This window comes from Pteronotus mesoamericanus, unplaced genomic scaffold (assembly GCF_021234165.1).
Source record: "Pteronotus mesoamericanus isolate MK-2021 breed Mesoamerican mustached bat unplaced genomic scaffold, CSHL_Meso_final contig_25, whole genome shotgun sequence".
Classification (NCBI taxonomy): Eukaryota; Metazoa; Chordata; class Mammalia; order Chiroptera; family Mormoopidae; genus Pteronotus; species Pteronotus mesoamericanus.
In genome coordinates, this window is record NW_026555105.1 from 9,349,651 (window position 1) to 9,492,770 (window position 143,120).

At 46.9% G+C, this 143,120-nt stretch overlaps 4 protein-coding genes across 4 annotated transcripts; 3 read left to right on the forward strand and 1 right to left on the reverse strand.

Annotated features, from left to right (window-relative positions):
- Positions 1 to 835: 835 nt before the first annotated feature.
- SLC2A10 (solute carrier family 2 member 10) lies at positions 836 to 14,501 on the reverse strand. Its single transcript, XM_054573646.1, has 5 exons — positions 14,409 to 14,501; positions 7,260 to 8,543; positions 6,574 to 6,696; positions 5,481 to 5,616; positions 836 to 3,461 (listed from the first exon to the last, which is right to left on the reverse strand). Exons 1-5 carry the CDS (start codon positions 14,410 to 14,412, stop codon positions 3,383 to 3,385), a joined length of 1,626 nt encoding a protein of 541 aa, XP_054429621.1. The 5' UTR covers positions 14,413 to 14,501; the 3' UTR covers positions 836 to 3,382.
- A 3,244-nt stretch (positions 14,502 to 17,745) lies between these two features.
- On the forward strand, positions 17,746 to 21,135 carry TP53RK (TP53 regulating kinase). Its single transcript, XM_054573379.1, has 2 exons — positions 17,746 to 18,045; positions 20,077 to 21,135. The coding sequence occupies exons 1-2, from the start codon at positions 17,763 to 17,765 to the stop codon at positions 20,553 to 20,555; spliced, it is 762 nt and encodes a 253-aa protein (XP_054429354.1). The 5' UTR covers positions 17,746 to 17,762; the 3' UTR covers positions 20,556 to 21,135.
- Positions 21,136 to 32,085: 10,950 nt separating this feature from the next.
- On the forward strand, positions 32,086 to 91,396 carry SLC13A3 (solute carrier family 13 member 3). The gene is made up of 13 exons (XM_054573647.1): positions 32,086 to 32,229; positions 51,901 to 52,166; positions 53,983 to 54,146; positions 63,448 to 63,514; positions 66,040 to 66,225; positions 68,418 to 68,543; positions 70,213 to 70,308; positions 71,298 to 71,402; positions 75,937 to 76,034; positions 79,050 to 79,162; positions 85,152 to 85,313; positions 87,713 to 87,850; positions 89,744 to 91,396. Exons 1-13 carry the CDS (start codon positions 32,119 to 32,121, stop codon positions 89,921 to 89,923), a joined length of 1,812 nt encoding a protein of 603 aa, XP_054429622.1. The 5' UTR covers positions 32,086 to 32,118; the 3' UTR covers positions 89,924 to 91,396.
- A 6,158-nt stretch (positions 91,397 to 97,554) lies between these two features.
- OCSTAMP (osteoclast stimulatory transmembrane protein) lies at positions 97,555 to 104,202 on the forward strand. The gene is made up of 3 exons (XM_054573380.1): positions 97,555 to 97,598; positions 100,086 to 101,076; positions 103,846 to 104,202. The coding sequence occupies exons 1-3, from the start codon at positions 97,555 to 97,557 to the stop codon at positions 104,200 to 104,202; spliced, it is 1,392 nt and encodes a 463-aa protein (XP_054429355.1).
- Positions 104,203 to 143,120: the final 38,918 nt, after the last annotated feature.

Consider the following 143,120-nt stretch of genomic DNA (forward strand, 5'->3'; position numbering starts at 1 on the left):
CACCTCCTCTCTATGTAGCCCACCGCACCCCGACCCCTGCCCCCTGCAGCTCACCTGAGACCAGGTCATCGGGTCTCAGGAACCCCATGATCCTCCACCACATCAGCACGAAGACGTAAGTAAAACCTATGGTGAACACCGGGGCAGTTCACCCATCTGTGCAACAGGTTGAAAGGCAAATCACTTTAAGAAGCATTCAGTAAGTAATCTGTGTCCTGCAATTTGGCAAACAGGCAGGTGCTGAGTGCTGGGCACACATATGAAAGGGCTAAGCATAGACCAGCGTTTGAAGTGATCCTGGGGTTATCTGGGAGAAGAATTTCCCAGCATCCACCCTGCAGATCAATGAACAGACCACGTCTCTTTCCTGATTGGTGCTAAAGACCTCTCAGTGTGTGGTAGGGACCTCAAATTAAAATTAATTTTTGATGCTCTGTTTTCTGAACTGCCACTTAGGCCTTGCCGTTGTTATCCTCCTCATCATTTTGAGCACCTACTAAAAGCCCAACCTTGAACTAGTGATGGACGCAGAGCATCTCTAAATAGTAAGCATAAGGGGAGAATCTACCCGAAGGTTAGAAAACCATTTCTCCTAGGCTGACGGGAAAGGAGAACTAAGAGAGGGTTGGGAGTCCTTGGGGAGAGAATTGGATTCAAAGGAGCCCCAAGGACGGATTTTAGAAGCGATGTGCTGGTGTTTAACAACTGCTCTCCAAGGGGAAAAGTATGCGTGTGTGTGTGTAAATTTTACTGGGATGAAGAATGTGTTGCACAAAATTTACAAATAACAAACACTTTACTGAAAATACTCTTTATTATAAATTCTATATCACCAATTAATTCTCACAGAATGTTTATTATTTTTTGCCAAACTATTGTATGCACAAACAACTATTACTGCCATTAATCCATGAGTGGACAAAATTAGACTGAATAGTTGCCTGATAACAAGACCACTCAGCAAGAAGTTGCTCACTGGTTCCGACATGGACCCTGGTTGAAATTTCTGTTCATGTTAATTTGTCAGACAAAAGTATAACAATGAAGATGCATGTCGGAACTCCTTCATCAATGACATGAGCAATGTGCTTGCTGCATTGGATAACAGCTCACATCCTGGAACAATATTTCCTCGATTTTTTGTGACACTCCCAATGTACTGGTTTTGGACTCAACAGGCATACTTTTGAGTTTATTTTGCACTATTAACATTTCAGCCATCACATTCTTAAGACTGTAAAATCAACAAAACAATAAAACAAGCCCTGGTTTGTAATGTTCCCCAATCTCTGTGGTACAAATACATTCCTCAGAGCCAGTTTCAAGTGACCAACATGACGTCATCAAAGACGGGATCAGGAAAAAATGCTCAATCTCTCCTCTATGTCTCTCATAAAATACAGCAGATATAAATGACCTCAAGAGCACAGATAATAGTAAAATGTGGTAAAATAAAAAGAAGTGATGAGTTTTTAGTATTTCCTTTGTTTTTTAATACAATTTATTTAAAGTTTAAGTAATTTAATTTCTTGTAATGGCTGTGTTTAACCACCAGCTTGCAGAGATCCTGCAAATTTAACAATCAGCTCCCACAAGCCAGTACGAGCTGGCTCCGGCACACAGCTGGCTCTAAGGGAAGTACAGACACCCCGGCTTAAAATGGTTCAACTTACGACTTTCTGACTTTATGATGGTGTGAAAGCAATATGCACTTGGACTCTGAGTTCTGACCTTTTCCTGGGCTAGAGATACGCAGTATGCTGCCCTCTCGTGCTACAGGACAGTGGCAGGGAGCCTCAGCTCCCGGTCGGCCACCTCACCGTGAGGGTAAACAACTGATACTCCACAGTGTATGCATTTTGTTAGACGACTGTGCCCAGTGGGAGGCTAATTAATGTAATTGTTCTGAGCATGTTTAAGATAGGCTACTCTAAGCTATGATGTTTAGTAGGTGAGTTGTTATTAAATGCATTTTTGACTTTACGATGGGTTTATTGGGATGCAGCCATGTTATAAGTCAAGGAGCATCTGTATCTAGAAAGGAGAGGAGATAGATCATGGGACCAGTGTCCTGTGGGGGCTGCATCAGCACCCAGGTGGGCGGGCATGGCGACAAAGCTTCGTCCAACGTCAGCACCCTGACCTATTCTAGCTCTTTATTCTCAGCATCCAGGAACTCCTTGCCAGTCCCCTCTAGTGACTTCTGGCCTGAGCTACCTGTTCAATCTCTATCTGACTCACCTGTTGGGGGACAACCCTCTACAATGTCCCAAAGGTGGGGGCCTAGGTACTGAGGTGAATGGATGCCTCTCCCGAACTCCCTGGCTAGCTGAATGGGACCAGTTGAAAACCTTCCTAAAGGGAGACAGGGTTAAATACACCCTGGGGGCATAATCACCCCCACACTGAAGACATGGACACTGGAGCCTGAGAGAGTTGCTACTTGCCCAAGTCAATAGCTGCCAAGAGGCACAGGCAACACTGACAACCAGGTTTGTCGGCCTCCAAAGCCACCTCCTTGCTGCACAAAAAGGCAATCAGCGCCATCCTGGTATCGGCTCCGGCAGCTCATTCCATGCTCTTAGATTTTAGTGCATATGATTCTGGACTTCTATTGACCTTTCTGCTAATAACTTATGTCCCCCAGAGAGATGATGAGCAACTTGAGAGCAAGTCCCATGTTGAGTTTTTGTTGTATTACCAGCATTTAGAATTCCAACTCACTGGTGTCAGAAGAGATCTGAGGAACTACCTGGCCCAGGTGCCCTACTGTACATATGGGGGAAACTGAGGCCCATAGTCATAGAGCAATGACACCAGCAAAATCAGGACTAGAACGCAAGCCTCCTGTCAACCAGTCTGGGTTGCTGGTGAATGGTAAGTATTCTGGCTAAGAGAATTAGAGGGGTGAACAAAACTGACATCTCAGAGCCAAATAAACAGGCTTATGCCTTGCTGAAAAGTCTCAGCCAGATGAAAAAAGAGAGCAGAGAATACGGTATCCTCAGCTGGATTTAGGGATGATACCAGGAGAGACTTCCTGCCAGGACTGGTACCCCAGAGATTCTTTGAGAATGCCCAGGGAACAATGGAAGCTCCGTAAGATGTTCTCATTATAAGCACTGCAGAGATGTGCAGAGTTAATGGGGAAACTGAGGTAAGAAGGCAGCTCCTCAGAAACCCTCAGAGCCTGAGACTGAACATGAAGATGTCTGGGTTCTCAGACTTCCGCCCGTTTTACCCTAATACAAAAGGCCCCCTCTGGAGCAGGGCTCAGTCTCAAAGGACCCCGAGAACTTGTGCTCCGGGGCCCAGGCAAGCAGGAAACTGGAGACTGTTGGCCAAAACCATGGTTCCAGCATTTTCCAAGCAGAAGGACTCCTCAGGAGGCCGCAGAGACCTTGATGCGGCTGTACTGGACACCAGACGTGCTCTGCCTGTGGCCAAAGCTCGGGGCAAACCTGTCAGGCAGAGAGGAGAACCTGTCAAGCAAGGGGCCTGGGCTCCCTGCAGGAGGCGGGAATGGAACATCCTTTGGGATTCCCCCATCCCATCCCCACCCCACTCCTACCTGTCCCTTCCTACTTCCTGCCTTAATAGGCATTTCCATCTTCTGAATTACCCAATGACTCCTCTGGGTCTCCCTGTGTCTGTGCTCACCCCCAGGCGTCCCCCTGGCCCAACGCTGCCCTTGGCTACAATCACATCCTGCCTTAGCCCAAAGCTGGCTTCTACCTGCCTCTGCCTCCTTTGCTCTCTGTCCCAGAGAAGGGACCTGGAATCTTCTCCCAAGAAAACCAGTATGGCAGAGATCCAGGTTGCTCCTAGTATCTGTAGCCCCTTTATGTCTAGTAGCAATGCCCCTGGTTTTTAGCTGGGCACACGGCTACCCAGATTACAGGCTGTTTCTCAGCTACCCCTCCACAGAGGTGTAGCCGAGTCCTGGCCAAAGGGCTGTAGGTGACCCATGTGGCTCTCAGCTGTGTCCTCCTCTCCCCCTTTCCCTCGCAGGGATGTGGTGGGTGGTTCACCGTCATGGGCCATGTGAAAAAGGTAACAAGAGCAACAAGAGAGATAGAGCCTGGGACCCTGGATGACCTCCTGGGGCACAGCTGCCCTGCACCCCAACATTTGGACTATTCCAACCAGCCAAACCTGTCCCCTAACTAAGAGAGCTGGGCCACTGAAGGGTTTGCAGAAAGTATCACCCAACTACCTGGGAGTGTTCAGCTGGCAGAGGACACTCTGGGGTGGGGTGGATCAGGTTAGAGGTGTTTGCTTTGGACTAGTTCTGTGTCCCCTCAGGGGCAGGGTTGGGGTGAGGCTTGGCAGGTCACTGCAGGGAGGCAATTTCTAATTCAATATTAGACCGATTTATGTTTCCAATCTTTTAGGGCCTCCCAGGAACAGAATGTGCAAGCAGGAACTGGCGACTCCCCTTTACTACAAGGTGCATTTGCCAAAATGCTTAGGATTATAGTGTTTTTAGGTCCCTTCCAATGCCATTCCTCTCTTTTCTAATTCGAAGAGCCCAAGGTCCCATGGTAGTAAGCTTCTCTACTCCACTCTATGACCTGAAGACCTTATATGATCTAGCTCCTACCCACCCGGCTGATCTGCTAGTCTATCCCTCCTTCCTCCCTCACTCTGTCCAGCCACAATGGCTTCCCCATTGTTCTTTGCATATGCCAGGCACACTCCCGACCTCAGGGCCTTTGCACTTGCTGTCCCCTCTCCCTGGAATGCTCCCCCCTCCCCACCATGGTTACACAGCTGCCTCCTTCTTACTAACTTACATTGCACCTCCTCAGAGAGGCCGTCCCTCTCTGACCACCTTCATTTTAATTTAGCCACCATACCCTGCTCCTCCCTGCCCCTCTCCACCAACTGGGCCCACTCCACCTGTCTTGCTCAGTTTCATTTCTTCCAATTACACATCGCTAAAGGAAATGCTGGTGTTAATGCTTATGTTGGCTTGCTTATTTTCTGTCCCTCTCCCCCACTAGAATGAGAGCTTCATGGGGACAAGGGCCTTCTCCACCTTATTCTCAGCCATATAGTCTATGGCCCACGACACTGTCTGGCACATAGTAGGGGCTTAATAAATACCCACCGAGTGAGTGTATTAGGCCCACAATTCTTTGTGTGAGAGTTTAAAAGGCCCCAGGCATAATGTTTGCTCTCTCCAAGCTTCCACGACTCTAGGATTCTCTGCTTTGAGGAGTCTACTCTTCCAACCTCCTGGGATTTCACAGTTGCACGATTTAAAGATTTAACCTGGGCTTAAAGTCAAAGGAAAGACACAAAACCAGCTCCAGGAAACCAGCCCCTGTATGAAAACAGGACAAAATGCACGGCGTCCGGGCAGTACGAGAGGCAAGAAGAAAAGAAAAACGCTCTCTGAAGTCCTGCAGCCGAGTGCTCGAGTGGGATGGGACTCCCTGCCCCTCCCGCCCCCAGGCCCGCCCTGCCCGCCTTACCCTCTCCTCTGGAATTGCTGGTCTATCTCTGCCAACGACTGGCCTTTTGTTTCAGGGACAAATAAGTAGATGAAGCCCAGGCCGAGGACAGCAGTCAGCCCGTACAGCAGGAAGGTCCAGGACAAGCCGATGGCGCCTGGGAACAGGGAGGGGGGTGGGAGAGTGGGCGGCGCAGCCAACTGGCTGGTTCCAAGTCGCGCGTGGAGACTTGGTTCGGCTACAGAGGCTCCTCCAGAAGGTCGATTTGCTGGCTATTGGCAGTGGATGTGAAGACCAACAACTGTCAGATCAGGCCCTTAAAGCAGGAGTAGGACTAACTGTCCCAGGGCCAGGCAAAGGGTCACAGCTCGGACCACAAGTGCTGACAAGGGCATCTTGTCTTTTCTGGGGAAGCCCACTCACCCACACCTAAAACTCGAAGCGGTGGGATGTGAAAACGTGAATGGAGGGAAAATAACATTCCCCTCAGCGGCGAAACAGCTGCAAGAGGCAGCCATGGCAAAGCCCAGATCCGAAACGAATCCCCTCCCTTTGACACCAGTTCTCCTTTGGGGAACAACTCTGCCCCAACTTCCGGTCGACTGCTCGGGGAGGAAGTCTCCATCCCCCGGCTCCAGGGCGAGGGTACGACCCAGGCCTCGAGCCTGGGGGTGGAGGCAGCCCTCCAGCCACAGTGATTGGTTCAAGGATGGGCATGTGATCTTCCTCAGCCAATGAGAAGCAGCCCCAGGTCTCGGGGACGAGCCACTGGGAAACACATGCCCTCTTTCCCTTGGGGTGCCAGTCGGAGGAGACCTACTGGCGGTCATCTTTGCCACCGGAGGCGTCTGCCTGAAAATGAAGCCCACGGTGTGGGTGGCAAAGTACAAGAGCGATGAAAGCTGGCCACAACTGTCCTGGGGCCTCTGGATCAGCCACGCTTGAAGACAACGGCCCTCCTCACAAAAATACTCCCTTTTGTTCATAAACAGGTTTGCATCAGGTTTTCCGTCATTTATACCCGGACCGCTAAGGAAGCCCTGGCCCTGCCGGGAGGACATTGTGCCTGCTTGTAGAAGGCACTGGACCAAGGAATTAGGTCAAGAGGACTCACCGATGAGGTCGAGGAAGGAGAGGCTGATGAAGAGGTTGGCGGCCCAGTTGAAGCTGTTGCAGAAGGCGAAGGCCCTTCCTCGGATCTCCGCGGGGTAGATCTCGCTGAGGACAAGCCAGGTCACTAGGACAGGAGTGCAGGCAGGGCTCCTAGGCTGGGGCTGGGGCCAGGGCCAGGGCCCGGCACCCACGGCCCAGCAGGCAGCCCTCCACCAGAGTGATTCCAAGGGTGCCGGGCACCTGACCCCACCGTCTCCGCCGCTGTTTCCGCGCCCGGCAGTGAGAACCCCTTTAGAGTGACCAACAGTCCCGATGGGATGCCTGGGACACGGGATTTTAAGCATCTTGACAAACCAGGATGATTGGTCACTGTATTCATTAAATCCCCTTCAAGTAAAGTTTTTTGACTGAGGCAGCTATCCAGGAGCAAATGCAGGTTTTATGAAGCCTGAAGCCTAAATGACTTGGGAGCTTTTTTTTTTAAAGTTAAGAATATACAAACATAAAATCAGGCCCCTGCCTTCAAAAGGGGTGTCTGCAAATAAGCGAGGGGCCCTGAAGTGAAAGCTTCACTGGCTTCACGGTCAAGGCCCCTCTGGTGTCCTTCTGAGACCCTGCAGAATACTGTTCCCACGCTCTGCTCTAGGAATGGGAGAAAGCTCAGAGTTACCTGCAAGTCCCACCTACCTGGTCCAAATCCAAAGGAGAAGGCGCTTACGAAGACCATCATGCAGACCAGCGCGATCCAGTGCAGCAGGGCACGCTCTGGGGCAGCAGAAGGCGGGGCCTGGGAGGCGGCGCTTAGGGCTGGCCCGGGAGGGCTTGTGGGGTCCCCAGCTCTGGGGTGACGCCTGGTTTTCTCAGAGATTGAGGAGACTGGCTCCTCTCGGTTCTTGCTGGCTATTGGCAGTGGATGTGAAGACAAGCCCATGGGCAGGTCAGAGTCTCCAGGGACGTTTGATAGCCTGGTGGCATTGGGCACGGCCAGGCAACTTGGGCCTGAGTCCATGGGCACGGCAAAGCTGACGAGGCCTATGCCACTGACCGACAGGGCCATAAGAGCACAGCCAGTTAGTAACAGGGCCCTGCGGCCCACTCGGTCCACTAGCCCCATGGCAGTCAGGGTGGCTGCCACCTTTACAGCGCCAAGCCCCACTGAGGCCAGCACAGCGGAGGATCCGCCACGGAAGCCGACCGAGTGAAAGACGGTGGAGGCATAGCACAGCACATTGGGCTGACCTGTTAGCTGCTGGAAAAGCACCAGCCCCAGCCCCACGGTGGTCCGGCCGCGCATGTTATCCCGTTCCCTGAAGAGGTCCAGAAAGGAGTATCTTGGCCTGCCCAGGCCGAGCCTGGTGGCCTCACCTCCCTGGAGGGGGATGAGGTCCCTGTGCACTACAGCCTCATCAGTACCAGCAGGGAGAATGAGGAGGCTGAGGGACTGCAGGAAAGCAGGTGCAGCTGCCCAGCCGAACATGTGCCTCCATCCCTGGGGGACGCTGGCCAGCGCATAGTTGAGTGCGTAGGAGAGCAGGATGCCTACAGTAATGCCGGCCTCGTAGAGGGACACCAGCAGTCCCCGCTGCCGTGGCCCCACCAGCTCCGACACATAGATACAGCAGGCCATGGAGGAGAGGGAGATGGCAAAGCCAGCTGCTGAGCGGCCCAGGACCAGCCAGGCCAGGGAGCCAGCCAGGCCCAGGCTCAGGCTGCCTGCCAACAGCACCAGGTTGCTCCCGAGGATGGCATGTTTCCTGCCATAGCGATCGATGAGGAAGCCCCCCACCAGGGAGGCGAGGAGAGCCCCCAGGAGCAGGCTGCCCACCAGGAACTCCTGCTCTAAGCAGCTTAGCCCAAAGTCAAGTTGCAGTGGCAGCAGCGCTCCCGATATGACTGCCAGTTCATAACCAAAGGTCAAGCCACCGAGCAAAGACACAGAAGCACACAGGGGCAGGAGGGGTGGTGGGTGGCCTGGAAAATAAAAGTAACAGGGGCTGAGGTCAGAATGGTTCCTTGCCAGAGCCTCCATCCATCCAGCCTCCCCTCCATCTATCAATTGCTCTATCTATTCATCCAGCTACTCCATCCATCCACCTATTCATTTATTCACCCTTACTCCATCAAGCCATCTACTCATAATGCACCATCCATCCACTTCTTCCTTCATCCATTCCTCCATCCATCCATCTACTTGATCCATTCACCCAGTTATCCATCTACTCATGCATGCATCCACTCCTTCCTTTATTCACCCACCTCTTTACCAATCTACTCTACCCTTTCACCTGTTAATCCATTTATTGGTCCACCTATGAACCCATCCATCCTTCACCCCTCCATTCACTCCTTCCTTCATCCATTCACACAACTATTTATTGATCAATCTACCTTTCCTTTCATCATATACTCCTCCGTTTATCCATCTACTCCATCCACTGCATATTCATCCACTCATTTGTCCATTCATATACCCCTTAATTCACCCAAACATCCACTCATGTATTGATCCATCTATCCACAAGTACATCCATTCATCCCTCCATCTTTGTATTCCATCCCTTATGTACCCATCTACGCATATACCTATCCATCCATCCTTCCATCCACCCACCCATTCAACCATTCATTTAAAAACTTATTTATCTGGCATCTACAATACACCAAGCTGTAATCTTGGAGCTGGCAATACAGTGATGTTTTCAAGGACCAGCCATTCTAGTAGAAAAAGGCAGATGATGAACAAATAAATATATGCTATAACTTACAGAACAGGGAAACGGGATTGAGAGTGATGGAGGAGTTCTATTTTAAATAGGGTGGTCAGCTAAGACCTCCGAAGAGGAAAATTTGAGCAGGTATCCAAATGAAGTAAGGGTAAAGTCATATAAAATCTGAAGAAAAACATTCTAGACAGAGGGAACAGCAAGAACCAAGGCCCTGAAGCAGGACAGGTTTTGGTATATTTGAACAGTAACTATTAATATTAATAGCTAGTGCTTATATGCCACTTATTAAGTACCAGACCCTGTTTGAGGAGCTTTATATTTATTTACTCACTTAATTCCTCACTTACAACAATCTTATTACATATTACTATTAGCGTCATCCTCCAAGGTGCAGAGAAGTTAAGAAAGTTTCTCATGGTCACACAGCAAGTAAGTGGCAGAGCAGATGTAGCTAGTCAGTGCAGGCTTTTAATCACTGTGCTGTTCAAGGCCAGAGTGGCTGGAGCCCAGTGAGAGGAGAAGATGAGGTAGGAGAAGTAGGCGGGGGCCAGATCATGAGGAGAATTGTAGATCATGAAGACAGTGATGAATTTCACTGCCAGTGGGTGGAAGGAAGCCTTTGAAGACTTGAGCTGGGGAGAGAGATGACCTAGGGTAGCCACCAGCACACATGGGTATCGAGCTCTTAAAATGTGGCTCATGTGATTAAGGGACTGAATTTTCATTTTATTTAACTCTAATTAATTTAAATGTAAAAATAGCCACATGTCACTGGAGGCTACCATAGCGACAGTTCAGCTATACGGTTTACTTTGATTTTTTAAAAAGATTTTTTATTTATTTTTTAGAGCGAGGGGAAGGGAGGGAGAAAGAGAGAGAGAAAAACATCAGTCAGTTGCCTCCTGTACAGGCCCCAACCTCGGACGGGCCACAACCCAGGCATGTGCCTTGACCTGGAATCAAACGGGCAGCGCTTTGCCTTGCAGGACAATGCCCAACCAACTGAGCCACACCGGTCAGGGCTACTTTGGACTTTTAATTCACATATTTAAACTTAAATATCTCTGAAAGTATCTAAAGTAACCTAACACTATCTATCTCACCTCAGGCCCTTCCTGAGCTGGCCCCAGCCAAACCACCCAGGCCTGACAACATTCATTACATTGTAAGCAGATGTTTTGAGTGTTTTCTCTGGACCAAATGAGTGAGTGCTTTATTTACAATCACTCATTGGCTTCTTACCTCAACTCTTTAAGCTGGGGTTTTGTATTATTTGTGAAAGAATAAACCTTCAGAGAGGTGAAGTGACTTGCCCAAGGTCAAAAGTAGTAAGTAGCTGTGCCTAGATTCAAAGCTAGGACATCTGGCTCCACGGTCCCTTCTTTTCACCACTCCATTAGAAAACCTTGGCATAATGTGATTTCAATGTGTTCTCTCTTATTTCTGACTCTCCTCATCTCTGTTAGGCAATGTTTGTGCAAGGCGGGGGAGTTTCATGGGTGGAAAAATGCCCCACTATCTGCTCGCCCTTCCCATCACCCCTGCCCCTGAGGGAAATAACCTCCTACTGTTCACTGGCGGGCCTTGTCCCACCTGTTCGTGGCCGTCAATAAATGCCCTGAGATTATGCCGCCCAGGTCCTGCCTCGCATCACCTCCCTTTGCCCCACCTCCCACGGTTCTTGGACTTTACAGCCACAAAGGAAGGTTCTTCCAGGCCATGTGAGGCAATCAAGTGAAAGCACAGAATCTGTTTGCCATACCCTGGGTTCCTCTTGTGGTGAAAGGGAACCAAGCCAAAGGGTTCAGAGGCAAAGTTGACTGTCTACAGGTTTTCCTGGAAAACGCATCAGAACAGATTCTAGCCACAGTGGTAAGAGAACAGCAAAAATAAACATGCAATGAAACAGTCATAATAAATAGCCATTTATTGAGCATCTCCTCTTGCAACTTTGGGTGCCTCCTCTCGATTCATCCTTGTAACAATGCTAGGTGGTACAGCTACAGCTATGCCCATTTTACAGATAAGGAAACTGAGGGTCAGAGTGTTCTCACAGCTAAAAAACAACAGGATCAGGACTCAAACAATGACCCATATGACTTCCAGACCCACACATCTAAGAGCTTTGCTCAACTGACTTCAAGCAAGAAGAGCCAATCAGAGATATGCGGGGTGTGAGAGAGAGAGAAGGACACAGCGGGCAGAGGTAGAGGGGGAGTGAAGCTCTCAGGGAAACTTTATGTCACCAAACAGTGAAATGATGCTGCCTCAGGAGCCGTGAGAGACAGCCTCAAAGGAGCCAGGGCCATCAGACATCATTCCCACAAGTCTTCCTCAACTTTCCAAGCCACATTTGTCACTGCTGAACACCTCTACATTCTCTTTTCCTTGGCTCACACCATATTACAAGCTCATCAATGTGTCCTCCTTATTAAATTAGGCAGGACAGAGACACTGTCTCTGTGTCTCCAGGGCTCCAGCTTCACCCTGATACCCCAGAGGAGCTCAATGAGGTTTTTGCTGAAAGAATCAATGAATGAGTGGGGGACCAGGGTAGCATCACCACGTGGCATTCCAGGGGCTGTGTCAGGGTACATTTGAACCTAATCTAATGCTACGTAGAAACCAGAGGGATCCTGTGACAGCCTAAGTCAGATGTAGTCATTCTGCTCAGAGCTCGCCAAGGCTCCCTCTTCTCTCTAGAAATAGCCACGGTCCTTACAGTGATCTTCAAGGCCCCGCAGCGTCTGCCTCCTCTCACGCCGCTCCTCTGGCCACGCCGGTCCCTTTGCTGTTCCTCCTCACTCCAAGCTCATCTCAACTCAAGGCTTCCCAGCCGCCATCTCTGATGGGGAAGCCTCCCTCTCCATGCCCGGGGCTCCTTCCCTCCTCTCTTTGATCAAACATCACCTCCTCATGAGCACTCCCCTGAACCTCTACTTAAAATTGCACCTCCCCGAAGCATCCAGCACTTTGTGTTCCCCTCCCCTATTTGTTTTCCTCTGTGGTCCTCATCACCAGCTGAAATAACTATATATTTTACGTATTTGTTGGTCTCCCCTACCAGAATGTCAGCCCCAAAGGAACAGGAATTGTTCGTTTATTCAGTTGTGTCCCTGACGCTGAGGACAGTACATTGCATATGGTAGGCACTTAATAAATACTTGTTGACTCACTGACTGAATGAATGAATGAATGAACTCTGGGGATGTAGAAGTCCAGAGAGGAAGGATCTTGACTCTTGAGCATCTGGTGGGGTCCAGGGCCTGGGAGGGGCTGTGGGTAGGAATAGAGCAAATCCTGGCCCCCAGACTAGGACTCTGGAGCCAGAGCTGGTCTTGGCCGACAGCTGTGCCATTACCCTGTGCACACGAGGCTGGGTGGTGCAGAGGTCAAGAATGCAGGCAGGGGCCATACTGCTGGGGGTTCTATCCCAGTGCCTCTTCTTCACAACTGTGACCTTGTGCAGTTCACTTACCCTCTCTGAGCCTCTCCATCTGTATACGAGGAAAGTAGTAATACCTGCCTTATAGCCAGTGTTGGCTAGTGTGATGCTCCACAGAACAACCCAGAGTTTTTAAAACACAATTTAGGTCATGTCCCACCCAAGCTTAAAACCCTCTCTAAATAAAAGCCAAGCTTCTCGCTACAGCCTACAAAGTCTTGTGTAATCTAGCCCTTGCCCACCCCTCTGACTCCCCCCTTGCCCGCTGTGCTCCAGCCACCCTGGCCTGGACCACATCCACTCACTCTTGCCTCAGGGCCCTTGCACTTGCTGTTCCTTCAATCTGGAAGCCCCCCTCTCAGATCATAGCAAGCCCACTTCTTTTGAGTCTGAGGCTCGTGCTGTCAGTCACCGCTCAGCCCAAAAGCAGAGAGAGAGATTGGATCATAATTTCACTTTTATTAATTTCAGAGGCCAGCAGTCTGAGAAGGTAGCGGGTAAAAACCTGAACTTCCACCTCTCCTTGAGCTTTCAGAGGCAACTTTATAGGAGGAAATGGGGGAATTTGGAAGGAGGAAATTCCAAGGGGGAGTGCAGATGTGCTGAGTTTCTTTTGGGAGTACGGGGAGGGGAGCTGGAAGGACAGTCAAAAAAGTAAAAAAAAGGGAAGGCGCAGCTTCTTCCCCAGCGGGCTCCCTTTGTTCCATGTAGCTCTCTGCTGTCATAGCATTCCTGTCTCCCAGACACCTGTCGTTTATGGCCGGGGAGGTTCTGTGTTCTCTGCTTAGGGAGCAGAGGTATAAACCATTTGGTTAGGGGAGATAAGGTCTTGCGATTCACCAGATGGCTGTAAATTGCTCAAACTGTTTGGCCCTGTTTAATTTTCCTTTCTCAGTTTCCCCATTCCTCTCGCCCCAGGAACCTTCCTAGCGCCTTACTACCCTTACTACCGGCCTCAGCCTCTCAGCTCCAGCGCCCCCTGGTCCGGGAGGCCCTCCCTTCCCGCTTACCTAAAGAACCTGCCGCCCTCGCCACAGTCACACCACCTCGGTGTCCCACCCAGTCCCCAGTGTCTGCCACACAGTAGCGAAATGAATGACAGAGTAACTCTTTGAGGCTCTGAATCCACAGGAAAAAAAAAAAAAATGCTTTGCTCCCCTGGAGCAATGAAGAAATTCCGGACAAGCACACACAGTGCTGCATTCTAAACTCCTCTGTCTCCCTTTTGTTGAATTATTTCCAGGGCAGAGGTTTTGTCTGTTTTGTTCACCGCAGCATCCTCAGGCATGAACAGAGGTGTTGGGTGAATTGATTAACGGATTTTGCTCCTTGTGGGTCCTCTATTTCTTCATCTGCAGAATAGAACAATTTCACTTGCCTGGGCTTGTTGTAAGGCTTGAAGCGGTTAAGAGAGGGCCTGTCCCAAGTGAGCGCTCCATATTAAGGAGCTCTTTCAAGTCACTTTTATCTGGGCAGAAAGGAGCTTGGAAGGAAGGGCGCCCAAGTCCCTTCCCAGGCCCGAGGCAAGGCCTGGAGTGCGGGGCTCCCTGCCCGCCGGAGTGGGCGGTATCTGGTCAGGGGGTGGGGTGCAGCCAGGGGCGGAGGGCGCGCGTACTGATGGGGTCTCGGGCACTCCCTGGCGGGAAGCGCCTGGTCGCGACTTACCCATGGCGAGCGGGACACCCGGGCGTGCTGCGGGCGCTGAGGGGCCAGGAGCGCATCCCCGGGCCGCAATCCCCACCGTGGCCGCCCACAAACTTTCTGACCGGCCCGCCTCCGTCCCTCCCTTTCTGCCTGCCCGCCCCCAGCGCCGCTGCCACGTAGGCCGGCCCTGGCCCCCTGTGCCTGGAGACACAGGCGAGAGAGGGGCGCCGGGACCTGGTTGGAGGCTCCCGCTTGCTGTCCTCCAGGAGAGGGATGCCTCCTACCGTCCTCGCTGCCCACTGTCATCCCTGTTGGGGGCCCACCCATGCATCAACCCTTCCAACACCGCCCCCCAGCCCCTCCCCCAAAGCAGGAAGGAGACTTCGCAATTACTGCAGTCCACCACACACACACACACACACACACACACACACACACACACACACACGTGTTCCTAGGGTAATGGGGACACACACATACCCACTTCGGCCTCTCAGACACTCCTCCGGGGATTCACCCTTGATTCATTGGACACAGGTTTGGACACGTCCCAAACGACCACAGATCTTGTGCTCCTAGGCCTTGGGGATGGGCTGGGAGAACAAAACAAACAGGTTTGTTTGTTCTTGTGCAGTTTGCTTTCTAGTGGGGAAAGAAGAAAGTTAAATAACAAGCCAGAGAAATATCAGCTAAGATAAAGGCTAGGCAGAGAACTAATCTAGGGCGACAGGGTAGGCGGGCGCACAGGTGGCTGCTTTAGCTTGGGAGTCTGGGAAGGCTGCTTTGAGGAGGGGACATCTGAGCAGAGACCTCAGGTTCTGAGAAGGAGGAAGAACAAAGGCAACAGCCCTGCGCAGTGGAAGGAGCTTGTGGGGTATAAAAAGCAACAGAAATGAAGCCAGAGTGTCTAGGGCACAGCAGGTGACAGGGAGAGTGCGGGACATGGGGCTCAAGACTCGGGTTGGCCAGGGCCAGACCATTCAAGGCCCTGGGAGACCCGGATCAGTAATGTGGGTTTTCTTCCAAGTGACACAAGAAATAATTGGGGAGTTCTAGCAGGTTACATGGTGCAAAGGTGGGAATGGCGATCATTTGCAGGTGAGAGATGGAATTCCATTTGGACTAAGGTGGCAGTGACAATGGAGGAAAGGAGGCAGATCAGAGATAGACTTGATAAGGACTTACCACTTGGAGAAGATGAAGCTTGGGGAAGGAAAGTATGTGTAGATTTCTGTTTTGGCGTGTGATATTTAAGGTGCTCATTTAGCATCCACGTGTAAATAAGAAGGGCGTTCAGTATAAGAGTTTGGAGTTCCAGAAAGAAGCCAGGCTGGGGACACCCCCACTAATTCTTACACTCAAGCAAAAACGTATATACAAGCCCAGCATGCACACAGCCACAGGCATATGTCATTGCATGCTCATACATAGACACATTGGTTGACATGTGTCACATACCCTCCCCCCAGCAGGAACTGTGTGCCGCAGACACAACCAGGCATCTCAGCAAAGAAGGCAGCATTGGCAAGACCTTCTGAGCCAGGGGACCCTTGGATAATTCAAAAATAATAATCAACAGGGCTGTTTGAAAACATGGCTCCAAAATTCTTTATTTCCTCCCTTGAAGTCTAAGTGGGCTTGTGATTGCTTCAACCAGTAGGTTGCACAGAGTAGCACTGTGTGACTTCTGAGGCTGGGTCACTAGAACACTGGTGCCTGGGGCCCCATGCCTCTTGGAAGTCCAACTACCCTGAGGCCACCATGCTGTGAGGAGGCCCAAGGCGCAGAAAGACACCACGTGGGGATGCTCTGGTGGGTGGTCCTAGCCTCTGAGTCATTCCAGCGCTGGCTCTGGAATGAGCCTTTGGATAATTCCAGCTCCCTGCCCAATATTTCCTGCTGAGGCCCTGGACCTTGTAGAGCAGAGACAAGCCATCCCTACTGTTTGCAGTCTGGATTTATGACCCACACATCCCATGAGTATAACTAAATGGTAGTTTTAAGGTGCAAAGTTTTGGAGTAAATTGTTATGCAGCAACAGTAACCGGAACAATAGCAAACTATGGAGCAATAATTATATACTTTAAGTACTTTACATATATTAGCATATTGTTAGCCCTCTAACTACCTAATGAGATAGAGACTATTACAATTCATACCCATTTTATGAATGAGGAAACTAAGGGAGGTGAAGTAACTTGCTTGCATAATTGACTAGTAAATAAGATAAACAGAGCTCAAGGAAATACGTTAGTATATAGATGAGCCAGGAGTCAAGCTCAGCCATGGGGTAATCAGGCACTTATTGAGAGACGGCAATTGTGTTTGAAGATTCAAAGGCAAAGGGCAGTTTGGTGGAAGATGAGTTTGGAAGACAGGACACAGTGGTTCCATGCAGGACCTTGTAGGTCTTTATTTTAAGCGCAGTGGGGAGCCATTTAAAGGTTCTAAACTAGGTTTCCTGCCATAGGAGCCAGAACTAGTCTGACCATAGCAAGCCTGGTACTTGTAAATATGTTTGCACAGTGGGTTTTCCAAAGGCGGGATTCAGGCAGATTTGGTAACTATGGAAATAGAAGGTTAGGTGGACACTTAACAATTATGATAATGCAACCACACACTTCAGAACCTGGGCATTACAGATCGAGTTGGTTCTGGGTGAACTTTGAGTAGTCTGGACTGATGAAAGCTGCTGAAAACCATTACATGCCACCACAAAGCGTCTGATGTTTGAAAAGGTGACCCGCCCTGTGATGAATGAAATTGCAGAGCTGAGAGCTGGAGTCACAGCAACCCTAGGACCAAAGGGCCTTTCTACAGTATTTCAAACAGAGTACCAAATGATAGATAGATAGATAGATAGATAGATAGATAGATAGATAGATAGATAGATAGATAGATAGACAGGCGAAGGAAAATGAATATATGAAGAGTGTATGTTATCCACCAGGCGCCCTCACTAGCAACATCTTAATTTTAATAAGGAATCACCAAAGTAAAACTGATTATCTTCGTACTGCAGATAATGTAATTGAAACTAAAAGAAATGTTTTAGTTTGCTGCATTACACGGTGCTCGGCACTTGGGGTTGCCTCCTCAAGAGCAACGCCCAGCTTCAGGAAAGAACTGAGATTCTGGAAAAAGTTTTTCGTGAGGGGCGCCGCAGTTATCCGGAAAGAGCCGAAGAGCTGGCAGGCGGGGCCACAGCCGTCTTCTCGAGGTGCTTCGGAAAGAGCCGAAAGGTTGGGAGGCGGAACCTCTTCTACAGGGCGGAAGTGTCGGCCTTCGATTGGCCGAAGAGAGCCGAGGTTTCCGGAGCGAGCCGAAGCGTCTCCGGCAGCCCTCGGACGGAGTCGAGGGGCTCAAGGCGCAGTAATGGCGGCGGCCGGTACTGCTGCGGCCGAGACTAGCGAGGAGCTCGGTGCGGAGGCCGTTGCATTGGCCGCGGCCCGGGAGCGAAGCAACCGCTTTTTGAGCGGACTGGAGCTGATGAAGCAGGGCGCCGAGGCGCGCGTGTTCCGCGGCCGCTTCCAGGGCCGCGCGGCCGTGGTGAAGCACCGCTTCCCCAAGGGCTACCGGCACCCGACGCTGGAGGCGCGGCTCAGCCGGCGGCGGACCGTGCAGGAGGCCCGGGCGCTGCTCCGCTGCCGCCGCGCAGGTGAGAAGGCCCGGCTCGGGGGCTAGGGGAGGTCAGAGGCTCCGGAGTCCGGGCGACGCGGGGGCTGGACTCCCTCGCGCCCTTTGCCTTCTGCGTGGCCTTGAGTATTTAAGAAATGTCATCCTTTCCTACCTCTCTTCATTCATTAATTCTTAAGGAGCCTTTTGGCTTTACCGGGACGAACACTTGTCCCGGAGCCATTGAGCCTGGTTCAGTTCCCGACTCTGCCACTCTTGGTCGACGTTGAGCACGTTATTTAACCACCCTCAGTCTCGGTTTCAGTGTTTGATCATTGTCTTATCTTTTATGAACCAGATGTAAGTACAAGTACTTGCCCTGGAGCCAGGCTCTCTGGGTTCAACTGTCCGCGCTACTGTAGCTTTTCAACACGTTATTTAACCTCTCAGCCTGTTTCCTCACCTAAAGAGGGCCCTCACGATTGCACTAATAATCTCGTAGGGATATTGGGACCATTAGATGAGGTGTGTATGTCACGTGTTACATTTGACTGTGTCACCGGCACACAGCGCTTAATAAAGTTAGATGTCGTGAAACCGCTTATTTATTTTTCCGTTAGAACACCCCGTGCACCGTCACCGTAAACCTGTTCTCGAATGAGAAACTGAGTCTCACAGAGGGGAAGTAACTTGCCCAAGGTTACACAGCTAGTTAGTGACCCAGCGAGGTCCTCAGCTCACATCCCTCTGACTCAGAAAAACTGGCTTTTCACTTTTGCACTTCCTACCTTTCTTTCTTACATTGGTATTTTTTAAACATTGTAAGAAAGGTAATAGTACCAGGACAGTGTTAGGTTCTGGGAGATCGGGAGGAAATTCAGTAGTGCACTGGCAGGCATATCCCTGCTTGTATTTAACGAAGTTATTTTTGTGTTCATACTTTCTTTTTGCACCCTCTCTGGGATGGAAGTTTCATTAAGCAGGGACTGTGATATGTCCTGTTGTATCTGCGTCCCCTCCCCCATATATTCCCAGTATCTGGAAAAGTGTTCTGAGCATGATTGACATTCGATAAAGATTTGTTAAATCTTTGGAAGTCATCTCATGTTATAGAAGCAGAAACAAAGGTGTAGAGAAGTTGATGTGACTCTAAGCTTATACAAGTGTCGACAGACTGTAAATGAAGTTTTATTCAAGGGTCTTAAAATTTGCAAATCAGAAACACTAGCCAGTAACACTGAGAGTGTTGCGAAGAAAAGAGAGAAGTTGAGAGTTCTAGTAAAAAGTACATTCTTGAGAAGAATCAGTCCTATGTTCTTAGCCTCTGCATTGGTTTGAGATGGTAATCCTCCAGGTGATTGGCGGTCTGCATTATCAATATCAGGCAGTCTGGATCCATGAATATTCTTTCCTAAGTTCTCCAAGGGGTTATCTATAGTATTTATATCTCTCTTCAGGTATTGATGCACAACTGAAAAATTTAAAAGTTTAAGTCCTCAGGCTAGTTCAAGTGAAGTAAAATCTCATGCTTCAGCCCATTTGGTCTGAACAAATTTGGTCAGCTTGACTATACGGTCTCCATTTTAAGTGAGCTTAGCTATACTGATTTCATCTTGTTTCTTCTCTCCTTCCTCACGACTAATAAGGAAGGGAGATGGGATTTGAGTTCATTCTTTCTGACTTTGAAGATGAATCTCTAAGGCAGTACACTGCTTGGCCTCCTGTTTGTGTCCTTGTTAGATAGGTAGTTCTTCACTAGGATTGCACTTACTCTTCTGGATTTTTTTTTTTTTAAGTAAGTAGGAACAAAGTCAGATCATAAAGGGTGGGAAGTTGGAAGGAACTTTGGCATAGCTAAACTTAGCTGTGGGGTGGCTTTTGAGGTCTAGTCATGCTGACCATGAGCAGGGGCCACCTTCAGATGAGTTAAGTGACACCATTCTACAGCATTTCTAAATCGCTGTCCTGAAATTAGCAGATATACTCTGTAAAAAAACTGGGTCAATCTTTGAAATTTCAGTTTACCATTTAAAAAAAAAATCTAATTCAATAACTGGTTATGCCTTGATTGCAGGGATAGCTGCGCCTGTTGTCTTCTTTGTGGATTATGTTTCCAACTGCCTATTCATGGAAGAAATTGAAGGTTCAGTGACTGTTCGAGATTATATTCAATCCACTCTGGAGACTAAAAAATCTCCCGAAAGTCTCCTCAGCCTAGCCAAGACAGTCGGGCAGGTTTTGGCCCGAATGCACGACGAGGACCTCATTCATGGTGACCTCACCACCTCGAACATGCTCCTAAAACCGCCCCTGGAGCAGCTGAACATTGTGCTCATAGACTTCGGGCTGAGTTTCATTTCCGCACTCCCAGAAGATAAGGGAGTTGACCTCTACGTGCTGGAGAAAGCCTTCCTCAGTACCCACCCCAACACCGAGAGTGTGTTTGAGGCCTTTCTGAAGAGCTACTCCACCTCTTCCAAAAAGGCCAAGCCAGTGCTCAAAAAACTCGATGAAGTGCGCCTGAGAGGGCGAAAGAGGACCATGGTTGGGTAGAAGGCTGCGTGTGGCAGCCGCGGACAGTTAAGCCATTTTCTTCCAAGTCATTTGGAAGGAGTGCTACGAGTGTGGATTAGACCTAAAAAAAGAGTGTTGCGATATTTATATGTGCTGTCTGTGATCATGCTTGTTAAGTGTCATGATTACCTGCAATCAGCTGTTCTCAAGAGCTCACTGTGTTCATAAGCCACGTGCTAGGCAGAACGGAGTGTGAAATAAAACAGGGACAGGCTTAGGCCTCAGGTACATGGACACAGCATTAAAAAACATTGAACCACACGGTGAGATTATTCTCTTGATTCCTGGAGAGACAAGTACAAAGTCTCGGTGACGGTATGTCTTTGGAAGCCCTTTAACTCAGTGTTGGTTTTTCTCTTGTGTTCATGACATTCTTCTCAAAACCAATATAGTGGGATGCAACCAGCATTTTTAAAATGAAGTGGAATCAGAGACTAGGAAATACTACATGTACCTTACACATAATACTGTAAATACTGTTTTATGAGATTTTATACATATGTATATATAGACGAGTATATGCTGGCTTTTGATGTAAAATATACTTTTGGGAATCATGGTGGGAAAAAAGGATGAAAAATGCTTGACTATAATTTCTCAAAAAGTTTTTATACAACATTGCTTTTATATTTGTAGATCTAACTTTGTCGCTATCTTCTAATTAAGACAAGTGATTGAATACAGTTTCTTTTAGTTTACATAGGTAAAAAATATGAATCAATTTGTAACACGGACAGTAAATACATAGAGCAAAAATGGTGAAGTACCAAAGTTTGGGAATGACCAAAGCTTGATAAAGCCTGGTTTAAGGGAAGGTAGAGGAAAACTGAGTTAAGATGCGAAGAGCCGCTAATTAGCTCACACTTAGCCTTACCCGACCTCAGTTTCTGACCCCGTGGGAGGTGTGCTTGGAAGGTTTAGTAAAATCCCTTTCCTCCCGGTAAGCTCCGGCAAGCGAGTGTTCTGAGTGCTGTTGCGTGCCTGGCACAAAGCGGGCACTGGGTACAGTGGTGAGCAAGGTGGACATGGCATCTGCTCTCATGGAGGGAACATTCGGGTGGACCGAGACCGACATGTGTCTGTTTCCTTTGCCACAGCCAGCACCCTGCATGTGGCAGATAGCAGGTGTGAAAGAAAATGTCCCTTCCTGGGCAGTGGGGACAGGCGGAAAGAACTACTACCATCACCTGGTTACTATGTGTTAGGCACAGCGCCAGGAGTTTTCATGTTGGATCTAAAGCCACTCTGTACAAGGCATCGTCCCCACTTTATAGATGGAGAAAACGGGCGCAAACTTCGGGGACCTTGTCCAAGATGTCACAGGTAGCAAGGGGCACTTTTACCTGCCTCCAAGGTCCATATTCTCCCCACTGATCCTTTAAGAAAAGATATGCTGGGTATGACGGATCGTTATCTTGTGATACACTTTGGCAGTATGTAACATTCTCAGGGGTCTCCAAGGGCTACAGGAGCTGGCAGCTTTTTTTCAGTGCATGTTCTCAACAAGACGGCTCATTCCCCGGGGTCCTCATATGCACTACAAGGGTGATTAAGGCTAACGTACCTCGTTGGGGAGTGACTGGTTGACCCACATGTGCAGGTGTTTAGGCAACAAGTACGCAGCGCTCACTTTGTGCCAGGTCCTGCAGAGACCGAGGGAGCGCAAAGGCAGTCCTCGCTCTCCTGGGAAGCGTAAGCGAAGCACCCACGACGTGTGCTGTAAAGGGTGCCGAGGTCCTGAGTGAGCTTGGGGCGTGGCGGGGGAAGGGTGGTCAGAGAGAGCCTCTGACCAGGATATGCAGGAAAACCGGGAGATGGGGAGTATGTCCCAGACAGAAGGGCCATTGTGTACAAATGCGAAGACACTGGTGAAGAGGAATATCATTGAGGGGCCAGTGTGGCTGGTGTGCAGCGAGTTGGAAGGAGAAACAGGAAATGAAATCAGAGTGGAAGGAGAAACAGGAAATGAGATCAGAGGTGTGTAAGGGCCTTGTAACAAGGATGGGTTTTATTCTTAACGGGTCACAGAGGGTTTTAAACAGGGAGATACGTTTTGAAGAGACTAAAGGAGGCGAGAGTGGAAGCGAGAAATAAGGAGGTTACGCTACTGGCCAGGCCAGTGGGGATGGCAGCCTAGGGGTGGAGGTGGGGGCGAGCATGCTGTGGACCGCTCCACACCCACCGGAGTGACACGGAGCCAGCGGCAGTGGGGAAGTGGAACTGATCTCCGCAGGCACTGAGAGGGAGGGGGTGCTGCAGACCGGAGAAATTTCAAAAGGTGCGCAGGAGTGTTGTCGGAAGTATACTCAGCCTATGACCGTGGTGGCAGGTAAGGGGTTATGAACATCCCTAAGTGGGCAGCAGATTGATTCCCTAGCTCAGTGTCTCACAAAGCACTGAGAAGTCCTGCAATTCCAGGGTCCTTGGTGCTTCGCAGAGATGAGCCAGTGGCACTCACAGCTCTGTGTGACTTCCCACCTGGGGCCCCCCAGACGGGAGTTAATGACTCCCACTTTATAGATGAGGAAACACTCTTAGCAATGCAAAATATCATGTCCTAATATTTACAATAAGTGGCAGAAATGGGATTCAAACCAACCTTTTAAACAGCAACAGTTTGTTGAGAAGTTTGAAGTTCTTTGCATGCGTTAACCCATTTCACAGAGGAGGCAACTGAGGCAGAGAGAAATCAAACCTTCCCCAAGGTCACCCGACTAGTGGGCGGCACAGGCAGGGACGTGATATGAGGCTGAGATGTGCCCAACACTGGAACGGACACGGCCCACGTCTCCTGGAGTATTTAAAAGAGCCTCGTGGGCAGTCCGGTGACCCCAGAATGGACTTAGCGAAGCCTGGCATACTGCGTGCCCGTGCAGGCCTGTGCCTGTTAAATTAGATGTGCCACTCACGCGGGCATCGCGTGCTGGGGCTCTGGGAACCACCCACACGAATGAAGCGTGTGAGGTGCAGTCTCTGCTGTAACTGAGAAAACAACCCTCATCCTGATCCTGTTCCTATAACATAATTACAAAAATGCGCAGCTGGCTTGTGGGCTATGGCTTGCCAATTTGATCTTTTAAAAATATTACATTAAAACACTCGTCTTGATTCCTGAGTGTTCAGGTGCCCCCTTAAGTTTGTGCCCTAGTAATACCCTCATTCGCCTGGTCCCAATCCTCACCCGGCTGTTACTCACTGCGACCACGTTCTTACAGAGGCCTGTCCCAAACCTCTTTTCGGGAACTGGGAATCCCCTGCTCAGGTCCTGAATCCAGGGCACAGCAACTCCAAAGCGTCGAATTCCCCTTTCGTGAGCCCAGAGGAGTGGCTCTCTTTTGCCACCAGAGGTCGCAAGTTACTGTCATTCCCGGTGCAAAGACGTAAAGAACCTTCCCTCCCATTCCTCCACCTCCTTCACTTCTCTCTTTTCCTCCATCCTTCCTCTTTCTTCCCCTTCCTCCTCCTCCTCCCCTCTTTTCTTCCCACCTCCCTCCCTTGACCTTGCTCATTTATTCTCTCGACACTTTAGCTGAGCATCCATCTGTGGCCGGTGCCATGCTAATCCCTCAGGACGTCGTGAGCACGACAGACCTGGGGGTGCCCGCTCCCACCCTGTCTTAATTTGGTCACCCACTCCCTCACGTCTTCACTCATTCATTCACCGGGCCTGTGCTGAGCACCTCGGCCGTGTCTGGCTCTGAGCTGGATCCTGAAGGCACCGTCGCGGTAAGAAAATCCCACTACCACCAGCAGCCCCCTCACCTCTCCCTGCGTTGCTGCCATCTGTGGTCTCCCTTCTGCCCCCGCACCCCCTGCTTCTGCCCTAGCTCCCTACGTCCCCCAGTCAGCAGCCAGAGGCACCCTTCTGGAGCCAGCTTATGCCACCTCCCTATTCAGAAGTTTGGTGCGTCCCATCCCACTTCTGCTTAGTGGTGGCATGGCTTGGGACCCCCTCACTGCCCCTCTCTGAGCCTCAACAAGGCTCAGCACCTTCTGCAAAGCGCCTCCCTCAGGGAGCTGCTGTGAGCGCTGTCATTGGTCTCGGTCCCCGGGAAGCAGACTCTGAGATGCAGTGCAGCGTGTGGAAGATTCACCAAGCCATGCCCTCGGGGACCCCTCTGCTGCAGAAGGGAAGGGAGGGAGGCAGGGAGGGCAGAGGGAGAGCGGGCCTGAGAGGCGGACCCGAACACAGCCTCGGCTGGCCCGCGGGGAGCTTTGTAGCTACAGAGGCCCGCAGAGGGTCCCAGGGCGCACGGAGGTGACCGGGCCTTCATCACCTAGTCATTGGTGGGCCACCCTGGAAGGAGGGTGTGAGCTCAGATATGAGGCCACTCTCTGCCTGTGACCCGATCCCTGAAAGGGGCAGCAGCCGGAAGCTGCCTGCTGACCGCTCCTGCCCCTGAGGCAACCGGTCCCTCCTCCCACGGCCACCGCAAGCACGTGGAAGAAGGCCCACGGAGCGCTGCCACAGAGCCCGCCCACGGTAACAACCTGCTGTCGTGGTGGAGTTAGTATGTAATTTATATCACTACTATTTTTAGAGACCAAAAAAGAAGCAATTTTAATACGGCTTTATGTGCTCCACTAATAAGCCAGGGGGCCGGGGTGCACTTTTCCACGTGGGCAGGCCCCCCGCCCGAGTGAGCCAGAAGGCCTGGGCTGGGCTGAGAATTTGCGTTCCTAAGAAGTCCCCAGGTGATGCTTCTGAGAACCACTGCCCTAAGGAAAATCAAGGTGTCTCAGGAGAACCGGACGCTGCTGGGTGGGCAGAAACAATGGCTGCTGGCTACACCCATTTCACCCTCATTTTCCACACAGCGGCTGGGGGCATCCTGTCCAATCTCACTCCAGGTCATGCCCTCGCTCTGTTCCACACACTCCAGTGTGTCCACCTCCCTCAGGGTCAATAGACCCTCCTGACCCGCCCCACCGCTTCCTAACGCCCGCTGCTCACTCTGAACTAGCCACACAGTTACAGTTCCTCCAAGTCTAGCTCCCATGCCGGGGCTTAGGTACTTGCTGTTCCCTTTGCCTGCCATGCTGTTCCCCACAGGTCTTCATGTGGCTGCCTCCCCCACTTCCTCCAGGTCTCTAGCAAACACCCCTTTGTCCTCTGGGAGCACCCTGTGTAAAAGATGACGCCCCCATCCCCAGACCTCCCTGTCGGCCTTGCCAGCTTTATCTCTGTCCCATTCACAAGCACCTGCTGATCTTCCACATTTCTGTGCTCAGCTGCTTCGGGTCTGCTCCGCCCTGATTTCCATAATTAGGTGCCTGGAAAGTAGCGGGCAGGAGTGGGGGCCCTGCAAACTTTTACGGAATTGAAATGAACTCTCTCATGCAAACCCAACCTGGTTGTTGGAAAGAAAATCAAGAAGCCACGTGAGCCTTCCTCCCACTACTGCAAACACACACCCGCACCACCTACCCTCCACCTTCCCTGCTGGAGTTCAGAGCAGAGTCTGTCCTGACCTGCAACTTGGAACAAAAAACAGTCAGAACCCTGGGGGTTTGGCTCTGATCAAAGGCCTCCTCATGTTTGTAAACCTTCACTCTGCGCCTGGAATAGAGGGGGTGAGCGGCTGGCCTGGAACCCAGAGTCAGTCGCAGCGTGGGCCGGCCTGCCCCTCTCTCCAGAGGGAAGACCCTGAGAGGCCAAGCTGCGTGACCACCCCCAGGGCATCTCAAGGGGCGACTTTTCCCGCATGCAGCCTGAGGCCCACCCACGGGCACTTGCTTCAGCATTGCCCTTGGAGCTGCAGAGGCCTTCACCGGTGTCACATGGAAAGATGCTGGCAGTGGCACAGGACTCAGTGAGGGCGGTGGGGGGCGGGGCGGGGTGGGGCACTGGGAATCCCTTCTGGGGAGGGGAAGGGGGAAACTGGTGCCGATGCTCCCCCTCATGCTCTCTCCCCTCTCCCGGCTTCATTCTCCTCATAGCACCAGGCACCATGAGGAATGCTGTAGGTCTCACTCATTTATCTTCTTCAAAAGCTACTAAAATGAAGGCTTTAAAGAGCAGAGGCTTTTGTCTTACTGGATCGCGGCTGTAGGCCAGCGTCCCAAATGATGCCTGACACATAGTAGATGCTCAGTTAATATTTGTTGAATGAGTGATATTCAGAATTTTGATGGATGTTCACGATGACAAAACGCAATGATTTGAAGCAGGTTCAATTACTCAGTATTTCTTGAACTGTGTCCCAGGCTCTTTCCCAGGCACTGAAGGTGTGGCCAGAAACAATTTGGACTCCTTGTTCTCATAGGCTTTAATCCAGTGGGGAATGATTGTAAACGATGAGCCATGTTGCGAAGGGGATAACTCGGGGGGATTTTGTACAGAACGAGTGAGGCAGCGTTGAGGAGGCTGTGTTTCATCAGATCAGGCGACCGTGGAGGCCCCTCCAAGGGGGTGACGTTTGAGCTGAGACCTGAGTGAGCAGGCATCAGCCACTGTGATAGGAAGGTGGGGAGAATGGGAAGAAGAGACCCGCACGAAGGGAGCAGGCCACGCAAAGAACTTGGCATATTCAAAGCGCAGAGGAAAGGTCACCGAGAGGGTGGCACACAGTCATCGAGAGGGCGGCAGGCAGGATGCGGGGTCAAAGAACCTGGCAGGACCCGGTCGTTTATGTAAGTGCCCAGCACAGTGCTGGACACATAGCAAGCGCTCAATAACTGGGCCGATGACTACAATCCATAGGTAATGCATAGTTCACATAGATCATTATTTGCTTACTGAAAACGGACTGTGGGGGGAGCAGTAGTGTCTATCGCTGGAATTTCAGCTCCACCGTGCACTTGCTGTGTGACCTTGAACGGACGTCTCAATCTCTCCGAACCTCCATCGCCCCATCTGTCCACTGGTTATATCTAGTAGGGAAAGAAAATAAATGGTAATCAAATCATCCATCGACTGTAGAAGTTCTTTAAGAATTCCCTCCCACATTCTACTTATTTTTCAGTGGGAAAGGGGAAGAAACAAAGAAAGGAAGTTAGTGGGTCCGGGCTGGGGGCCGCCTTTCCTCCTGCAGCGCTCCACGCCACCGCGCGGAAGGGCGCCTGTCTTGTTGACTCTCCCTCCTCTAAGAAGCTCCTCTCCAGGTGAGAAAATAGTTAACTGTTGCTGTGTAACAAACTGTTCTGGAATTTAATGGCACACAACAATTACTTATAAGGCTCACAGATCGTGTGGATCAAAAATGTGGAAAGGACGGCACAGAATTGTCTTATCTCTGATCCTCCACAGCTAGGGCACAGCTGAAAGACCCAGAGGTGGGGGTGGGGTGGGGTGGGGACTGGAATCACCTGAAGGCTGATTCCCTCCTATGTGCCAGTTCACCATCGCTGGCTGCTTGTTGGGAGCCTTTGTTTCTCTCTGTGTGGTTTTTCTTCCTGGTTTAGTTGAATGTTAAATATGGTGGCTGTTTCAAGGGCAACAGTCCCAGGGGTCAGGGAACCAGGCAGAAGCTGCACCCTCTTTATAACTCTGCCTCGGAAATCTCTAGCAGCCGTCTGTGCACCGTCTGCCATGTTCTACTAGCTGGCTCATCACAAGCCCCCACCCACTTTCAAGAGGTGAGACCAAGAACCCACTCTGAGTGGGAAGAATGTTCATCACACCGTAAGAGGAGCATATGCAATGCATGTCTAGGATGGAAGACATACGCTTGTGTTTCCTTGGGAAGTAAAATCTGTCGCCAGGAGAATAATAATTGTCCATCATTGAACACAGGCTCTGGGCAGGTACTGTGCTACGCCCTTACCTATTAATTCTCCGGACATCCCTATTAGTTACATTCTATTCTCATCCCCATTTCAGATAGGAAACTGAGGCCCATTGGAATCAAACCCCTTGACTTGGGTTGTACGACAAGCAAGTGGTACAGCCAGAACTTAAAAGTGGCTTTGTCTAATGCAGGGTGGTATTGGAAGGATTAAAGGAGACCGTACGTGTGAAGTGCTGGAAACCATGCCTGGCATGCAGTCATTGTAGTGTATGTTCTTGCTACTGTTAACAGTATTACTATTATTACTTTTGAGCCACTGGATTGAAACCTCTGCTCTAATATTAAGTGTTATACTTTTAATCCCTTAGCTGTTTCCAGAACAAGAGAGCCAGCCTAGAGGTCTCCACTCAGGGAATGGCCCAGAGTCCAAACCCCCAGGAAGAGTTTTTCCAGTTTGGGGCATCCCATTCTCCCACTCCCAGGCCTCCAATGTCCAAAGGGCCGCCTGCAGGATGGCCTCTCCCTCCATCCGGTGTGGTCTGATGCTGACCTGACTAAAACCTTTGATGAAGCCGGTTATTGGGCTGGTTCAAGGTCAGGTCCCTAGTCTGAAAGGACAGGGGAGAAAGTTTCGTCACAGCCTGTGGGTCGCATTGGGAAATAACTTGCCCAGGGTTCCAGGAAGCATGGAAGCGTGATCCAGCTAGGAAGTGAGCACTGCATCCCTTTCTGGGTCTTTCTCTTACCACCTCTTATCTCCCCAAGTTTCAGATCTTTGCATCCAGGTTTTGGAATTTTGCTATAACACATATTCTTCACGTCATGAGTTACTTAATGTTTTTCTTGGAGTTGCTTCACATTGTAAACTTTAATGGGTTTGATTTAAAATGAGGATGTTAAACAATAAATCATGGGCTTTAATAAAAAACAAAAATCACTTGCTCTAAGTCAAAAGTAATTATAAGAATACATAAAATAAGAATCAATCATTACGGTCCAGTGTTGTCCAAAGTGTCTGGCTCTAAAGCCTTCTCGGGCTGTTACGATGAGAGCTGACCGAGTGCTGAGATGTTACAGGGACACTAACACGGAGCTGAGACTCTCTCCATGGTTTAATAAACAGTTAAAGAAAACTGACACAGGGAATAATTTTCACTCTATGGGATTATTATTTAAATACTGTGTAGTACAACATAAAACAATCTGTGTTATTTCACTGGTATGCTTCTCACTGTGAGAAATATTCCGCTATCTCATTAGATCACAACAGCAGCTTCTTTCCCTCCTAGCCTCATCAGCTTATCAGCAAGACCTGCCAGCTCTACTGCCAAAATAGATTAAGAATTGGACCGCTTCTTACCACATCTGCCACTACTACTCTGGTTTCACCCGCTATCATCTCAGCCCGAGGGATTTTTTAAATGAAAAGTACATCAACTGGAATAACCATCATAAGGAACATGTACAAAACACAGCTAACATTACATTTAATGGTGAAAGACTGAACGCTTTCTTCCTGAGATGGGGAACTGCACAGGAATGCCCATTCTCACGCTCTTACTCACCCATAATGCTTGCAGTTCCAGAAGTGCAATAAGGCAAGAAAAGTAAATGAAGGGCATACAGAGCAAGAAGGAAGAAATAAAACTGTGCTTATTGTAGATTACATAAATCTACATAAATGATTGCCTTGTGTAGAAAGTCCCAAGTTTTTGACAAAAGAAAAAACTCTTATAGAAGTAATAAATAAGTTGATACAAGGTAAATATACAAAATTCCGTTCTATTTTGTATACTAGTAGTGAACATATGGGCACTGAAAAATAGAATACCACTTACATTGCTCAAAAAATGTAACACATATAAATCTAACCAAATGTGTATAGGAATTTTAAGCTATAACTGCAAAATGTTGGTCAAAGAAACTAAAGAAGTTATAAATCAATTGAGAGACACACCATGCTCATGGATTAGAAGAGTCAATATAGTAAAGATGTAAATTCTCTCCAAATATACGAGTTTAATGTAATTCTACCAAGACCCCAACAAGAATTTTTTGTAGATGTAGACAAGAGTATTCTAAAAATTTACATGAAAATTCACAGGAATTACAATAGATGAAATAATTTTTTAAAAAAGAATAAAATGGGAGGAATCAATCTCTCCAGTTAAGACTTATTGTATACTTACCGTCACCAAGACTGTGTGGAATTGGTAAAGGGATAGACAATTAGATCAATGGAACAGAATAAAGAATCCAGAAATAGGTCTATCACATAGGCCTGATTGATTTTTGACAAAAGTGCAAAAGCAATTCAATGGAGTAAAAAAAACTTTTTTGAACAAATATACTGCAGCATTTGGTCAATGATAGGAAAAAAAAAAAAAGAAGGGAAAAAAATCCCTCAACCTAAGTCTCACACCTTATGTAAAAAGTAACATGTAAACTTAAATATAAAACAAAATAATAAATTATCAAACTTCCAAAAAAAATGTGAGAAAATCTTCAGGATCCAGGGCTATGCAAAGAGTACGACACCAAAAGCACGATTTAAAAAAAAAGAAAGAAAGAAAGAAAGAAAAAACGAAAAAGAAAAAAATGGATAAATTTGATTTCACTAAAATTACAAATGTTTGCCTTGTGAAAGTCTGTTAAGAGGATGAAAAGACTAGGAGAAAATATTTGCAATCAACATATCTGGCAAAGGACTGCTATCTAGAATATATAAAATATATAGTGCCACTCAAAATGCAACAGCAGAAGACAAACAGTCCAGTTAGAAAATGAGCCAACGACAGGAAGGGATAATTCAACCAAGAGGATATGCAGATGGCAAATAGGGACACCAAAAGACATGAAACGTCGTTCGCCAATAGGAACATACAGATTAAAACCACAATGCAGTATCTCTACACCCCTATCAGAATGGCTAAAATATAACTAGAGACAACAGCAAATGCTGACAGAGACATGGAGAAACTGGATCACTAATAGAACCGTACAATGGTGTGCACACTTTGGAAAACAGTTTGCCAGTTTCTTTAAACACTTAAGGATAGTTCTGGGAGTTTCTTTAAAAGCTACCATACAACCCAGCAATTGTACTCCGGTGCATTTATCCAAGAGGAAGGAAGGGACTGCTCCGAGCTCCCCCCTGCAGGTGACTCATCCACCCTGGGGGGAATTAAGAATAACAATATTGACACTGGATCATTCCCACCCAGGGCTCGCTTGGAGCCAGGCACCGCGCTAAGGCCATTCAGCGCGTTATTCAATTAAACTTCCCCATAGACCTTTCGTCTGAAAGTGACCGTTGTTACCATCACTCTCACTCTCTGCAGGAGTAAACTGAGGCTCAGGGACCCGTTGCTCAAGCCTGCGCAGCTAGCATGTGGCAGAGCTAGGATCTGAACCCTGTTAATCCTCGTGAGCGCTATACTCCTCACACTGTCACTATCGTACATTCCACGGGCGAATTAACAATGACGAGGAATGATTAAGCCAGTTGCCCCAGGTCTTGTAACTGGAAAGTTGTCAGGGCTTAAACCTCAGGCCAAGTCGCCTACAGGGCTGGAGTCCCGTCCTTTAGTTCTGGTGCCTAACTTTTCTCAACTTCTCCCGGCCTCTTTCACCCAGTTCCGGGGCTGGGGGCGGGGAGGGCAGGCACCGCCCTTTTCCTCCGAGGGTAGTAGGGAGATGGCGGGTCCCCAAGCGCAGTCCCCTCCCCGGACCCGCCCCCAGGCTTTATTAAAGGGGTGCGTGGGCCAGGAGGCGGCAGTCCGGGGCTGGCCCGCTCCCCCGCGTCCGCACAGATGGCGGCGCTGGCGGCGGTGGCCAAGAAGCTATGGAGCAGGCGGCGGCTGCTGGTGCTGCTGATCACGCCGCTGGCGCTGCTGCCGGTGGTCTTCGCCCTCCCGCTCAAGGTAACAGCTCCTCTGCGGGTGAGCCCCGAGGCCCGCCTGCCCGGCAGCGCCGCCGGCCGGACCCTTTCTTTCTAAACCGCCGAGACGCGAGACCCTTGAGGTCCCAGTCCAGGCAGGTCTCGCCAGTTTCCCCTCTACCTCTCTTCTTTATCAGATGCTGTGAACGCCCCAGCTGCTCCTTGGAGCCTCACCCAGCTTTCTAGATGTTCTGGCTTTTACAAAAATGATTTCATTGAGCTCTAACTACAGGCTTGGCGGCTGTGTTTGCGGCGCCTTTTCCTTGGTAATCACAATGAACACTCCTGAACGCCACGCTGTGTGGCCTGGGGCAAGTCGCTTAACCTCTCTGGGGGAAATGATAGTCCCAATCCGTAAAGTTGTAGTGAATATTAAACGAGGCAATAGTCATGTGCCAGGTAAGCATAACGAGGTTCTCTTTTTATTTTTAATTTTATTGTTGACACTCCCGCAAACGTCCCCATTTCCCTCCTTTGCCCACCTGTACCCAGCCCCCACCTGCCTTCCCTCTGCCTGTGGGTCAGGGGAACCCGCCCTTTGGCTAACCCCTTCACCTTCTTTCATCCAGTTCCCCCTCCCCTCTGACGGCTGTCAGTCTGTTCCATTCTAAGTGAAACAAGCCAGTCAGAAAAAGACAAATGCCATATGATCTCCCTTAGATGTGGAATCTAATGAACAAAATAAACTGAGCAACAAAATAGAAGCATAGCGATGTTTTGGCGGCATATACAATGGTGGTCCCATAAGATGATAATGGAGCTGAAAACTTCCAAGTGACATGTAGCATCCTGATGCAATGAAACCCAGGCCAAGTTTAACAAACACTAGGAGCACGGGCAGATGAGTACCCGATTCATCGGGGTGACCACTTCATAAGCTACAGAAACGTCTAATCACTGGGTGGTACGCCTGAAACTAATATAATATTATATGTCAACTGTAAGTGAAAAGGGAAAATGTATTTTAAAAAAAGAAAGGATTAAATGAGATGAAACATAGAAGGCAAAGCTTAGTCCTGTGCCTTGCTCCTAGAAAGTGTTTGTTAAACTTGATGTCCTCATCATGCAAGGTGCCCAGATTAAGACCCACCTGTGCATTATTAGGCACTTACTGTATACCCGGCTGTGTAGTACTAAGTTTTGCCTTACATGCTTCATCTCATTTAATCCTTTTATTAAAATTTTTTTATTTTTCAGTTACAGTTGCCATACAATATTATATTAGTTTCAGGTGTACCACCCAGGGATTAGACATTTCTATGGCTTATGAAGTGATCACCCTGATGAATCTGAGACCCATCCTCACGTGTTTATAGAGATGCTGGGGTAAACAAACCTAGTGCACTGCCGGTCCTATAAAAGTACAAAACATGCAATCAGGTACAGTACGTAATACTTGATAGTAAACGGCTACGGTGCTGCTGTATGCATTTACTGTTGTCAACGTAAGAAACATCCAAACCTGCAGGCCTTTTTTGTGAGTTTCTCTGAGCCAAACTGATGACGATTGCAGGAAGCAAAACCTCCACGGGTTGAGAAACTGCTGGAGAATGGCAGCTTTACAGTTTGTTTTATAGATTAGACTCAAAGGAGGAGGCGTGCGGCAGGGGCGAGGGAGTTACGTGAATTTCATTGGTGGCGGGTTAAGGAGCGGCGAGAGGGCACAGGGAGGAGACCTCTGAGATTGGATAAAGGTGCAGAGACACACACTTCTTTGGCACTGGTGGGTAAGGGACAGTTAACAACGCACGCTCAGAGCACAAGAGATGGCCTGCAGGGAAGGAGACGACAGGAGGATCCTGTGGTCTCCTGCTCCGGTGGGGGATTGTGGCCTGCGGGGTCTGGGTCAAAAGGGATTACTCTGACATTCCAAAGGCATGTTATTGTAGGTGCGAAACAGACAGTAGACGGGCCCACTTGAGGGAGACGCTGGGCTACAGGCCCAGGACTCACTTTCAGTTACCCAGTTTTATGTTCAGACCATCCTATCTGGTTATTTTCGGTCTCTGAGTTTATAAGACCGCCATGCAGGCCTCTGCTCAGTCTGTCAGGTTTAGGAGGTGGCCCCTTTTTCGTCCACACTATGCTATCTATACTTTTTGTTGTTATTCTAGGGTGTACTCTTTCTACTTATAAAAACAGTTTGCTGTAAACAGTAAGTCAGGTTATGCCTGCAGCAGCTTCATGCATCTCGTGTTTATTATAATCTCTTGACTGTATCATATTCTCATGTGCTTGATTTAATCTTGCCTAGGACGGTAACCTGCCGCACAGGTTTGTAGCCCAGGAGCACTAGGTTAGACCATGTAGCCTAGGTGTGCAGTAGGCTAGACCAGCAGTCTTCAACATTTTTGGCACCAGGAACCGGTTTCTTGGAGGATAATTTTTCCATGGACTGGGGTGGGAGGGGCTGGTTTCGGAATGAATCAAGAGCATTAACACTCAAGCTCACCTCCTGCTGTGTGGCCCAGTTCCTAAGAGGGACGGGTACTGTCCGTGGCCCAGAGGTTAGGCCTTCTCAGTTTGTGTAAATGCACACTGTGATGTCTGTCTGCAGGGCGATGAAATTGCCTGAAGGTGCATCTTCTCCCAGCGTTAAGTGGCACATGACTATATATGTAAATCTCTTAGAACTGAGCCTGGTATGCAGTAAGTGCCTAATGATGCTCTGGCGGGTCTTAATCTGGGCACCTTGCATGATGGGGACAAATTAACAAACATTTACTAGGAGCAAGGCACAGGGCTAAGCTTTGCCTTATGGGTCAATAATATTGACTATATTCCCTCTGCTCCATCCCCATGACTGTTTTGTAACTACCAATTTGTACTTCTTAATCCCTTTACCTTTTCAGTGCCCCTCACGGGGGAGGATTATTTACCCCATTTTTCAGAGAAGAAAAGCGCAGCTCAGAGAGACACAGTGACTTGCTCAGAATCACACAGCAAGCAGCTGAATGGGGGTTTGGTCCCTAGTTCGTCAGAATCCAGAGCCTGAGCTGCTTCCAGACTCTCAGAGAAAAGTCTTGCAGGTCAAAGGCTGCAGATTGATGTCAAGAGGGTCGAATGAAAATCCCAGCAGTGGGGGATGGAAGGAGGTGGTACCGCAGGTCCGTGCGGGGTCCCTCACTTGTGCCCAGTCCATCTGAGGCGCCCTGGGAGGACACTAGGCTCACAGGACAAGTCTTCTACTTCTAGGAAGTTGCTTCCCCGTCCCTTAGTGAGATATTAAATGTTCATAAAAGTAAAAGTAATGAGAGGATGTAATTTAGTGCCTTACCCAGCACTCGCCAGCAGAGACCAGGGTAGCTGGGCCAGGTTGTTCAGGGAGGACTACCTGAGGGAGTGAAGAGGTGATACCAGGTGGTGCCAAGCAGATCCAGAGCTAACACACAAAGTGAGTCCTTTAGTGTGGAATTATCCAACTAGGCTTTGCAATGAGACTTTCTTGACAAGGGAAAGAAGAACAATAAATGCTAGAATAGGATTAGGTCACTTTTTCAAAAAGCATTCCATCCTAAGCCACTTGCTGGTCTCAAAATCTTGGGCCAAGCTGTCTTCTTGGAAGGCTCTCACTTTCCTTGTCTGTAAAATGCGGCGATCGCAGTGCCGGTTTTGAGAATGGATTGAGAGAGAAGTCATCTCCCTTTATGAAGCGTCCCTAGTGGAAGGATGGACGGGCCGGCGGAGCTCCAGGGAAGAAGAGATGAAACACATAGGGTCTCTCTCTGCTGCAGAGGGTTCTGGAAGCTTCTCTCTCTGCTTTGTCCACTAGCAAGATCTTCAAACCCAGGGGCAGATCCAGGTGTTATGGGGCCTGAAGTTCTAAGTATTGGAGGGGCTCTGTTTAAGAAAAAGCATGCAGAGTTACAAATGCACGATTGAGTATGGGGTTTGGGGAGGGGGTGTGAAGCTTCACTAGCTGTGCAGGGAACCTGCTTCCCTGTGAACCCGGCGTGCACAGATAGCGGGAGTGCCTATAACCCCTTGGGGTGGTGGTAGCCTGATGAGCAAGGTGTTTTATTGAACGCTTCACTCTTACTGCTCCTAGGCACCATGCTAAGAGCTTCGCAGGCATTGTCCTATGTGATGTCCACATAACCAGGGAGGCAGCTGCCATTAGCATCCCTATTGAACAGGTGAGCAAGTGGAAGCTCAGCAAGGTTAGGTGACTTGCTCAAGGTCACACAGCCTGTACAAGGCCAGATGCAAGGCCTGTACTTCTAATCATTGCACTTTATACTCTTCCCTTAGTTATAAATGAATCAAACCCTGTCCTGGTTTCCTACAGATCCCCGGTGGGGACCCTCTGGTGGCCCTGGATGTCACTGCCTCTTTACATGGCTGACAAACCTATAAGGAAGCAAGTCTGGCTTCTAGGGAGAGCTTAGCCTCCTTCTATCAGCATACCTGAAGCCCCTCCCCCATATATATGTTTAGATATTAATGACTGACCTGTTTTTCAATCTAATGCACAATGTAAATAAAAGCATCCTGAGAGAACATTGAACAGAGAATATTACTGTTCTTATTGATCTGTGACATGCATTTAAAACAAACACAGTGGGTTTGTTCGGTAAACACAGCTTCAAGACGATCTGTGTAATCTTAGTCACTCTTAACCCTGTGATAACTTTTCCAGAGACTGATGGTTTGACAATAATATGCTGGCTGTGCAAATGTAGCTTCAAGGCAAGTGTCCTCGGTGCCTGCCCCCACCCCAGCAGCAGAGGGCCACTTCTAAGCCTTTCTCACATGGAAATGCTGGAAGCACCAATGCAAGTTGTACATATGGATTCTCCAAAACTTTTACAAAATTGCAGATATCAGATCAGGAAAAGAGATTTGAGAGGCTTAGGCATTTGCCCTTGGCCTCTATTTGGGTCCTGGTTTTCCAGGCCACTGTTGCTCTGAGGGCCTAAGAGTCTGATGGGTCGAATCGGTTGGTTCTCACGCCCCTGTCCCCTGGTGACAGGTGAGCTGGTCTTTGGGAAGGCTGGGGTTAATCTGAAGGGCAGATGCCTGGAGTCGGGGGAGCGGGGGGAGCGGGGAAACAATCTTACATTATGTCCTCCAGGCTTGGAACACTGTCAGCAGGGATGAGAAGGAGTGGGGTGCACTTGTGGAATGCCGTGGTTGCAATTTCCAGAGCCACTGGGCACCCGGCTCTTGCTACAAAGAATGCTGGAGTCTTAGGAAGTCAGGATGCTGCTGGGGGACTGGCCTGGGGCAGCTAGTGGGGACAGACGAGGCTACTAAAGCAGGCTTGCAATAAGGGCCAGCGCCTTGTGTTGGCAGAGAAGTCTTGTGCCCTTTTTTACCTTTCACCCACTGAAAGCAAATTTAGCCGGACTGACCCCCTGGCCAGCCGTTACCGTGGGTACTCCCTGTGGCTCTTTCTGAGGATGCTCTGAGGGAGAGGAGTTTGGGGGTGCTCCAGGCAGACCTGCTCCACAGTGTTGTTCAGGTTGTGCACTGCACAGGGGCCTTGAGAAGGCAAATACAAATAAATGCACCTATACTCCACATGCCAAACCACGCACCCTAGTGCGGGGCTGGATCCGCCTGAAGAAGAGCCCCCTTCCCCAGCTGGTACAAGGATAGCAAGCTCGGATGCTATGTTCTGGGCTCCCAGACTTGTTCTGGGGTGGCAGGTCTTTTTAGGGGATGGTGGTACACCTGTAAGATCAGAGGCCCACTTTTTTGCATTTGCCTAATTCTTGGGTAGGGGCATTTGGGGAGGGTGACCAGGGAAATGGTCATTTTCATCCCAGTTTTGAGTCTTTGGGATCAGAAACTGGATTCTCATTCCACCTACTTATTCTATGACCTTGGGCAAGTCGTTATACTTCTCTGGGCCTCAGTTTCTTCATCTATGACATGGTCATAATATTACCTTCCTCCCTGCTTATTATTTGGGCCCAGTGAAATCATATGCTGTGTCTGCATCATAACTTCTTACTTTTTTATTCAATGCTCAATGTCAGTTTTAACTCTCCCATTCTGTAGTTGAGGAAACTGAGACCCAGAGAAGTGAAGTGACAGAAACAGTGTGGGTTTGAGTGGGAAAAACCTGGGTTTGAGTTTTGGGTCTGAAACTATGAGACAGGGAGCCTGAGTTGGAGACCTCACATTTGTGAGCCTCAGTTTCCTCATCTGTGAAGTGGGGAGGACTCCCAAAGAACCATTAAGAGGAGGTACAGAAACTGTCCGGTACAGTGCCAAACATTAGTGGGAGTTTTAAATAATAACTTCTCATTTTCTCCACTTATCTTATGTTCTTTTAGACACATTTCACAGTTTAGCTCATTCATTCTTCACCTAAGCCATAAGAAGCAGGACTAATAATTCTCCTCATTTTTACAGCTGAGGAAAATGAGACACAGAGAAGTTAGGTCATGTTCCCGAAGTCATGCAGCTACTAAATATTAGTTCAATATCTTCTCATCTTCGCTTGGTCCTGGGTTTGGGCAGGGAGGGCGACCAGGGTTCTGAGAGCCCTTTGAGCTTTCCCCTAATTATGGGTCACCCCCCACAAAAAAACCCCAGTAAGCCCTGGCTTGTGGATCGAACACCTTCTGTGGCCATGCACTGCCTAGTGTGTTTAACTTGCATCCTCCCCTTGAACCCCAGAGAGCTCGGACAGGGCATATGTCCACATGCACCCCCAAAATGGCATGGGGTCTGACTTTGTTTTCATCATCCAAACACCACTCACAACAGTTTGGCCGGGTCCTCTTACCACTTAATTACATACACATTCCTATCATTTTCCCCTTTTTTTACGTTAATGCCCTACTGCCCTCCCCTTCTTAAAAATAACATAAACACAATGACCTAGAAAACAATTTTGTGTCAGGACCATGTCTGGGAATCAGGATCGTGAATGACTAATAGAAGAAAACAGGCAACACGTAAAAAAAAAAAAAATCCAGTGTTGGTTAATTCTGGCTACATACAGCTGCCCACAGCCCGCTTGCTGCTAAGGGCCAGAGATGCGCCCTTTCTTTGTTATAAAGGAAGGGCCACGACCAAGGGAGGTGTTAAGGGTAAGCTAGTACCAAACTGAGACTTTGTCTTGGAGGGAAATTGAAGAAGGAAGGAGGAAGAGAGTCACTGTGGTGGTCTTCACTACCCTTCTATGAAGGGTCCAGAGCCTTCCACAGTTGGCCCCTTTCACTGCAAGAAATACTGGACTCACAGCCTCCATGTATACAGCAGGGTCCCGCAGAAGTAAGGCCCGCGTGAGTGTGGTTGGTAGGGTAATAATAGGGGTGTAATAATTTATAGTTTTAATTTGAACATTTCACCTAAAATGTCATAGGGTGTGCTTGAGTGTGATGTTGTTATGTTACAAAATTACATGCTTATGATTTTGTAATAAAGGATTTTGTAATAAAAAAGGGGGTGTTATTTGTGCCAGACCCGGTATATCTGTGCCTTGTGTGGAGATTCATGGGGTTGGCTGTCAGCACCATTTCTCAGTTCTCTTGTCTGTGGAATGAGGGGGATACTTAGGCGACCTTTCCTCCGTGCCACTTGGTGTTTGATAAGTAAAGGAAGTCTCTTGGCATGTGGTGGACCGAACAGTGGCCCACCAAAGATGTCTATGTCCTCTTAGACATGTGTATGTTACCTGACGTGGAAAAGGGGACTTTGCACACGTGATCAAGATAAGGATCCTGAGACGCAGAGATTATTCTGACATTACGGGTGGACCACCGTAATCACAGTCTGCACAAGCGCGAGGTATGAAGGTCAGAGTCAGAAGGGAATGTGATGTGGGCCCACAGACAGCCAAGGAATGCGGGCAGCCTCTAGAAGCTACAAGGCAAGGAAAGGACCTCTTCTAGAGCCTTCAGAAGGAACCAACCCCAAGGACACCCTGGCTTTAGCCTGGTGAGAATGATTGCAGACTTCTGGCCTGTGAAACTGAGAGAATAACAGTTCTTTTGGTTCCTCCAAGCTCATTCCTGCCTCAGGGCCTTTGCACGTGCTCTCTGCCTGGAATGATATTACCCCCTGATTTTCCGCAGCTGGATCCCTCTGGTCATCCTTAAGAACGCTTGTCCTCCTTACCCCATAAAGCTCTCTTTGAAACAGCCTCCTGTTTTTATTTCCTTTGTGGCATTCATCCTAAACTGAAATGATGATTATTTGTTCATCATCTGCCTCTCCCACTGGGCTGTGAGCAACTTAAGGACAGGGTGCCTGTCTGTCTTGTTCCCTGCAGCATCCCTGGTACCTGGGACAGTGTGTGACACCTGGAAGGTATTTGCTAAATAAGCAAATGAATGAATTTGAACTTGAACCCAGGTAGCTCTGATTTCAGAAGACATGCACTCCCTAGAACCCCAGACTGCGGCCAGTTCCTGAAAGGTCTGAGCTGAGCTGGAAACACTGTTTCCAGCCCTTTCATTTTTCAGCTGGGAAGACTGAGGCCCAGAGAGGGGGTAGAGGGACTTTCGCAGCCCCATGCAGCCCGGGGCTTCCAGAACCCTCCTCGGTGCCCCCGGCACGCTCTCTCCCCCCGCCGGGTTTGACCTGTCACCCTCACAGGCCCCGTCGGCTTTGGAATGGCTCCTCTGAGGCGCTGCCAACTTTCCACTTTCTCAGAGCTTTTGCCAGGTGTGTAAACAGGCCAGTGTGTGGGATTCCCGTGATGCAGCAGGAGCCGGGATTGTGTTTCCTGACCCGACTCAACGGGACAGTGCCCTCTGGCCTGATGAGTAGCATTTTCTGACACCCCTCATACACTAAAGACACAAAGTCAGCACCCTAGACAGGCTCGACCTGGCCAGGGCCTGGAACAAGTCACGTATGTGTGCCTGAACCACTCGCTCCAGCTGAGCTCCATCAGGGAAGAGACCCACGAGGCCACGCTACCTCCTGGCAAGTTGCTGCCCTCCCCCAGCCTCGATTTCTTCGTCTGCAAAGTGGGCATAATGAAAGCTACCAGCTGGGAAGGCATAAAAGTGCCGGATACAAAGTACATGCTCAATAAAAAAATTGCAGCCCTGCTGTCACCTGCAAAATAGGGACACCAGGCTCTCGGCCCTGTCTACTTGTCTCTGAAGTTCACAGGGAAACAGGCAGCCAGCGGGAGTGAGCCTGTGCCAGAGGGGGTGGGGGAGCTGATGCACGGAACGGAACAGTGATCCCAGCTGGAGGAAGACACTGGAAACGGGCCGGGGAGGCCAGCATACCCCTTCGGGCCAGCCCACTGGCTCCGCTGCCCAGCCCCTTTCTCTCTGTTCTCCCACGGGCGTCCTCATCGGCGGTCTGGGCTAAAAAGGGAACTGGATTGCAACAGTAGTAAACTCTCCTGCAGAAATGTGCTGGTCCCTGGCAGGCTACAAGAAGTAAATTCAAGTTTTTGATGTTCTGGGCTGCTTGCCGTATTCATGCCCTGTCCTCTGTCCCCCAAGAGGCCTCCTAAGAGCCATCGTCAACGCCTCTCTTGCACTTAGTAAGTGCCGGGCATGGTTCAACGCACGTAAGGTTTGCCTGTTGGCTCATTGACGCTCCGCACAGCTCCGTGGGGTCTGTTATCATCCACGCTCACAGATGAGGAACCTGAGGCACAGAGGACTCTCGTGACTTGCCCAAGCTCCCAAGCTTACAAGTGGCAGAGCTGGGATTCAAACCCTGGCATTCTAGCTCCAGAGTGTGTGCTCTTCACCATGCCATGCAACGTGAGGGTGACGGACCCATTTTACAGGCAAGGAGGCTGAGGCCTGAAGAGGCGAAGCCACTTGCCTAGCACCTCAGGGCCGTTGCGCGAGTAGTGGGGCTGACATTCGGGCCCACGTCTGCCTCGTTGAAAGCCCACGGCCCACGGGTCAGTGGAGGCCGGGTGGGGTGGGGGACAGCCAGGAAGGCTTCTCAGAGGAGAGACATGTCACTCTGACACTGTGTGGAAGGCCCGGTGGGTGGGAGCTTGGGTTTGGCTGCTTGCGTTCATAGCCTGGCTTTTTAATATGCTCTGCGACCTTGGGCCAAGTCCCTCAGCCTCTGTGCCTCGGCTTCCTCATCTGTCAGTCGCTATGGTAATAATTGATGATGCTTGTAAAGGGCTGAACAAGTGTTGGCTGCCTTCCTTCATAGCACACCACCTATTGTGGGAAATGCTTGAAATCAACGGTTCTGAAACATTTTGCTCCCCAGGGGACATTTGTCAATGTCTGGAGACAGTTTTGGTTGTCGCAATTAGCAGGGGGAGGTTTTCCTGGCATCTGGTGGGGAGAGGCCAGGGTTGCTGCTCAACACCCTGCAACACACAGGACGGCCCCACAGAGAATCCCCAAGCCCCAGACGTCTGTGGGGCCGAGGTGGAGAACGCCTGCCCTAAATGCAGTTGTTCCTTTCATCCTCCATCGAGGTGCCAAGGCAAGTGTTTTGGTGTTTTCTGCCAAGGAAACTGAGGCCCAGGGAGGGTCGTGCTTGCCTGTGGGCACACAACCTGGCAGAAGGCCTCGCAGCATGGAGACAGTTTGGAAATAGAGGGCGTTCCTGGCAAGACAAGCCACCGCCCCTGGCCTCCCAGCTCGACTCAGAGACTGACTTCGGGCTCCACTGGACAGAGCTGACCGTCTCCTCTGCCCTCTGGGCTCTCAGTGGGAGGGAACAGTGCCTGTCTCTTGCTGGGGAGAAGGAACAAGAGAAGCCCTTGTTCGCTGCCACCCGCAGCCCTGATTGTCCCCTCGCTTTCACATGGGCTCCTAGCACCTTTCTCTCTCTCTTTCCTTTCTCTGACAGGCTGGCTCTGGAGGCCTGGGGGTGAGAGAGAGAGGGAAGGAAAGTTCTTCCTGCCCCTTTTAGCCACCTCCTGCTTCTTTCTGTTGCCCCCTTGGACTTTTCTGGGAAGGGCTGGAAAAGTGCTGGAAGTAGGGCGTTTTACAGCAGAGTCTCCCCGAAAACGAAGTTTTCTGAGCAGTTTCCTGAGATGCGAGTCTTGGGAATGTGGTCCTCTGAGATCAGGGGGTGTCCAGGCCTGAGGGGGCTGATGCTGTACCCTGCCCGCAGCCCAGTTCCCACCTCTTGTTTGGGGGCGGTTAGGGGAGCCTGAGACCTATCCTGAGAGGACTCTGTCACCCCCGCTAAACTGGTCATCAGCCTGGGAGATCTGGCTTTGTCTTCTGCTCCCCTTGGAGTCCAGGAAGAGGGGTCTGCCCAGAATAACATTCTGAGAGGGAGAGGACAGCATCGTGAGCATATGAACTCTGGTACCAGACTTCCTGGACTCCAGTCTTGCTCTTCCACTTCCTGGCTGTGTGACGTTGGGCAAGTTACTTAACCTCTCTGTGCCTCAGTTTTCTCCTCTATAATATGAGGAAACTGATAGGACCTACCTCATAGGGATGTGGTAAAGATTGGCTCATACACCTAAAATACTTTGGGCTGAGCCTGGTATATACATAAGAGGTACTAGGTAAATGTTTGTTGTTATTGTTATTAGTAGTAACATTGTTACTTGCATTACAAATAAGCCCATGCATCCAAAGGTCTGGAAGGGCTTTATAGGGGATGATGCTTGTCTCTGAGTCCTCTTGGCCTCCTCCCTTGACTCACTGTGTGGGCTCTTGGACTCTCTGACCCTCCCTTTCCTCCCCTGTAAACTGGAATGAAGGTCGTTCCTAAGAGCGGCTGGGAAGATTAAATGAGATAGTGCTTATTCAAAGAAAAACCTCAGTGCAGGCACCCCTGCCAGTCTCATGCTTGGCCTGAAGCCTGGAGCCCCAGAGGCCTGAGATTTGAGGGAAACAGAAGGTTGTGGGGCTTGGAAGCTCCACAGGTCAGGCCTCAGGAGCAGAGGCCTGCTTCCCTATCACCCCGTATCAGCCCCAGGACGCCTGGGGCAGGGCCAGCTACCAGAGCGGGGACGGGACGATGGTAGACAGGAGAGAATAGACAATGTTGGGCAGGGCAGACCCCCAGTGCCTGAGAGAGGTGAGAGAGAGGGGCAGGCACCCAGGACATGGCCTCTGCCGGCTCAGGGTGGGTCCTGGCTTGGCCAAGCACTTGCTCTATAAGTGGGAACAAGGCACCTCCCTCGCCAGCCTCGGTTTCCTCATCTGTCTCATTGGCCTGCCTATCTCAGAGGGCTGCTGCGAGGAGGCAGGGAGACCAAGCGCTTTGTGAAGAGTAAAGTGGCTTTCAAACAAGAAAGTAACAGGAATCTTGTCGATCGTGTTCACCCGTGTACCCCCAGCACCTGGCACATAGCAGATGCTTAATAAATATTTCCAGAGTGAATACAGAATCAAAACAGATATTTCTTCTGTGTTTGCGCAAGGCACTGTCCACAAGGGTTTAATCCATTCAATCAAAAAGTATGAGTTGAGCACCTACAACACTCCATTTACTATTCTTGGGGGACATGGCTGTGAAGCAAATAGTCACAAGTCCTTATACTTATGGGGCTGAGCTTTCAGGGGGACACATTAAAAACAAACAGGCAGATAAGTAAGTAAGGCCCAGTGGTGTGGCTGGAGGGTAGCGCGTGCCGTGGGGAGTGAAAGCGGAGAAGGGGGAGCAGAGTCAGGGAGGCGGCGGCGCAACGTTAGAGTCTGGAAGCTTATGTGGGAAGGGAGCCTTTGCACCAATATGTGAAGTGGATGACATTTCACCTGAAGGGGTCACAGGGGGAGCCCTGAACATGCTTGAAGGAAGAGCACTTCACAAGCGCAAAGGTCCTGAGGTGGGAGTGGCGAGTGTTCCAGAAGCATCCCAGTTATTCCTGAGCCCTCATCGCAGGCCTTCCAGGAGCTCGGAGCTCGCCTCGCGCCCTCAGACCACAGGGCAGCTACGTCCCTGAGCCTGGATGAGGCAGGCGCCACCCCTGCGCCTCGAGGCTGGACTCTGCTTGGGCCAGAGAAAGCCCTCGGCAGGTGTGGGAGGCAGAGACACCCTGAGTGGGGCTTTAAATACCCTGCTGGGACCTGAGGCCCAGAGAGGGGAAGGAGCTGTCCAGGCTCACACAGGGAGTGGCCTCTTTTTCGGAACAACTTGTTCTGTCTGCCTGGGGCTGAGCCGGGCTGCTGGGGGTCCTGGGTCTGGAGTGGCTCCCACCCCCGGCCACCCACCTATCTGGCTCAGAAATGATTAGTGAGGCCTGGGCGGTTGTGGCGTGTGAGCCGCCCCAGGAACATTTTTAATGAATGGCACCGAGAATGTCAAGTCGCACTTGAACTTCTGCATCTTCTGCTGATGAGTCCAGGGGACCAGCGCACTCAGGTCCGGAGGAAAGGTGGGAGGGTGGGGCAGGCTGGCCCCCGAGGTCTCCTGGGGCAAGGCACCCTCTCTGCTGTCCCTCTTTTCCCCCTTGAGTCTTGGGCCCAAATGGATACACGTGGCCTGTAACTGCTTTGTCAGAGCGTTCTGTGGGGGGAGCCCTGGCTGGAAATCAGAGACCATATTTCTGTGTGGCCTCAATTATTTTCCTCTGAGTCACCCTGGGCTCATGTCTGGCAACCCCTCCACTCCCCAGTCTCCTCCTGGAGAGCGGGCACCCTCAGGGTAGCTCTGCTTATCTTCAAGGCCCAGAGGGGATGTGGAGGGGCCTGTAAAGTGTTTTTCTGTTGAGTGTCTGCCCTTTCATTTCCTTTCATAGAATCTACCAGAGTGTGTGAGGAGCAAAAGTCACAATGCGTGTCAAGAGCTTAGTCTAGTGCCTGCACATAGTAAGTGCTCAGTAAATGCTGGCGGTTCCCGTCACTGGGATGCTCATCAGAGTCCTGCACTAGGGCCCTGGGCTCAGGCCACCATGGCGAGAATCACAGCTTCATCTCTCGCTAGACGTGCACGCAGATGAAGAAGTTGCTGAACCTCCCTGTGCCTCAGTTTCTCCTTTCTAAACAGGGTTACCTGAGGGTAGGTGAGCTGATGCATGTCACAGGCATGACTTGGCACCTGGCCAGTGTAAGCCCTCAATAAATGGCAGCATTTTTACTCTCAGCTACCATTCATATTGGAGCAGCGTGACCTTGGGTACGTCACTCAAGCTCTCTGAGCCCCTGTAGTGGAGCCACAAGTAAACTGGGGACAGCAGTCGTAGCTGCCTCACGGGGCTGTTAAATTCCTTGTGGAGTTTAACAAGGGAATCCAGAGGAACCATGCCTGGCGCATAGTGAGTGCTCAGTGCGTGCAGCCACCTCCGCTAGTGGCGCTGCTCCGAGGCAAGGAAGCTTTCAAAGAAGGGCCACATCCACGCTCCCTGTGGTCGCCCTCCCAGCTCCCTCAGGATGGCACAACATGCATCCTAGTTTAGGGATGAGGACATAGAGGCTTAGAAGGGGCACTTGTCAGTCCAAAGTTTGCAGCTTGTGAGCGGTAGACTGGGTTTGCGCCCAGCACTGTGTGACTCCTCGTGGCCTGTCACCTGACTCTCAGCTGGCCTCACCGAACTCCCTTTGTTCAAGTGGAGGCCTACGCCTGGGTTGCCTCGTGGCCTCAGCAGAGACAGGGGGCCCTCTGCGGTTGTCTCGTCTTGCCAGGCCAGGTCCTTTGCCTGGGTCTCCTGTGTGTGCGCTCCAGGCTCTTGTTCCTTTGGGGTCCATGTCTGTGTGCCACTGGACTCATCCCCTTCATCGCATGTGGCAGAGCTGAAGTGCCTTATGGATCACGGGGGTGAAACTTCTCACGTAAAGAGGGCAAGACTTGCTCCAAGTACCAGAGCCCCTCCATCGTAGGCAACATTTTCAATGGGTATCGCTTACTCTGCTATGTGCAGCTCCCAGCGCTTTACCTGCATTTGCTTATTTCATCCTTGCAACAACTCCACGGGGTTGCAATTCTCATCATCATCCCCATTTTACAGACGAGGAAACTGAGGCACAGAATTAAGTCACTTGCTCTAGGAAGTGAGAGAGGCAGGATTTGAACACAGACACTCTGGTGTTGGCCGCCAACTGCGTTCACACATGGGCTCCTCCGCTTCTTGGCATCGGGTCCAGATTTCAGCCTCCATCTCCCAGCTCCCTGCCCACTGATCACAGCAGCTCCTGCTTCTCTGGCGCTGACCATCTTCCTGGTGCCACATCACTGTGATGACTATGATGCCATCATTCCTCGATTATCTGTGAGCAAACCTCTGCCCAGGGTCACTGACCCCAATAATGGGTGGCTGAGCCATGGTGCTTCAAGCCCTCGGCGACTCCGGAGGCTCCGAGGGCTGTGTGATACCGGCCCTGGGCTGGGGTGGGGAGGGGATACCGAGCGGTTTAAGGCCTGGTTTCTGCCTTATTTGTTCAAAGGTCCAAGTTCAGAGTTCAAAGTTCAGGGCTTCATACCACCTGGGCCCTGGACACCCCTGGGGAGCAGGCCTCCCGTGGGCAGCTGGCCCCAGTCCTCTTCCCCGAAAGACCTGGCAGAGAGTCACTGGTTCCCTCTGAGAGCGTGGGCACAGCCCAGTGCCCGGGCAAAAATGCCAGAGAGCGGGGGGCAGGGAGGCCACGGGGTGTTGGGGCGGGGATGGTGGGTAAAGTTTCCCCATCAGGGCTCAGAGAACAGGCCAGGGCCCTTTCTGTCCTGAGTGAGCGAGGGGGTGAGCTTGGGGCAATGGGGAAAAAGCTGCCTGTGTCTGCCTGGAAGTCATTACCCAGCTCAAAAATTAACCACCTGACACGGCATTCTCGTTCTCCCTCCTCCCCTCTTCGTGTGTTCCGCAGGCAGACTTTAATCCCTGCGGGAATGGATTGGCTAAGCCTGAGGCTGGGATTTCTTTGGCAGGGCTGGTGGCGGGGGATTATAAGCCTTCCTATAAGAAATGTCTGCATTGGGTTGGCGTGAATAGGGCTGCTTGTGGACCATTGGGACCTCCCATTCTTGCTCCCAGACAGGGCCAGGACTGGGATAAGCCAGGTGAGGCACTCAGGGAGCCAAGTTCAAGTTGGGCGCACTGTTGGGGTTGTGCACCAGCCTCACCCCAGTTCCCGGCCCTGCTGGCTGCTCCTGCCACCTGATAAAGCTCAGGGTGCAAGAGTCTTTCAAGGGAATAAGGGAAAACAAGTCCTTACCTCTGATTTGCTTTGTGATCTCCGGCAAGCCATTCTCCTCTGGGCAACCATTGTACTAAGGGTTAGATTAGACCAGGATTTCTCAACATCGGCACTATTGACATCGACGTTATTTTGAATGAGTGAGGCTGCCCTGGGCACTCGGGGAAGTTCCGTAGCCTTCCTGGGCTCTCCCCGCTAGATTTCCCCCTCTAATCATGACAACCAGAAATGTCCCCAAACATTTTTGTCCACAGGGAACAAAATCACTCCCTGTTGAGAATGATTAAATGATCTCAGCTTCATTCTGGCTGTCATATTTTAAGATTTTATTTTAAGATTTAAGAAGAGTATTTTCGAAGCCCAACTTTAAGAAAGTGAGCTTGAATTATTAATAATAAAGTAACATTAACATGATTATTCATAATTCATCCAACATGCCAATAGCTTATATTTATTAAGCATTTCCATGTGTCCATCACTGGGTCAGTGGTTCTCCTGTATTAAATCACTTCTCCAAGGTAGGTACCATTATCCTGTGCCTACAGCAAGTAGGGAAGCCGAGGCTGAGGGAATTAAGAAGCTGGCCCAGGGCCACACAGCCAAACTGTGGGAGGCTTAGCTGATTCCAAAGCCTATGCTATTTATACTGTACATGTTTATCGTAGAAAGGTTAGAAAATGCTGATAAAAGAAAGGAAATACAGTACTTCCGAGGACAAAACTACTAGGTGGGAGGCACTTCCGGTTTACGTTGGTGGAAACCATCCGCCTTTCTGAAGCAGTATGAAAACAGCCACCGAAAGTAACAAAGGGAGAAGAGGATGTCATCTTCGACGAGAAGGGCAGACTGCGTACCCACCCCCGGTGTGTGAAGAGGGGGTGACAGTGGCGGTGGGATCGGGACCAGATGGCAGGAGGAAACCAAGAGCCAGCCGTCCATGCCTCTGTAGCTGCCAGGCAGAATGTGAACTTCTCCAGAAGTGTTTTTCAGCTCTACGAGCTCTTCCTGGTCCTGGCAAAGCCTGGAGAATACGCAAGGGGAAGAGACAGTCACTGAGATGCACATGGCGATACCAAGTTCAGAAGAACTGGATGAGGGGGCTCAAAGGCCCTTGGCGAGAAGCAGGGTATTGGAAGGCGGGTGGCGGACAGCGGATGGACAGTGATCAGCTAAATTGTTGTAATTGTTCTAACTTTCTCTCAAAGAGACATAAAAGCTCAAAGAGACGCCAAAGAGCTGTGACATTCTTGAGCCTTCACACTTAGTCTCCACAGAGAGACGCATTTCAGAGCAGCGCTAATGACCAAGGAATCTGAGATGCCAGCAGGGCAGATGCTTCGACACCTGCCGGCCCAGCTCCCTCCCGGCCCCGCCCCTACACTTTCCTTAACCAAGAGCTGGCCTCAAAGAGTGGCCCCAATCCTGGGATGAAAAGTCAGCGTGGGACCCGCAAGGAGACAGTGTGAGAAATAAGGAAGGGGATGTCAAATAAAAAGTGGGGAATCAATACTGAATAGCTGTGTTATGGCATTGGAGAGACTACTGAACAGACATTCCTCCATGAAATATCAAAAAAATTAAAGAAATGATTTCAGTGGGATCCTCTGTACTGTAGACACCCCCCAGGTTATTGTGCCCGATTTGCAGATGAACCAATGCAGGCTCAGAAGGTTCAGTGACTTGCCACAAAGATTCAGTAGCAAAACCACCATGCTCAGCCTTCGCGGCCCTCAGGTCTGAACTCTCTAGAGTGCCTCTCTCCCACAGAACTTTCTGTGATGATGGAAATGCCCTATATTCTCTGTCCAGAATGGTAGGCGTGAGTCTCATGTGGCCACTGAACTCTTGAACTGTGGCTTGTGTGACTGAGAAACTGGAATTCTAAACTTCATATAACTGGAATGAATTTAAACTTAAAGTAACTCCATGTGGCCTGAAGCTACTGCATTTGGACAGCTCAGCTCTAGGAATTTCTTTCGCACTCTTTTCCCTTCCATTTCAGCCATCACTGAACCTCACCCACATCAAGCTCTCCCCAAATCTGGCATCTCAGGTCAGCCTTTAAAGTTAGGACGAGGCTCAGTCAGTTGAAGCGTTGTCGCGTAAACAAAATGGGGACATGCCCGCGTTGTGGGTTTGGTCCCTGGTCAGGGCGCGTATGAGAGGCAACTGATCGATGTTTCTCTCTCATATTGATGTTTCTCTTCCTCTCTCTCTTCATCCCTTCCCCTCTCTCTAAGATCAATAAGCATGTTCTCAGGTGAGGATAAAAATCAGATTAAAATAAAATATAAAATAAAATTAGGACCAGGTTTCTTGCTTTTCTGGTGCCTGTCTTCTCGGGTTCAGTCTCCCTCAGGCTCCTGCGGCCTGTGGAGGTTTCCACTGAGTCACACCAGCGTCTCATGGCCGAGGGGACAGCCTGGGGACTTGGGAGATGCTTCACCTGGAGCCAGGACTCCACCGACTCTGGGCCACCTTCTTGAAGCCAAACCACTGGACAGAACAAAGTGGCCAGGAGGCAAAGTGCTGACTCAGGCGACCCAGAAAGTGGGCCTGTCAGATCAGGCAGCTCCTCCAACCTTTGAACTCCAAAAGTTAAAATTCAAAGGAAAAGGGTCTGGAGACCTCAGCACTCTGCCTTCTGCCCTCGCCTGCTCTCTGTCTCTATGAGTTTGACTACTCTGGGCACCTCATGTGAGCGGAAGTGTGCGATCTTCACCTTTTTGTGACTGGCTTACTTCACTGAGCATGCTGTTGTCAAGGTTCATCCGTGTTGTATCTTGTGTCACAATTTCCCTCCTCTTTAAGGCTGAATAATATTCCATGGTGTGTGTATCCCATTGTTTTTATTCCTCTGTCAATGGACACTGGGTTGCTTCCCCATTTTAGCTTTTGTGTATAGTGCTGCTATGGCCGTGGGTGTACAAGCCCTCTTTGAGCTCGAGCTTTCAATTCTTTGGGGTAGATGGTAATTCTATTTAATTTTCTGAGGAGCCACCATACTGTTTTCCATAGTGGTTATACCATTTTTATTCCCACCCAACAGACACAGTAAAGGACTCATCATCATTATTACTATTTACAGAGTGTGCACTAAACGCCGGGTGCCGTGCTGCATGCTGGGCCTAGATATGGCAGTTGCTATTGGAGCTCCCTCCCCATCCCCTCTGGCACTCACGGTTCTGCGCATGCTCCTGGGAGCAGCCCACAACCAGCGAAGGCCAGGGAATTGGCAGATAAATAGCCCAGCGTCTGAGGCATAATCTACATTATCTCCCAGGGTCCCCATCAGGATTGAGCCCAGTGGCCGACAGTTTCACTGCCCCCTTGCCCTTCTAGAACTTTCTGAGATCACCTATTAAGTAAAGCGTTTTCATTCTCATGCTCGTCTCAGGGTCTGCTTCTAAGGCGATGGGGTATTTCATATCATCCTCAAATCATCCTAGACACTGGACGGACACAATTTCCCTATTTTATAGTTGAGCAACGTGAGGCTTAGGCAGGTGGTGCCCCTTGCCTGAGGTCAAAGCCTTGGGCACGGAGCCTCTTCACGGCCTCCCCAAGGACTGGGGCTCGATGCGTCCGGCTCTGGGACCTCTGCCCCCTCTGCCACCCTGCACCTTGCTGGCCCCTGAGCCCGTGTCTCCCTCCTGCAGGAAGGCCGCTGCCTGTTTGTCATCCTGCTCATGGCCATGTACTGGTGCACGGAGGCCCTGCCCCTCTCAGTGACCGCCCTGCTGCCCATCACCCTCTTCCCCATCTTGGGCGTCCTGCCGTCCAGCGTAGTCTGCCCCCAGTACTTTCTGGACACCAACTTCCTCTTCCTCAGCGGTCTGATCATGGCCAGCGCCATTGAGGAGTGGAATCTGCACCGGAGAATCGCCCTCAAGATCCTGATGTTCGTTGGAGTCCAGCCAGCCTGGTAAGGCCAGGTAACAGGTCCAGCCCGAAGGTGGGGAGGCAGAGGGATCTCGTCTCTTGGAGCCCGAAGTCGCTCTTGCTTGGTACGCAGGCCAACGAACGCACCATGTCCTGCCTGCCACGTACTTAATTATTCCTCACATGTTTAATGAGCCCCCTCTGTGTGCCAGACACAGCGCTAGGAGGCTCTTGGGGGTGGGGATTCTCAAAAGTGCCTAAGAATCGCTGGGACGGTGGTTGAACCGCTGATTCTCCGCCCCCACCCTCAGGAATTTGCGTCCAATAGTCTTAGAAGGGGCCATTTAGCAGCATGACTGCTTGGGACTGAATTCCACCTTCCCTGCTCTAGGAAATGACTTACCCTTTCTGTCTGTGAAATGGCGCTGTAATAGCCTAGAGCTGCACAGCAAATGCTGGCTGTTATTGTCCTGGTTTGCCGTTTCCTAGCCAAGCGGCAGGGTGGGTGGGGCGTGGGTAGAGAGGGCCTTAGAGAGATGGGAGGAGGGTCCGTCCCTGCGGGGCCTCAGGCCCCGTCTAGGATTTGAACTTTTATTCTCAGAGGATTGAATGCCTGTAAAATAGGGTCACTGTTGTACTTTCCATCTTTTATCTTTCTTTTTTTTTTTTCAATTTGGTGAATCTTAAGGATTCCTTCCTGGAATAATGTTTTTTTAAAAAAAAATGTTTCCCCATTTTATTGATTACAAAAGGGAGGGGAAGGAGGGAGAAAGAGAAGGAGAAAAGCAACAGTAGGGGAGAGAAACATCACTAGGTTGCTTCTTGCATGCAAGAGGTTGCCTACAACCCAGGCATGTGCCCTGATAGGGAATTGAACCCACGACCTTTCAGTTTGCTGGATGATGCCCAACCAACTGAACCACACTGGCCAGCGCCTGGAATAATGTTTTTAAATCATAAAGCACAGCATGTGGGCTTTTAAACAACAATAACCACAACAATTACAGCAAAATGCAGTCATCCAGATAATTTTTCAAAACACACAAATCCATGATGTAGTACCATATATGCCCTTTTCCAGTAAACGATAAGATCTATCAACTGGCATAACAGTGACTGTAGTTTTGAGATGGTTTTGAGTGTCGGTGATATTCCAAGATGTCTGCACCTATGATACAGCAATGTGATACGAAAATATCTGTGACCTTACAATAATTGGTGTCACACCTGCCATAGGAGCCCACATAAGGGCCGGGGGTGACCTCATGGAGGCGCTTACGTTTGACCTTGGAGAATGGATGGGGCTGCTGGCAAACATATCTTAAAGTTCCACAATGAAAACATGATGATGCTAGTTCAGAAATAGATTTAAAAAACAGTGAATAAATAAACTAGAAGAAATCTGAATCAGTGGGGAAGGGGAGGATTTTTCAATACCTGATGGGGGTTGAAATGATTAGCAGAGCCTTTGAAGAAAGATCTACTTTGAGCTGACTTCATACTACGAATCTAAATAAATGCCAAGGGGATGAAAAATTGAACGTAAAGAAAAAAGATGATGAAACGTAAATTCCTGGCGGTGGGAGGGATCGAGCAAAGCAAGGGAGGCAGGGGATGAGGGCCTGTGCGGTGTGGTGACGGCGCAGCGGAGCCTGGGCCGGGGCTCCTGGTACGAGTGGGAGGGGGCGGGGAGGAAGGGGGCACAGTGGAGGGTCTTCGTGCCAAGTCAAGGCAACCACGCTCTGCACTGGGGGCCACCTGTAAAGTGAGCGGGCTGGGTGTCTCAGGGGTGACCAACTCGGACCAGAGGACCTCCGGGGCCCCGGTCCCAGATCTGCCTCTAAGCCGTCCATTCCCAGGCTCATCCTCGGAATGATGATGACCACCTCCTTCATGTCCATGTGGCTGAGCAACACTGCCTCCACCACCATGATGCTGCCCATCGGCAGCGCCATCCTGAAGAATCTCTTTGGCCAGAAGCAGACTCGGGAGGACCTCAGCTGGGAGAGTGAAGAGAACGCAGGTGAGGCTGTGGAAAGGGGCTGGGGACCGACGCCTGCCAGGTACGGGGTGGGGTGGCTGGGTGTCCGATGGCTGTCATGGGAGGCAAAGGGAACATGCTTGCGGAGCACCTATTATGTGCCAAGGAATTTAATTATAATAATAACTGGAAATTATCTAAGGCAAACCATGGTACTTTTTTAAAAATTGCATTTAGTGAGCATTTACTATGTATTAAGCAAAGAGTTAAACACTTTCCGTACATTATCTCTGTCTCTCAAAACAGTCTTATGTAGTAGGTGCTATCATTAAACCTTGTTTTAAAGCTTTTGAAGAGATGCTCAAAATCACTAATGCCCAGAGAAATGCACATTGAAACAACAAGAAGATTGACTTCAATGAGGTTGGCAAAAAATGAGGAGGCTGGATAATGGCAAGTGTTGGCAGGGAAGGGGCCATTGGAACTCCACACTCCGCTGGAGAGAGGGGACCTGGGCCTGCCTTAAGGGAGTTCTGCAAATATTTAATCAGATTAAATGCGCGTATACCCCATAACTCAGCAGTTTTGCTTCTCAATGCAAGGGCTAAAGGGATTCTGGCGCAGGACCGTGAGGGGACACGTGTGAGGATGTCCCCTGCAGCGCTCTCTGCGGCGGTGAGTTGGTAGCCACATGGTTGTGATCACTAGTGAAGGGGAAGGTGAGGCGTGGTGGGTGCACACCATTGAGCACTATGCAGCTCTTAGGAGCAAGTACAGTTATATAAGTGAATGTCATAAAACAGCATTGTGATTTTTAAAAAGCCAGAAGGAGATCTAGAATATATTTCCATTATGTAAATGCCATTATGTAAATTAAAATACACACAAATGACAAAACATATTGCAAGAACATAAACAAATGAAGAGCTACATAGCATGGACACATCAGAGCGGTTGCGCTGGGAAAGATGGGAATGAGAAATGGAGACAAATGGGTCCAAATGCAACAAAAGAGGGCCCTCGTGCAGCAAATAGCGAGCGTGTGCCATGAACCGAAAGATCGGATTCACTCAAACCTCTGAGACTGCATTCTAAATAAAACAAAACACAAGTAGCGCACATGTTTTTAGATGGTTAAATGAAGGCCCAGAGAGGGAAAGTGACTTCCTCAAGCCACACAGCAGGCGCATGACTGAGCCCGACTTTGCACCCTGGCAGTCTGGCTCCAGAAGCCACCCTCTTACCCATGAAACCAGCTGCACTCAGCGAGAATTCTTTTGGCTGCAGGTGAAAGAATACCTGTCTGCAAGTGGCTTAAAGAATTTATTTTCCTCAAATATCAAGAAGTCAGAGAAAGGCAGTTCCAGGGTCTATTCAGAGGCACAAAGACCTCAGGATGGTTCATTGAAGTCTCTGTGATCCCCTTGGACGTTCCAGCATGGTCGTGAAACGGCTGCCGCATCCTGTCTGCTTTAAGACATCTTTCTTTCTATTTACATAAATATCTTTTAGCAAGAAGCTTGTGCACTGGTACATATGTGAGCAGAGATTGCAAATTTATACCCAGTATTTATTCTTCCTTTGTTCTTTTAATAATAGAACCCCCACCTGGGGCATATGGCTGCGCAGGTAAAAGGCTGAATTTCCCAGCCTCCCTTGCAATTAGATGTGGTCGTGTGACCAAGTTTAGCCGATGGGAACGAATGTGATGGCGGGGGTGAGAGATGCTCTGGGAACCCGAGGATAGAAGCCACAAGTTGAGAGAGGGATGGCAAGTTCACCCCAGTATCCCTGGATCATTTGCCCCCACTGACACACAAGCATTATCTATGAGACCATGAGTTTTGTGTGCTAGTTAATGTCTTTTTCAAATGTGCATTATAGTAAATATATATCTGTTGAGAATATAAATATTGATCCATGTCCCAACTACATTAATCTCATGTACTGTGGTAAGGATATTTCCCCATCATGCAATGAGGGGCCTTGCTTATTTTATTTCCACAGCAGCCCTGAAACCTAGAAATGACTCTAAGTACTTAATTGATAAGGTTCGGGAAGGTGAAGTGATACTTCCAGCATCAATCACATTGCGGGTAAAGTAGCAGAGCCAGGATCTACGTGAGGTCAAAAGCTTCCACGTGGAAGGGAAGAGATGCTGTAGGGCAGGAATGGACAAAGATTTTCTGCTAATGATCAGATAGTTATTTTAGGCTTTGCTGACCCCTCCATCACAACCAATCAGCTCTGCCCCTGTAGACAATACATAAATGAATGTCTGTGGCTGTGTTGCAATAAAACTTTATTTATGGGTGCCGAAATTAAAATTATATACCATCTTTACATTATGAAATATTATTCTTCTACTGGTTTTTGCCAGCCATTTTAAAATATTAGAATCATTCTTAGCTGGCAGGCTCCAGGGCCATAGCCTGTGGATCCGTACTTGGTAGTAACTGCTTTGTTGGTTCTCATACTGTTTCCCCTCAGCCTTACAGCTCCAGAAGAACTGCCTGGTAAACAGTGAAGACTTCACTCCTCCTTGCATTTCTACTCCAGCTGCCCCTACTTTATCTGTTCTATACACTGAGCTTCCAAGAAACAATCACAGATGTTTACTGAGCACTTATTTTATGCAAAGACTTCTTAAGGTCTTACACACAAAGGAGGTGGATCTACTATTGACCCCATTCAGAGGAATGGAAATTGAGTCTCGTCTCTCTCTCCCTTGTTCTCCTCTCTCTCTAAAATCAATTAGAGAGGATAAAGCAGCCCCAAGGTTTGAATCCACACAGGCTGACTTCAGAGCCTGTGCTCCTAACCTCTGTTATTCCACCTCCAACACAAGATTTGTTTTTCAGAGTCTAGTGGTCAAAAAAAAAAAAAAAAAAAAAAAAAAAGTTTGACAGCCACATCCCTTATTATAAAGAAAAAAAATCTGAGACCCAGGAAGGGTTGCCCAAGGTCATACATGATGCTGGGCACAATGCGAAGTTCATCCTTCTCTCTTACGATTCAGGATGTTGGGAGGCAGGAGACCCTGGGAGGTGGTTGGGGCAGACACCTGCTTTTGTGGGCAGCGCAACCAGAAGCCAAGATTGTTTAATGATCAGCCCTAAGACCTAAAGCAAAGCTAACTCCGGTGCAGAGAGAGATGCCCCCTTTCACCCAGTTTCTGTGCTCTGTGAGGTGAGGACAGGACAGGGCTGGGAGGAGTGGAGGCTCTGTTAGCAGGGCAGGGCAGGGCAGGGCAGGGGCAACGAGGCACCGGGGCTTTAAGTTTGCGATGGCCGCAGCAACAGCAACAATGATAATGTGTGTTTTCATTTTCTAAAGACACTGTGCTCAATTTTTCTCACCCATTAGCTTGTTTAAGTCTTCCTAACAGTCCTATAAGGCAGACAATCCCCATTTTACACATGAGGAGTCTGAGGTTCAGAGGCCAAATCGTTTGCCCAGAGTAACGCGGTGCATTAGTTGCTGAGCTCTGTCCGAATCCGGAACCTGTGCTTCTGAGCACCATGCCGGAGGGAGACAGAGCCTGGGGCAGGGTGGGGCTCACTGGACAAGCCCCCAGAGGTCCTCAGCCTTGGAGGGCAGTTCCTTTACCCAGCTCTGCTCCTCGCACTGCTTCAGGGACCAAGGGGCCATGGAGGGTGGTAGCTTTCAGCGTCCTTCTACCTGCATGTTCTCATTCATTCCTCCATTACAGACCTGCCCGGGTGGCCCTCTCCTTGTGCCCATTTGATAGAGGAGGAAACTGCCGCTCAGAGTGATAATGCCTTTGCCCAATGTCCCTCAGCCAGTGAGGGTCCCAACCTGGCTTTTGAGTCTAAACTCAGCCACTCTTTCCCCTGCATTTCTCTGCCCAAAGAAAGCTATCTTGCCACCCGCGTCTTTCCTTTAGGAATATCCAAGGGGCTAGCACTCAGAAAGCCATTTCTGAGGCTGGCTTAAGCATTGCCCTCCTCCTTTGCTCTTCATTCATGCGGCCAGGAGTGGGACTCTTTTCTCAGCTATAAAATAAGGACAATACCTCCCATTTCATATGTATTGTTGTGAAGCTTACGTGAGAAATGAGAACCAGGAACATAGGAAGGGGTTAGTTACTATGTGGTAACTGTATAAAACCATGATCAGGCTTCCAGGAATTGGGAGGAGCTGGTAATAAACCCCACACCATGGTGCACAGCTGGTTTCCTATGCCTCCTGGTTGAGAGGGACTTAGTTCTCTACCCCCTTAGTAGACCCCAAGCTGCATAAGGGTTTGTGTCGATCTCTTCCACTGCTGTGGTCTTGTCCCCCTAGAACACCGTTTGGCACATAGTAGGTATTCAATTAATGTGTTGAATTAAGGATTGAATAGGCCAGGAATTTCACTGTCGCAAGCCTCGGTTTCCTCATGGCTAAAGTGGGGCTACGTTTGCTTACCATCCAGGCTTTGTGAGTGCTAAATAACTGAATGGATGTAAACCTGCCTGACCGAGGCTCTTTGACTTTCCCTGGGGTTCTCTTCACCTAATTTTATCCAAGAACTCTTTCCTGCAGGGCTTCTGTGTGCCCAACGTCAAGGTTAGACTAGGGTTCCCAGTTCCAGGTCAGGCCCACCAAGGGCCGGGGGGGCGGACACCTTTGGAGAGGGAGTAAGATTCAAGGGGGGCAGAATCAATAGCCCTGGAATGAGCCCGACTGTGCCACTCACCCTTTGGGTCACCTTGACCCCAACCTTAACTCACTTCTCTAGGCCTCAGTTTCCCCAGGTGTAAAGAGGACGGTAATAATGCCTGCCCAGCTCTCCCAGGTTGTTCCGAGGCTGTTCTAAGGTTACGGGTGGGGAAGCTATCAATCCCTGACCCAGTACAAACTCAAGTATTGGTATTGTTTGAATAAGACCTTACGTAAACCCCAGCCTCCTAACCAGCCTTGTGTACAGCACGTATCTCATATACAGTCTTATACTGGGGCTCCCAGCTCAGATGCTGGCAGCAACCAGGGTGCATGGATGAGTGACAGGGCCGGGGGAAACTGAGGCCCGCTGGTGAACGCATGCTCCCTCTGAGGGCATGGGCAGCCGTGGAGGCCTCGGTTTCCTGACCTGTAACTTCAGGGGAGTCGTGCTCAGCCGAGGCTTTCCAAAAGAACCCCCTGCGGGGCTTTACACCGATACCGAGGCCCCGGCCGCCCTACAGCAGAACCTCCAGGGTGGGACCTGGGTAGGAAATGCTCCCGTTTACCCAGGGCTGTGGAGGGAAGGGTGCAGAGTGAACCAGTGGTGGGTGGGGGCTGAGGAGGGGTCACTGGGTCAGAGTTCTTCCTGTCTGGCCATCCCCTGGGGAGCGACCTTTGCCTCCAGCATCAGTGTCCTATTAACACCTCCTGCTTCAGTGCCCTGGCCTCCGGGGCCGTGTGCATTGCACGTGGACATGTGTTCCGATCACTGGAATCCCTAGGCCCCTGTCCCTTTGGCCCCTCGGGTGAACTGACCTGCATTTAGCCTTCAGCCCCTAGCTGCTGGTCAGCAGGGCCAGGCTCAGACGCAGTAAACAGCACAGTCAGCCCGCAAGCACTCCTACGCCCTCGCAGTACAAACAGGAACGGAGCAGCCCAGAGGAGAGAGCAGAAGGCACTGACTCCCCCAGGTCCCTGGGGGAGACAGGGAAAGAACGGAGGCTGGCGCCTAGACCCTCATTCCCAGTCCCCACGGCCGAGGACCCCAGAAACGCATGTGCGATTGAACAGGCAGAGTTTATTTCCATTGCTGCAGGGCGGGAGAGCGCACACCTGGGGCGAGCTCAGTCGTCTCAGCAAGAGGGAGTGAGAAAGGACCTTTCACAGGGCTCAGGCTCTTGTCGGGCCATGTGGAAGGGGGTTAAGGAAGGAGGATTTGCTCTAGATTGGGGGCTGTCAGAAGTCGGGGGCACCTCAAGGATTGGGTAAGGAAGTAGTGGCCTTTCATTCCGCGAGAACATGGGTGCTTGGTGTTTTGTGGACGGCAAGTGGCTTTGTGCTTAGACAACTTTAGTGTCCTTGCTTTGGCTCATTTTATCAGCCTCAGAGTGACTTTGTCTGAGGTCAGTGATGTGTAAGGTTATTTAGGTCCAACAAGAGAACAACATAGCGTATCTGGGTCAGACTGCTTCTAGACGTCAGGGGCGACTTTGATATTCTCTCTCAAAAGTGACCCACATTAACTAAATCCTTGCTAGTGCTCAGATTCCTGTGACATTCTTTAAATCGCAGCCTGGCAAACTTCGGCCTACCCAATCTAGCGCACCACCTGTTTTGGGGGGGAGTTAAGGATAGTTTATATATTTTTAAATGGTTGAAATAAATCAAAAGAAAAATATTCTGTGACATGTGGAAATTATCTGAAATTCAAACTTCAGTGCCCCAAAATAAAGGTTTAGCCACACTTGTATGTATATGTGTTGTCTTTAGCTGCTTTCATGATATAATGGCAGAGCTGAATAGTTAACCTCAGGGGCCGTATATGGTCCTCCAAACCTAAAATGTTTACCATCTGGCCTTTTACGGAAGAAAGGCCCCCACTTTAGACGGTATCTTAGGCTGTTTAAGTTGCTGTAACAAAAATCCTACAGACTGGGTATTTATTTCTCACAGTTCTAGGGGTTGGAAATCCAAGGTCAAGGGCCAGCAGAATTGGTACCTATGAGATCCTACTTCCTGGTTCATAGAGAGCCATCTTCCTGCTGTGTCTTCACATGGCTGAAGGGGCAAGAGGGCTCTGTGGGGTCTCCTTTTATAAGGACACTAACCCTATCCATGAGGGCTTCACCCTTACGGCCTAATTGCCTTCCAAAGCCCCACTTCCTAATACTAACACATTAAGGATTAGGTTTCAACATATGCATTTTGGGGAAGATGCAGACATTCAACCTATAGCAAATGGACCAACTCCTTAACCCTTTGACAACCTTAGGAAAATTATTACTTTCATTTTATGAATTAAAGAAGTGAGGTTAAGAGATTTATCTAAACCAGGGTCTCTCAACCCCAGCACTATTGACATCTTGGGTGGGATAATTTTTTTTCTGGGGGGGGCTGTCTTGTGCATTTTAGGATATTTAGCAGCATCCCTGGCCTCTTCCTGCTAGATGCCAGTAGCATACTCTGCATCCCAGTTGTGACAGCCAAAAATGTATCCTAACATTGCCCAGTGTCTGAAAACTGGCCCTGACTGGGAACCACGGGTCTGAGGTCACATAGTAAATGATGGAGTTATGATTTGAACCCAGAACCCGTGTGTTCAGCTACCAGTCTCACACCCAATACCGAGGGATGGCCTTTTTTACCCTTGGTGATGATTTTAGTGCAGGAACTTTTAATTCCTTCAATTTGTCTTGTCTTCAAAACACTATCGAAGTCTCCTAGAGAGGCTGACCTATCAAACAAGGGATACTTTAAAAATAAAGTCAGATCCTGTCCTGACCCCTCTACTCAAACACTCCCCTGCTTTTGCTCCCATCTGACTCAGAGGAGAAGCCAAAGTTTTTACTGTAATCCCCAAGCCCCCTGCATGATCCAACCCACTTTCTGCCCCCCCCCCACCCCTTGCCACTTCTCTCACTGGTGTCCCTTCTGCTTCTGTACCATCACCCTCTCACCTCAGGGCCTTTGCACATGCCCTTCATTTCCTCAGAAGTTTGCATGGCTCACCCCCTCACCTTCTTCAGGTCTCTGTTCGATGTTACCCTCTCAGTCAGACTTTTTTTGACTATCCTTTAAAAAAGGTGTCCCATCTCAGAAAAGTGTCTCTTTCATGCTTTGTTTTTCTCTGATACTCATTACCATCTGGCATGCTGTATATTATGTGTTTATAGTCTGTCTGCCTGACCAGAAGGTAAGTTCCACAAGGACTTGAATTTTCATGTCTTGTCACTCAGTGATATTATTGATGGAGTGATCAGCTAGGGTTCACATGACTAAGTTCTTTTTAAAAAAGTTTTTTTTATTGTTTATTCTATTACCATTGTCCCAACTTTTTCCCCCCTTTGTTCTCCTCCACCCAGTCCACACCTCTGTCTTACAGTCAATCCCTTCTTTGTTGTCCATGTCCATGCATCATTCATATATGTTCTCTGACTAGTGCCTTCCCCTTCCTTCTACCATTCCCTCCCCCCCACCTCCCCTCCTATAGCTATCAGTCTGTTCCAAGTTTCCATCGCATGACTGCATTCTGGTCCTGGGCCCCTAGTTGCACCAAGCTCTTGTCTAAGAAGAACTGAAACACATTCACAACTTATTTGCTCCCAGCATCTCTATGGCCACTAGCCTAAGGCAGCCATCAGCATTTTATCTGGAAAATGCAACAGATTCAGGACTGGTTTTCAAACTTTCGTTTTTCCCCTCCTACAGTCCATTCTCCCTACCAGACCCAGAAATGTTTGCAAAATGTCAATCACATGACATCCATCTTGGACTCTAATTCCTTCAAGGGTTCGCCATTCTTGAATGGACTTCTGACTTCTATTCACCTCTGCCTACCCTACTCCCACTCCCTGTCTCCCCTAGGCCTTCCCTACTCACTAGCCTCCCAGTAGACTGGCCTTCTCCTTGTTCCTTAATTCTGCTAAGCGTCTTACCCCCAGGGCTTTGCACTTGCTGTTCAGTGTTGCCTGGAACTTTCTTCTCCAGGCTGTTCATGTGACTGGCTCTTTTTTATCCTTGAGGTCTCAGGTCAAATGCCATCAGGGCATGTTGCCTTTCTGTTGACCTGATGGCAGTAGGCCACCTGCTTACCCCACCCCCAACTCTGCAATTACTTTCCATCACATGGCCCAGATTTACGTCTTCCATCACTTTCATCACTACCTGAATTTTTCTTTCTGTGTTTATTGTCTGTCTCCCTTTCTAGAACATAAACTTTGTGGCAACAGGGACCTTGTTGTATACTCTTCACTGTGTGCCCCAAGCTCATAGTCAATAACACATAGTAGGTGCTCAATAAATACTTTTCGACTGAATGAATGGGAGATTGGGGTCACCCATCCCACTGATGATCCATTACCACCCATAATAGTCCTTCCCAAACACCCCTTTGGCAGTGGCTGCTCAGGTAAGCCTAGGCTTGAGTTATGGGCTGTCAGGCAGTCTAGCAGCTAATTCCCTGCCCACAGCTCTGGGGTCATCTGCAAACAGAGATGGATGGGATAGGAAGATGGAATGTTGAGTAATGTATTTTATTTATCTACTTAATTGAATGAATAGTATGGGACCCTTGGCAGAGAGTGGAGCCTGAAGAAGCCCTCTTGGCTGCCCACAAAAGAATGGGCCCGCTCCTGCCCCATTCACATGACACTAAAGACATTATGCTTTCTTCTAGCTCCTGCGCAGACCAAAGACCTGCGTACTGTGCCCACGGAGATGCAGTTTCTTGCCAGCACAGACGAGTGAGTTCCTGGTGAAAAATCATAGAGGAGCCAGTGCTTGGTCCAAGGAGATGAGGAACAAGAGCTCCATGCTGCAAGCAACCTCCCTCCCACCTCTGAAATTTTCTCCAGATGACCTAATTGCCCACGTTTCCAACCTGTGGCTGAGGCATAGATCTCCACAGACCCCTTAAAAATGCCAAATGTGGCCGGGGAAGGGGGGTACATTACATCCCTAGAGCCCTAGTAAGGGGAGGGCCTCCAGGTGGGCCCAGAAGAGCAGGAGAGCACAAGCCATGTGCTGGTCAAGGAGGAGAAGGGTGCAGATCAGGTAGAGAGGCTCTAAAGGAAAAATCACTCTACGAGGCAATAATAATTCTTCATACTGACATGAGTCAGGAAGCACCTTCACATCCATGGCATGTTCAGTCTTTGGTGTCCTTTGTATATGACAACGTGGTTAAGATCTTGGGGTTTGGAGCCACACAGATCTGACTTTGAACCCTGGCTCTGCCACTTACCTGCTATGTCATTTAGACAAGCCACTCAACCATTCTGAGCCTCAATTAGGTTCACCTACCAAATGGACATGATATTGGAACCCACCTTATAGGGTTGTTTTGAGATTAAGTGGAATAATGTCAACAAGGCAGGTTGCTAGGTCTTACGTGCATGATGGTAGCGCTTGTTATTAAAGGCCTTATTATCTTGATTTAATGGGGAGGAAACAGTGGGAAGTAAAGTGGCTTGCTCTCAGCATCGCTGGGCATTGATCAGGTCTATTTCATTCATTCAACAATATTTACTGGGAGCTTAGGATGAGCCTGGCACTACCAGGGACGCAGCCACAAAGGGACAAAAAATTTCAGACCTGTGGAACTTAGGTCCCAGTGACAAGGAACAAATACATGAGTCAAATCTATAATACGTCAGATGGTTGTGAGTGTTACTCAGGAGAACAAAGCAGAAAAGAGGGCCAGGCAGGGGGCCTGGAGGTGACCAAGGGCAGCTTTAACATGGGTGATCAGGGAAGGTCCCTCTAAGAAGGGCATGCTGGAGCAGGCACCCTCCCCTACAGTGGGGGGGGCCTGATCTTACATCTGGTTGTCTTATCCAATGGCCTGTGCTCCTTCCCAGCAGCACTGGGGAGCTTCAAGTCCAGCTTTGAGTTATGGGTTCTGTGATGGCCCAGCCACTCACTACCATGCAACCTGGGAACCAGTTTTAACCATCCGCCTATACAGAGCTTGTGCTGAGTTTATTGGAAAGATCTGATGCCACTCTCTGGAACTCCTTGTCTACTAGAGGGAAACCCCATCCATTGGAGGGAGACTCAGTGCCCATTGGATGCAAACCTCTGGGCCTTGGTTTCCCCATCTGAACAAAGAAGGGTTTGCACTAGATGAGTCCCAGGGCCTTATCTGCTCTCGTCCTCACTGTGAGGCTCAGTCTGGTTGGTTCCCAGGTCTGAGGGAGGCCGCGCTTACTGAACAGGCCGCTCACCCTGAGCAGTCAGGCCATGCCGCACAAAGGTCTCCAGCTGCTTCCTCGTGTTCCTTTGAGATCCCAGGTCATGTCCCCATCGCCCCCTGGAGAAGGGGCCCCTCATGTAGCAAGTAAGGCCAGAATGTATTGAAGGATCTTTTATTCTTTAAACATTTTTGCTTTGTTGCGCAGGAGCGATTCTTAATCTCATTCACTTATAAACATTTTATGGTTGCATGAGTTGAGAAAATACTCTTAAACAAAAACATATATACGCAGCATTAAAACAGTTAAGTGAATACCATTCTAGATTATTTCTTGCTACCTCTCTGTAGACAGAAATACATTTTCTTAAATAAAAATATTGATAACGCTATATATGTTATTATCTCACTTAATGGAGTGTATGGAACATCTTTCCACCTCAATAAATTCATGTCAACATCATTATCTTTTAATTATATAATTAACAAGTCTTAATTTCATGCTTTCCCGAAACTCTTTGTGCGAGGACAGCAACCCAGAAAATACAAATAGAGAAAAAAAATCCATAGCTCAACCCCTGAGAAAGGCACCAAAACAACTTCGCTTATTACTATTTTAGACTTTTCTTAACACTCAAATATTCATGAAATATGTGAATATTTTTAAATAAAAATATAGTGCTATTACCCGTCTTTTGACTTTATATAGTGAACATCTTTCATGTTAACAAACTCATCATTGGCGTTCCATCCGGAAAGAGCACCAACCTTATTTAGCCAAGCCTTTTTTGATGGAGATTTATGTTATTTTCAGTTTAACTTATAGTATTTAATGCCACACGAACTCTTGTACCCACACCTGAGGCATTTACCCAATTATTCCTTTACGATGAATTCTTAGAGTAGAACACCTGAGCTGAAAGGCTGCACATTTTAGAGGTTGTGAAGGCCCATGCCAAATTACCTTTTCAAAAGACCATCAGCTGCCCCCTACCCAAGCTATGTGTGGGCTGTTGCCCCATGAGGTAAGGCACGCTGAGTGTGTTCTGAACGGCTTCTCTTCGGGTTTGTTTAAAGCAAAGGCTGCCGCGAGGAGGCAGAGGCTCCGTTGGATCTTCCAGCCGACTCCACGAAGGAGGAGGAACATCGCAGAAATATCTGGAAGGGCCTCCTCATCTCCATTCCCTACTCAGCCAGCATCGGGGGCACTGCCACCCTCACAGGCACACCCCCCAACCTCATCCTGCTCGGTGGGCTCAAGAGGTAAAAGCAAGGGTCCCCTACCCGGCCCTGGAGTTTCCTTCTCCTCCCCACCCCCTTCATTTAACATCCACAGAAGGTGTGTCTTGAGTACCTTCTATTGGCCAGGCTCTTGGGACTCCACAAGGCACAAACCCCAGCAAAGTCTCTGCTCTAAGGTACTTCTATTTTGGTGGGGAGATAAGCAATAAAAGAAAAGGCAAATGAATATGGGATATGCTGGTGTGGTGTGGTGTGGTGGGACTTATCCAGAGATAAGCTGTGAAATAAAACAAAGCAGGATATGGGGGTAGATGAACAGGAGTGGGTGGTACTTTATATTGGTGGGTCATGGATGTACGACCTTTCTAATAAGGTTTCACTTGAGCAGAAATGGGCGGGGGGGCAAACTACATGGACACAGGAGGGAAGAGCCTACGCAAAGGTGAATGGCAAAAAGACGAGCAAGGCAGGAGTGTAGAAGGTGAAGGGGATTGTGGGAGGAGATGAGGTAAGAAGAGGCCAGGCTAAGGCATCTACTGTAAGGAGCCCGTGGGCAGTCAGTGGAAAGCTGAGGGCAGAAGGGTGACATGATGAAGTATCTGCTTTAAAAACACCCCAAGTGGAGGTGCTGGTCTGTGGCTGTCCTGTCCAGTGAGAAGCTTTGCAACCATGTCCTTGGGCCAGCGGCAGAGTGGATTCTGCCGGGAGGTCAAGTGTCCCGATCACAGAAACTGTTCAAACAGAGACAGGCGTGAGAATAAGAGAAGGATTCTCAGGCAGCCTGACTTGTCCTTTCCATCATTCCAAGCCTCTTAGTTCAAAGACGTTTAAAATTCCTGTATTTCAAGATTCCAGGATTTTGAGATTTTAGGCTTCTGAGAGGCGAGGTCTCTAAGATTCCTGAGCAGTGGAGATGTGGCTTATGTTTATTTAACCCACAGGAATGCAAAGGAAAGCATTTGGCAAACAAATGACAGTAAAGAGTCTTTGATACTCACCATGGCCACAAATGCTGGCCAACTTCTGTACCTGCTACTCAACCGAAGAATCGAGGACCTGTGAGGAGGGTGGAGCTCTTGCTGAGAGCAGGGTTGGCATACATAAATTGGTACTATACTTACGAGCAATCAAAGTTATTTTCATGAGAAATGTTAAGTACTCTCCTGTTTCACTTCACAAGCTGATTTGAAAACCTTAAACCTCAGCTATATTCTCGCGTTCTTAAATTCCTTGATTTAAGGAATTTTATGATGTGATGGAAGAAACAGGTGATTCTCAGCCAACGGCTGCTTATCAGGGTCACTGGCGGAGAGGAAAAAATACAGCTGGGCCTCAGTTGCAGAGCTTCTGATTCAGGAGGCATGGCATGGGATCCAGGCATCAGTGTCTTTCCAACTGATTTCAGCCCACAGCAGACCTCTGGTGCCTTTTCATCTCTGTTCTTTGAGCAAGACCTGACTGCACCTCAGGTTTTTTGGTTGGCATCTAAAACGCCAGAAGCCGAGGCGGCCCTGGTTCGGATGCGGGGACAGTCTGGGCTGGTCCTGTGGTCTCCTCCCTCAGAAGGGGCGGGACACGATAGACGTGTGTCTGGGAGCCTGAGAGGTGGGGCCTGAGTTGGGGGAGGGGGATGGGGAGGATGGGTACAGTGGCAGTTGCTCTGAGAAAGTTTTCAGGCTGTCTGCCCACCCTGGTATGAGCAGAACTCTGTTCCAACTTTAAAAGAAATCAGGGCAGAAAATGCGGAGCTGTGAGTAAAAATAATATCAAACATGAAAGATGTGGAGTAAACTGCATGCAAATTGCATGCAAATTACATGCAACTATGCGACATTTAATTGCACAGGCTTGGACCTTCTGGTCTGGGAGGAGGGGATTTAGAAAGAATGCTAAGTGACATGGGGTTCAGATTCTCCAGCTGGGAGCTTGGGGACACAGGGAAATAGCAGCCTGAGTGTTCTTCTTGGGCTTTGCTCCCTAAATACATTTTATTAGTTTATTCTGATTATGCATGTAATAGGCACATTATAGAACTCTCAGAAAATAAAGAAAAAAATTAAAATTTTGAAAGACTTTTCATCCTACTGTTAATATTTGACATACTCCTCCTAGTTTTTCTATGTGCATCTACACACACACACACCCTCCCCCCAGCCGCCCCCGCACCCAGCATGGCTGGCCTTGGCTGGCTCTCACCTCTCTTTCTCCTCCAGTTTCTTCCCGAAGTGCGATGTGGTGAATTTCGGCTCCTGGTTCATTTTTGCCTTCCCGCTCATGCTGCTGTTCCTGTTGGCGGGCTGGCTCTGGATCTCCTTCCTATATGCGGGAATGACCTTCAGGTACCTCCCCTCTTTAACTTGAGCTTTGAGCCAGACTGAATTGCGTTGGACCCAGGGCCCTTCTCACCTGGGAGTGGCCTTCCTAAGTCTCAGCCTTCTACGTCAACTGAAGATTATCCTTATAACTTCTTTATCTTCTCACGTAGTGACTGGAGTAGACATCACTTCCCAAGGTAGTGTGTGACCTGCCTGCTATGTCCAGACTCTCATTAATTCTCCCATCATCAATGCTAATACACTAATAAAAGCACATTTTTTATTTTAATGGATATTGTCAAGTCATTCTCCATAAGAATTGCACTAATTGTACCATTTACCATGTATGAGAGTGTCTGTTCCCATGTAGAAAGGTGGCTTTTTGCCAACCTGATAAAAGAAAAATAATCTGCATTTATTTTATTGGAGTAGTTTTGAGCAACTTTTAATGTTGAAGGCAATATGAAAGGTTTTTATATATTCATGGGGATCACTGGTTATTTCCTTTTCTGTAAATTGGGTTTATATCCTTTGTACATTTTTCAGATGGAATGTTAGTGTTGTTCTTATTGATTTCTAGTACTCTTTATATATTGAAAGATTCGTGATTATTCTGCAAGGTGAGTTGCAAATATTCTTTCCTGAGTGCTTTCTTTCATGAAGAATTTTTGAGAAAATTTTATACAGATGAATTTATCAATCTTTTCTCATATAGCTTCTGAGTTTTCTATTATAATTAAAAGGGTCTTCTCGTTAAAAGAGCTATTTTAAAAAAGTAATCACATATTTTCTTTTGATATTTTAATTATTCTTACAATTAATTTTTTTTAAAAAAATCTGTTTGGAGTTTATCCTTAAAGTGCTGTGTGAGGTTTGAATCCAATTTTATTTTCTGTTCCAGATGACCACCCGGTTGTCCAAACACCATTTACTGACACACCAAATTTTTTAATTTTGATGATGTCCAATTATCTATCTTTGATTGCTTGAGCTTTTGGTGTTATATATCTAAGAAACAGTTGACTAGTCCAAGGCAAGGAAAATTTCCCCTATGTTTTCTTCTAAATATTTTATAGGTTTAGCTCTTACATTTAGGTCTTTGATCTAGCTGGAGTTAAATTTTGTGTATGGTGTGAGGTAGGGATCCACATTCATTCTTTGGCTTGTGGCTCTCCAGTTGTTGTGGATCCATTTGTCAAAAGACTTATTCTTGCCCAATTGAATGGTTGTGGTATCCTTGTCAAAAATCAATTGACTCTAGATGTCTGGGTTTATTTCTGGACTCTCAATTTGATTCCATTAGTCGACATGTCTAACACCATTGACTGAATAGCCCATCTCTTGCACACCAATCTGTGATACCAAGTTTATCACAGATGAAATCCCCATTTATGTTTGGGCACATTACTGGACTTCCTATTTTATTCCATTGATCTGTCTGTTTATTCATGTTTCTGTTTGATCCCCTAAAGGGCCCCTGGGAGTTGTATGATCAGATTCACATTTTTAAAAGACTATCCAGGCTGTAGGTGGGGAGAGCAGATGTGAGAAAGGGAGGACAGAGGGAGACCACTCAGCAGGCCATTTCAGTCTGCAGAAGAGCGACAATGTGGCCTGGCCAGGGGGCAGTGGCTGGGGAGAAGTTAGCCATCCTTGCAGTGGCTACCCCTAACTTCCCCTCTTTTTGTTTCAGGGGCTGGAGGAAGAAGAAATCTGAGGGCAGAGCTGGTGCACAAGATAGGGCTCAAGCTATAATTCAGGAGGAATTCCGGAGTCTGGGGCCCATGAAGTGCGTGGCCTGGGGTCCTTGGGAGAGGGGGTGGGGGAGAGCGACCTCCTTGTCTAACCCCTGGGTCCCTGGGGGCTGAGTCCCAGGGGAATATCAAGCCCAATGGCCTGAGATAGGATCCTTGATATGGAGGGTAGGGAGGTGGCTTAATAGTCCGCTTCTAGCCCTGGTGCTGGGGTAGACACCTTGAGGACCAGAAAGCCCTTCAGGGTGTACTTGGGGTGGGGACCTGTCTCTGTCCTGCCAAATGCACCCTTTCCCTCCTGGTACATGGCATACCCGACATTGCTTTGGGAGACTTCCAGGGCTTTGTTTAATATGTATGTGTCTCATGTGGTAAAAATAACTAGGAGTCAGCAGGCTTGCCTCCCAGGGCTGACTCTGCTGCTAACATCCTGTGTGACCTTGAGCAAGGCACTGACCCTCCTGAGGCCCTGTTCCCCGATCTCTTAAATGGACACATTGAGTAGACATTTGCCCCAACATTTGAGGCTTCTCTCTTTCCTCCTCTGCGTACTTCTTCCTTCATGTCTTTCCCTTCCTGTGTTTGTCACTCTGTGTTTAAGTTTATCTGTCTGCCTCTGTGTGGGACTCTTCCTCTCTCTTTGCCTACTTCTGTCTGTTTCCTTTCTTTCTGCTTTTCTGACTCTGTCTCTGTTTCACTCTTTGTCTCTGTCCCTGGATTCTCCATCAGATTCTCCTTAGGACTCTCCTCTGGTAGAAATGATATAATAGTTTTGGGGCGGGGGGGGGTACTTGATGCGTAGGAAGGGTCCTGGCTGAGTATGGTAGCACCAGGCAGGAACCGCTCACATCATGGGACACCCCTCTCCTCGTGCTGGGGGCTTCTTGAGAGGTGAATTACGTATTTCAGTTTCTCAGAGGTGGGGTCTGGGCCCGGTCACACGATGGGCACCTGCCTGAGGCCTTCTCGCCCTGTGGTCCACCGGAGCCCACGGTCACCATGTGTTTGCGCATCTGTGCTACAGGTTTGCTGAACTGGCCGTTTTCATCCTTTTCTGCATGTTCGCCATTCTCCTCTTCTTCCGGGACCCGAAGTTCATCCCTGGCTGGGCCAATCTCTTCCCCACTGGGTGAGCCTCTGGGGACCCCTGGAACGGAGTTCAACAGGGAAGATTCTGGGATGGGCCGCTTGGAGCTGGAGAGGCACTGCAGCGGGGGTGACCTGGGCTAGTTCGTACCCCTTGTCCCTGGTGATTTTCAACAGCTCCTTCTTTTGCTCCCAGAAGAGTTTAGGTTTGGATGATAAGACATTTATTGGGGTTCTCCTGTATTGAGAGCTTCGGCTTTGAAATCAGAAAAACTGGGTTCCAGTGGCAGCTCTGCCACTTACAAATTGTGCAGCCCTGAGCATGTCATTCATTCATTCATTCATTCAATCAGCATTTATCGAGAGCCTAATATGTGCTAAGTATTATGCTAGATGCTGGGGACACACAAAAACAAGTAGTTAGACAACAAAATAGCTCATTGTAATGAGTGTAATGAAAGAAAGAGTGAGTGGGTGATGAAAGAATGGAGCGGGGACCTTGACTTTGGAGGGTTCTGGGAAGGACCAAAGGTTAAGAAGAGTGGAGGTAAAAATTGGAGACACACTGGACATGTCTACTGGGAGCCTGAGGTAGGGACCAACGTAGGACATTTGATGACCTGACAGAAGCCCGGTGTCACTGAGGCCCGGTGGGCAGGGAGGACAGTGGACCAGGCGTGGCTGGAAGGGAAGACGAGAGCCAGGTTGTGGAGGTCTTGTTGGACATGTTAAGCATTTTGGCCTTTTTAAATGAGAACAATAGGAAGCTATTGAGGGTTTTAAGTTAGTTAACCTCTCTGTGCCTCAGCATCCTCGTCTGTAAAATGGTTCTGTAACAGAACACTTCTCATCGGATTGTTCTGAGCATAAATGAGTTAGTACATGTCAAGTGGTTAGAATTGCTCATAGGAAGAACTCCATAAAACATTAATTACATTTACTAGAGAATGGGTAGTGAGGGCAAAAATACAGGTGGACAGAATAGTTAGGAACTATAACAGCAGGTGGACGACCCCTGTCATCTAAGATAGGGGCCAGGAAACAAAGGCGCATGGGCCAAATCCTCCCTGCCCCTTGTTCTTGAATGGTTTTTACATTTTTAAATGGCTAGAGAAAATCAAAAGACAATACATGGTGGGGCAAAAGTAGGCTTACAGTTGTGAGTATGTGAGACACAAGAGTATATTCTTATGTTATTACTTATTAACCATTATACTTCACATGAACAACTGTACATATTAGACTTGATAAATGACACACGAAAATTAAATGAAATTCAAATGTCAGTGTCTACAGATAAAGTTCTGTTGGACCACAGCTCACACCTATTCATTCTTGTACTGTCTATGGCTGCTTTCATGCTATGACATCAACGATGAGCCATGACAGAGACCACATGGCCTGTAAAACCAAAAATATTTATTGTGTGGCTCTTTACAGAAGACGTTTACCCAAGTCTAGGCGAAGACTTCAATGGCTTGAATGAAAGCGGTAACCATGGAGAGGGGACAGTCAAGATGTATTTCAAGGTTAGAAATGACAGGACTTGCTATGGCTGAACTCGGGGGCCTGAGAGAAAGTAGTGCCCACATCGATGGCGTTTAGTTGGAGAAGAACATCCTTTAGAGAGACTGGAGGTGCCTTATCAACAATTCTATGTTGAACTTGGTTCAGGCTCGTCAGATCTAATCCGTCTCCCAGATACTGCAATGGGCAGTTGGATATGCAAGCCTGGAGCTCAGAGGTGTCAGGTTGCAGATAGAAACCTGGGAGTCATCATATGATTGCGGACTTTAAATCCATAGGAATTGATGGACTCAGCTAGGGAAAGAGTGTAGGGAGAGTGTAGTAGGCTCTGAGGAACCCCAGCATTTAGGAGCGGGGTAGAGGATGATCCCATTAGGGAAATGGAGGAGAAACAGCCAGTGAGGTGGGCACAAACCTGGAGCCACGGTCTAGCAAAGACCAAGAGAGCGAGGGTTTTAAGAACGAGTGAGTTGGCAGCTGTGTCAAATTCTGGCATGAGTTAGAACATGATTAGATGGCAGATATGTCCTCTGGATTTGGTAAGATCTGATGCTCGTCAGCACCATCAAAGAGAAGTATAATGTGAGCCACACATGTAATTTAAAATTATTTATTTACTTATTTTTATTTTTAGAGAGGGGCAAGGGAGTGAGAAAGAGAGGGAGAGAAACATCAGTGTGTGGTTGCCCCTCGTGCACCCCCCTACTGGGGGCGTGGCCTGCAACCCAGGCATGTGCCCTGACTGGGAATCAAACTGGAGACCCTTTGTTTTATAGGCCTGCACTCAATCCACTGAGCCACACCAGCCAGGGTGTAATTTAAAAAATTTTAATAGCCACATTAAAGAAGTCAAAAGACAGAGAGGAAAATAAGTATAGTAATTTATTTTTTATAACCCAATATATTATTTCAACATGTAATCTATATAAAAATCTTTTTGAGATTTCATTTTTTTTTTCATGCTAAGTCTTCAAAATCTGGTGTGCATTTTATATCGCCACACGTTTCAGTTTGGTCTCGCCACGTTTCAAGCGCCCACGAACCACGCGTGGCTTCTGGCCCCCCGTGTTGGCCAGAGCAGCCGTCTGCACCCCCTCTCGGGCCTCGGCCTCCCCTCTGCTAACGAGGGCCGTTCCAGTTCCGACCCCGAAGGCTGACATGAGGAAGAGAGTGTAGAGTTTCACGGAGCCCGGAGAAGTGGCTCTTATTACCATTCTTCAATTTTTCCAAGTAGATACTTGGTTATTTTTTTCAGATGAAAAAAATGGGGATTGTAAATGTTCAAACAACACAAAGAAAATAAAAATCACCTAGAATCTCCATCTCCAGATCTGATGTACAGCCTCTCTGACTTTAAAAAATACGTATCTGGACACTATCCTCCAAGTTGATTGCAGTGGTTGTTATGAGACTGTGTACATTAGTTACAACTCACTTAACTGTATCCTTAAAATGGGTGCATTATATTCCATGTTAATTATAGATTTCAGTAAACTAATTTTAAAAACACATGCAAACTAACTAAAAAGAAACCTATCTAAACACAAGATTTTTTTGGCAGAAGTGTGACTATAGTGAACAGATTGTCTGTGATCTGCTTTTTTTTGTTTCATGATAAAAATTTAAACAATGCTGGATTGAAAAACTAAAATTTAGTTGCCTTTCATCTCTCCTCTGTACCATCCCCAGAGATGTGCACAATTAAAGTTTGGTATGTAATGTTTCAGATACACACACACACATAACAAAAACCCAGAAAATATAGTCATGGACAATTTGCTATTTCATCCTTTAAACACTGCCTAATATTCTATAGAATGGGAGTATTTTTCATTGATTTTATCAATTCCTTTTGGACTGTGTCCAATACTGTAAATAAAAAGTTTTTTTTAAATAAAAGTTTCTTGGTTGTATGTCTATTTTAATACATAAAGATTGATTTTTTTCTTATGTATTTAAAAAAAACAGATGCAGAAATGAAACAGATGCATTACATTTATATTATTAAACCCAACTCATTTAAACATCTTCTATTTTTCACCCTTATCAATAATGAACAGCCCTCTATATAATCTGTGTGTAAGAGCCCAGTTATTTCCTGAGGTTGAACTCCTAGAAGTATAATAACGGCATCAAGAGACTTTCACACGTGAGGTATGGAGACATGTCGCCAGCCGCCATCTAGAAGCTTAAATGTTTATTTTCCCACCACTCCTATGTTTCTCAACAGGCTCGCTTGGTATTAGTGCTTCGATTTATATTCCTCTAATACAGTGATACTGACTGTCTTTTTCAGTTTCTTGGCCATTTGAATAATCTTCCCAAATGTGTGAGCTAAAAAAGCCTTTGTTAGTCGTTGGCTCTGAGCTTTATTGAACTTGGAGCTGGAAAAATCTGGTTTCATTGCCAGTCTCCTCCACGGACCATGGTCTGGCCTTGAGCAAGTTGCTTCCGCTCTCTGAGCCTTGGATCCCTCATCTCAAATAGAAGATGCTTGCCTCAGGCTTCTGTGAGCTTAACATCTCTACAGGATTCTTTGTGGATCCTTGAAGAGTGGTAGTTAGGCTTTGAGGGGCTATGAGGCTGGCTCTATCTGGACTCTGCTGATGGGAATGAGTGCTATATCCATGTAGTAAGCTGCCCATCCCAGGAGGAATGCAAAGAGAGGCTGAACAAATACAGGGCTGTTACAGGAACGGTGTTTACGGTGATCCATGGGGATCCACAGACCCTGGGATTCTGTGGCTCTCAGATCCTTTCCTCCGTGGTCACATCCCCTTACCTCGGGTCCTTGGACTGGAAGAAAAGTGTTTGTTTGGCTCAAGCAAGCTGTGAAGGCCCCAGGGAGCTGTGGATCCAGGGCTTTTGCCTCCACGGGGGGTTGCATCCGTGCTCAGTTCTGTGCAGGACGGAGTCCAGAGGCGCCCGACAAGACCCCGTCACAGTGGCCCGAACTTCCTCCCGCGGATGCTCATGTGTAAACCTGCTGAACCTTGGGCTGCTGAGATGCCCAGGGTCACATGCCTTGGGGGCCTTGTCTGTCATTGTAGGTTTACTTCTGATGCTGTCACCGGTGTGGCCGTTGTCACCATCTTGTTCTTCTTCCCGTCCCAAAAGCCCTCTCTCAAGTGGTGGCTTGACTTGAAAGGTAAGGGATCAGGGCGGGGGTCTCGGGGAGCTCAGTGAGTTCTGCGGCCTGGAGTGCGGTGATCTGTGGCCTGGAGGTGGGGTCCATGCCTGGGACCGACCACCCTGCTTCCTCCGGGCTTCCTGCTCGAGCCGTTGCCTTGTCCGGGCACTTAGGGCTGCCAGAGGTGACTGTCCAGGGCAGGGTGACCAACTACAGCCCACACGCCAAATCCAGCCAGCAGCCTGTTTTCGTACAGCCCCCGAGCCAAGAATGGCTCTCACGTTTTTAAGTGGTTGAAAAAAGTCAGGAGAAAAATATGTCGTGACACAGGAACGTTACATGATATTCAAATTTCAGTGTCCAGAAATAAAGTGTTTAGTGTCTCCCGTAAGAAATTTGTGGGCCAATATTTTCTTTAGTTGTAGAAATACCTACACAATGGCCTCGATTTTGCCTCTTGGCCCACAGAGCCCAAAATACTTACTTTCTCATCCTTTTCAGAGAACCTTTGCTGTCCCTGGACTTGCAACTCCATTGCCTAAGGAGTCGGGCAAGAAAACCTCCAGCTGGGTTTAGATGTATAGAAAGTGGTGGGGAATGAGGCAAAAGTGCCACAAAGCGTTCACATTCTGCTTAAAACGATCACTGAGCCCTCCGAACCAAACCGTATGTAGGCTGGCCTTGGCCTTCGGAGTACCAATACGTGACCCCACTGGATTTCCAGCAGGTGTCTGCCAGGAGAAGGTGCTGCCACCTGCCACCTGTGACAGAGGCGGGGCCTGGCCCATCTCTCTGGAGGGTGTGTTGACCTCGGGACAGGAGTCAGGAATTAGGGGTCACAATCTACCTATTTTCTACTGTTGAAAAAAATGGAGTCTTACAAAGGATAGTTTCAGTTTTGGAGGATGGGGGTTGGAGTGTGGGGAGTTCGGCATAAGGATCGGGAGGGAGAGGGTTTGACAGGGTCCCACCAACAGCTGCTGGAGCAGAGCTACTCAAGGAGACTGGCGCTGGGTCTGAGGAGCTGAGGCCGTGGGCTTTGGGCTCTGCAAAACTGAATGGGATCCTTGTTCCCCCCATCTCTGCTTCTCTGTCTCATTTCCAAACTGCTTCCCTCACCTACGGAGCTGTGTCTTTCTAGCATCTGCTTCATTATAGTTCTTGCTTTTTTTATAACTCCTGTTTCCTTATAGTGTCTCCTACCTGCTAGCGCCCACTCGCTGGTACAATCTGCTCCCATGGCTTCTACTTTTTCCTGTCCCCTCGGTTGCAGTCCCCTCATAGCTTCTAGTCTTACGGTGCGTACTCCTTTGAGCCTATCTGCTTCCTCAGAGCCTCTGCTTCCTCTTAGTATCTATTTTCTCATCATTTCTGCTTTCTCATAATCTCTGCCTCCTCACAGTTTCTGCTTCCTTGGTTTCCACTTCCTGGTAGGATCTACTTGCTCATTGTTTCCATTTCCCCACAGAACCTCAGTCGCTAATGCCCCTCCTATGCCATGCGACCTCTCTGTCTATTCTTTCACCTTAAGTTATCACTTCTCTTTGCCCCGTTATCTATTTCCCGCTGATACTTCTAAGAGGAAGAATCTGGTTGGTCTAGCTTATTCTTTTTTTATATATATAACGGCTGTACTGAGTTATAACTTACATACTACACAAATCACCCATTTAAAGAGTACAAGTCAATGACTTTCAGTATATTCAGAGTTGTACAGTCATACACATAATGAATTTTAGAATATTTTCATCACCCCATGAAGAAACCCTAGTTCATTAGCAGTCACTCATGCCCCTCCCCCAAGCCCTAGACAACCGCCAGTCTACTCTCTTTATAGATTTGCCTCTTCTAGGAAATTTTTTAATATATGTAGCCATAGTTATATAGGTGATCCTTTGTGACTGGCTGCTTTCACTTAACATGATGTTTTTAAGGTTGGGCCATGTTGGAGCATGAATCAGTACTTGTTTTTCTTACTTGGGCAGATCTTCCCCCATCCGGCTGCCCTGCAGCCTCACTGATTCCTGTGGCCCAGCTGCTCTGGATCAGGTTCTGTCCTTGGTTCTGTCACCTGGGAGTGGGCCCTTAAGGCCCAGAGCTTCCTCTCGGCGGGACACCCTCACCCAGATGCCTGATACCCCAGCTCTGTTACTATCCGCGAGGTGCCCTCGAATGAGTTCCCATGTTCTCCGGGTCTTACTTTCCCTAAAAACGAGCAGGCCCCTGAGACACACCAAACCTCTGGCCTTCCTAGTCCTACAGAACCGGGGTTGCAAACGCCAATGCCTCCAGGGAAGGGACACTCACGTAGGCAGCAGGCGGGGCGCAGGACGACTCGTGTCAGGGAACAGGCCTCCCCTGTTCATCATTCCTCTCCCACGTTTGAAACAGAGAACAGTTTCTGTGTTACAAGAAAGTAGCACTAGGGGATGACAGGAAGTGCCAAGACCCGGTGGAAAGTGGGATTTTGCAGGATGCTCGTTCGCATATGTTTCGTCCACGGCTGCTTCGCGCCGCTGTGGCAGCCTCTTTGCAACAGAGGCTGCAGGGCCTCAATGATCCACTCCCTAACCCTTTGCAGAGAAGTGTGCTGACCCCTGGTCTAACCACTGCACACGCTGCCGCTTTGGAAAACATAAAAATCGCCCCATAATTCCATGGGATGAAGGTTCCTATAGTTTTTTCCTCCTGAATAGCCTTCCTCTTTCTTTCCTCTCTACACATGCAGTTATAAAGAGAGCCTTTTGTTCTATGTGAGGATGAAAGTAACGCTTACCCGGAAGGGCTGCTGAGAGGCTGCATGTGGAGTGCCCCATTCCAGAAGGTTCTCAATCCTCCAGGAGCCGTGGAAACTATCGCATTCTGAATAGAGCAGATGGCCCACCCTGATGCTGTGGGGTGTTTCCCTGATGCTCCAGAATCAGGTGCTGGAGCCAGGCTGTGGCTTCCTGGAGAACCCTGAGTGTCCCCACAAAGATAGGGCTGCAGGGACCGGGGTCCACGCCTCAGAACGAGTATCTTCTCTTTGCCCAGCTCCCACCACAGAGATGGAGCCCCTGCTGACGTGGAAGAAGGCCCAGGACTCCGTCCCCTGGAACATCATCCTTCTCCTGGGAGGGGGCTTCGCCATGGCCAAAGGCTGTGAGGTAAGAACGGCAGGTGGGCTGCAGGCCCGGGGAGGTGTGGGCAGGTCCCGTTCCTAGCTGCAGGCTCAGCAGAGGAGCCAGTGATGCCACGGGCCCAGCAGATGCCAGCTCATTTGCCAACTGGGATAATCATTGTTCTCATCTCAGTGCCTGGTGCTGTGGAGAAAGAGAGAAATAAGGCATGATCTGGACCCACCAGGAGCTCATGATGAACATAATACTATTACTAGTGCCAATGACATCATGACTCTCAGAGTTCTCGAAGCACAGAGGAACACCGCCACCTTACTGTGCTCACCCTGTCCAACATGCTTTATACAAATTAACTGACCTGAACTTCCCAACAAGCCGCTTGGCACATGCCATCATTGTCTCCATTCTATAGATTAGGAAACAAAGGCACAGAGGGATGAAGTAACTTGCCTGAACGCACACAACTATGTACTCAGGATTAGAATCCAGGTAGTCTGGCCCTAGAGTGTGTGCTTTTAGCCACCACGATATAAATGTTAGATATTTTTATTATTAATTAATTATTCATATTATTCTAGAGGGTTCTGTGAGCTCAGAAGCAGGGCTGGGACTAGGGGGAGGCGAGGAAGGCACTGAGGTACGGGATTTCAGGGGACGCTCGCTCTCAGCGTCGTCGGCCTTGCTCAGAAGAAGAGCAGTTTGGTGTCCGGCATGCGGCATAACGTATCACCTCCCCGAATCCTCACATGGGCCCGAGGGTCCCCGTAATATTTTATACTTCCACTTTATAGGTCAGAAAACTGAAGTATGGAAAAATTAATCAACCCTCTCAAGATCATAAAATCACACTCTGCTGGGGTTCAAACTCCGGCCAATATAATTTCTGAGTCTGGGCTGCTAATGGCTCGGTTGGTCTCAAGAGCTTCCCACGCGGCAGGCACTGCTGGAAGCACTTTGCCAACACTGATTGCGCTGCTCTTTGTAAACACCACTGAAGTAAATGCTGTTCCTGCCCCATTGGAAAGACGAGGGGCCCGAGAGAACTTGGCGCTCAGTGGCTTGCGTACACCTGCGCAGACGGGAGATGGCAGGGCCAGGACGGCGACCCATAGCTGATGAGGCCGGGCCCTGCCCACCCCTAAACCGCTCCGTGTGAGCCCCTGCATTCCAATCCACAACCAGTTAAAGGGCAACCCAAAATGAAGGTAGAGGAAACCTGCAGCCGCTTCTCAAATTGCCCTCTTTTAAAATTCAATTTAAAATTTCAGGCTCAAATAGTGTTACAGTGCAAGATGTCTATTAAAGTATAAACTAGTCAGAAGCCCAGGCGGGGGGATCCAAGTACCTAGATTCAAATCTGAGCTCTATCACCCCTCACGGGGGCACTTGGGGCAAGTTCCTTAACCTCTCTGGGCCCCAGTTTTCGCACCTATGAATTGGCTCAAAGCACTTACTCTAGAGGTGGTTGGGAGCAATTAAGGAAGATAATGCTGATACAATCCCTGGGCACCCTCGTACCATGGTTAGTGCAGGTTTTGCTCTGGGAAGCAGAGTGGAGCAGGAGGTTTATTAGGTTATTCGGTGACCTTCAGGTCACCTCCTGTGGCAAGGATGAGGCAACCCCGCAAAGCCTCCGCCAAACTCCTAGAGAGTTCCGAGCTGAGATAGCCCTTCAGAGGTGTCCCAGGTGGTCCAAGATGGCCAGGCCTTAATATCCCGCATCCTTCCATTGTTTATGGACGCAGGCCTCCCCAGGAGCAGGTGTGACCTTGGACAAGGCCACCCTTGAGTCTGGGGCTGACAGTGAAGGCCGTCTGCTGCCCATGCTCCCTGCGCTAGGGCAACAAGGCCTTCCTGGAGGGAGGCCTGGGTGGCACATTTAGGTTCTCCACACAGCTACTCTTTTCTGTGAACTAAATTTTTATTTTATTCATTTTTTTCCCATAAATAACACAGTTTCAAAAAGAGCCAAGGGATGGATGATCAAAAGTACTCTCGGGGTCTTCATTTTAAGAATCTCAAAGCCCAGAGAGGTTAAGCGACTGATTCTAGGTAACATAGCTCATGGGTAGCAGAGCTGCAATTTGAACTGGTGTCTCTCTGATTCTTCTCACTACTGCCTCCTACTGGAAGTGTATTACGGAGGGCTTCCCAGAGGAAGTGGCATGTTATCCAGGTCTTAAGAGGACCATGCAGTGCAAAGGTAGAAAGTATGGGTGTAGAACCAGGCCACTGGGTTAGAGTCACAGATCTTTTTCCTCTTAGCTGTGCACCTCAGTTTGCTCATCTGAAAAAACTAATGCATCCCATCTCGCAGCGTTGTTACAGTTACTAAATGAGTTGATATATACGGAGAACTTAGAGCATAGCCTGCAGAGCTGGTTGTTATGACTAGATATTGGGGAAAGAGGGGATCCAGGATCAAGGATGACACAGTGGTTCTTGCCCTGAGCAATGCTGTGGCCACGGTGCTGTTTACGGAGATGCACCTAGCCTGATACTGAGACAGGAGGCGGAGGGGCAACTCCACACCCCAGAGGCTTCTCTGAGCTCAGAGCATGGCGGGCAAAGCCTGTCTCTCAGTGGAGGCTGGGCTGCAGGACTGCTGAGCTTGCTGGGAGGCTAGTCTGGCTCCTGGCCCAGCCCCAGGAGCAGGTTGGGATTTCTGTTCAACGAGAGCTTTGTGTGGCAGTGGCCCCCTTCCCCCAGGCCCTGCTGGTATCAGCCCCTCCCCTGGCAGCGCGGCCTGCCCCGGAGGGACCAGAATGCTCTTGGCATATCCTGCTTCCTAGCCCCTGCTCAGTGCTCTTGCCAGGCCACAGAGGCCTCCTGCGGCTCAGGGGTCCTTGGAGGGGGCAGGGGTGAGTCTGGATGTGTGGACTCCCGCGTGCTGATTCTGAAAGGCTGGAATTAGATCCCAGGGCTTACTCTGAGCTTGGGCATCTCGTTTACACCCACTTCGTGTTCTCACCAGTTTTCTTCTGCCTCAAAATGGCCCATGGCTCCCCAGACATTTGCAGTCCAGTCTGAAGGCTTCCACTGGCCCCACACAGACCCTGTCAGCTACTACCTCTCTCCTCTCGTTGCCTCCACTCCAGCCCCGCTGGCCCCTTAGCAATTCCTCAGCCGCACTAGGTCCATCTGCACCCCAGGGCCTTTAAATGGCTTTCTCTCTGTCGAGCGCTCTTCCCTGAGATCTCCGAGTCCTCATCCTTCACATCTCAGCTGCAAGGTCACCAACACGGAAGGGACCTCCCAGCCAACATATGCAAAGTAGCCTCCCCACCTACACAGCCACTCTCTGTTTATCACTCTGCCCCGACCATAGCTACCCCTCGCATGGCCCTTGTCTCTTTACGGGTGTCTCTCTTTACTAGAACGTAAGCTCTGCGAGGGCAAGAACCACGCCTGTCTTATCCACCATGTCCCGTGCGCACTAAATAAATAAATATTGGCTGGACATGAGCTGTAAGATGGGCTGTGTCTGAGGGTCGATGGCGTGACGGGTGTGGACGGTGCCCGGCAGAGGGCTGGCACCTAACCCGCGCTGAGACCGGGGTGGCCCTCAGCCTCGCCACTTTCATGGACATGATCATTTCACCAATTCACGGAGGACAGTGTGGCCTCGTTCTGGCACCATCATGCATATCTTATTTAATCTCCACCACAGCAAACTGGTCTTCAGATATATTGAGGCTACCGAAGGTCAGTACTAAATCAGAGTGGAGCAAATAAAAACACGTGTCTTTTCCCAATTCCTCATTTCCTGCTGGAGATCTGAGGTTTGTTGTTGTTGTTGTTGTTGTTGTTGTTGTTGTTGTTATTTCAATTGGAGAAGTAGCCTGATGAAATAATTAAGAGCCAGACTGTGAGCTCAAAGTTCCAATTATAGGGCAAGTCATTGCACTTAATTGGGCACATCACAACTTCTTGGTCCAAGGACACAGAGCTTCTGATTCCTAAGGGAATGGGAATAGGCAGGTGAAGCCCTCAGAGTTCCCAAGAGGGCTCCCGCAGGTAGCTGGGGTTCTCCTCTCTCTCTAAGCTGCCAGACTTCCCCGTGGCCATGGAAGCTGAGCTAAGGGCATGAGAGGCCGCTGGACGTTGGCTGGAAGCCCATCAGCCAGAGGTCTAGCTGCAGGGAAGTTCTTGGCTTCTCATTCATTCAAGTCATTAACATTCCCTCTCTCCATTTAATTGCATGCACTGCTGTTGGTCTGTTGGCCAAAGCTGTGGCCTTTGCGAAAGACCAGTGGCCCCATTTTCACCTTGAAATTTTCCCTGGGCCAGCGGAGGGGCTGGGGTCTTGGCTCTGTGCCATGTGCCATGATTTCTAGGCTCTCAGACAAACAGTGCAGATGAGGAAGAAACACTTTAATTTTACAAGGTCTCTTCTAGGGAAAATATCTTTAAGCATATTTGTTTATTGAAGGTAATTTTAAAGTCAGATAGTAGGAACAAGTCTGTTATTTTATTTATTGAAAAACAGTACGCTGTGTTCTAGAATCGATTATGAAATTTTAAGTTCTGGATAAGCAGTAAATTTTCTATTAAAAGAAATGCAGAAAGTTTCTTTGGTAGACCAAAGTGCTTTGGTACCAGATGATATTGGGTTGGCAAAAGGGCTGTGCTAGACACACACATGATTGTAAATATTAGAGGGCTAACCCCACTATGCCTTCAGCCAACATCTAAACCTATGGCTTTATCTTCGTCAAAAAACAAAACCTGACATGCAGGACTTTGTGAGATTTTAAGATATGGCTGCATGGCACCACCAGGGGGCAGAATAGAACACAATTTTACATCTTCAGCTTTGTGGCTTTGGGGTTCTAACAAGAAAGTGTGTTGGGACGCTTGGTACTTAAGGATACTCTCTCCTCAGGCAGGACGAGTAACTGGGAGAAGTGTACACATTGTATACTTGCAAACAGAGTAACTCACGAAGTCAGTGGAGACAGCGTGGAGATAATTCTGCAGATTGATGGCAGGGTGGAATCTGGAGCCAGCGAGGGCACAACCTAACGGGTCCTTTCTTTATCCTGTTGGGCTCTGGTCAGCTCTGGGCATTGCTTTTTATATTAAGAGGAACAGTGACAGACTGGCGTGCCCAAAGGAAGGCACCTGGGTGACAGGGACTTTTGCTGGAGCACATTAGCTTACAGAAGCACGTGGCCCGAAGTGTGACATTCATCTTAGTCATTACTTTTGGGTACCCCGGGCATCACAGAAGCTTTGCCTGTCTCAGGTCGTTCCTCTGTAACCCAGGGACGAACGTCTACCGTATAGGATGGCAGGGAGGATTGAGGGAGGCAGCGAGTGCAGGTGCCTGGCACTCTATAAAGCCACAATAATGGTGACTGTTATGATCATGAATAATAAGATAATGTTATAACATTCATGTTCATGTTATCATGTAATAAACTTCCTTATTATTATTGGTCATAAATATCTTTATTAGTTATAATCATATCAATAGTATTATATTTAATATATACTTGATACATTTTATATTATATATAATATATAGTGTATCTTGTATATATTATACATTTGATGCATATTAATATATAACAATTAAAAGACTAACATTTTATAATAACACCTTGTGCTAATATCATTTTAATTAATAACTGTCATTGGAGTAATGTGGAGATTTATCATGGGGAATCCAATTCCCTTCTCCCATTCTAGTTAGATACTTACTGGTGCCCGACCCCAGTGGATTGCTTGGAGACCCTCATGGATTGTTTGAGGGTCCAAGGCTTTGGGCTCCGGGCCTATAGCGTATGGAATAGAGAAGAGTTCAAAAAGCAGAGAAGCTGACTCAAGTCCAGGCTCGAATGTGTGACCTTGGACGTGTAGCTTAGCCCCTCTGCACTTCAGACTCCGCATCCAGGGCGGAGCACCGCGGTCATTCCTGAGATTGACGCCCTCCCTCCCGCCTGGGCCCCGCCCCGCTCGGCGCAGCGGAGCTGGGCTGGGTGTGAAGAGATGCCCTTGCCTCCCCCTGCAGCAGTCGGGGCTGTCCGTGTGGATCAGTGACCAGCTGCACCCGCTGGAGAACGTGCCGCCCATGCTGGCCGTCCTGATCGTCACCCTGGTCATCATCTTCTTCACCGAGTTTGCCAGCAACACGGCCACTATGATCATTTTCCTGCCTGTCCTGTCAGAGTTGGTGAGGGTCCTTCCGGGGACGAGGGGGGAGGAGAGGAGGGGCCCCTGGACCCCCAACAACACGGGTCAGAAAGCTCTCTGCCGCTGGCGGGCGCTCCACAAGGGAGCTGCCTGCTCACCGCTCTCTTCGAAGTGCACGGAAGTGTCAGGACATTGATTTAAAAAAAAAAAATACTGTTTTTTTCCTTCAAAAAATGTATACACAGAGGCAATATTTTCAAAGTGACCAAATTCCCTCCTTTGGAAAGTTTTCTAGGAAAATATAAATTACCAAATTTGAGTTAAGCGGAAGTAGAAAATCTGAGTCGTCAAATAACCACGAGAGAAATTCTAATGATAGCAAAGCTGTAGCCACCCTGGGGAGCCGGGCTTCTTGGCACTGCTGACACTTGGGGTCAGTGGTGGGGACTGTCCTGTGCACTGTAGGGTGCTCAGCGGCCCCCCTGGCCTCTACCCACTGGAAACCAGGAGTGCCCCCTCTAAATGAGGACCATCAAAAATGTGTTCAGACATTGTCAAATGTTCCCTGGAGGGACAGGATCGTCCCCAGTGGAGAACCACTGCTGTAGAAGTCACCAGCCCAGGAAAGTTGGCCAGGACAGGGAAGGTGAAAGTTTCCCTTCGAGAAAAAGATAGTGCTCAACTTACCCAAAGCGTTCCAGGGCGCAGAAAGGTAGGGAAAGCCATTCGATCCAGGTAGAAGGTTAGCCAAACCCCGACACCAGGAGCAAACCAGGGGAGAAAGGGGTGAAGTGTCATAACTCCTGCTCACATGTAAATAAAGATGCAAATGGCAAAATGAATCCAGGATTGTAGGCAAAGAACACATCATGATCAAGAAGAGATTATACCAGGGATTTAAACACTGATTAACATGAGTTTTATACTTGAATAGATTAAAGAAGGCCAAACCATTTTACTACCTCAATATAATCCAAAATTGATCAAATTAAGTCAATGTTGAGAGTATATGCGTTGTATGCAAATAGTCACATACCAGGCACACTTGTCTGAACCACCTTAGTTTTGTTTGTTTACTTGTGCATCAATTACAACAGAGATCATGCTGTATTCACTGTATTTTCATACACAAAGATACACTTTATTCTTTGTCAATGACTGGAGAATATTCCATTATGAATCGATAGCTGTCAATTTATTTAAGCCATCTGTCTCCAGCTTTGCTTGGATCCAGCAACGCTGCCTCAAACTTTCCCTGTCTGGGCACCTTTGATGACATGTAGATATATTGGTAGAATTGAGATCCCTGGATTAGAGATCTAATTATAAATTGCACATTTACAGTTTTGTTAGATGTGGGCAAATTGCTCTCCAAAGCAAATGTGCCGTTTACACTCTCCGCCGCAATGGAGGGTGGGAGTTCCCCTCCTCTTGCTAAGTGCGATGGGATTTAATCACACCCTCTGAGGGACCCAGCAACCAAGAGAGTTGGAGGGGCTACCAGGAGGGATGGAGGAGGGAACAGAGGGCCAGTCAGATCCGCAGGGGCTGCTTTTCCTGGAGAAGACACTTGCAAACAACACCTTCTTCCAAATACTGCTATCATCAAAATCAGAATGTTTTATACACAAGGGGATAACTCCCCTAGAGAGGCCCAAACTCCCCTATCTTAAAATAAAATGCTAGAGAAGCGATCAACATGAATTGTCAGTGAATATGTCATTGGAGAGAGGTGACGAACTGGTGGCCCACTGACTGAGGCCAATGCATACACACATTTGATACACACAGTTAGAAATTTGGAAATGTTTGCCAACAGGTGCCATCTTGAGCTCTCCTTACCCCTGAAGTTCAGCGAGGCCCCAAGAAAAGGTGCCCAGAGCCTGGCTGTGGGGATTGTTTGGTAGAGAGAAGGACCAGGCAGGGGGCATGTTAGTTTAAAGCATCTGCCTCACCTGGGGACTTAATAGAAATGCAGATTCTTGGGGTCACCCCAGACCTGCTGAATCAGCCACCCGAGTTCTCAAGCCTCCGTGAGATTCCCTTGCACACTCAAGGTGGAGAAGGAGCGTCCTAGATAAATCTCCCCGGCCCGCCCTCCCTAATGGCCCTGCCATGTGGCCCTGGAATGTCACTAACCTTGAAAACATTCTCTCCGTCTCACCCTGGGTCTGGTTCTCTTCTTACCTGTCTGTCGGTTTCCACGTACTGCATCTCTCTTGCCTGCACATTCGTAACTTCTGGTTGCCTTTCTCATCGTCTCTAAATTGTCCTCTCTTGTGTTCTTATTGCTGGCTCTCACTCTGCCTTTCTCTGTCCCTGTGTCTTTGTCTTTCTTTCTCTACGTCTGTCTCCATGTCCCTCCCCTTCCAACCGTGTCTCCTGTGGTTTCTGCCTGGTTCTTTATGTCTTGGTCTTGCCACCCGCTCCTGGGTCCAGGCCATCCACCTGAGGGTGCACCCCCTGTACGTGATGATCCCTGCCACCGTGGGCTGCTCCTATGCCTTCATGCTCCCTGTCTCGACGGCCCCCAACTCGATCGCCTTTGCCTCGGGACATTTGCTGGTCAAAGACATGGTAAGTCTGGGCATTTTCTAGTGGAGCCCGGAGAGGTGGGTGGACACTGGGTGGTGGGCAAGGCATCTGGGCAGGTCCCTGTCCCCCCAATACCCCCCGCCCCCAGTATCTGCATAGTTCCTTCTGAGTGGGACCAAGAAGACACATTTTAGCAAAGACTCTATGCCTAGACAACTTCAGGAAACACTGCCTAAGAGACTCCTTGCCAAAGTTTGTGACAAGGACAAGGGACTTCCCCCCTCTCTGTGGGCATTGCTCTCTCTTATTGCTCATTTGGCTGATGGCTCTGTGCCCGGAATCTTTAGGAGAGAGGAGTAGCAGGCCACATGCTGGGACTTGAGAGGGGACCTCAGTGCCCGGCCAGCTGGGGAGTGAGGCGGAAGCCCAGGGTTGCGGCAGTTGGGGAACCCCCTGCTTTCGGCAGGGCTCAGCCGTCGGGCAGTGTGTTCCCTCTCCCACGGGCTCCACGCTAAGTCTGCCCCTCCCTTCTCCTGCTGCCTCTTCCCCTTCCACCCCTGCCTGGGGCATTTGTACACCAGATACCAGAATGCAAATAACCCTCCTTCAGCTGGTGCGGCCCAGAAGGGTGATCTGCTTCACCAATTCGTGATGCTGGCTTCCAGTGTCAGGCGCCCAGCAGGGTAAATGGCCAGGGAACCCAGGAGAGGGGCAGAAAGAGATCCCGGAGCAAACAGTGTAACAAAGATGTTAAAGGGCTAAGTAACTAAGTAATAAGGAGGAACTGAGCAGGCGTTTTGAGACAGGCCCCCAGGAACCCCGCAAAGGAAGAGCCAACTCTGCCTCCACATCCCCCAAAGTGTTGGCCAGGCTCCTTCTAATTCTCCAAACTTGCCAGGGGCTTTAAGACCCCTCCCCTAGATCAGAGGCAGCACAGTGCGGTTCCCTGACCTTGCCATGTGCCCCCTCACTTCACTGTGGATGATGCCCTTTCCACGAACCACCTGGAGTAATGTTCTTTTCCCAATTTTGCTAAACCAACTTACAATTAAAAAAAAAAAACAAACAACTTAAACAAGAGTATTTAAAAAGAAAAGTTAGCCATGTACATGTAAATGGGAAACCAGTATTGCGTGCCATTGAGGGTAAGTGTAAAACTAAATGCAAAGGGAAAAGGAAAAGCAAAATAATGAAATTCTCTCCAATAACAGTTGCCTGGAAAAGGCTCTGAACCCCCACTTGTTAAAAAGGGCAGCTGGACAGGAGGAGAGAAGCGTTAGGGGCAGGTAGCACCTCAGACAGACTTGCTCTTTGAGGACATGATTTGAAAAGCAATTGAAAAGGAGGTAACTTTCTCACCGTGTGCCCCATGGCTGGATGGTGGAACAAGCAGAAAACCCAGCTGGAAAACAGGAACTTTTAGCCCAAGTTCAGACGGCACAGTACGCGAGGTCCGCCTGGGTAGGGGGCAGGTAGACAGCTCTCTCCAGCTATTTAAAGCAGTAAAAATTTCCAGAAGTAACCATCTTCCCAGTAAACTAGTATAACCTTCACTGGACACACTGTGTGCGTGCGTGCGCATGTTGGGGTGGGGATCATTTAGTGGTCTTATCAGATTGCTATCATGTCATGTGGCTCTGAATAAGCCAACTTCTCCGAGTCTCACTTTCCTCGTCTGTAAAATGGGAATAATAATAACAATAACAACCCTTGTAGGGTTGCTTTCAGGTTTAAGCGACCCAGTGACAGCTGCAAGGCCCAGTACGTGGCCCCTAGAAACCAGTTACTAAATGAGGACTTTTGCAGTTCTTTGAGTGACAGCCTAGGACAGCGTGAAGAAGGGAGGGTCTCGGGCATCTGCCGGTCCGGGTCTGGTGCGGGGCTTTGGGGCTTCTCCATCTCTCTGCTGGGTCTCGAGTGTGCGCTCTATTTCAGGTGCGGGCTGGCTTCCTGATGAACCTGATAGGCCTCGTGCTGCTCAACGTGGCCATCAATACCTGGGCACAGGCGGTCTTCCAGCTGGGCACCTTCCCAGACTGGGCCCGCCACCACTTGGCCAATGTCACGGCACTACCAACCTCATTTGGGGCCAACAACACGCTACGGGCCCTCTGAGTCCCCCTTGGAGACTCTCTGCAGCCCGGGCCCTCCCAGAAGGCTTTGCCGTCACCTGCTGTTAGGATGAGACAGGACGATCAAGCGATTCTCTGTGAACCAGTATGCAGCAAGCAAGGTCCTCCTGGGTCAACGAGTTCATTTATCTAGTACACCTTTTCCTCTCTCATGCAGTTCAGGGCCCTGATATTTCCCAGACCTGCTGCCTGAGAAACAACCTCCTTTCTCTCTGAGCTGGAATGTGGTTAGGATGCAAGAAAGCCCAATTTCAGCAACAACAAGCAAATCTAGAACGGTATCTGTCCTGCCGTGGGCTCCACCATTGGAGCCAAAGGCTCCTGAACAGTTGGGATGGAAAGCTATCCCCCACCCCATGGGCCCAGCTGATGATCCCCACTGGCTTCTGTAGGTTGCACTCTGGAGGGACCGTCCTGTCTAGGGGTCTCCTTCCTGGGAGGGGGTTTTGGGCAGCAGTGTTCCTTCCGGTTCACTCATCCCCACTGCCCACGGCTGCTATGTGTTCTGTTCAGCTGGTGCCCATTCTGCACCAGCTGCTTGACTGTTTCCCCGCTGATACCCAGCAGACAGGGGAATTTTCAATCCGTGCAGACAGGAGGAGGGACAGAGGACTCCCTGAGGACATGGAGACTGTGCGAAGCCTCCTTGCTGTCTCTCGGGGCTCCCAAGTGCATCTAGAAACCCCCGCTGACATCGCTACACAAGCTTTTAGGTTTTTCTGTTTAATCTGATTCGGTTGGGCCATAACTCTGGAGTTGGGCCACGCCTGGGCCCTGCCCTCTGGCAGGTGAGTCACAGCACTCACCGCCGGCCAGGACCCTGCTGCACGGGGCCCACAGCGACCTTCGTGGCTGCTGTGTGTTCATCAGCTGGTCATTACCGGCTACCCAAAGTGGTCAGCATGTTTGATTAGCAAAGGCCACATTTTTCAGGGGTGAGAGAAAAGTCAAAAGATAAACCAGGGCCTTGCAAAGGGCCAGGGTAAAAACTCTCAGGCAGGCAAATATCATAATCCTCCTCTGCAGATACGCAGCCTGAGACTTTCCGTGAGCCAGCTGCTGGCAGGGGCTCTCCCAGGGGATTTGATCACTCCTGGTTTCCAGCGGAAACCTCTGGGTATCTCCAGTGAACAGTATGGTATCGGGCCCGGCGGAAGCTCCGGCAGTGTGTGTAGAATGAACGAGTGGCCCAGCGTCAGCACCACCTGAGGAGCCCCTTCCCGCACCTGTGAGGGATGGGGCTCCTCGAGCAGCTGCGTGGGCCGAGCAGGCAGTTCCCAGAGGCTGGACTCACCCTCCGTGCAGCAGGAGCGAGCCGTGGACGTTTCCCCGGAAGCCGTGCGGAGGCTGGGGGAGAGGCCCCCTGGGCTGGAGAACAAACTGCAGGAGCAGACCTTCACATTTAGTCACGGTTACAGCCCCTGGGGGTGGGGGGGAGGCGCACTCCTGTGCGACGGGGGAGGGGAGACGTTCATTCACAGAGAAACCCCTGGGACTTGTAACCCGATGAAGCATGATTTCAAATATTTCTTACTGAAAATGCTGTAAAATAAAGAATGTTAATCAACACCAGCCCTGAGATTTTTTTTGTCTTTCTGGACATAAAGGAGCTTCAAAGCCTCAAATTCCAGAACTGGGTGTTCCACAGAATTGGCCTCGCCGATGTCACTTTCCTGCTGCTCTCCCCTCGCTGCTCCACTCCTGCCACACAAACTCCTCTGCCTCAGGGCCTTTGCACGTGCTGTCCCGCTGCCTACAGCACTCTGCTCCTGCACAAATGCTTGCTTCCTCACTTCACGCAGCTCTCAAATGTGTCCGCAGAGAAGCTCCCCTGACCAGCTGGTCTAAAATATCGGCCTCATTACTCTCCACCTTCTTATGCTCCTATATTTTTCTTAGTATTTAGTTAGGACATTGTATTATGTATTTTCGTATCTGTTAAATGTCTCTCTCTCTCTAAAATATAAACTTATGAGAATATAAACTTCATTTTGTTCAGTGCTGTAACTCCAGTGCCTAGAACAGTTTCTGATACATAGTAGGTACTCAGTAAATATTTGGTAAATGAATCTATACCAGAGTCAATGAGAAAGCAATCACCCCCCTCCAATCTGAGGTCTGTTTGGTTCTTTTGTTTGCTCACTCTTCTTCCATTTATTCACTGAAAAATGTTTGTTTACCATGTGCTCATTCCCCGTCCCCGCGCATATAAAATTTGCATTCTAGTTGAGGAGTCAGGCAGTAGACAGGTAAATAAATAAATAAAATGTCTCTAGGTCATGGTCCAGGCTAAGCAGAAAATGAAACTGGCCAATATGACAAACTGGCTCAGAGGCTACTTTAGCCAGAGCAATAAGGGAGGACTTCTCTGAGGAGGCGGCACTGGACTGAGACCAGAAGGAGTCAGCCATGCGCTCGTGGTGGTGTGGGAAGGCGGGGGTTGGCAAGGGTGATACAGGGTCATCGGAAATATACCAGGGACTCACGTCTGGAATATACGAGGAAGAAGAGAGAGCCAAAAACAAAACAAGACACCTGCTTTAGTTACCTGTGGTTACTTAACCAATCGCCCCACAGAATCAGGGCTTTGAAACACAACAATTTGTTGCCTCGCGTCTCTGCATTTGGAGAGAGTTCTTTGGGACAGTTTCGTCTCTGCTCTGCATGCTGTGGTCAGGGCCACTTGGCTGGGAGTTGGGCTGGAGCTGGGATGTCCGCCAGGGCCGTGGTCCCTCCAGGGTCCTGCGGCTTCTCCAGGAATCTCGCCTGGGCCTCTTTACATGACAGTAGGCTTCCAGGAAGGCAAAAGCAGAAGCTACAAGGCTCCTTGAGGCCTGGACTTGGGAGTCCAAGAACATCAATTCTTATGTATTCCATTGGTCAAAGCAGGTCACAGGTTGTCCTGGTTCAAGGGCAGGAAGTAGACTCCATTCGTTGCTGGGAGGAGTAGCTACCACGTACAGGGGCGAGGATGGTTAGCCGCCTTTGGGAGCCTTTTATCATCACACCAGGGAGAAAACTGAGTGCAATATCAATGTGCTATTCTGAAAAGGGATATCTAAGTGGCCAGCAGGTTAATAAAGAAATGCTCAAACCCACTTGTAATCAGATAAATACAAGTTAAACCAGCCAGACTGGCAAAAACTAAAAAAGTGGACAATAAGCAGGGGTGAAATGAGAGGCAACAGAAACACTTGTGCTCTGCTGGTGGGACATTAAACTGCTCCTGTCAGTCGGGCCAGCAGCTGGGGGACTGGTGTCTGCCTTCCCTGTGCCCCGCTGCCCTGCTCCTGGGTTCACAGCCCAGCGAAATGGGTCCATGAGGAGATGATGTAGGAGGATATCTGTGCCATTGTTGTTTTAGGGACCAACGAGCTGGAGACCATCTAGGTGACCATCACTGGTGGGGCTATTTAAATATGGAGGAAGCACGCTGTGAAAAACACAGCAACACAGAAGTGATGAACAACAGGTACAGAAAGGGGTCAGAGAGACACATGTTCCAGGGCACACGGGGCAGGGGCGGGGGCAGAAGTAGCTTGGCAGTTGTTTGCATGGGAAATAATATGATAATTAATGCATGATAATGCAAGAATAAACTCTGTGTTTCACGTACTTACAACTGTCAACCCACTTCTGCCCCGAATCAAAAAAATTTATGTAGAGCCAGTGGGCAGAGAAATGGAAGTGCTGATGATAAATGGAAAAAATGAATATGAGTCATGGAATGAAGAGTTCTGTGAGCCACACTGGACTCTTGGCTCCACCCCTAACACACTTAGGACCTGAAGCAGGTCCTTGATTGTTTTGGACTTTGGTTTCTGCACCTGAGAAGTGAGAGTGTGTAGTCAGGGTCTCAAAAAGAACTAACAAGCACATGAAACAGCTAACTTAAGGACAGTTTAGCTACAAGGTCTAGTTACAAGGTGTGGACAGAGGGTAGGGACGCCACAAGGGAAAGCGCAGGCCCTGGAGGCGGGAGGGAGGGCTAGTCGTGAAGAAGTACCTCCAGCCTGGGGTCTGGAAGAAGGAGGGGCCTACGAGGAGCTGGCATCTTCAGTCCTGGGGCACATCCACTCTTGATGACTCCCCAGGAAAGAGATGCCTGGATCGTTCTCTCCTCCCTTACTCTGCTTTTCTGCTGGGGCTCCCCACTGGCCAAACCCAACTGTGCTGGTCAGAGTTCCCCAGAGAAACAGAACCAACAGGATGTGTGTGTAGGTATGGATACCCAGGAGAGTGTTCAAAAGCAGCCTGCTGGCAGAATTCCCTCTCGCTCAGGGGAAGGCAGTCTTTTGGTCGATGCAGGCCTTTGCCTGATTAGATGAGGCCCACCATATTGTGGAGCGCAATCTGCTTTACTTACACTCCATTGATTGAAATGTAAATCTCATCCAAAAACACTCTCACAGAAACATCCAGAGTCATGTTTGACCAAATATCAGATACACAAAATTAACCATCACATCAACAGAAGCTAAAATGCAAGGGAATCCTTTGCTGCAGCCTATCCAGGTCCACCTCTGGCAGCACAAGGCCGGGAAGAGAGAGGGATGACTGGGTCTGGAGGGGCCGACTGAGAGAGCGTGGCATGGAGTTGAGACCCTATCAGAACTTGAAAAGTAGTGGTCCCCAGGGCTACCTCCAGCCCACGGTCAGGTTCCCCTCTCCCTCACCTTCCATGAGTCTTAAACTATTCATTTATTGCTAATATTTTAAGTTTAGGAGGTTTCACATTAAAACCTGAATTTATGTTTCTCTTGGAAAAGAAAATACCAGAAGATCTGGCAATATAGGACCTCTGACAACAATTGTTTGGAGGGAGAACTTCTTGTTTGCCACAGTTCCCACCACTCCTTCATGTCTTACACTGGTTCTCTTCCTTTGACTCGGTCACCTTTCTGGCTTCTGAAGGCATTGAATCTATGACTCCTAAGCAACATGATCTGGGAGGTCTGTTTCAGCTCTAGTGGTCACAGGTTCTCATTTCTGTGGTGACAGAAATCATCTATATCTGCCTTGTACAATACAGTAGCCACTTGAAGCTGCAATGTGTTTAGCTGGAATTCAGATGGGCGGTAAGTATAAAACATACACCAGATTATAATAACTGAGTACAAAAAAAGGGGAATGTAAACTATCCCATTAATCATTTTTATATTGATTGCATGTTTAAAGGGTGCTATTTTGGATATATTAGGTTGAGTAAAGTATTTTATCACAATTAATTTCACTTTTTAGGTGGTTGCTACAAAAACTTAAATTATATATATGGCTCCCATTCTGTTTCTAGTAGACAGCACTGTCTACATGGGAAGATTTTAGCCGCCTCTCCATATTCTCAAACCAACTGTATGGTAGTGATGTTCTATACCTGCAGGCTGTAAAATTCAGTGACTCCAATACTATATGGACCTCTGATTCTGATTCTAGATCTGAGAGTTTACCACTTCCTCTTCCTGCCCTGTCTTATGGCTCTGAATCTACCCAGAACTTCCCCTCAACAAAGCTGATTCTATTTTGGTGATTCAAAAGCCCTTTCCGGATGTTGTGGGCCTCCGAGTCAAACCAGCCTTATATAGGCAAAAGTGACCGCCTATCTGTGCTGAGAAAAGTCAAAGATATCTTCTGCCTCTTTCCTCCCTATGCCCCCAATCTCTTCTCAATCTTACACACCCACCCAAGGCCTTTGGGAAATGACCCACGTGGGCCTTAACCAGTCGACTCCCTGGCGCCTGTGCAGAAACTGAGCAAATGCTGGTGCCTTCCAAGACAGCTCCTCTCTGACCAGCATAATGCCCTGATGTTTCCCGTGTGGCCGGGACATCACAGAGGCCTGTACAAGCAGGGCTGAGCTGCCTGGGCCACACTCAGACACAACCATCAGCCTGGGTGAGAGGGAGCAGGCAGGAGCTTTTATCTACCATTTACCAGGCACTCAGATACACTGTTTCGTGGAATCCTTAAGCCACCCCAATAAGGGGGTTCTAGTATTCTCATTATAGCAGAGTCCATGCAAGTTCAGAGAGGGAGGGTGTGTCGCCCAAGATCATACAGCGCACACAGTATGTGGACAATCTGGCAACACTGAGCCTCGTTTTCAAGGGGCTTCCCACTTCGGTGGGAGCAGGTCAGAAGACACCTGCCCTTTGCGAAGGCGTCTGCGCGTGGCGGGGCACTGCTGTTCCTTCGGGACCGCCCTGCTCCTGACCTTGGCTGGCCGGCCCCATGGGCATGTGTGGCTGCTGCTGTTGCTGCACTGGGTGCACTGGGTGCCTTCTCGGCACAGCTGGTCCTGGCCTGCCTTCCTGGAGGGGCTTGTGAGCTGGGCAGGGGATGAGGCTCTCTGAGGGCCACAAGTGTCTCATTCAACTGTGTCACTTCTCCTATCTGGGTCATAGGACATCCTCCTCCAGGCCTGAGCCAGTGACCCAGGCAACACACCCTTATAAGGGAAAATGACAAGGGGTCGGGAATGCCACTGAAGGGTCAACCCTAACTGGCCCATTCTGCAGGGTGGGGACCTTCCGGAGGAGGCCGCCCCACAGGCCATGACAGGGCACAGAGATGCTGGCAGAGAACAGCTGGAAGTGTACCTGCAAGGCAACAACGGCAGCCCAGCACATACAGGGAACGCACATTTATTGAGCACCTACTGTTTGCAGTGCCAGACACACCACAAGGTCCTCATGAGTCCTGTGACCCCCCTGCACACCGGTCGAGAACAGGGCCTGAGCGGCTGACTGTGGAGCAGGACTGTTGGGCGTAAATCGTGGCTCTGCCTCTCACTAGCTGAGCAGCTTGGTTAAGGGACTTAGCTCTCTGGGTCTCCATTTTCTGAAATGAAGAATGGAAATCATAACAGTCCCCACCACAACGGGTTGTTGGAGGTAAGGATTCATGAGTTCGAATAGAAACTATTTAGAAGTGTGTCTCTTGCGAAGCAAGTGCTCAACAGAGGTTCACTGTTACCATGATTACTCTCTTTTAAGAGGAGGAAAGTGAGACTGAGGGAGATGAGGTCGCCTGCTCTAGGCCACACGGCTGGGGAGGGACAGAGCTGTGCTTTGAAGCCAAGTCCCCGTCAGGCTGAAGGCAGGAAGAGAGCTGGGGAGAAAGACCAGAGCCACTGATGGGTGGAGAAGAGCCTCAGCAGAAGTCCAGGGGTCTCCTGTGGGTCCCCACCCCCTGAGAGTTGGGGCACATAACTATGGACAGGGAGGGAAGGAGGAAGCTGAGCAGAGTTCTAGTCCCGGCACTACCGCTGGTGAGCTGAACAGCTTCCCTGAGCCTCAGTTTCTTCCTCTGGGAAATGGGACTAATGCCACCTTCCTGTTATCAGGACTAGAGATGTGGCTTGCAAAGGGCTCTTCCTCTTCCTCCCCTCCCACACCTTCTCCCCACGCCTGCCGGACCCAAGAGGAGGAGGCAGCTTGGCCAGCCCCTGGGAGGTGGGCCCTGCTGGGACGAGGAGACGGCGAGGACTTAATTAAGGGCAGAAAAGCAGAAGTGACAGGATCTCCCAAGTGCTGGAGGACTCAGTTCCTCCCACTTCCTCTCTACCTGTCGCGCCGCCTAAGGCTGCCTGGCTGGCTCCGCTGCTGTTTGGGAGGCATGAGGACTCTCTGGAGGACAGCCGAGCACCTCGTCAGGACGGGGTAGGTGTGGGACCTCGGACATGGGGGCCTCGGACAGGAGAACAGTCAGCGGTCAGGCGTCTGGGAATGAATCTAGGTCTCAGCTCTGCCGTTCCCTGGCAGCGTGACGTGGGGTACCTCCTCACCTCCTTGAGCCTCCGTCTCCCCATCTGGGAAGTGAGAGTGATAATAATGTCCACAAGACTGTTGTGAGAATTGAAGGAGAAAAGGCACCCAAAAGGCTTGCTATTGTGCTCGGCTCAGAGGAGGCACTCAGTAAATGGCAGCTACAAGCCTTATTGCCAACGCTGAACACAAGCCTTGGCACCTAATATGACTGAGAACTGGTTTTCTTTTCCAATAATGTTTATAGTGGCTACTACACTCACAGATACCAGGTTTCCAGCACTAACTATAAGCAGTGGGGGTCTAGTCCCAAATTAAAATGCCTTCAGGGGCCGGGAAGGCCCTAATTATGATCTCTAACCTCACATGAGCTGTCCATGCCACCTGGTATGTATCATTTCCCTAATTTATTTCCTTTCCCACTTTCCTGGACAACTACGTTGTATCTCCTCCTTTATCTTCATGCTGTCTCCGCCTGCTCCAGCATCCGCACCGTCGGTGCTGAACTCGCCTCCTGCTACCCTGAGCAATCAGAAGCAAACACACCACAGTCAACAAATATTTATGGAGCACCCACTACATGCCAAACACTGTTCTAAGCACTTGGGACATATCAGTGATCAAAAGAGACTAAGTCCCTGCCTGGTGGGTGCTTTAGTAACAGATAATAGCTGAATGATATAATTTTAAAGACACAAAATAATTCTAGGAGATACTACTTTTATTGCACCATTTTACGGATGAGAACACTGAGGCACAGAGAGGTTATGAAACCTGGCCAAGATCACAGAGATGGTGAGTGGTTAAGTGGGGATTTGAACCCAGGCAGCCCGGAAGCATGCCTTTAACCGTTGCTGTGTTCTGTGTATATCAGAGGATACTGATCTACAATTGCCCACACTTTGTCCACTCACCATCATCTGTACCCATTTCCTCTGCTTTCCCACCTGTTATTAAGAGTGAATGGCCCCTGCTACTTTGTAAGACCAATCCCACGTCTTCTGTTCTTGGTCTGACCTCTGTCACCCACGAGTACGTCACTGCAGGGAGCCTCCCCTTCATCAGTGTCCCTCCTCTTGCTTGGATCTCCCATCTACAAACCTGCCAGAATGTCTTCTATCTTAAATGAACTCTCTTGGTAAGTTTGCCCATCAGCTACTGCATTTTCTTGACCTACCAGCATCACCTGACATTGGTGATGACTTCCATTTTTTTAAACATTTTATTTACTTGGCTGTTCAAAGACCATGTGGCCTGGTTTCTCTGTCTCCTTCTCTCATTCCTTTCATCTCCCACACTGTTAACCCTGGAGTGCAAGGGCTCAGTCCCTGGATCTCTCTCCTCTTCAACACACGTCTTAAAGAATCTCATCTTGCCCCATTACTTTAAATACCATCAATAAATCAACGATGCCCAACAGTGTATCTCTAGCCTGCTCTCTCTGAATTTCCAACCACATACTCAACAGCTCCGTTGAATGGCTAAACTGGCAGCTCAAATTTAAGACTTTCAACTGGATTCCCCCTTTTCCCACTCCACTCAAATTTGCTTTAACCGATTTTTCTCTCAGGAAATGACGCCCTGATGCCTCCAGTTGCTCAGGCCACCAAATCTCTTGGTCATCTTTCTCTTACACCCACAGCTAATCAGTCTGTTGATCTTTGGGCTCTTCCTACAACATGTATCTGGAATACAATCTCTTCTTACAATTCCTCTGCTGTCACTTGTAGAAGGTCTGGAAGGGCAAGGATTCTTGTCTATTCATTCATTCTGGTTTCTCCAATGGCTGGCATATAGTAGTTGCTTAATAAATATTTGTTGAATAAATAAATATAAGGAAAATAAAGTAGAAAAGTTCCTCAGAGGTAAACTGGTCCACTCTCCCCTTCCCTTCACCCCCCCAAATTGTAGAGGAGACATTTAAGTCCACACAGAAGGAATATTCAGTGCCACACAGAGTCAACAGTGAAACAGGATCTTTAGTTCTCGCTTTCATCCTCTCCATTTCATTTGTGCTTCTCTTCTCATGACTCTTCCATTCCCTTGGGAGAGTTGTCCTCACAAAATTGGAATTATGGACACAAACAGCTCAGCCATTCATCCTCACACCTTTGGGAACTGTGTGGAAACTGGGGAAACGGTGTCACTCTTCCCTGACAACTCCAGTGAGAATAATCCTGGGGAAGGCTCTGATTGGTTCAGCCTGGGTCATGTGGGTTTGGGGTGGGTTACTCTTATTGGCCCACCTGGGAAGAGTGCCCACTCCTGTGGCTAATGGGATGGAACCTGCTAGCTGATGAGGGGTTTGTGGGACAGAGACATTGATCAGACACCAAACTCCTCACTCTCCTGTTTAAGGTTCTCCAATTTTCTTGTGTGCAGGTGCAGATTCTGGCACTTGGGGCTCTGCAAAGCTCTTGTCCCACTGCAGGCTGCCTGGGTTGCCTTCTCTCAGCCCGTTCCAACCAGCCGTGGCCAGCTGTTGACCCAGCTCCTCCTGTGTGGTTCCCTGGCTGCCGCTGCTGTAGGTCTAGCCCACCAATGGCTGACGTCCTCGCTGCTTTATCCTCTGGGGCCTTCGGCCATAGTGGCCACTGTCTGTGGCCTCCTGGTCTTCCTGGGCCTGGGCCTGGTGCCTCCAGCTCGTTGCCTGTTTGCAGTCAGCGTGCCCACCCTGGGCACAGAGCAGGGCCGTCGCCTGCTCCTGTCCTGGAGTACTGCCACCCTGGCTGTCACTGTGGTGCCCAATGTCTTGGCCAATGTGGGCGCAGTGGGACAGGTGCTGAGGTGTGTCACTGAGGGCTCCCTGGAGAGTCTGCTCAACACCACACACCAGCTGCACACAGCATCCAGGACTCTGGGTCCCACTGGCCAAGGCCTGACACTCCAGGCCCAGGGCAATGGCTCCGTCTTCCGGCTTCACATGCTCCAGGTCACTCAGCAGGTCCTGGAGGACTTCTCTGGCCTGGAGTCTCTGGCCCGGGCAGCAGCTCTGGGGACCCAGCGGGTGGTCACAGGGCTCTTTATGCTCGGCCTCCTGGTGGACTCAGCCCGGTACCTCCATTGCTACCTGACTGACCTGCGGTTTGACAATATCTATGCTACAGAGCAGTTGGCTCAGCGGCTGGAAGAGGCCCAGGCCGCACACCTGTTGGTGTCCCCACCAGCCTGGCTGCTGCGGGCCACTTGGCCACGGCTGTCCCAGAGGGAGCTGCTGAGCTGTTTACTAAGGCTGGGGCCACTCACCCTGCTCCTGATGGCCACAGCTGTGACAGTGGCCACAGATCACATAGCCTTCCTCCTGGCACGGGCCACCGTGGACTGGGCTCAGAAGCTGCCTGCTGTGCCCATTACACTCATGGTCAAGTATGATGTAAGTGTGGTGATGGGAAGGCAGGTATACAGTCATTTCCTTGAGGGAAGGGGTAGAATTTGTCAAATCCTTAGCTTGCGATTGAATTTTACTTACCTCTAAGTCATAGCCCTGGGATGGGCCATGAGAACCTGGGGCACCCGTAGATGAACTTAATTCCCACTACAACCCAATACAGTGGGTTCGGGTTTGACCCCCTACTGCAGATAAAAATGCTGATACCGAGAGATCTTAAAATAATTTCCCCCCAAAGTGGCAGCGTGTCCTAGCCCCCCCTTTCTCACCTGTACAGATTGGATCAGCCCTCCTTTCCCTACAAGATTATTGTGAGCTTTAAAATGTGATAGTCTCTAGAAGTACCTAGTAAGCACCATGACCCATAGAAGATGTTTATTAAATACTGGCCCTTATTAATAGCTCACATCTGTGAATATCAGACTGAAGGAAGGCTCAGGAAAGATCTAGATCAGGAGCCCATCTATAGTCCATGGGCCAAATCTTACCAGCTTCCTACTTTTGTAAACTTAGTTTTATTGAAACACAGCTCTCCAAAGGCAAATTTGAGTTGGGGCAAGAGACTGTAGGGCCAGCAAAGCTGAAAATACTTACTATTTTAATAGTTACATATAAACTTACTACCTATTTACTCTTAGATATTTACTATCTCATCAAGTTCTGTGGTTTTTCTTCGGCTATTTTACTGATGAAGACACCGAGGCTCCGAGAAGTTAGGGAATTTGCCCAGGTTCACCCAACCTGTAAGTGGAAGGACCACGGCTGCTCTGCGGCTCTTGTGGGCCCCAAACAGGCTCACGTTCATGAACGCCTTCCTTCGTAAGATCTTTGTTTTTCATTTGTATGGTGAGATCACCCAGAAAAGTCCATTACATGAAACGTATCAAAGTGTCAGACCCTGAGCTAGTAATACTAATAGCTAACATTTATTGAGTACTTATTTTATGTAAGAAAGTATTTTTTGAACTGCATGAAATGAATTTAATCAATTTCAAGGGTCATGGTCACATTTTTAAAAATAAAATAGAATAGACTAGAAATGTATTTGAGTATGTTATAGGTAATAAGGGTATGTCTTGTTTTATGACATTTTTCTTCCATCACAATACAATTTATGCTCGGAAGGCGCTATAAAATGCTGTGGGTCACAATAAGACAATGTCCTGAGTGTGTTAGCTGATTTACTGTATTTCCTCATCTGTAAGATGCCATTGATTACAAGTCATACCATCAGTTCAGGTACCATTAGGAAAGAAAATGCTTCCAATGAAGCCATGACCCAATGCCTTCTTACCATTTAGAATTTTAATTGTATTCATATAAAATTGTCCCCTTATTTTTAACAGAGATTTATTTTATCATACCTTTTTATGTAGAGAAAACAAGAACAACAGTGAAGTGATTTTTGGCTGTTTTCGTAAAACGGCCTCCCCTTCAAGCCTGACTTTTCTGAATGGCTCTGGCTGAGTCGCGAGCGTTGTTCACCCAGCGCGTTGTCCTCTGTACCTTCGCGAGCACCGGTGAGGCCCCGCCATCGTTTCCAGCATTTTCTTCCAAACTGCAGACAGCCACTCTGCAGCTTTGGTGCTGGCACCCCCTGATCCTCTTAGAGAGCATGACTGCTGAAAGCAACTATGGGTTCTATTGATTGGAAGACCCTCTTGGTCTCAAAGATTTCGAAATGTAGGGGAGGAAAAAAAGGTGAACCCAGAACTGACTAAATAAGATAGCTCATTTAATTGTCACTGTGGCGCTGTCAGATAGGAATTGCTATCACCACCATTTTACCGATGAAGACACCAAGGCTCAGAGGAGTTAGGGGTCTTGCCTGAATTTGCCTGGCATGCACGGGGCAGAACCAGGGCTGCACTGTGACTTTTGGGTGTCCTCAGCACATTCACTTTCATGAACTCCTTCCTCGGTTAAAAATATTAATGACGTCATTGGGATACATACAAATATGTTAATAGTATATCGTGAAACATGTTCTTCAACGTAAAAGTTAATTTTAACTTCTGATTTTAAAAGAGACTGAAATATTTTCATAGGCCCCTAAAAGTACTGTGGGGCCCAGCACTGTGCCAAATAGGGAAAGTGACTCTGGGCAAAGCTCAGATCCAACCCGGGAAGTCTGATTCCCTAGTGCCAAGGGTTATCCTCTGACCTCCCTGTCTCTGTGGACGCCATTCTTCCTCATAGCTCATGGAAATTGTAGGGCCTGATGATTTTGAGAGGATATTAGGACCCACCCTGGCTGGGACTGTCCCCTGGCACGTGAACCGACTGCATGAGCTTGGGGTCCCCATCTTTTAAATGAGACTCAGGCTGGGCTAGACCTCCTAGGCTTGTGCTTACGTGATGGAAAAGACCTCTAGAGTATTTGTCCACTAAGGGCTCAACAGAGAGTTAATGCTCCACCAGCATTAGGTGTTTTTTTTCCCCCTAAATGAGAGTACTAATAAAAATTATTCTTTGAGGAGTGGATTATTTGAAGATAAATTCAAACAATTACTCTTCAAAGAGAGTAATAATAAAATAGCATTTGCACGGCGTTGTCTCTTTAGCAAGAAGCCTGCTTCAGACTCCTGATCTCGTGCAATTCTCCTCACACCCCAGAAGGCAAGGGTGACTTCTGCGTCCACGTTGCAGATAAGGGCAGGGAAAGTTGAACCAGCCCCGCAAGCTGCAAGTGGCAGGGGACAGGGAACGGCTAGAGAGTGTGCTGTTGACGTGGCCTTTTTGTCCTTTTTAAAGGCTGCATACACCGTCCTGGGCTTCATCCCCTTCCTCTTCAACCAGCCGCCTCGAGAGAGCCCCTTCCTCTCAGCCCACAACTCCTTCCAGTGGGAGCTCCGCTTCACCTCGCCCGGCTGCCCCCTGCTGCCCGCCCAGCCCCCGCACACGGCCGCCCCCCTGGCCGCGGGGGTCCTGCAGCTCCTGGCGTGCTCCACGGTCCTGCTGGAGGCCTACGCCCGTAGACTGCGACACACCATCGCAGCTTCCTTCTTCAAGGCCCAGGAGGCAAGAAGGGTCCGCCACCTTCATGCCCGGCTCCAGCGGAGCTACGACAGGAGCCAAGGCCAGCAGCTGCTCCTGTGGACTCCTTCGTGACACCCACATCCGGACCCGCCGGTATGGACAGGTAGGCCTACTGCCTGCTGGACTCTTGGAAGCACAGACAGTCCTGGAGAAGACAGGAAAGATCTTGGGAGTCACACAAACCTAAGCTGTAACCTTAGCCCTTCTGCCGCCTCCCCGTGGGACTTTGGGCAGGTCGCTGCCCTTCCCTGGGCCTCAGTTTCTGCAGCTGCATAATGACAATGACGTGAGCTACTTTCCACTTGGGAATGTGGTGAGGACAGCATGAAAGCCTTCCACCCACAGAGAAGGACTATGCCAAGGGGAAGGCAAGGAAGTGCAGAGACGGCTCAGGCCCCCTGCCCCACCCCTGGCAGGTGGGCGTCCGTCCAGGTTCTCGCCTGCATCAACTGCTTTACCCAGTTGGTGGAGACTTTGCCTCATGAATGTGTCTAAATGCTCCTGGAACTTATTTATATGCCTCTGAATCCTCGGACTTATTGATAGTAATCTAAAATGGTCTTGATTTTATACATAAATGTATTTATTAGATCCTAAATGAGAACTAGGTTACTGCTTTGCTTTAAATTCCTTTAGGGACTTCCCCTTTAGGCCCGTCAGGCTTTGCCAATGAAAATGCAGGCCACCAGGATCAATTTGGATTTTAGGTAAGCAACGAATATCAGTTTAGCATCCTTGGGACACACTGTCATGCTAAACATACTTAGACTGAGCCCATATTGGTTGTTTACCTGAAATTCAAATTGATCTGGTTAACCTGTACTTGAACTGGCAACTCCATGCCCATCAAAGTTATAATACATCACGATTCCCTACTCTGTGGGCTTGATACCTCCTGTTTTTCCCTCCAGATCGTTCTCTGCCATCCTTTCACCTGCTGTCTTTCACAGGGGTCTGGCCTCTGTGAGTCTATGCGTCTTAACACCCTGTTTCCTTTGCCCTCTGACTGTTGGCTGGGCCTAACAAGGCCGTCCAAAGTGGGAAGGGAGGAAGAGGTAAGAACACTGGTTCCTGCACCCCTCTGGGCTGTTATTGGGCAGAGGTCACATTCCATTAATGCAGGAATTAATGGGCTGCTGCTTCATGGCTTCCATGTCAAGAAGAATCTGCCCCACCTAGGCCAGGAGTAGGATGGGCAACGTACTGGACCATCATCCAGTGGCTGATATCGGCATTTGTATAGGTTGGGTACTGCTCAATTGCCCCAGGCGCTGGTTGACAGTCTGAATGGATGGATCCTCTGGAGTTGCTCAGTGCACAGCCTAGGCAAGTATCATGTATATGGCAGATCTTACTGGGAGTAGGGTCATTCCCCAATGTAAAATTGACATGCTCGTCATCAGAAAAAGACAGTAGGGCTGTCAGGAGGAGCGCAACAAAACAAAATACGAAGCCAACAACAGATCCGCCACAGATGAGCTGACCCTGGTCAATTGCAACGGGCGCCTTCTCCCCGGGCGACAGAGTTCCTCCTCCGTAACTAAGTTCATCCCCTGGGCTGCTAATACTGTCACCTATTGGCCGCAGTGGAAACTGCATGATCCAATATCTGCTTTCCGCTTCCTTAGCCTCCCTTCCTCCATCCGCATTTTCTGCTCCCTTCTCTCCTCCCCCTTTTCCTCTCCCTTCCCCTGCCTGCATCCTCTAAACTATCCTAATTCATCATATCTGGGACCAGTCCCTGAGCTCTGTGTGGCCAGTATTGAGCCCTGGAAGGGGGACCCGGAAAGCTAGAGAACTCAGACCCCACCCCCTTCTATGTCGCTTTCCCTGTTTTCCTCCTCATTCTTGCAGTATTCCCCCCTCTTTTTTTTTTATCCTCACCTGAGAACATGCTTATTGATTTTGGAGAGAGAGGAAGGGAGAGAGAGAGAGAAGAAGAGAAACATCGGTGTGAGAGAGAAACATCAATCAGTTGCCTCTCATTCATGCCCTGACTGGGACCGAACCCACAACCTAGGTATGTGCTGGGACTGTGAATTGAACCTGTGACCTTCCAGTTTACAGGACAATGCTTCCACCAATGGGGGAACTCAAGAGTGGGAAATTTTTAGTTTAAGGTAATCGTTAATAGGCCTAGTAGTTAATGCACGTGAGAAACTGTTGTTTCAGGAACTGCAGGTGTGGCCCATCCTGACTCCAGCAGACCATGGGAATTAACCTCTGTGCTCCACAAGAGACCAGAAGCAGTCAAGGCGGCATCTGAGCCACTGTGTTCCAGGGATAGACAGACGACTCCCTGCGGCACCGCTAACCACCCGGGGCCAGAATGCTGCAGTTTTTTTTTTTTTTAAATCTAATTTTCCCTGAATTCCAACCTCCTCACCACACTCTGTTCTCTGTTATAAAAAGGCCGGCTTGGAAGGAAATGTAAGATGGTCTGTTAGGGTACAAGCCCGCCACCTTCTCAGATAGCCAGCCCTCTGAATAGAGCGCCAGTAATGATTCAATCCCTGTCTCTGCTTATTGGGTCTAGTGGGTGACAGGCAGCCTGAATGCCAGCTTTTCTGGTTTCACAACCAACTGAGCCACACCAACCTTAAAAATGATTCTTTCTGCAAACCTTTATCGGAGCACCACCTATATGCTGGAATCAGCCTGAGATCCCTAACTTGGCTGCAGATCCAGTGCATGGATTTCTACCCTTCTAAGACCTGCTCATGTCATGTTTCCAAATAACTCTGAAGAGAGATGTCCACACACATATAAAAGTAAACATGCGGCCATAATTAATTTTATTCTGATAGAGTCATCAGGAAAGTGGTTTGACGGTGTCACGTTCTCCTAAAAGGTGCTGCAGTTTTAATGTGACCTTATTTGAAATTAGGGTCTTTGCAGATGACCAAGTTAAGATAAGGTCACGTGGGTGGGCCTTCAACTAATACAACTGTGTCCTTACAAGCAAAGGAGGTGGAGGAATTTGGACACAGAGACAGACGCACACAAAAGGAGGACATTGGGAAGACACAGGAGGAAAGCCATTTACAAGCCAAGGAACTCCTCAGTCTCCAAGAAGCTAGAAGAGAGGCTTGGAACAGACTTCCTTGGTAGCCCTCAGAAAGAACCAACCTTTCTGACAGCTGGACTTCAGACTTCCAGCCTCTAAAACTGTGAGACAATACATTTCTCTTGTGTAATCCACTCAGCATGTGGTACCTTCTTACTTCAGCCCTAGCAAATGAACACAGATGGCAAAATGGCAGGAGGAATGATTTGAGGACAGAAATTATTTAAACACTAAGAAAATGTTTTAAAAGGAAAATGTGTAACGTCAAAAATAAAATTTACTGGCTTGGCCTATGTGGCTCAGTTGGTTGGTGCATCATCACTTAAACCCAAAGGTCGCCGGTTCAGTTCCCGGTCAGGGAAATGCCTGGGTTACAGGTTTGGTCCCAGCTGGGGCACATTCAACAGGCAACTGATTGATGTTTTTCTTTCAAATCAATGTTTCTCTCCATCTTTCTCCCCCTCCCTTCCTCTCTCTCTAAAATCAATAGGCATGTTCCTGGATGAAGATAAGAAATAAAATAAAATAAAATTTACCTATAAATCTGTACCTATAAGTGATATTTAATATTTTTGGTTTCCATCTTTTCTTCAGTGCTTACCTCAATGAGGCTCTCTGTGTGTGTATTCTAATCCCTCTCTTCACAGAGTCACATTTGAAATTCAATTAATGGATGTAGAATGCCTTTATAGTCCTCTTCATTTTGTATATCTTTCATACACAAAATGGAAAAACCATGCATTTTCCTTCTTTATAGAAAAAATCATTTAGATGCACAAGTGTAAGTGCCTCTTCCTCCTAAATAATTTGGGTGCACATGCTTCTAAATTTTATCTAAATTTATATAGTCATATGTATTTAAATGTGCATATCTTTACTTAATCATGTATATATAAAAGATAGAATGATGCTTTATATAGCTGTTTGCCTTTCATTATTTCATTTAGGATTATATCATGGGTATATTTATTACAACATATAAATAACCTTATTCTTTCTTAGTACTTGCACTACATCCCATTGTATGTATGCACTATAATTTATCTAGTTATTCCTAACCAATGTAAATTCAGGCTGTTTCTTTTTTTCTGTTATTAACTGTGCTTCAATGAACATCCTTATAAAAGGAATCTATGTAAATGTAACCTGTATGCTGAAAAGCACATCTTGAGAAATAATGTTTTAATGTACTCTTCCACTACTCTTTAAATTTCTTTCAAAAGAAGCTCTCACTGAATAAAAATCTCAGCAGAATCCACAGTTTTTAAAAGGAAAATACTCTTAGGTAATAGGCAGAATAACAATCAATTACTACAATATATTAGGTAAGTAGAATGCAAAGACCTAGATATTAACTCTTTATTCTTCATTCAAAGCGAATGAATGATGATAATGTCAGTTCTATAATCTTCTCTTCAGATCTTCATTCTCTTCCTTTTCTGGTTGAAAAAGAAATGCTATCATGTTATGTAAAAATGCATTAAGTTCCTGGGTTATAGAATATGTGTGCTATGCACATATATTTATATAAACATCCTGCCTAAAAGCAGAGCTGGAACAAGAATTTGGGTGCAGGTAGTTTATTTGGGAGGTGATTTCAGGAAGTAGGACTGAAGAAGTGGAGAGAATGAGATAAAGGAGAGAAGTGAGCCTAAGAGAGTGTCATTAACACTACTGATATAAATGATGGGGATTTGATTGTGTCAGGACCTCTGAAAAGCACATAGAATATTCCCAGTATAACTCTCCTGCGGGCCTGGAGGCTAGGACATTTGTTTATCACCATTTGTTTATCCTGGTGGAACTATCCACCATTACCGCCCAGATCCATGATCTCTACCTCAACAGAGTTTAAGGCTGTGGAAAAGCAAAACACAAGTTCTGTAAATGGGAGTGACAGTGAGAGAGCACAATCCTACTGTCATCTCTTCATTGGCTCGATACTGGGTCAAGGCATATGCCCCATCCTGGCAGCTGGCACCCAAAACCCTCAGGGAATTTTTTCAGAAGTCCTGCCTTAGCTAAGCCTTTAATAGTCCATACCATGGTCCTATCAGGCTGGCTGGTTCAGGCTGATGTCATGTAAGGCAGGATAGTGGATCTTATGGTCATGTGCCCATTATCACACCCCCTGGGCTATAAAATGGGAGCCTTGGTCTCAGGTACTATTATGCAGAGTCCCATGTCAGCAAATGAGGTGTTTTGTAAGTCCTCCAACAGTGACATAGATACGCTGTGGTCAAGAAAGCAAACCCACATCCAACGGCCACGTCATTTTGGCAAGGGTGAATCACTGCTTCAAGCAGAGTTAAAGGGGACTGCAGTAATCAACTTTTCACAAAGAAGCCAGCTGTTCTTGTCAATGAATGGTACCTTATCAAGGGCTCAGTGTTGATATCTGGGGTGACAAGTCAGACATTCAGTAGCAGCAGCAGCAGCAGTGACATCAGCCTTGACAAGGGGCTACACCGAGTGTGGTCTCATGCACAACCTTGATCCTGGTTACAACAACTACTTCATGAATGAGGTTATTGAACAAGCACTGCTGTGGACAGAGACATCCATAAACTAATAATTTTGTCCATGTGGTTGATGTTTTTGGATGAGCGCTGAAATGAAACACTGTGGGAGGCAGACAGCTCAAGTGGCCCCCACAAGAGCCCCGGCCCCTATTACACACACCTTACTCCACCTATGAAATCAAATACTAACCTAGGTGCTGCTGTGAAGGGATTCTGCAGGTGTAAATATGGTCCCAAAAGAGGTGAATTAAGCTAGGGGAATTACCCAGATGGGTCTGACATAATCCTATTAATCCTTTAAAAGCAGAGTTTTCTCCATGAGGTCACAAAAGAAGAAATTAGACATGCTCCTGCTGTCCCGGAAGAAAACAACGCCCATGTAATGGACAACCTGTGGGGCCACGGGATAAGCAGCTAAGAGTGGTGTCTGGCTGATAGAGAAGTAGGAGAACGGCGACACCAGTCCTACATCCACGGAAATGAATTCTGCTAACAACCAGTGAGCTTGGAAGAGAACTCCAAGTACCAGATAAGAGGTGCAGCCCCTAAGTGACACCTTGATTTCAACCCAGGACAGAGAATTCAGCCACACCATGCCCAGACTTCTAATCTACAGAAGGGACAAGATAATGTATTTGCCCAGTGTTAAGCCACAAAGTTTGTGGTAATTGGTTACACGAGCATGAACACAAAGATCTTCACAGTTGGTGCCCAATCCCATATTTCTTCCACACTCTTTTCCTTGGATGGTCTTGTCTCCACCCAGTCCTCCAATCCTCCAGTCCTGCTCGGTCCAAGCCACGGATGAGACAAGCAAGCCACCCAAGGCTCCGCACTGATAATTTCCTTTCACCACAAATCCTTGGATAGTTGTTTGAACTCTACAACTCTTTCATACATTCAAAATATCTAGACGGGTTTACCAAAAACGGCAACAGCTTTGTTGTAGTATTGATTACATTCTTGATTGCTCCTCTATGAACATTTAAAATATTCATTGGGGTTATTCCCCAGCATGTTTCTGATGCTGAGAGGGAAAAACAGTAGGGGAAAAAAAAGATATACAGCTTTGGTGTTCTTAAGCTAGGTTTCAGAGAAACGTAAAGATTTGGGGGGATCATCAGCATTTTGGTGGACATTTAACAGTCTGTAATCTTCGTTTCTCATCTATAGGCTTCGGTGAAATTAACTGGCAACTTTTCTTTTTTAGTAATGGTTCATAGCAATCAGCCGAACCCCATAATAAAAGCTAAAGCTCTTCAAGAAATCCCTCCGCTAGGGGCACCGCCGAGCAGCCTTATGGGGAATGCAGTCGGGAAAGGCAGTCAGTGCCCTTGGGGGGATCCTGGGAAGGGCGCCTGGAAGCCTCTTCTGCGCACCTGCCCTTCGGTTCTCTACCCGGGCGCTATTTCCGGTAATCCACCTGGGCGCTACTGCTGGTTCCGCAGGCTCTTCCGAAGGTGGGTACTGCAGCCTCGGAATGCTCTCATTTCCCGGTCATCTGGCCTGGTGCGAACGGGAGGCGAAGCAGGTGCACCCACAAGTTAGAGGAAGGGCTTGCTTGCGGGGGAGCTCCGAGCCCTCGGGGGTCGGAGGAATGGGTGAGGCTGGGCGGAGCTGGCCTGGGTCCGCGGAGGGTGGGCGCGGGCTCTCTCCACATCCCTTTGGAGGGAGCCCCTGGAGCTGGTTTCCGATCCCGGAGAAAGGCAGCGAGCGCAGGGCTGGGTTCCCGGCCTGCAGGCTTCATAGGGGCTCTCTAGGCTCCCCTCCTTTGCCTGAAGAAGGTGCTCTGTGAAGGTGAAAGGTTTGTGCCACCTTAGGGCTAAAATCTGATTCCAGAAGTTCTACGGATGCACTTGGATCTGGAGCCAGAGGGCTGGTTTAAAAAGTACTAGAGAGCACCAGGGAGGGGAACAAGTATTTACTATGAGAATGAAATATATCATTATATTAATTATCTTATACTACGTCTTTATTAAAAGAAAGACGTGAACAGCGGTTGAAAGGAATGGCCAAGGTGTAGATTTAACTGGAAGAGACCTCAGTGAAGGATTTGAGGGCGGGACGTGTTTGCAGCGTTTCATTGAGTTTTAAGAGCTTGATGTTTGGGTTCAGATCAGGCTCCGGCACAAAAAGGCGCAGTATCCCTGGACAACATTATGTAGACTAGTTCTGTTCACTCATCTGTCAAATGGGCGTAGGAATATTTGTCTCATAGGGTTGTTCTGAGGTAGAACAAGATAGCACTTGTGAAGATGGAGCCCAGACTATAATACCCCAGCAGGGGTTTAGTATCCCTGCTGCCAACATTACCAAGGTTTTTAGATATTCCACTCGGTCCTCCCTACCAGGCCATCAGTTAGGCACTACCACCCCTATGGAAGCACAATTAAAAACCTCACTTGCAGAGAGGTAAAGTGGTTTACTCGCTGGTGCATGAGTTGAGTTTCAAAACAAGGTGTATTTTATTCCTCATCTCATGATCTTTATAATATACATTCCCTTCTACCTACACCCATTGGGTTTTCTCTGGCACAATGACTTGTCTTATATATGTCCTAGGAAGCAATTTGTTGTATATTTTGATAATAAAACAATTTGACCTATTTTTCTTGGTCACAAGGCATAATCGAGGCTTCTAGTTTCTTCCTGATTCCTGCAGTGTTGTCTCACTCCAAAGTGACCCTGGTTAAATTTTAGAACAGGTCCAGCTCACTGGGCACTTGATCCAAGAGTGGGTTCCAGCGAATGGAAATGTGGCTCCCAGCCCAGGTTGAAACAAAACCAGTCCAGTGAAGTAAAAAGCAGAAGGAAATCACACCAGAGACCGCATTTCTGAACTGAAAACTTGCCCTGGAATTTCAGCATGGAAGCCAAAGAATCCCTGAAAGGAACATATTCCAGAGTTATGGGCCAGAATTTTCCTGTCCAGTGTGAATAAAGTCTGGGTGATAACAGCATATTCAGAGATCGTTGATTATTGTGGCTCAGCAAAGCGGTGGTTCAACTTTCAGAAGGAAGATGAGCTTCAGCTGAAGGGAACAGGCAGGGTACAGATCTGATAGGAAAAGACACTTCATTGGAGGATTTGTGAGGGGTGGGGTGTAGGGAAGGGGTACCACCCACAGCTAAGTAAGTTTTCTCTCACCATTCTCTAAACGTGTCATTCCCTACATCCTCCAGTCTGTCTTTCTATTTATTCTTAGTTGCTCAAATCCTGTTCATTGTCCCACCTTGGATTCCCTGAATTTCCCCCTTAGAGAATCACACTGTGGAGATAAAGAGGAAGTTTTTAAATCTATTACTTTTGCCTTATTTTGAACTAGAAGGTAAATAGCTTATCTGGTCATGCACTTTGCTAGTGGGAGAGCCAGGAATTGAATTCTGGTCTCTTGATTCCCAGGTCAAGACTCTGTTCACCGCATTTAAGTTAAAACACATTTCTTAGGAAAAGAGCCTCTTAAGGAACTATAACTAAGGGAGACTAAACAAAAAGATAAACATCCTAAAACACTTGCATTCCTTTTTTTCTGAACTTCTGGATTCTCTGATCACAAGTTGCTAAAAATATAGGAAAATAGGTAAACTGGCATCAACATTTTCCTGTGCCAATAAATATTTTAATCCCAAAATCAATTTTAATGCTGGACCAGTATTTCAAGCTTTGTATATAACACTAAATTTTGTTTACCCAATCTCCTATTATTAGACTTAGTCATTTTTAATTTTTTCAAAGGCATACATGGACAGTAATTTTGTAGGAAACAATTGTTTACATTCAGTATGAAAAGTTCTGTGTGACCATTTCAGAATTATAAATGGACAAATGGATATTGGTCCATATGTTGTTTTCTAAATCTTCCAGAGTCAGATTGGTCAAAGGGCCATTTTCTTGGTAGAGAATTCTAAGAGCTGCTCTCTTAGACAGATTTGTCATGATTTCATCTCTCAGTCTTCCTTACTCAGCTCTGGTATCTCCACTCTTGGCTCTTTCTCAAAAGTATCTGAAAATGAACAAATCCCGGGTGAGTTGTTTAGGAATTATTCTCCCACATTCTACAGTAGATTTCAAAGAAGCATATAGTGGTTTGTACATTCAGATAAAATAGTAGAAATATGTAAAACAACATCAGAAACAAGAGTATCAGATCAACATTGGAAAAGTTGACATAAGTAAACAGAAATCATGTGTTTCTATAGATTTATTCAAGTTGTGACAGAAAGGCCCAAACAACATGAGACAGGTCTTACATTGGCCATTACTATGGTTTTCCTGTCATTTATATATGCACATCTACTTAGATGATTCGTCTTGCATTGGCTGTTAGTATGGTTTTCCTGTCATTTATATGTGAATATTAACTTAGGTGATCTCTGAATAAGTGACACAGTGGCCAGTCTTGCCAAAAAGAGCTGTGACAGAGATACAATGGGTTTCCTGTGACTTTTACACATAGACAAAACACAGTACAGTGATCAAAACAGGGGAATTAACATAATGCAGTAGTATTATCTGTCTTACTCAAATTTTGCTGGTTGTCTCACTAATGTCTTTCAGTCCCGGGATACCACCTAGGATCCCACATTGCATTTGATTATGTCTCCTTAGCCTCCTGCAATATAGGTCAATCTTTGTCTCTCGTGACCTTGACACTACTGGTCACTTATTTTGTAGGGCTCATTCTAGCCCTTGCTTTTCCTTATTTATAACTGCTTTGTCAATTCATAGAGATCTTCCTTATTACTTATGCCTTCAGATACTGCTTTTGATCGCCACTCTCTCTTCTCTGTCCTCTGAGCTTCAGAACCAACTCTCCAGCTGCCCACTGCTGTGCATCTCTAATTGTCTTCTCCCAGACACCTCAGGCACAGCATCCTGAACAGCAAGCAGTGCATTGACTTTCTATGCTCATCTTTTTTCCCCCTTAACCTCAGCATTGATGAATGTGGGAGATTTTTCTGCCCTAACTCAACATCCTCTGCATGTCAAAGAATTCACCCAGGAGAGAGACATGATGTGTGTAATAAATGTGGTGGAACATTCACGATGAAGTCAAACCACAAGGAACATAAGAAAATGCACACAAAGGAGAATTTTTATGAGTGTCATGAAGATGGGCAGGCAAAATCTCATGGCTCCTTGAACATCAGGACTGCATGGGAGAGACCACGTGAATGTAACAAATGTGGGAGAACCTACTGCCCGAAGACAGGCCTCACTCACCATCAGAGAACACACACAGGAAAGAGACCCTATGAGTATAGTGAATGTGGGAAAACCTTCTCCCAGAAGCTCTTCTTCATTTGAACATCGGCGAACTCACGCTGGGGAGAAACCGTTTGGAGGTAATGAGTGTGGGAAGTCCTTCTGCCATCAGTCAGCCTTCAGAGTGCATCAGAGAATCTCTACAGGGGAGAAACACTGTGAATGTAACGAGTGTGGGAAAACCTGCCATTGGGCATGGACTCATGAACATCAGAAGATACACACAGGGAAAACGCTGTGACTGTAGTAGATGTGAGGAAACGTTTTGCCACAAATCAAACTTCCTTTTACATCAGAAAACTCACAAAGAGTTAATTCCAAGAAAACGAGGGCCAATAAAACAACAAATCAAATAATTTATACAAGGCCAAAACCCTATGAATAAGCATAAAGGAGTAAAATCTTATAAATAATTTACGTGCGACATTTTTCTGCCATAAACCAACCCTCATAGCAGAGAACTCACATGAGAGAAAAAGCATGTTTAATAAATGTGGTATAACAATGTGAACTATGAAAACATTCACCAATTCCAACATTATGCCAGGTGTGCCTCCCTTTTAAAATAATCGGACAAACATTAGTTGATTCCTCTCCACATGGTTACTTGAAAGTATATGTTACTTACGAGGTATGACCATCTAACCTCACTTCATTCCAAATCACCCATTGTTCCTGTGATAATTAAGTCATTTACAATTGCCCAATATGTGGTGTTTTAAATCCTCAGATTGGACAGGCTGGCTTTTGTTTTCTAACTCTTGCCTCCACTGCCTTCTAGTAACAGACTCTACTCCCTTTCCCTGCAGAGGTGGCTTAAATTTAAGAGGACTGACATGGTGCTGCGTCCTCCTGGTCCCGCAGTGGGTATGCCACGGGTGAGCATCAGATGAAGCTCAGCTAACGAAGGCCCTTCCCGAGACCTTTATAACGGGAGAGGGAGCCACGGGGTAGCTAATAGGCGATCCTGAAACTCCCACAGCCAAGTCAGGAAAACGGCAACTGAAGTCGGAAACGGTGCAGAGATAAGCAGGTCTGAACACAGAGAACGCTGATGGTGTTCAAATCCAGAAAGTGTGTGTCCCCCTGGTGTTAGCTGTCTCTGATACCCACTTGCTCTTGTTCTGTCAGTGTGTGATTGCGTCACCTGACAGGTTCTCAAAAAGTGTTTAGAATTTCCTAATATGTTCACAGAGGTGTCCTTTAGAATTCACTTACCAAATTCTGATGCAAAAAGGCCTCTGTAATGCCAATTAGAATTGTGTTCATGTAAATGTGTAGTTAGGCAGGAAATGTTAATTAAGTTAGTGGGAAATGTTTTCCCTTAAAATCTTGGTTTCCATGAATGGGAATTCCCCCAAACCCATTCCTGGCTTTTCTGCCACATTTTGCGTTCTTCCCAAGGGAAGATGAAGTGGATTTATCTAATTGGTAAAATTGGCATATGTATGAATATAAATGTATATATGTGTGTATATGTATCATACCTATAAATATATACATATATGTAAATGTACATGTGTATGTGTACTAGTCTTGCTTTTTTCCTGTAAAACATTCATAGTCGCTTCAAAGGTTTGGTTGCTAAAGTGAATGGAATTTTATTTTTCACTTTATAACTGTGTTCTTTATTGATGAAATTAAAATAGTTTTTGTACCAAATTTGTCTACATTTATCTCTTCGTTTTAATACTTTTTGCTTGTTCTTGTAAAATTCATTGTTTAAATAAATGAAACTGGTGGGTTGTTCTGTATTTTTCTAATATTTTTGTGCATTAAAGGCCTGTATACTAGCTGTCTTTTCAGCTGTTTTATATAATTATAAGAAAAAAATCTTGTGCCTCCTCACTTGCTTTGGGTTGTGTGGCAAAACAGGATTCTGCTTATTACTGTATTGTTTTTCTTTAATATTGCACAGATGGAAAGGCTATGTGTTCAGAAGAATGTTTTTTTGAAATGTGATGAAAAGTGAATATAGTCACTTCTAACATAAAACCTGATACAAAAAGGTTACATTTATAGAAGCAAATTCGTTTCTCATGTAAGTATTTTGAAAATGTTTTTAGGTTTATAAAAATTTAATATTTAATGCCTTATCTAGTCTTTTATATTTTTTCTTCCAACTGTAGAAAACAAAGAATATATAATAAATATTTTTTACTAACCCCCCTAAATGTAAACCCACAAATCCAGGAAATTCAGTGAACCCCAAGCAGGATAGAAACAACCACAAGGTACATCAAAATCAAATTGCAAGACACAGTAAAAGCAAAACCAATTTAGTAAGAGAAAATCTGAAAAGTTGCCAAAGAAAAAAGACAGTACATGCAGGGTGTATTAGTTTCCTTGGGCTGTCGTAACAGCACCACAGGCTGGGTAGTTTAGAACAACAGAAATCTTTTGTACTATGGTTCAAAAGGCTGGAGGTCTGAGAACAAGGTGTTGGCAGAGCAACGCTTCCTTCTGATGGGCCAAGGAAGAACCTGTTCTAGTCCTCTCCCCTACCTCTCGTAGAGCCATGGCTTGTGGAAGCGTAACTCCAGTCTTCACGTGGCATTCTCATGTGTACTTGTCTTTCCAAATTTCCTCTTTTTATAAGGATACTAGTCATACTGGATCAGGGGGACATCCTACTCCAATATGCCCTCATCTTAAGTAATTATATCAGCTATAACCTATTTCCAAATAAGGTCACATCCTGAGGTAGTGGGGGTTAGGACTTTAATCAGTTACAGGGGAGACACAAGTCAACCCATAACACAAGAGTAAAATGTATTAGTTATCTATTGGTGTGCAACAAATCATCCCAAAATTTAGCAACTTGAAGACTTCAATAAACACTTATTATCTCAGTTGCTGTGTTAGTGCCTTGATCTTAGACTTCCAGCCTCCAGAACTGTGAGAAGTAAATAGACAGCTTTGTAAGCTACCTAGTCTGTGGTATTTTGTTACAGCGGCCCCGATGGACTAAGACAACTGCTTCTCTACCTCTACCCTCCATATTTCACACAAGAATGTTCTTTGTGACTTACCCTCACCTGAAAAATGGAAGGGAAGGAAATTCTGGGGAACATAGCTCAGCCAATAACAATCGTGTGTGTGCGCACACGCGTGTGTGTGCACACACGCGTGTGTGTTTACACATACATTTTTTTGCGTAAATGACAATTACGTGTTTTCTTAAACCGTGCCCCAATTTATTGTTTGAATTTTTAAAGTTGTGTTTCAACCAATTCATTATGTGGTTTTAATATTAAAATTTCCTGCTTAAACTTTTCAATAAGAGAATGTTTTGAATAGCCTAACTTTTGCATAATGGCTACCCTTTTATCCTGTCTTTTTTATATAATTGGAGACTTATGGCTTAGAACTAGTGATAGCCCCTAGGAAACATGGCAACAGATGTAGAAGGAAGAATGTAAAGAATCTTATTGGGATGCAATTTTCTATTGAGTCTGCTGGTGGCAACTTTGGAATACTATACTGTTCAGAACAAGCTATCTAAATAAGCTTCTGTCCAAATAAGCTTCTTCCTTTTGTTTTCCTTATGGACCTCAGAATTAGCCACATGACCCTGATAGGAGCCATGGTGGAAAGTCTTAGTACACTTGAAACACATAAAATAGTTCCTTTTAAAATTTTACTCTAACCAGTATAATTTAAGGACCAAAATTAGGAGTAAGAGGTCTAGTGCACAATTTTTTCTTTATCCCAATAACAATTTCAATTTCCATGGTTGTATCGATAACATTTTTTTGTACTCATTTTAAAACCTATTTCAGTTGCATTGTCAACTCATATATAATTTGGAACCTCTAATGTATCATTTACAAAAAGTGAACCATAAAGATGAAAGCAGGCAAGAGGGGCCATGTCTGGGGATTGTACAACAATTTAGCTCTGTTAACATCTGGGAAATCAGCAAAAGCAGAAAGATGTGAGAATGACCCCCAGAGAAGGAACTGAATATCGTCTTCTATCACTTTCGATGGATTGAGGCCAGCCCTAAAGAAATCTGTAAGACTGTGCCTATCCTACTTGGCTGAACAGGGCTAAGTTGCCACCGATGATTACGGGATAAGATTCAGGAAAGTATAATTAGATTTCTGACACAAGGCCTGAATGTATTCAACATTACATACCAGTGTTGGCATGTACTACGAAACTTAGCATTTATTAAAACAAGCAGGGAATCAACTTACTACGAATAAGGCTACACTGCAAGTTACAGAGCCTCCATGTCCTGAATCTAAGTCCCAGGACTGTTGTCGTTTCTTCATCTCCTTTTGGTTCTCTACGTACATGTAAGAATTGTGCTAACTCTTCAGGCAGGCTGGGCATCTCAGAACCACGTCCATTCGGACAAGGCAGCAGAAACCATCTTCTCACCCACTGACCCTTGACTTTTAGATTCCTTGCATCTGCCCTCTTCACTCTTTATACTTCAGCTTTTTGCATCATGATTATCTTTGTTTTTCGTTATTCACTAGCAAAGATTCTTCTTCCTTAATAGTCCTAATTCGTAATTCCAAAAAGATAGCTTTTGTTTTCCTGAGTTACACTTTGATTGGGGTTGAGTCATCCCTCTACAGAAGTTTACAACTTTAGAGAGCTACCTCTAGGGTGATTTTATTCATCCAGTAAAAATAGATTATGAACAGACAGCAAAATGAATGTATTCTTTTCATTAGTCTTCCAGCTCCCTCTTAACCAGCTTCTCACAATAGGAACTGCCTTATCCAATTTCAATATGTGGAATATGTTTAGTCATTTTTGCTCAAAGAATCAAGTAAATGCAATGTAGAAAGTACCTTTCTGATCATATATCCCTGTTTCTTCAACATACATGTATTTATATTTCTAAAATAGTCCATACAGGATGAATTCATGCAGAAGAATTGGGCTTTGACTAAAAACCTTTCCACATTAATCTCTTTGGTATAATTTCTAATTTCTAGTAAAAAGTCAGTGATTTTTTTATAAATGCCTTTTTGTATCTTCCATATATTTTTAGGGTTTCTTTTTATCATGAGTTTTCTGATGTCGAGCAAGTTTTGAGTTTATGTAAAAAGCTTTTCCACATTGGTTACATACAAAGCGTTTCTCTCCAGTATGGATTTTCTTGTGTCTATTAAGATTTGAATGATTGTTAAAACTCTTTTGACACTCATTACATTTATAGGGTTTCTCTTTACTATGAATTTTTTTATGCCCATTAAGCTCTGAACAAAAGCGAAAGGTCTTCTCACATTCATTACATTTAAAGGGTTTCTCGTCAGAATGAAGTTTTCGGTGTTTAATAAGGTTTGAATGATGTCTAAAGGCTTTTTCACAAACATTACATTGGTAGGGTCTTTCCCCAGTATGAGTTCTTTGGTGTCGAGTTAGATCTGAGAAACGGACGAAAGTCTTTTTACAATTAGTGCATATAAACAGTTTCTCTCCAGTATGGATTTGTTGATGGCGATGAAGATCTACGAGCTGCTGAAAGGTTTTTTTACATTCATTACATGAAAAGGAATTCTCTCCTGTGTGAATTTTTTGATGTTTATTAAGATTGGAAGTGCTTTTAAAGGATTTTCCACAATCATTACATGTGTAGGGTCTGTCTTCAGTATGAACTCTTTGATGTATGATAAATTTTGTATATGGATTGAAGTCCTTTTTGCAGTAATTACATGTGTAGTATTTTTTCCTAACATGAGTTCTCTGGTGTTGATTTCTTTCTGAGAAACTGGGAAAGGCCCTGGCGCAAACTTTACAGGCAAAGACTCTCTTCTGAGTATGAATTTTTTGATGCCAAATCAAGTTGGGTGTCTTGCCAACATGAAACTTCTGATGTGTATTAAAGGATGAGAGAAACCTAAAGACCTTCTGACACACATCACATTTGTATGGTTTCAGTTCATTGTGCATGTTCTGGGGTTGCATAAACTTCGAAGCTCTGTCAAAGGTTTTGCCACATTGGCTGCATTCAAAACGTTGATCTAGAATATATGGTCTTTGGAGTGTTGCGAATGATGAACGATGCCTGAAAGCCTTTGCATTTCCACCATGTCTGTGGGCTTTCACTACCTTGTGAATTCTCTGATGTCCAATGAGTTGTGAGATGCAGCTGAAAACTATGCTGCAGTCCTCACATTCATACCACTGGACGGAAGTACCAAGTTTTTGATCCTTAGCGCGGTGAGAGCTGTGTTTGAAGGTATTCACAGGCTCATTAAGGGCATGATAATTCACCAGTGCTGGCTGACATGCTATTAGGAAAACAATATGAGAAAAAGATAAAATTAAATCTGAACATCACAACAAACATCGAGATAACGAGTAAGTGGGTTGAGGGCAGAGAAGGGTTCAGGGGCCAGGGACTTGAGAGGGGTAGTATGAGAAGTAGGCGTTTGTAGGGATGAGGAATGAGAAAGAAGTGTTCGCCAAATAGTGTACAAGAATAATTTAAGTGATCAACATGTAGCCAAGGAAAATTTTTCTTTAAATTTGAAAGACTTATATTTGTGACTGCAAAAAACAAAAACAAAAAAAAAACTGACATTGAAATTTTATTACCAAAACAGAAAAGCTTAAAGAGTCTGCAAAGAATCCCATGAAAGTGCCCAGTATGGACTGAAGTTTTATTTTCATTAAGGTCCTTTAAAAATCTCTGTATAGAGATAACAATTTGTGAAAGTGATTATACCTTAACTGTTTTTCCTTTAAACAGAAAAATTGGGGAAATTTAAATTAGTAAATATAAATCTGAGCAATTTTACTGATATTTCATATTTTAATGTATGACAGGGTCATTATTCATTATTGATTGGGTCAGTGATCTATTTGTATAGTTGAATTATATTTGTTTTGTTTGTTATTGCTGAGATCACCAAGAATAATCATACACACACACACACACACACACACACACACAGATATGTATATCTATCTCTATATATCTATATCTACCTATCTATATATATCTCTTTGTTAATTTGTGTAAATATATTCTAGTCATAGATTTTCAGACATGAAAGGGAGTACCCAGTACATACACACACACACAAATACACACAGCCCACAAGCACACAAGGGTAGATTGTTATATTGCATGGACACACCATTATTTTTTAATATCTTGATAACCCCAGGCTCTATCAAACTTATGACCCCATAGTTTGACCAAAAGGTAAGTTCTAGCATTTATTTTTTTGGTAATAAATAAATCTAAATAAAAAGTCGGTTAATTGTTAGGAAAAATTAATTTTGGGCATTTCTATAGAACACATAAAATATTACAGATTTTTCTTATGTATTAACCTACCATTGATAAGATGGAGAACTAGTCTAGGTACCTATGACCTCCATCATTCTAGACCTTGAAATGCTACTGAAGTGATTGAAAAATATATGAATACAGATAAATAGTTTAAAATATACATAGATTTTTCTAAAAGATAAAGACACTGCAACATCAAACAGAATCAAATGGTAATAAAAAAAGAGCAAAGAGGAAATAACATGTTTTGAAGATATGTTTCAATGAACTTCACATTTATAGAAAAATTTTAGAGCCAAAGACAGAACAATAACATGGAAAACCTATTTGGAAAACTCAAAAATAAAGGGACTGAAGAAATGGAATATATAATTCAAGACTTAGTAGGAGGATGAAAAGTATCAGCATCTACTAAATAAAAGTCCTATAAAAAAACGTTCAGATGGCTTATGAACAGCTGGAATATTCTCTCTGAAAGAGAGTATAAAGGGAGAAGGAAAGACCAGAAAAAATATTTAAAGAAATAACAGCGCAAAATTTTCCAAACATAATGAAAACTATAAACTCACAGACACCGAAGCCCAACAAACTCCAAGCATAAGGAACATAAAGAGAATTACACCACGGCACATCACAGTCAAGTTGTTTATAATCAATGATGAAAACTGTAAAATCAACCAGAGGAAGAAAAGACATTGTATATATGGAACAAAGTGAGTACGACACCAGATTCCTCACTTAACACAGTGAGGAGAAAAAAAACAACAACTTTAATGTGCTAAAAAAAAAGCAACACAACAAAAACCTATCAACCAGAATTCTGTGCCCAGCAAAACTCTTGAAAAATGAAGGGTGGGGGGGAGACAGTTTAAGACATAGAAAAGCTGAAAGAATTCATCACCAGCAGACTCACACTACAAGTAATTTTAAAAGAAGTCCCTTGAGGTAGAAGGTAAAGGGTACCAGATGAAGTCTGGATCTATGCAAAGTAAGAAAGAACATCTGATATTGTAACGACACAGTAAATATGAAAGGTTTTTAAAAATTATTTTCTCTTTAAGAGAGTATTGGGTGATTAAACACAAACAATAACAAAGCATTGTGGGGCTTAAAACATGTAAAATGCATGACAAGAATAGCATAAAGACCAGGTGAAGATAAATGCTAGTGTAAGAACTACAGTATTAAAGATGCATGCTGTCTTTCTGCATCCTATCAAAAGTTTTGCCTCAAAAATTGGGGCAAAAAATGTATGCCTTATACATGGCAAAATACAGCAAATCAAAGTAAGCAAAAGAAATAATAAAAATCAAAGCAGGAATTAATAAAATAGAAAACAAGAAATCAATACAAAAAAAAACAATAAAACAAAAAGTTGGTTCTTTATGAAGATCTGTAAAATTGATAAATTTTGCCAGACTGATGGGGGAAAAAAGAGAAGACACAAATTACCAATGTTAGGAATGAAACAGGTTATGTAACTACAGATTCTATAGCCATTAAAATAGTAAGGGAATATTATGAACATACATAGACAGCTGTTTTTTGTGTGTGTTTTTTTTTAATAAAGGTGCAAGGGCAATGGGAATGTTTTGTGAAACAATGTATAATATGTCTTGTGATCCAGAGAAATTATTACACAAATTCTCAAGAAAACACGTGAGAATTTGGTCAGAAAGAGTTGTGGAGACTTGGCCATTGTTCAGGGAAAAGTTTCCAAAGTTAAATGTGGCAGACACATACTATAGAATACTATACTGTATTAAGAAGTAAGACGTGTTTATATGTTGTAATATGTAAAGATCTCAGCCCTAGAGATAAAAATAGAAAGATAAGAAATGAGATTCTTATGGCATGCCATTTAAATTAAAATGCATTCATATGTATAAACCATGTATATTTTATCATTGATATATGCATAGTTAACAGCATAGAAAAGGTATTAGGTGGGCTGTCACAGGGTGGGGAGGAGAGCAAGGGACTTCAAATTAAGGGACTGCAAAATAATGACGGAGTCTCGACTAGGGCAACAGGGACAGCCAGGTAGCAGCCGAACAAGTGAGGGCCTCAGGTCCCTCTAGCTGAGTTCCAGCTCTCTCACCCCCACATTGCCAACCACGGACAGTCTAATGTGCTGTACTCAGATAGGTGTATATTTATGTAGGAAACACAGAACAGAACAAAGCAAACGGATTGGCTTCCTAAAACCACAAGGCGGTGGAAAGAGTAGGAAAACGCACTAGTGAGTACAACTTGATTTTTTAAAAAAAAATGCAGAAGCACTCAAAGAAATGAAAGGCTAAGGAAGAGAGACAAATACAGTAATGGAATAAAAGAAAAAGCTCAGAAGATGACTCATCTGTATAGATGAACTAGCTTCAAGGTGGGAGAGGCATTTGGGCCAGACTATTACGTTTTTAAAGAATAAGAGGGGCTCAGGTTTACTTGGAATTCTTATGAACAATTCTTATAAGACCTTTGAACTTCTTCCTGGATTCTGGGACCACTTTCCAATATGCCGACACCATTTTATTCTGCTCTTTATATCTAATAATGTCCCAAACTAAAATCGCTCTCTTTTCATGCTTTGACTTTCAGAACTCTTTTCATGAGCTGCCTTCTGCTTTGTGCACTGAAACTTAAATAAGTCTCCGTGAAACTCCTACATAATCGTTGCAATTTTTACCTTCTGTTAATGGTGGGTGTATCATCTCTCTCCAAGTAGCTAGTAAATTTTATTGCTTTTCTGGTTTGTTATTTAATGTCTAATTAACCTATTATCTAATCTAGAAGGAAAAAAAATCTTTCTCCATAACTTTCTTTAAAGGCTTTTTTGGTGACACTTTTCTGAGCTAATCCACTCACTCTAATCACTGATAAATTATTTGACCAGTTCAGCTACTCCTCTTTCTGTCCCTTCCTGTGGCAATATGCATTTCAAAAATGTACCCGTTCAGTAGTTAGTGTCCTAAGACTATTAAAAAAAGGGGTACAGGGAGAGTGATGAATGTGGGGTAAAAATAAGATTTCTTTGGAGGCTTATGGGAGGGCTCCTCTCCTGGTACCTCCGGGGTCAGGCTTCTCTGACCAGGGGGGATGTGAGCAGAGATGGCTTCCACCTGCGTGTTGCTTGACAGTTACCTGGGCACGGAGGACTTGTCACCTCCCTCTCCAGCATGCTGGGCGGTTCCCCTTGCTTCAAAGAAGATATCACTTCTGCCTTGTAAGACCAGTGTCCTAAGAAAAATAAGTGACCTTGACCATTACAGAACTTAGACCCACACTTTTGATATTGAATCTCACCTCAAAATCTCTCAGGAACCTCCGTAACACCGGTTTTGTTTAAAAGGGGGGAAAAAAAAGACCCTCTCCATTTCAGCCATTCCTCAGATGTTTCCTGGGAAAAGAATGGCCTGACAAGTACAGTTTTGAAGGAAGCTGTGACGGTTTGGAAGACAGTGGGGAATATAAAACTTGGGTTGTCACCAGATAAGGATGCCCTTTCCTGACATCACACGGCTCCAACACCTTGCTGAGGAATATTGAGTCGAAATTCACTCAGGCACTTTCAAGGACTCTGCAGAGAATTCACACCAAAGGAAAACTTCGGCCATGGCTAGTGTCAAACTAACAAGGAAGGGTCTCCTTACCCAGAGACACGAGGTAATCACAGTTGTCCAGCATCACGTCCTTATACAGCTGCCTCCCTCCAGGGCTCAGATGAGCCCACTGGTCCGGAGAAAAGACCACAGCCATGTCTCTGAATTTCACTGAGTCCTGAAATAACAACGGATACTTCTTATGTGTTGATGCTTCCAGGGGGCCCTCGGGAGGTATCTTCCAAGTTGGGCAGAATCAGGAAGGAAACAGAGTATAAGGGTGTGTTAAAATATGATGCCAAAAGCTCTAATGTAAAGCGGAAACTAAAAAATAGACTCTGCCCTTGTAGCGTCCAGGAAGGCAAAATTACCTATCCTGATTTAGGGAAAAAAAAAAATGGTAACAGCTGAAGAAACACACATTTGGTGTATGTGCTCAGCAGAGGAGGCAATGGGGTGAAGCTGCATCCATGGATTATGACTGAAGGCCTCCAAGTTGGAACCCCACCCAGGAGGAATGCTAAGGGTCCTCCTCCCGCCTGGCTGCTTGAAATGAAACATCTCTGTCTTTGAGCCTCAAGCCTGCCAGACTTCAGACTGGAACGCACACCATTGGCTCTCAGGCTTTCAGACTCAGACTAGAGCTACGCCATCATCTCTCCTGCGTCTCCAGCTTGTTGACTATAGATCTCGGGGTTTCTCAGCCTCCATAGTGATGTGAAACAATTTCTCATACTAAATCGTGTGTGTGCGTGTGCGTATGCTGTTGGTGTTCTGTTTCTCTGGAGAACCCCAATTAATACAATCATTTGTTAACTTCCACACAGTGCATATTGATAAAGACTGCAACTAGATAGATGTGTTCAAAAATGAAGTCAGCTTGAACTGGACCACTTTGGGTTCCAGTGATAATGGAGTAGTTGCCCTGAGTTACTAAAAAAGCTAGATAAACATACAAATCACTGTTTTTATGCACTGGGAAGCAACTTGTCCAGGGCTGTGACCCTGGAATTCTCCTTGATGGCATTTCTAGAGACACAGTGCAGGGACGTGAAGCCCAAGCAGAGAACAGCGGTCTTGCTAGATGGAGGGAGAGGATATCAGAGTTTGGAGCTTCCTTCCAACACAGCTTGGATTTGGAGGGCAGAAAGCTAGGAAAGAGCCCTAAACACCTGTATGAAAGTTTTCCGTGGGTCCTGGCTGATGTTGAACTGTGTCTGCATAGGACCCAACTTGGGAGGACCGCCTCTGGGATCCTGAGTCAAACAGAAGCCTTTGGAGGTCACCGCGCTGGTAGGAAAGCAGGACTCCAGCCTAGCCAGAGGGGAGAATGGAGTGGCTGGGCTTAGCTCAGGCCACGCACCTAGAATTCTATACCCAGCGCAGACGTCCTTTCAAAATGAAGGCAGAGATATACATTGATTTAGACTTGAAAAAACTGAGTGACTTTTCTCTTCCAGAAGAAATAAAAAGTTTTGATAAATTTGTACTGGTCTGTATGGACTCATAACAGTCCCCCCAAAAAGGTACACTGAAGTCCTAACCCCCAGTACTTCAGAATGGACCCTACTTAAAAATAGGGGGAAGGGTTTTTGTTTGTTTGTTTGTTTTACAGAAGAAACCAAGTTAAAGTGAGATTATTAGGGTGGGCCCTAAGCATATGACTTATAAAGGGGAAGTTTGGACACAGAGGCAGATACGCGCAGAGGAACAACCATGTGAGAGACACAGAGAAGGCCATGTGCAGAGGAAGCAGAGGTGGGGGCGATGCACCTGCAAACCGAGGAATGCTGGGAGGGCCAGCAAACCCCCAGGAGCTAGGACAGGGGCCGCAGTTAGAGTCTCCCTCACAGCCCGAAAGAGAAAAACATTTTTAGGCCCTGTACATTGGAATTTTAGGAAGAAAATCATAACTAAACAATTCACCTGCGATATTACCCTTAGAAATGAAAGGGCCATTTTCTCCTCCTGTGGCTTCTCTTCTCAGAAGAAAGCAAACTTCTGAGAAATCACACCTTAAAATCCAGGACAGAAGTATGTGAGACAATGCACCCCAACCGCCCACCCCCGCCCCAAATCACTACCCCCTCAAGCGCACACACACACACAGGAGAAACCAGGGAGACACAGCAGCCTCCCAGCCTTGACCTTCAGGTTCCCAGCTCCTCCTGAGCCCACAGGCGATGCTGCTGTAGCAGCTGGGATTTCAGGTATATGGGGGCCTCTCCCCAGATCTGCCCTGGAACCCCCCCACCCCACCTCGCTACCCGGTGGAACAGAGCACGAACTCACCCCGTCACCAAGGCCGGCAAGCCCAGCATGCAGCTGAGCCCGCTTATATGGAGCCCACATCATCACATGCAAAATCTTCTCCTTCCCCAATCAACACCAGCCACTGCGTGCAGCCTCTCAGCCCTCAGTGCTGAGTGTGGTAGGAACAGGAAGGCTTAGGGGATGCAGGGTTGCCTGGTCAAAAGGATTAGGCTGAAAATCCCTGAGTGCTCTTTATTCATGCCTCCTGTCTACCCCAATCATGAGGTCATAGAAACGCACCCCAGAGGGGCTTTTGGCATACTTCACACTTGAATCTTTGAAATGAGGGGTGGAAGTGTGCGGTAGGTAGAATGGTAACCGCTCAAAGAGTCCCCGTCCTAATTCCCCGAACCTGGGGCTATTTACTTTACATGACAAAAGGGCCATTGCAGGTGTAAACCAAGGATCCTGAGATGAGGGGATTGCCCTGAATGGTCAGGGTGGGCCAGGTGTGATCCAAAGGGCCCTTCTGAGGGGGCGGCAGGGACTTCAGGCGATGAAAGAGCCCAAAAGCCAAGGACCAGAAGCTTAAGAAGGCAAGGAAACCTGGTCTCACAGAGGTGTCCAAACTTTTGGCGTCTCTGGGCCACACTGGAAGAAGAGTTGTCTTGGGCCACATGTTAAATAATACATTGTAACACATAATCAAAGAAAATCTCATAATATTTTAATTGACGATTTTGTGTTGGGCTGCGTCCATAGCCACCGCGGGCCACGGATTGCACACCCTTGCAACTGCCAGAAGGCACACAGTCCTACCATTGATTTTAGCCACATACGACCCACTTCAGAATTCTGACCTCCAGAACTGTCAGGGAACGAACGGATTTGTGTTTTTTTAAGGCACTCAGTTTGTGGGACTGTGTTACAGCAGCCATGAGGACCGATTGGTTCAGATGAGGCGGACAGAGTGTGGATGGCAGGGGCAGCGGCCGTGAAGGAGGCATGTCAGGTCCAGACACTCACTTGTGCGCAAGGGCCAGCCCGGACGACCAAATGCTGTAGCAGGAAGAAGCCCAGCAGAGGGAGACGCTCCGGGCAGAGGGCAGCCGGGCCCAGCGGACAGCACCCGGGCCTGAGTCATACCCGTCTGCTCCTCTGCTTCCTGTTCAGCCTTCACGAAGGGAACACTTAATTCCAAGTGGATCAAGTTGCATTTTATTACAGTAGGTAATATGACAGCTTGTATCAGAAATTTATTGGAAATAAATCCACGTTCCTCATCTCTGTGTTTATCAGCATGAGATTTTTACATATTCCAATAGAAAACAAGAAGTAAATCCTTTCCCTACTGGAAGAGTTCAAGATAGAGACATTGGAGGTGGAGATGAGGTTGCAAATGGAGGGTCAAAGGTCAAATTGTGAGGGGCTGCCTGAGGTTATGATCTGAATTTCTGCGAAAGAAGAGAAAACATCACAGGGGAAGGTAGTGGGTGAAATATCGTAAAGGTTATAACAGTTCCTAAAGAGAGTGGAAAAGGGAACGGGAGAGAATAAAATAAAGGAAGTGCTCAGATAAAGTTTGAAGTCTGTGATTCTTACAAATATCCAAGCCATAGATGATCGGGCAGGGATTAGGGCAGAGGCAGGAGGGATAGAGATAATCAAACAAATATTGTAACTCTGACTTAAGAAGTCACAGTGACAGATGAGATGCCGGAGTTGGAGAACACCAAAATGTTGAAGTTGATTCACAGAAATCGACCCACCAACCTGAAGTTTTTCAAATCTTGTAGTATGCTCTTGGTCCTGTAGCTTGGAAGGAAGAACAATGACACTACATGATGCTACTTTCTGATGAGACGTTGGGACATATATCGTAGGTGGCATGCTACAGCTCCCCAGTTCTTTGTAATGAAACTAGAACCTGAAATCCATTCTTCCAAATTCTCAGGCCACCTTTTTCCACTAGAGCAATTTTATTGGATAATAACTTAATAGCTCCTCAAAAAGGTGACCATGGATATCTAATATAAAGGATTTAATGATAAAAAAAATTGAAAGAAAACTGGACATGTGTTTAATGCTGTAATATTTAGATGTTTCAAGATAAATATTAACCAATCTTTCACCAGTATCATTTTTAGTGTATTTAAAACACTGTGCTATTAGATGTAGCAAATGATTTATAAAAGAATAATTAAAACTTGGAAAAATTCAACAAAATAATTTTACCTGGAATTCTTTGATAAGGATATCTTTGAATGACCAAAAATTCATAATGGATGCCTTTTTTGTTTCTCCTTAAACAGTGAAGTGCAAATATTAATTTAAGGTTGAAATTGACTTACAGTTAGTGAAAACCCCAAGCAAACATGGAAATATGGAGGGACAGAAGAAGAACATTAGTTTTGGCTTTTTTAAAAAATAAGGGGCCTATTACTCTAACCAGGCTAGTGATGGCCTCTTTGGAATGCCAGCTTTTCAGAACAAGTTTCTTTAGTGTTATATTCAGTTTTCTTTTTCATTTTCTTTCTTGTCATTTGGACTCGAGTGTTGGAATGAAGGACTGATGGAAGCCATCTTGGCCCCTCATTACATATATGACATTTAATTTTCTTTGGCTCTGTATTTTAGGAAACAAAGTAAGGTGACAAAGGAGGTTTGATGCATGTGAGTTTTAAGTCTTTCCTTTGTCTCATTAACTTAGGAATGCATGAGCTACCTCAGGCCAGTAATATCTCTGTTTTCATGAGCGTGTTTTTAATCTCATTTTTATTTTTTCAGCTATTTCTCAAATATATTTCAGTTCTTTTTCAGCCACATGCAGTTATAATTTCAGGTTCTCCTATTTGAATTCATTCCAAGTGGAATGGGTCTGCTATTGAGTATCTGTGTGAACTTTCACTTGGAGAAGCATGTATGCACTCTTTAGGATATTAGCGAATTACGTATGGGAGGCTCATCTGGGAATACAAAACCAAACTTTCTTTGTAGAAGCCTTAGTAATGTCTGAGAGCAGAGTAACAGACAAGAAGGAGTAATTGAGTGTCATATTCCCAAAATTGTCTATGCATCGGGATCAGGTATAAGAGGCTTGTTAAATTACACCCTCTACCTTAGACTGGCCAGGGAAACTTTGTCATTAGTGATTGAAAGAATTTACCCAGCAATGTGTGGTAGGTTCTGAGTTTGTGTCAGAAATCTGCTAGGTAGCAGATACAAGAAAGATTTGTATTTATCAAGCCATTGAGAAATGCAGTGACTTTCAAGTAAAACATTACCATGTTTTGTATGGTATAAAACGTCACCACATTCTGAATAGAATTCTAACAGCCCTATGTTGCAATAAGTCAACATCATTGTTTTTCTCTAAATGTATCTAAGAAGACTGATTACAATTCCACGGGGCCAGATATCACAGATGTTACCACCATTCAGACAAAAAAGTAGAAGCATTTTGTTACCCCCAATTTTCATTTGTATAATATTACACCAATCACACTTTAAGTTTTGGTTTAAAATTTAAGGAGCAAATCAATTACCCTTTTTTGTTTCTGTACTCATATATAGGAATTTTCTTCAATAATTTTAAAAAGTTTTTTTATTTATTAATTTGAGAGAGAGAAAATAAAGGGGAGAGAGAGAGAAGAATGTTGATTTGTTGTTCCACTTATTTATGCATTTATTAGTTGATTCTTGTATGTGCCTTGACTGGGGATCAAACCTGCAACCTTGGAATATTGGGATGATGCTCTAACCTGCTCAGCAACCTGCCAGGGCCTCTCCAATAGTTTTAATCCCAGAAATATAGAGTTCATATCACTTATTTATGTCTACTTGTCATTGCTATCACAACTTCTACAACCCCTGGGTTCTACCAATATTTATATTTTTGTTAATTCGCTCCTGTTTTGTCATTGATCTTTTTTTCCAGAAGACTTTTTAAAATTGAATTTATTGGGGTGATATTGGTTAATAAAATTATAGAGATTTCAGGTATACAGTTCTCTAATACATCATCTGTATATTGTACTGTGTGTTTGCCACCCCCAGTCAAGTCTCCTTCTATCACCATTTACCTCTCCTTTAGCCTCTTCTCTCTCCCCCGACCCCTCTTTCCCTCTGGTCATCACTATCCTGTTGTCTGTGTCTTTGAGGTTTTTTTTTCTTTGCTTAATCTCTTCACCTTTTTCACCCAGCCCCCAACCCCCTTCCACCCTGACTCCACTTCTGGGACTATATCCAAAGAAACCCAGACACTAGAAAGAATATATGTATCCCTATGTTTATTGCAGTGTTATTCACAATAGCCAAGATTTGGTATCATTGATCTTCCCATTTACATTTATTCAGTTGCTAGAAAAATATGTTTGGTTTTTGCTTCATGAAATAAAGCAAATTACAAAAAAAAAATAAGTAAATGTAAGACTCTCTGCCACTAACAAAAAATGTAATTAGCATAGTATCCTGTTATTTGTACTGCATCCTAACCATACATGGATAATGGCTACTCTAGTCTCAAACTGATGGATAAGAAATTGCTAACACAAAACATGATCAGGAAGTATGTTAACAAATAAAGTAGAACTGCTGAGTATAAATACAGTAGGTGGTATAAATAGAAGAATAATACAAAGACAAATAGTAAAATGGAAAGCCTATGAATAATTTAGAAAAATCCAGATTGGGTTTTTTAAAATATTAAAATTAAGACAAATGTAAATGTACTGCTAAGCCTCAGAATAAAAGAAAAAATTAAATGCAGGGGAGAAAATGATCTACAATGCTTGAATACTTTCCAGAAATAATGTGTAAGTCTTGGTGGACAGATTTTTTTTCTTCCAGCACTTTGAAAGTGTCATTTCATTGCTTCTGAGGTCTATCGTTTTTGAAAAGCCAGGTGCAAATTATATTGTTGTTCTTGTGTGTGACAGGTCAGTTTCCTCATGCTCATTTCAAGATTCTCTCTGTCTCTGGCTTTCAACATTTTGATCATGATGTATATAATTTTGGATTTCTCTATTGTTTTTAATGTGTGATTTGTTCAGCTTCTAGTATATGCAGGTTACTGTTTTTCACCAAATTTGGGATATTTCTAGACATTATTTCTTCAAATATTTTTCTTTTTTTTCTTTCCTCTCCTTCTAATACTTCTATTATGCATATATTGGTGAGCCTGATGATATTCGACAGGACTTTGAGGCTCTGTTCATTTTTCTTCATTTGTTTCTTTCTGTTCTTCAGATTAAGAAATCTCTATTGATATATCTTCCCATTTGCTTTCTGTCTGCTTAAATCTACTGTTGAGCTTTTCTAGTGAAATATTCACTTCAGTTAAGGTGCTTTTCAACTTCAGAATTTCCAGTTTGTATAACTTCTATTTCTGTTGATTTCATTCCTTCGTTCGTTTGTTCATTCATTCATTCCTTTCGTTTCCCTGATTAGACCAAGATAATGACGATCAGTGCTTGTGTGGTTTATGGAAACAAACGTGCTTGGCTCCAAATCCCAGATCTACCACTGAGATGCAATTTTACCTTGAAGAAGTTATTTAACCTGTATAATTCCCAGTTTGCTCTCTCAAAAACTGAAGGTGTTGTTACGAGGATTAAATGGTCAGAAGGAAGAGCTTTAGAACTTTGCTACTCAAAATGTGGTGGGGACTAGCGTCATGGGCATCACCAGAGATTGCCAGAAATGCAGAATCTTGGGCCCCACCCACACTGGCTGAAGAAAAACCTACACTTTAACAAGGTTCCCAGGTAACTCTGTGCACATCGCCTAGTACATAATAGATACATGAGCATCCAATCAACATTAGTATTGTTATCACAGACCTCTTTCTTTGGGTATCTCAACTTTCACCAGTCATGGGGTTAGGGCTTAAATCTTTATCTTAACCAATAACTAAAGTAAGGCTCATAGAGGTGAAGTGAGAGTTATATAGCTAGTGGATGGAGTTGCTGAGATTTAAACAGATATTTTACTCCGAATTTTATCGTTTGAATATATGTTTATGCCTAAAACAAAGAAAACATGTCTGCATTATTTTATACTTAACACAGATGTGACCCCCATGCCAAATAATTGTAGAGAAAATATTCAATTAATCTTTCTAGGCGGCGACTGCATTTCGAAGGCACAGGCAGTGAGGGCTCTAAGCCCCTCCTTACCTCTCTAGCCAGTCTGTCCTCAGCTGCCTAAAGTCCACGGCCCAGTCTGAGGTTCAGTTTGTTGCCCAAGTTAGAGGCTCTAGATCAAGCCGTCTGACTCCCAGGCCCTGGTCCGAGAGTCACAGGAAGAAGGTGATGGTTCTCAGAGTACCCTGGACAGCACCGTCTCCAACCTGAGCCCTTTAGGGCTGAGTGAAAGAATCCCTAGAATGATTAGGTGCTAGACGGCTGGCCGCGAAGCAGGTCTGCTATGGTGAACAAAGACAGGATACGTCACCACGTCCAGGGGCCACCAAATACTATGTGACAGTAGAAGCTGTAGGCAAACCTTGAGAGGGGAAGGGGTCAGCCAAGGCAAAGGGGAACGGGTAAGGGACAGGTTCGATAGGGCAATAAACTGTATTGTAGAGTATTTGAAAATTTGCTCTTGGAATAATAGCTCACCACCTCCTCCCAAAACTACACACCAACTCTATTTTCTGCTTCTTCTTTCCAGGTTTATTCATTTATATATCATATATGTATATGCCTGACTGATATTTTTCCCTCCAATCTGGCCAAGGTAAAGAAGAGTTTTCCTCTTAGATATCAAATAACTGAAAGGTAGTACTGGAGAGAACTTTGCAAGTTACCTAAATCTCACTCCTTGCTTAAAATAGCAATAAAATTAGGGTAGAGTGAGTAAATGACTTGTCTAGGATCACATATATTGTTAGCATTAGGTGCAAATTTACAAAGCACTACAAGTTTACTAAAATTTCTAAAAACTATAAGGAGCCACGTAACTTACCGCGGTAAAGAGTGTTCAACAGGAGATGCATTTGTGTCATTGAGGTTTGGCTGTATCGCTTTAGCAGATGAGCTAAAATGCGCCCATTTAACAATTAAGCCCAGGATTGTTAGTGTTCTTGATTAAGCACACTGTTACTAATGCTTTAGAATACTTTTGTAACTTTGGCAGTTACTTTAACATTCACTGTTATTAAAATTTAATATATTTTAATTACTACACCAGTCTCATTCAAATATTCATTAATTGGTAGCGCTCTTAGGAGGCTTAAAAATTCATGAAGACCAATTACTTTGAAGTGGAAATTGGATGTTATAATATACTACAAAGACACTTAAACAAACCCCATAATGCAGTGTGCAGTTAATTTTGTGGAAAATGCTCAATACAACATCAGAGATAATGCTGAGAAAATAAGAAATGCAGCATTAGAGCAGATACGTTCCACAATAGATGTAAATGTATGCTATCTAAGAGTATACCTTTCCTATGATACGTCTATTCCTATGGGAATATTCATATTTAATAATGCAGGTTTTGAATTCTTCCAGGTCTTTAGAAATAAAGTCTTTGCAGAGAGTACTCTATTGTTATGTATGAGAGTAATCTTTCCATTTTTTGGGTCAATTTTGTTCTTGCATTTGGTTTTTACATTTGTTTTTATACCCTTAGGAAACACGTACAATTTTTACAAAAAATAAATTTATGCCTCATATTCTTGTGTGAAGAGCATTTTATTTGAAAATATATTATAAAATCCCCACCATGTCCAATAATGTATCTCTGCATTCTAATTTTTAATGGTTACCTAATACCCCACCTGGTACAGTCCTACAAGCTATTTTCTTTTTTTCACATTTTTTTCACAAAAAAATTTCACATTTTTTTCACATTGTCTTTTTTGACAATGTGTTTCTGTTAATATAAACTGTAAGAATTGTACTTATAGAGGTATCTTTGGAAAATTATTTCCTTAGGTCATATTTCTAGTAATAGAATTGCTACATTACAGTGCATGCTCCCTTTAAATCCTGGTAGAGTGGCCTGCAACTTGTTTTATAAATTATATTCCAAATAGAGATTTATGAAAAGGAACACTTCCCAAACTTATGCCCACCCTGGATGTCATTTTTCTTTATAATCTTTGCCAATGGTATAGGCCAAAAAACATTTGCATTTTTTATTCATAGTTTATGGGTCGCTTTCACATATTTATTCCTCATTTGCATTTTTTCTTTTATTACTTTTCCCTTCATACCCATAGATCATTTTTATGGTAGTGTGATCTTTTTATAAATGTGTAAGAGATAATTAAATGAAGTCAATAAACCATTTCTTTCACATACTTAACAAATATATTTTCCAAGTGTTTTTTACTTGATTTTCTTTTCTGAAAGTAAGGTTTTAAATTTTTCTAGAGTAAAATTTGGCAGTCATTTCTTTTATGGTTTGACAGCTGGCCATTCCTACCCAGGGACTAAATGAGAAAATTATTTTATGTTTTCTCTAGGCACTTGGCGGTTTACCGTTAAACTGTTAAATCAAGAATCTACATGAAATTTATGTATTACAACGTGTATGAACGAGAGATATACTCTCCCCCTATCCCCCAACACCTCTAGTTTCCTAACAAGAATTCCTGCTGACCTCTTTTCTCCTCTGCCTCCACTTGGAAATTGTCCTTCATTATACTCTAAGTTCTTCGGTGCTCTTGGGTTTGTACCTGTTCTTCTAAGGAGCCAGATGCAATCTTTTGAATATTAATATTATACATTATTCATGTCTTATAAGAAATACTCTGATTTTTTAAGTCCTGGCTGTTATCCAGATGGACTTTAGATATATTCTGTTAAGTAAAATAAGATAAAAAAAAGTAGTCACATCATTCAACTTACTGAAATTTTGACTGGGATATTGTTAAAGGATGTTGAATCTTCTTGCTCTTTAGGAAAAAGGTACATGTCTCCATTCACATCTTTAATGTCACACAGTAGCAGGGGTGTCCAACCTGTGGCCCGTGGGCTACACGCAGCCCAGGATGACGGTGGTTGCAGCACAACACAAAATTGTAAATTCACTTCAAACATGAGGAGATTTTTTTGTGATTACGCATCGCAATGTATTGAATGTGTGGCCCAAGACAACTCTTCTTCTTGCAGTGTGGCCCAGAGACGCCAGAAGGTTGGACACCGCTGGGGCAGAGTGTAATAGTTTCTTCTGTGTAAGTTCTGCCCATTTTTGTTCACCTAGCCCTAGATACTGAGAGACTGTGAATGGAACTTATTTCCTAGTACTATCATCGACATAAGAGGAACAGTCGATATAGTGACACCGTGCGTATGAAACTGACCTGGTGTGATTTACTGAGACTATAACAGCCCTTATATTATGCCAAGAAATATGCAACCTGAATCTAATTATGAGGAAACAACCACAGACACCCAAATAAAGGAGTATTCTTTATAACAACTAGTCTGTCCTCTTCAGAATTACCAATGTCATATAAAAAGAAAAAGGGCAAAGGCTGAGGAACTAGATCACAGAAGTCTAAATGGTGTCACAAAAGGGTGTAATGAGTGACTCTGAATTGGATGCTGGATCAGAAAAAAAAAATGTTATAAGTGGTATCACTGTGATAATGGGTGGATTTTGAATACAGTCTACATATTTGATAATATAACAGTGTTCAAGTTCTTAAATTTGATCATTGTGGTTATGTAAAAGAATACCCTTATTCTTAGGAAATATATGCTAATTTTAGAGGTGACAGTTTGTGTTTGCAACGTACTCTCCAGTGGTGAGACAGAGAGACAGAGAGTGCAAAACTGGCGAAATGGTAACACCTGGTGAATCTAAACAGTTTAGAGCTGTTCATTCAGAATGAATCGTTCCTGTAACTTTTCAGTAAGCTTGAAAATTTTCAAAATGAAAAGGTAACAGGAGTAAGAAAGTGATTAACCACATGTTTAATATAAAGATCAAAACAACACATTGAACTTTTAGGGTCCTATTTTAATAAAAGTATTACTTAACATGGTCATTCCCAGGAGAGAAAATTATGAGTGCTCTCCTTTGACCAAATCTTTCTTTGATTTATGTGTATTTGCCCTTTTATCTACAGTTTTAATGTATCACTCTTGAAATCCAGTTTGGAGATGTTTGCATTCCTGGGAGACTTGCTGGTCTGTATTTTCCTATATCTCTGGCCTGTATTTTCTAGTAGTTCAGTTAAATTTTTATGTTTTCACAAGTGCAGTTGACATAACATCCGTTCTTCTTAAGGTAGCTTTGAATCTAAAGTGACACAGGTTGTAGGTGAAGCCAGGTTCAGATCCTTGGAGCTGTGGAGAAACCAGGGCTCCCAACATTTTGGACAACCAATCACCCAATGCACCAAATAAGGCAGGACCTCTAACCACAGTGTCTAAGGTGAGGGACGTGGAGACTTATAGGAAACAGAGTCCTGAATTTGATGAATTACCTGGAGGAGAGCGCCGAAAACCGGTCCCTCGCAGCTCCTTCTGCGCATGTGCAGTTCTTCCTCATTGTTCGCCCTCTCCCTTGTCTCCAACCCGGCGCGGCAGGTAACCGCGGAGGCTCCCAGTAACCGTGGAGGCTCCCGGTAACCGGGTCGCTCAGTGACCGGGTCCTGCACGAAAGATGTGCACTACAGGTGAGAACCTAGTTCCGGAGGGTTGCTTTGTCAGGTCTGGGGTAGGATTGTGCCCACACCTGGTGGAAGCAAAAACCTGCGCGAATCCCATGCTGCCTGAGACCCCACAGCACTTGCTCCCCAGTCTGCTCTGCATTTGCCCCCAGAGAAAGCCAAGTGACAGAGCAGCTTGGCTGCGGACCAGCAGGTTCCACGAAGGGGATAAGGATCTGGGTGTCTTGGTCAGAGTAAAGTGCACTGAGAAAATGCATCCAAATGTTAAAGGGCTGTTTCCAGAAGCTCCTTGAGTTTGCATGTGCCCTGGCCAACAATTCATTAGCGAGTCAAATCCGCCACACCCAGGGGAGGTGAGAATGAATTCTTGTAGCAGTTATTACGTGCCTGCCGGTTAAGGTAAATGGTGAGTCAGCAGTGTAGCAGGCTGATTGAAGGGGCCGAGTGTGAGCTGAGACAGCAGGGTTCAAATTCCAGCCCAGCCGCTCAGTCTCCACGGGCAAAATCATGAGCCTCCAAGACTCGTTTCTCCGCCAGCAAAATGAGGTTATTCTTAAGACCTGTCTCCAGGTTGACCTGCGGACTGAATGAGTTGGCACCTGTAAATCACTCAGCACAGGTCCCGACACTCACTAAGCCCCTGGGAAATGTCCGTTGCCTTTCTCACTGTTCTTTTTATCAAGTATATTACTTGTTCTCAAAGACCCCCTGTAAAAGCCATAGTAATTATCCCATTTTAACCAAGAAGTGAACTAAGACTCTGGAGGTGAAGTCTCACGGACAGTCATTGAAGGAGCTGGGGTGCAGACCTCGTACAGTTTTATCTCCCCGTCCCATGCAGCGCTTCGCCCAGCAGCACAGCCTTCAGGGCCTTAAGCAGGGAGGCACATCCCCAGGAGCCGCAAGAAGGACCTTGGAGTCTATGAGGACAGAGTCTTCTCGAGACACTCTTGAGATTTCTTGGTATCTGTTCAGGACCCTCTTGTTACTGCATCCCTGAGGCTTCTAGACTCTTCCTTCGTCGTCTTTCCACCCTGCGCCCTCAGCAATTTACGTTTTCTGGCTGTGGTACTCAAGCACGCATCGGAATCACCCGGGGAGCTCGTTACACCCCCCCAACAGCTGGCCAGGTCCCACCCCAGAGTCTCTCTGCTTCTGTAGATAGTCAGTCGGTCTGGGGAGGGCCCCAGAATTTGCATTTCTTTCACGTTCCCAGGTGATGCTGATGCTGCCCGCCTGGCGACTCCACTGTGAGAACTGTCATAGAGGATGGTGAACTCCAAGGGACAGTGGACCTGGGCTGAAGATTCCAGTTATTTGAATTTTCCCCCTCCACCTGGGTCCAAATTCTCCTGATCACACAGCTCTTATGAGGAAAGAAGGAAGGCACACCAGGAACAGGACCCCCCCATCCCGGGGGAGATCCCCACCTCCCCAGATATGGCTACCACAGCTTCCAGGCAGAGATCTGAGACACAAACAGGTTCTCTGTTTGCTGGTCAGAAGCGATTCCTGATCGATCTGCCCCGAGAAGTATCATCAAATCAGAGCTTGTCAAGAACTGTCGGTCCGTGAAGGTGAGGGCCAGCTTTTGAGAGAGAGAGGGAAGCAGGACTGAGGATGGTGGGCAACGCACAGGCTTCAAGGGAAGAGCAAACCCTGTGGATGGGATGCTGAGGATGTGATCTGGGAGGGAGGCCTCCCAGAAACTCCACCCTACGTCAGCCCGGAATAATCTCTCTTCTGGGATTCTGCCCAGCCCTGAGACCACGTGCATCACCACATCTGGAATGGAGGGGTGTGCTACTCCGCCTCTGTTCCTGCCTTCTTAGGAGACAGGAAAGGTTTTCAGGGCTGTATAACCCTGCCTCATTTGAAAAGTGAGCAGGATCGCGCCTAAGGGAGTCATCAGCATAGGGTTAGGTACAAGGTTTCTGAAGCCAGACTGCCAGGCTTCAAAGCCTAGCTCTACCATACTACTTTAACGCGCCCCCCAACCTCAATTTCCTTGCATTATTTTAAGGGATAAATGGGGTAATGTACATGAAGGTCTTAAAACAGTGCTGTTATGTAGTAGGCACTATACAGCTATTATCAGTATCATTAATGTTATTAAACCTGGGTTATTATTATTTTGTTTTACATTATTTGTTAGTGGCAGAACCAAAAGGAGCACCAAGGCCCCCGACTGAATCCCAAGCCACTGTTTTGTCCCTCGTGACAAGTCAAAACAAGCTTCTTAACAAAAAGTCCTTTGGAGACACTGCAACCAAAGAAGAACAAAGCCTTTTCCTAAGAAACAGATCCCCTGAGAGCACACCCCTTCCTGTGTCAGGGGTTCCTATGAATTCGTTCACCTCGAGGAGTTGAAAATATAAGCAGCAAAGTGAGTGAACAGATCTTTATCGGGCTTTTGTTTTTGCATCATTTTTCACTGGAAATATTCAGAACATACTAAAGGAAAGAAAATAATGTAACGACTCCCATAAATCTGTCACAACTTCAGCCATCTTCAATATATGGACCATTTTATTCATACTTTATTTTATTTCATTTCATCTCACCCCTCTGCCCCAATGCATGCGTGCGTGCATGTGCACACACAGACACACAACACACCTGCTTCCCCCGTTCCACCTTCCTCTACTTGGTTATTTTAAAGTAAATCCCGGACATCAACAAACTCAGAATGTAACATGTTTAATAAGGGACCAAAGGTGTGGCATGTTGTCCTTGTTATGCTGTGATTGGTTTAACCAAGTCTTTCTTAGTTGAACTTGGCCCTGATTTACTGATCTATTTGTCTGCTATTGAATGAAAGGAGGCTGGCTATCTGTTGTAAGAAACCAATAAGAAAACAATATTTACTCTCCCCAACGAAAAGCCTACTCCTCTTAGCTCCTCGTGGTGAGACCAGGGTTAAGGGGTCGGGGACGCTGTCCCCCTGCGTGGCTGCGTGTCAGCTCACAGGTGCAGATTTCTAGGCAAGCGCCATGAGGACCTTCAAGGCTCCATTCTCCACTCCTTTCTGCAGCTCTGCCTTCACGGCTCTCTTAACTTCCCCAGGAGCAGAAGAAAATGAACACATCTGCAGTGAGTCGCTGACTTATTACCCAGTTTTTTTTTCCAGTGAAGGCTAGGGGTTCTTCTGTGTTTTTAGTAACCACACTTTCTTGTCACTGGCTTGTCTTCATTTTTTTTTCATTTCCTGACTTTTTTCCTTGCATTATTATTTTACTTCCTTCCTCTCTGAGTGGTTGCAAAGGGCTTAATTTTCTTTTTCTTCTATTATTGGTTACCTTTGATGTGTTCAGCAGAGGTATAATCATATGTTTCTATCAACATTAGGAATTGTCTTTTTATAATATTATCTAAATCAGACCTATGCCTCCCTCGTCTCAAGCCTTGTGGACATCATCTTTCTGTTTTCACTTTTTTGTCTTTTTTTTTAATTATATTATTTCCATTACCATTTATCCCTCTTCCAACTCCACCCACCTACCTTCCCCACCCCAACAATCTTGTCATTTTTTTACATAATAAATAATATTTGGGGAATTTTAGTTAACAATTGCATTGCACCTTCTAGCTACTTGGATAGTAATTATATAAATTTTGTTATCTATTTTCTGGTTACTTTTGCTGTCCCAAGTTTGAAGACAAAGTGGCAAAATAATAATAATTGATCGGTTATAATATTACCTACAGTTTAGGGATGCTTATTCTGTTCTAGTCACTGTCAGCTTCCTTACCCAGATTAGCTCATATAATTCTGCCAGTACGATAAGGTAGGCACTTTTATAATGTCCTTTTTACAGAGGGTAGAAGTAACTTTTACAGAACTAGCAGCTGGAATGGTTGTAAGGATACATCATTAGAAATTTGGCCATGTGGAGACCTCAAATCCACATTTACTGCAAGCTTTCCACCCACTGTTGGTTGTAAGTTATCATCGGCTTACATTCCGATTTGCCCAAGAACTTGAAATGGGAGATCTCTTAGGCACAGCATTGCCAGGTAAGACACAGGACACATAAAACAAAGTATGTCTTGCTCGGGACACGCATACACTAAAAACTTATTTGTTGCTTATCTGATGTTCAGATTTAACTGAGTGCCCTGTATTTTTGTTTGTATTTATTTTCTTTCTTTATTGAATTTATTGGGGTGATATCAGTTAATAAATGTGTATCGGTTTCAGGTATACAATTCTGCTGTCCACCACCCCAAATCAAGTCTCTGTTTCTCACCATGTATCCCCCCTTTACCCTTTCTTACCCCCCCCTTTCCCTCGCATGATCGCCATGCTGTGATCTGTCTGAGTTTTTTTCTTAATCCCTTCACCATCTTCAGACAGCCTCCCAACCCCCGCCCCTCCGACAG

What these genes read in the sequence shown, in the direction of transcription:
- SLC2A10 (XM_054573646.1), bottom strand. An exon ending in CTCCTTCCTCGACCTCATCG is followed by an intron (nt 5,617 to 6,573) that starts GTGAGTCCTCTT and finishes CCCTGTTCCCAG; the next exon opens with GCGCCATCGGCTTGTCCTGG. An exon ending in CAGCAATTCCAGAGGAGAGG is followed by an intron (nt 3,462 to 5,480) that starts GTAAGGCGGGCA and finishes TCTGCCTGACAG; the next exon opens with GTTTGCCCCGAGCTTTGGCC.
- SLC13A3 (XM_054573647.1), top strand. Translation starts at nt 32,119, where the DNA reads ATGGCGGCGCTGGCGGCGGTGGCCAAGAAGCTATGGAGCAGGCGGCGG. An exon ending in GTTGGAGTCCAGCCAGCCTG is followed by an intron (nt 52,167 to 53,982) that starts GTAAGGCCAGGT and finishes GTCCATTCCCAG; the next exon opens with GCTCATCCTCGGAATGATGA. An exon ending in CTGCTCGGTGGGCTCAAGAG is followed by an intron (nt 66,226 to 68,417) that starts GTAAAAGCAAGG and finishes TTTCTCCTCCAG; the next exon opens with TTTCTTCCCGAAGTGCGATG.
- TP53RK (XM_054573379.1), top strand. Translation starts at nt 17,763, where the DNA reads ATGGCGGCGGCCGGTACTGCTGCGGCCGAGACTAGCGAGGAGCTCGGT. An exon ending in GCTCCGCTGCCGCCGCGCAG is followed by an intron (nt 18,046 to 20,076) that starts GTGAGAAGGCCC and finishes CCTTGATTGCAG; the next exon opens with GGATAGCTGCGCCTGTTGTC.
- OCSTAMP (XM_054573380.1), top strand. Translation starts at nt 97,555, where the DNA reads ATGAGGACTCTCTGGAGGACAGCCGAGCACCTCGTCAGGACGGG. An exon ending in GAGCACCTCGTCAGGACGGG is followed by an intron (nt 97,599 to 100,085) that starts GTAGGTGTGGGA and finishes TCTTGTGTGCAG; the next exon opens with GTGCAGATTCTGGCACTTGG. An exon ending in CACTCATGGTCAAGTATGAT is followed by an intron (nt 101,077 to 103,845) that starts GTAAGTGTGGTG and finishes TCCTTTTTAAAG; the next exon opens with GCTGCATACACCGTCCTGGG.